This window comes from Poromitra crassiceps (assembly GCF_964638095.1).
Source record: "Poromitra crassiceps genome assembly, chromosome: 20".
Classification (NCBI taxonomy): Eukaryota; Metazoa; Chordata; class Actinopteri; order Beryciformes; family Melamphaidae; genus Poromitra; species Poromitra crassiceps.
The window spans coordinates 21,344,895-21,485,881 of record NC_139637.1 but is presented as its reverse complement, the minus strand read 5'-3'; the positions used below and the strand labels follow the sequence as shown (position 1 = coordinate 21,485,881).

At 44.5% G+C, this 140,987-nt stretch overlaps 3 protein-coding genes across 6 annotated transcripts; all 3 read left to right on the top strand.

Annotated features, from left to right (window-relative positions):
- Positions 1-19,458: 19,458 nt before the first annotated feature.
- On the top strand, positions 19,459-26,056 carry sall4 (spalt-like transcription factor 4; the record flags this gene model as incomplete). The annotated part of the gene is made up of 6 exons (XM_083656752.1): positions 19,459-19,528; positions 21,896-24,246; positions 24,673-24,862; positions 24,948-25,258; positions 25,439-25,560; positions 25,708-26,056. The coding sequence occupies 6 exons, from the start codon at positions 19,459-19,461 to the stop codon at positions 26,054-26,056; spliced, it is 3,393 nt and encodes a 1,130-aa protein (XP_083512878.1).
- Positions 26,057-29,240: 3,184 nt separating this feature from the next.
- atp9a (ATPase phospholipid transporting 9A) lies at positions 29,241-78,054 on the top strand (the record flags this gene model as incomplete). 3 transcript variants are annotated; one of them, XR_014553603.1, is made up of 29 exons in its annotated part: positions 29,241-29,308; positions 31,678-31,822; positions 34,643-34,756; positions 34,987-35,095; positions 37,113-37,171; positions 39,279-39,330; positions 40,483-40,577; positions 41,588-41,668; positions 42,216-42,291; positions 43,148-43,224; positions 43,441-43,601; positions 44,176-44,318; positions 45,476-45,588; positions 49,309-49,518; positions 54,161-54,322; positions 55,439-55,531; positions 57,484-57,567; positions 60,726-60,896; positions 62,325-62,423; positions 64,170-64,259; positions 64,533-64,677; positions 66,208-66,272; positions 67,517-67,672; positions 69,612-69,676; positions 70,480-70,588; positions 70,739-70,796; positions 73,996-74,199; positions 75,829-76,770; positions 76,809-78,054. XR_014553603.1 is itself a non-coding variant. In XM_083657121.1 (28 exons), 28 exons carry the CDS (start codon positions 29,241-29,243, stop codon positions 75,963-75,965), a joined length of 3,141 nt encoding a protein of 1,046 aa, XP_083513247.1. In that variant the 3' UTR covers positions 75,966-78,054. The 3 variants fall into 3 exon arrangements, 2 of the variants coding, with proteins under 2 accessions (XP_083513247.1, XP_083513248.1); XM_083657121.1 differs by having other exon boundaries at positions 75,829-78,054; XM_083657122.1 differs by lacking the exon at positions 64,170-64,259 and having other exon boundaries at positions 75,829-78,054.
- Positions 78,055-89,008: 10,954 nt separating this feature from the next.
- Positions 89,009-121,040, top strand: nfatc2a (nuclear factor of activated T cells 2a). Of its 2 annotated transcripts, none has more exons than XM_083656866.1 (10): positions 89,009-89,156; positions 90,081-91,038; positions 91,191-91,359; positions 95,178-95,380; positions 95,767-95,939; positions 99,117-99,257; positions 105,032-105,087; positions 105,651-105,783; positions 106,447-107,205; positions 118,646-121,040. In XM_083656866.1, the coding sequence occupies exons 1-10, from the start codon at positions 89,024-89,026 to the stop codon at positions 118,699-118,701; spliced, it is 2,781 nt and encodes a 926-aa protein (XP_083512992.1). In that variant the 5' UTR covers positions 89,009-89,023; the 3' UTR covers positions 118,702-121,040. The 2 variants fall into 2 exon arrangements, with proteins under 2 accessions (XP_083512992.1, XP_083512991.1); XM_083656865.1 differs by having other exon boundaries at positions 106,447-107,211.
- Positions 121,041-140,987: the final 19,947 nt, after the last annotated feature.

Here is a 140,987-nt window from a genome sequence, read left to right as displayed (position 1 = left end):
ATGGGTTAAAGGCACACGCTAGCATTTTGGGGAGATTCGCCTATTTGCCGTATTCTCCATTGCAAGACGAGAAGATGCCCTCCTCTTCTCTGTGCGTGCAGTGGAAAAGTAGTTACGCCCCCTCCTGCTAGTTAGCTTAGCACAAATGACTGGTAGTCTGCGGTAGCCGGCCTACACCCGTTAAGTCACCAAATACACCTTCCAACAGCACCAAAACGCTCTCATGTACTCTTTATGTACATGTTGTGACTCGTAAATAATAACGTGAAATTACAAGACATTGTAAATACATAGCCGGAGCTTCCGGTTATCTTCAAGAAAGTACTTCCTGTATATATTTGCTTGGTAAATTACAATGTCTTGGAGCCTAATTTTACGTTATTATTTCATAACGTGGTGAGTGCACGAGTCACAACATGTAAAAGAGTACATGAGAGCGTTTTGACGCTGTTGGAACGTGTATTTAGTGACTTAACGTGGGTAGGCTAGCCCGTACCGCAGACTACCAGTCATTAGTGCTAAGCTAACTAGCAGGAGGGCGCGTAACTACTTTTCTATTGCACGCACAGAGAAGAGAAGCATCTATCTTCTCATCTTACTATATCGAGAACATTTCAAATAGGTGAATCTTCCAAAAATGTTGCCATGTTCTTGTAGTACACACACAGCTGCTGTAAGCATTACATGTTGGCTGTTCTCCTCAGCTGGTCCCTCTGAGCCCACTCATCATCTCTGTTTCGACTCCTGTATGAACACCAACAAGATCATTTCCAGACATGTCTTCCGTATGAGTGAAAGAGGATCTACAGGGTTTCCAAACTTGCTTCTAGCACCAGATCCGTCATGTGCATGCGTGCAAAAGATCCAGAGTGGACAGATCTGCTTAAGGAATCTTTTCACGTAAGTTTAGTGCACTGGTAGATTCCCTGCCTTTACCCACCGACATGAGGGTCACAGGTTCGAGCCCCTTACCTCCGGCTTGGTCGTGTCTGCTGGTGGGAAGCCGGCTTAAGGGTAGTGTCCTGGTCGCTGGACTAGTGCCTCGTCTGGTTGGTCGGGGCGGCGCCTTTTTCGGGGGCGGGAGGGGAACTGGGGGGAGTAGCATGCTCCTCCCACGTGCTACATCCTACCGGTTGAAACTCCTCGCTGTCAGGTGAAATGAAGCGGCTGGCAACTGCAGGGGTTGGGGTCAGCTTGGTAGGTGGGAAGAAAACGGAGGGGACAGAAAAAAAAACTTTCAATACTAAAATGGTATTTTAATTTTCAATTCACTTCAATACAAAATGACATTGCTTTTTTAATTCATAACCAATCCACAGTGAATCTCTGATGATAATAATAATAATAAAGCCACTCAGATCAATCAAAAAAGTTCTGTGGTTGTTCAAGTTGCATGTCGCTTGTTTTCTCCGCCCATCATAACTGGGTAACCTAAGCTGTCCCCGGCCTAGTTGTTTTAATGTGGCCATTCCTTGTCTTGATTGCACTCAGAGGTCGAGCGAGATCTGAAGTCACTGGAAGCAGTTAAAATAATAGGAGCTGACCATGTGTTTGAGGTTAGAAGAAGGGGAGGGATGGCCTCCTTTGCACAGACCCCAAACAGCCGCCATGGGAACTGCTGCAGTTTGCGTCTGCATTGTATGAATCTGGACAATATATGAAAAATATATAGAAAAATATCAATTATCATTTGATTTGATATAATTTGATTTTTTTCCTCCAAATTGGATTCTACCAAAATGCATTGATTGTCACAATCAGGTGACAAATGTTACACTTACATTCATGGATTTTGAGTTGACGCGTACAGGGGTGCTCTTCAAGCATGCATTATCAACCTCTGTGTGTGTTTGCAAGTGTGTGTGCACTGCATGGACGTATGTGCAAGGCTATTATAGTTAATTGATACTTGAAAAAAATGCATAGAAAAAGGAAATTGCTGTAAAGTGAGTCTCTAAACAATCAAGTTAAGTCTCTTAACGATCTCTGTCAGCTATACTTGCAATGAAATTACTTAATAATCAACATTAGTATTTTTGATATTAGCACCTTAATGAGAATAGTGTGAGTAATCCTCTGGAAATGAATCTATCAAGACATTAAAATAGAAGATGTACTAAAGGAAAATACAATTAAAACACAATACCACTGAAGAACGAGAACTTCTACAGTAAACCGAATAAGATCAAATTGGAAAAGTTAACTAAAAAGAGATTAAGACGGAAAATGTATAAAAATGAAAAAAATATGTTATCAACGGATTAATTTGTTATGCATGTTGGAGTTCATCTCAGTGCTGAAGTCAGGGCAGCCTTCCTGTTTACCTTCCCCCGTGGGGCTTACCCCTGAGGCTCAGCACATGTACACACACATGCGCACACACACCACACACACACACACACACACACACACACACACACACACACACACCACACACACGCCTGCTTTCAAAAATACTCATGGCTGGCTGTCTCCGCCCACTTTCATTCACAAAGAGCAGCATGGCGGCGGGGGAGGCGGAGCTAAGGCTGACCCAAATGTGTGTGTCACTACTGAAACAGCACACCATGCATGTGCTGCAGTGAAAGTCACTTGTCAGTCCCAAATGATGCTGTTAGTGTTGCAAGAGCATCCAGTGTGTTTGAACATGGATCTGTAGCCCCACGGCCATGCAAAACAACCCCCTTTGAAAATTAATCAACAACTATTTTGATAATCGATTAATCGTTTTGAGTACAATTTTAAGAGAAAAGGTCTAAATTCTCTGATTCCAGCTTCTTAAATGTGAATATTTTCTGGTTTCTTTACTCCTGTATGACAGTAAACTGATATTATCTTTGAGTTGTGGACAAAACAAGACATTTAAGGGCGTCATCTTGGACTTTGGGAAACACTGATCGTCATTTGTTACCGTTTTCTGACATTTTATAGACCAAACAACTCATCGATGAATCGAGAAAATAATCGACAGATGAATCGATTATGAAAATAATCGTTAGTGTCCAGCCCTAATTTAAATGAACGAGAATCAGAAAGATGAGGGGAATCCTTCACCTATGGACTCCCCCCTCCATCTTCACCCACTGTTTGAATCTAGTGAAGTTTGGGACACAAAGGTCCGTGCTCGGCCAGCCCACCCTGCAGATTGCAGATGGCTGGAGGATCAGAGGCTGTCAGCACGCTTAAACGAGCCAAGAGTCGGGGCTCCGGCTCTGCGGGGGAGGACAGCGCATGAATGGGGTGCTTCCACCAGCCTCTATAGCCCCCCCGCTGGGCATTTGTAAAATGATTTGTGGCAAATTTGTTTAATCAATACGGATGCGGGGGGGGGGCTCGGATACCTCCTGTGCACCGTTTTCTCTTTCATTCTCTCTGACTCTCTTTCTGTTATCAGCGGTCACTACCTATTAGCACAGCTCAGAGCTCACTCTGGTGTGTATGTGTGTGTTTCTGTGTTTGTGTGTGTTTCTGTGTGTGTGTGTGTGTGCGTGTGTGTTTCTGTGTGTGTTTGTCTGTGTTTCTGTGTGTGTGTGTGTGTGTGTCAGAGTACAAGAGGATGTAGGCTACTGTATACCCAGAGGGAAGAAGTTATGGGACCAGCAGAGGACTTGCCAAACGAGCACTTAGGATTCAAAACAAGTAACACAAGTTTGACACGCCTGATCATAAAGAGTGGAAAATAAATAAGCCTTCCCTGGCTTTCAGTTTCCCCATTTTTAGTGGAAACTTCTCAAAATAGATGGCACAGTGCCAGCCAGCTGTTTGTCAGTGTAGGTATACCTACATCTAAAGCGCTTTTAAGAAACCTCATGTACAGATTTCTGTGTCGTTTAGATGACTCGATGAACAGTGTTATTGTGGCCTTAATTAATCCTGTCAAAAGTAACACCAGGTTCCAATTCAATCATGTGGCGACATTGGCGAAAGAGCCTCTCTGTATTATGACTGTAATATTGATATCAAGGTCTGTTGTTTTCTATATTTTTTCTACGTTTTGTATTGTATTGTAATGTGTTATGTTCTCCTACGGACCTTCAAAAGTGTCTGGAATAAAGTTGAATTGAATTGAAAATAACAATATTGTTCATGACTGTGTTTCCAAGTTAGTCTCAACACATGTTGTGCTGATATTGTTTGTTGCTGTATTGTTTGTGCTGTGAAGTGTGGGGGAACATGTAGTGTAAAATCCATAATAGCGTGTCATGTCTTATGTGTGAATGAATGGATTCGCCACACTCTCTCGTCACTAAATCCTCCGCCTGTCACGCAGGGAAGCACCAGCAGGTGGTTGAGTCCAGCACTGCCTCTGACCCACACGTCCCTGGCCTGCTGTCTGTCCAGGAGGACGCCAGCGTCAAAAGACACCTATAGGGATTCCCTCCTTTTTTCTCTGGCTTGTACTTTATAGTTTTGCCTCTCTCTCTCTCTCTCTCTCTCTCTCTCTCTCTCTCTCTCTCTCTCTCTCTCTCTCTCTCTCTCTCTCTCTCTCTCTCTCTCTCTCTCTCTCTCTCTCTCTCTCTCTCTCTCTCTCTCTCTCTCTCTCTCTCTCTGTTTATCTCTTGATCTCTCACTTTTTGTCCAGCTGAAGAGAGAGAAAAGAGAAACCTTAAAGGGACAGCTCACCCTAAAATCCAAAATGCATATTTTCCCTCTCACCTGTAGTGCTCTATATCCCTCTATATCATTTTGTGTTAGTTGCCTGAGTTTTGGAGATATCGGCCGCAGAGTTTCTGCCTTCTCTCCAATACAATGGAACTGGATGGCACTCGGCTTGTGGTGCTCAAACTGCCAAAGAAATACATTTAAAAAACTCAACAGCAATGTCTCTTTCCAGAAATCATGACCCCGTTACTCAAGATAATCCACAGACCTCGTTATGAGCAGTTTCATGGAGGAACTATTTTCTTTTGACCGAACTACACCTGCTAGCTGCTAGCTAGTTCCTACATGAGACTGCAAAAGAAAATAGTTCCTACATGAAACTGCTCACAACAAAATCTGTGCATTATCTTGAGTAACCGGGTCATGATTTCTTGAAAGAGACATTGCTGTTGAGATTTTCAAATTTATTTTTTTGGTGCTTCGAGCACCATAAGCCGAGTGCCATCCAGTTCCATTGTATTGGAGAGAAGCCAGCCGTCTCTACTGCCAATATCTCCAAAACTCAGGTAACTAACCCAAAACGATATAGATGGATAAATAGCACTACAGGTGAGAGGGAAAATATGTATTTTGGATTTTAGGATGAGTTGATGTGTACTTCACTTCCCTCGACATTGATTTAATTGTTGTGGGGAATTTTTACAATAAAGAAAACAGCACTTGGCCAACATGACAATCAGGTTGTGTGTTGAGACAGACAAACAAACAAACAAACAATAAGGCATAAAGGAGGAGCGGCCAGGGAAAGAGCATCATATCCCTCTGCATACCTTTCTGCTTGCCATGTCCTGTGACTGTCTTTATTTAAAGCTTTTACAACTGGATGCTCCTGGCTCTTCCGCTGGGCCGCTTTCATCATTATAAACCCAGGAAAGCACATAAGTACTTTTGTCACACACGTCTTGGCCCCACTGACTTACAATAACTTCCACCAGCTCCTTGGGTCTCTCTCTCTCTCTCTCTCTCTCTCTCTCTCTCTGTCTCTCTCCCCCGCCTTCTCTAAACTGTGCTGCCAGAGCTAACCCAATAGAGAGCCAAAGTGGAACGTCACTTCCTGCTTCAGCACTGTACCAGAGATTTTCATCCGCCATTTATTTTCCCATAGACACTTCGTAAAATGCTTTTTAAAATAGTTTTACTTGTCAAACCAAACGGTTCAGATATATTTAGAAACAGGAGAGACCGCATAACATTTCACTCGGACCAAAACGTGAAGAAATCGCGGATTTAAAGAAAATATTTTTTCTGTTTTGTTTTTTTTAAGTTTTGGTCCGAGTGAAATGCTCTATGGCCTCTCCCGATTCTAAATGTAGCTGAACCGTTTGGTTTGACCGAGTAAAACTATTTTTATAGGCATTTTACGAAATGTCTATGGGAAAATAAACGGCGGATGAAAATCTCTGGTACAGTGCTGAAGCAGGAAGCAGGCGGTCACGTTGCCTCTCTATTGCAGTTATTAGACAGATGTTGGCAGAATTCCCAATTTCATTCTCATCCTCTCAGCCTGTCAGTTTTGAAAGGGGGAAGCAGCACAGAAGATAATCGCCAGAACATCCCATAAGTGTGAATGGAGAGCAGCAGATGTGGTGGTAGGGGGGGAGGAGGGGGGGGGGGCTTTGCCATCGGGCCTCCCCAAGGCCCATCTGACCATTGTTCGGCATAGGAGCCATTTCTGGGGTTGCCATGGCAACAATAAAACACTTTTCTCTATGTCCCCGTGCAGGGAAATATGACGAGCTCTGATGCTCTGAACTCACTAAGATATAAGATATAATATATATATTATTATTACATTATTATTATTATATATAATTTGTCTCGCCGCTGTACAACATTTACCATTATTCTATTCGACATTTTGGGATAATAAAGCATGACGTTACTTTTTCAAGAGAGCTGTGTGCTCTTGTGTTCAACTCAATTTACAGGAGGGTTGAATGGGTTTGAAGTGCCTGGAAGTGACTCATGTGCCTCATACAGTATGGGCAGCGACTGAGGGCTCCATTCATTGGCTCAGCAGTGTCTCCTTCAATGGCCGCTGTAAAGAGGCTGAAAACACAGCAGGTGCCTGATAGTCTTTAGGCCCCAGAAGAATGACACACTCATTGTCAAGTGCTTCATGCCATGTGTTGCTTTTATATTCGGGGGGCAGTTTTTTTTTTTTTTTTACCCCTTCACCATCCAAGGGGACAGGAAAGGGCTTTTTTACTTATGCTAAATATAATCTTCAAAAATGACATTAGCATTGTTTTAATCACTAGTTGTTGTTGTTTTTTTTTGGGGGGGGGGGCTTCTATCATTCTGATAATGATAAGGAATGAGACAGATTAAATCGTGTCCATCCAAATCCATCATCGCTATCACAAATGAAGATGACAGTTGATGTATCCATTCCATATATACTGTATCTGTATAATATAGTGGATTACAGTCTATGATTATAGATAGATAGCTAGATAGATATTATAGCCTAATGTATATAATTGTATAAGCAATGTGTACAATATGATGTATATGGTTCTTGCTCTCAATTAGCCAATGAAACAGTTTGAAAATGACCTCAAAAAGCATTAAAGTGCCCTGACCCTGGTAATATGGCAAAACATGATCTGACGAACCTCTTGCAATTCATGAATTTTGATCGAGTGAAACCTATTTGGCCTGTGAGAATCAGCTCGACTGATTTAAAACAATAAGGAAACAACATTGAGCTGTTCTTTTCTTTACGCTTATATTTATATTATTTTCAGAGCAAGTTTGGTGAAAAGGAGTAACCCGGCGCAAATATTTGTTTTGTCTTAATTGCTTCTAGCGTTCATTAGCCCATTAATCTATTTTGTTACACGACAGGTGGGTTTTGTTTGCAGACTGATGTGTGTGTAAATCATTAGACCAACATCTGAAGGAATAGCCTATAATATATGAGCAGTTGATATTCCAGTCACAGATGCATGTTTTCCTACTTTCCTCGATGTAAGAAGCTACTGTGCCAAATATGTCTGTCTGGTGTGTGTGTGTTTGTGTGTGTGTGTGTGTGTGTGTGTGTGTGTGTGTGTGTGTGTGTGCGTGCGTGCGTGCATGCGTGTGTGTGTGTGTGTGTGTGTGTGTGTACAGTGCGTGCGTGCAAGGATGGGTGTGTCGGCATGAGATCACATTGTGTGTGTGTGTGTTACAATCATCAATGTTTCATCAGCACCATACTTTTTAGCCTGGTTACTTTGCCATCTGGCTGCACTTTACATAAATACTTAATCCATCAATGTGAATGAGAATAACATGTGCGGCTGCTGGTAGCATAAACCAATTCGGTTCCATTTTGGTCTAAAAAAATCATCCAAAAAACTAACTGGAATTCTGAAATACTTTGGTATCAGTAACTCAATGGCAAAACATGAAAGACTTATTGACCGAGTCATTTCATTCCTTCATTCTTCGCAATAAATCTTTAATTTTCAGATAGCTTTTTTGTCTTATGTACCCCTTGAGCTGTTCTGCCTGTTGTTGATGATGCTCCTTAAATGTGTTCTATAACTTTTAGTGTAATATGCAGACATACAAGTAAATCCATACAAATATATATTTTTCACTGAAATACAGGTGTTTGGGCTTGGCCTCCTTTTTCCTTCTGTCACCAGGTTCCCCTGAACCTGAATCTGGAGCGACAGCGACTGGACGTTTTTGAGCCATTTATCAGTCATGTAACAGTTGACACCTGTTGGGGGGAACTACTGGCGGCGTGCGCGGACCATTTGAACAATGCTTATGAAATGACTTTTGAAATTATCCTCCAAGCCCCCCATAATTTGGGAAATAAATTGTAATCCCAAATCTTTCCAAGTACCCCCTGCAAGGTGCTCAAGTACCCCTAGGGGTGCACTTACCCCTGGTTGGGAATCACTGCTGTAATGCATGACCAGCTGCCTCATTTTGAGTCATATACTTACTATATATATAGAGAGAGCCAAAGTGGAATGTCACTGCCTGCTTCAGCACTGTACCAGAGATTTTCATCCGCCATTTATTTTCCCATAGACATTTCGTATAATGCTTATAAAAATAGTTTTACTTGGTCAAACCAAAAGGTTCAGATATATTTAGAATCGGGAGAGACCATAGAACATTTCACTTGGACCAAAACTTAAAAAAACAACATCGAAAAAATATTTTCTTTAAATCCGTTTTTTTTAGTTTTTAAATTTTAAGTCTCTCCCGATTCTAAATATATCTGAACCGTTTGGTTTGACCAAGTAAAACTATTTTTATAAGCATTTTACGAAATGTCTATGGGAAAAATAAATGGCGGATTTAAAATATTTAAAACAATACATACATACAACACAGATGCTAAGTCTCTTGTGATGTAGGCTAGTAATTTACCACTTAATTATACCGTGCATGCCATAATATACACTTTTGCATCGTTATGATGACTGCTTATAGACGGTTTCACTTTACTCAAAGCCGCTTACGTTTTATAAGAGTAAACTGTGAACAGTTTGCTTTGGCCAGTGAATTCTGAACACACGGGGACTGTGTGTTCAGCTTGATACATTTTGTCAGTTTGTGAACACCAATTTTTGCTGCTTGTTTGTTGTGCAAATATTTCATTATGAAAACGAAGACATTATGCCTGTAAATAAATAAATAAAATAGAAAAAAATAAACACATAAATAAATAAATAAATAAACAAATAAACAAATAAATAAATAAATAAATAAATAAATAAATAAATAAATAAATAAATTAATTAATTAATAAATTAATAAATTAATAAATTATAAATAAATAAATAAATAAATAAATAAACAAACAAACCCACATGCTCTTGTGCATTTTGGTGTATTCCCATAAGCTAATTGGAGGGGGGGCAGGGCTGATCTCCTGCAGCCCCTCTCACCCTGTAAACGTTTATGGCCCCGACCCAGATTGCATCTGAGATTTGAAGGATTGGCCCCCTGTTGACTCACAGCTGGATGGTGACTGCCAAGCTCTCTCTCTCTCTCTCTCTCTCTCTCTCTCTCTCTCTCTCTCTCTCTCTCTCTCTCTCTCTCTCTCTCTCTCTCTCTCTCTCTCTCTCTCTCTCTCTCTCACACATTTGTTGTATCTCAAATTCTTCAGCTTGATTTTGTCCTTTCTTTTCTGCATCCCCAAACACTCGCTATGAAATCACAAAAAATCAGGCTAGCTCATTAGCGGCATCCAAGCTCAAGATTTTCATTGTCATTGTACTTTTTTTTGAATTGACTTTTCCTCATGTGTGACTTCATGTCCCATAAGGCCCTGCTTCGTTACACACACACAGACTCATGATAAAGCGAGAAGTGGACACAGTGGGGATCTCTCCATACAGTGAGTCCTTGTTCCCCCGCGAGCCTCTTTTGTTTGTTGATGGAAGCAGTTGTCATAGTCATGCAAAAACAAAAGCGTGACTATTTGCTGTGTTTACCTCTGCACAGGAACCGCTGGGCAATTCTCCCATTAAATCACAGCCATGTGTGGGTCCCTCAGCCTCTGGGTTGGGCACTGGTTCCCTCACCCTCCGGGCTGGGTGGGACATCTCGCCGTTACATCACTAGAGAGGCAGGGATGGAAAATTACAAGGGGTTTGTTTTGTCATTATCTCCACCGGTGACACAATGAATGTTGGATGTCAAACATTTCAACCATTTTGCACGTGGAAATTATTACCGGTACATACATTTGATTTCGGGGATGCACGATATAGGCCTATATCAGCAATGGTATCGGTATTGTCCTATGTTCGTTTTTTTTTTATCTATTAGTATCGACCAGATGAGCAAAATCGGTATTGGCCAAATCTTTCATATTGAGAGGAAATAATCTATGATTTGCTTTTCCAAAGGTTTTGGAAGTAAAGGAAGACATTACTGTTTCAAATTCACAGTGTTTACATGTGTTGTTGAGTATGTATATCAAAATATGATTATCATATAAACATGTTTTTTTTATAGCCTAGAGATTACATCGATATCAAGTCAAGTCAAGTCAAGTTTATTTGTATAGCACATTTCATACACAGAGGCAATTCAAAGTGCTTCACATAAAATGGTTGACAGGAAAATAAAAGAATAAAAGAAGAGAATAAAATGGACATTTAAAAGCATCACAACAAAACTTTAAAAAAAAAAAGAGTATAAAAAGTGCATTAAGCAACAGGCGCAGCAGTTGCAAAAAGAGCTAAAAACTTATAGAGGACTCATTGGGTTTGCATAATAGAATAAATCAATTTATCTATATTTATTCCCCCGACATACTATATAAGATATATATCATATCGGTATATCGGTTGTCGGCCATAACAGCAATGTTATCGGTTATCGATTTTAATATCACAATTATATCATATATCATAATTTTCATATTGTTGCATCCATGACATGGCTAACTTCCAAGAGCGTGTGACCCGAGCAGAAGAAGTTCAGATGTTTGCGGAATGCTGTGGCACATAATTTCCTCCAGCCCGGCCCAACCCCCGACCGTACCGACGGTGTCAGACAAATAAGCAGTCGTCTTGTTATCTCTAAAGACTCGCATGTCTGCTTTAAAGACACGGCCATTTATACTTCCTGTGTCCTCAGCTCACCCAGGTGTTACGACCATTTCTGTATTCCACACGAAGGTGACCGAGCTCCTACAGTCATATGCAAACGGTGTCATTCACATTTCTTTAGATTTAAATGTGTATCTCTTACTGCAGGGAATCACTGTATAGTATAGAGTAGAATTAACACACAGGCGTCTACAAACGGAGACCGTCGTGTCCCCGATGTGTAAAACCTCGTTTGGACAATCGGTTTTCTCTGTTAAAGGAGCAAAACTATGGAACAGTCTACCTACTGAGCTGAAAACACAACACCATTTGAATGTTTTTAACAGGGGTATTAAGTCATGGTTAAAAGAGAAACAGCTGTGTATTATGTCTGTATTTTGTGTATAACGTGTGTACATTGTGCGTACTGTATTGTGTGTACATCCTTGAATATTTGTATGTATAGCTTTGCTCGTGGTTTTAGATTTGATTAGGTTTCTTTTTAGGTATGTCCTCCGGGGTGTATTTTAGTGACTTTCTGTAGTGACTTTCTTGTCAATACATTTGTAGGCTATGACACATTGTATGTATATGTATATCTTTACTCTTTACTCTAGTCGCCTGTGGACAGGTGTTGAAAATTAGCGTTCCGCTATATACACTTAAAGGAACACTCCGCCCATTTTCAACCAGCTTTGTATCATTAGAACATCAGTAGTATATCAGAAAACTGTAAACGGTTTTGAAGTCTGTCATTTAATTTGACAGTTATTGAGTGTTAAAGTGTGGACCAGTGACATCACTGGTCCACACTAACTCAAATTAATAACTCATTAACTCAAATCAACTCTCAATAACTGTCAAACTATTCATCATTCATCTAGTTTGACAGTTATTGAGAGTTGATTTGAGTTAATGAGTTATTCATTTGAGTTAGTGTGGACCAGTGATGTCACTGGTCCACAATTTAACACTCAATAACTGTCAAATTAAATGACAGACTTCAAAACCGTTTACAGTTTTCTGATATACTACTGATGTTCTAATGATACAAAGCTGGTTGAAAATGGGCAGAGTGTTCCTTTAACGCTCTGTATCTGGTTACTGTGCATACATGTATGGTACATATCCAATGCTCTGTGATGTCCATATGAAATACACTGAACCTAACCTATCTATTTGGCCACTGTGGCAATGAAATCCTGTACAGATCATAATGTGTATTATGCTTTTCAAAAGCCAACATTCAACAGAGAGGGTGGGGGAAAAAACACAATATCACAACAGCAGAAAAACATCCAATAGGTTTCACCTCAATGCCCTCCATCTCTATTCTAGGCTGATGTTAGCGAACAAAATAACCGAATAAATGTGTTCGTGAAAAGGAGAACAGTTGAAAGATCAATAATGAGAAAACAGTCTCTAACACTATGGCAGTGATTGCTGTGAGCCTCTGCACTTGTGTTTGCTAGATAATGCTTCGATGAATATACAATCAGAGAAAACAAAGACGTGGCAGTCAAACTGAGATGAAAATTACTGTCTAGAACTACTTTAACTAAAGAGGTGCTTTGATTTAGCTAGGAGGCAGCGTCACGATGTGATTGGACACGACTCAGGAAGTAGCACAAAAGCTTTGACAGGGACTGCCTTTATTTGTGCTCGCCTGTCCTCGGCATCAACGTGCCCTTTCCATGGGAATCGAGTCGTGCATGAAAAACTTTTTCTTCCCCTTTGTCCTTTGTGTGTGGCTTTAATGGCGTCGTTTATGGCTACAAGAGAGGAAACGTTTAAGGGGCACCTGAAGACAACTCAGACAAAGAGGAGAAAATAATACAAAGAGGATCCGGCAATACACTCAGAAATGGCACAAAATCCTCAAGTCGGTGACTAGAAGCACCTGGGTGACCATTAAAAGGGCTAGCAAGACCACTAGCAGAGTGGCCACCTTTTTGAAGACCAAGCGCAACAACTGTCGAAATGGTCAGAAAAGGGCCAAGTCCTGTCTGGTCTCAGGACCTTCTTCAGGGGGGGGCTGCCTTTTTCTTTTATGTCTCTCCTTCGCTATAATAAATTGCCATTTGCCAGGTCATTCTCTGCAATCAATCACTCGTCAAAGTGTGCGACACTCAATAAGAGGCAGTGTCATTATCACCAGGGAGCCCGGGGATGAAACTCGAGATGGGACTGATCATAAGGTGGGATTTCTGAAATGCCACAAATGCCATTATCGATGCGACTCCGGGGTTATTATCGCAGACGACAGAAGGATGACTCAACATTCCAAAATGACTCTGCGTTAAACTCTTGTTCAAAAAACTAAGCGATGGTACGTTAAAGATGTGTCACCTGTAGCCTATTTTGAGCAATCGGTTGAATCCAAGTATTATTATTTTTTTAGAGAGAGAAATTTAAAATCATTCCAAAGTTGCGCATTTAGTTTACACCAGGCGTGTCCAAAGTCCGGCCTGGGGGCCAATTGCGGCCCTTAGGCCAATTTTAAGTGGCCCTCGGCTTGCCTCTCAAAATATACTATATGTGGCCCTCCAGACAGTATTGGTTATGCAAGCAAAGTTATTTACCTAACGATGACAGCATTGTCATACAGTTTGTACAAGCACCAAGTAGGAACAGCACAGGCAGAACTCATGTTTTCAGATGGTAAACAAAATCCTTAAGAGTACAATTGTATGCAAAGTTTTTATTTTATTTTTTATTTGTATAACCCATATGACGCAAGAAGCAGCTGCCCCCCCCCCGGCATTTTCAAATGATCTAATCTGGCCCCCATTCCAAAAAGTTTGGACACCCCTGGTTTTACACCATGCTGTAATAGATTGCAAAGGTATGGCCATGACTATAATATAGAACTTCTGGTGATACAACATGATTGTATTTCACTGTAAAATTATTGACAAGCAAAGACTGCTTGTCGTGACAGTGGTTATCATGGTACAGATTCCCTCTGAGCGGAGGGATTATCACACTGCTGTGAAATATCTCATCCTTCCCGAGCTGCTCTGGTGTCTTTCATCTTTAACAGAGTCCTAAAAAACACATGTTCCGTCCACAATTCCTCAGCGAGTGTTAGACCGTTATTGTTTGTCCACTTGCAAGGTCATCCGTCGTAAAAGGTTAGCGAGAACGACACATCTGAGAAAAACCTCCTGCCTCCCCCGTCTCGCAACGTGTTCTTTGCCATTTGAGTGTTTAAAAAAGAGCTCGAGATATAGAAAATCATATTGAATAGCAAAACTATCCAAAGGCTGTTTTTTCGAATTGTAGCGCTGTCCGCTTGACGAGGTCTTTCATCGGTGACCTATCTTGTTGTTGTCATGATGCGGGGCCAAGGTTGCTCAAATCATTGTGTGTTATGTTTTCTTTTGCTTTGCTTTGTTGCCCTGGGACACTGCGGCTCTTGAACGCAGCTCCTTTTTTCATAAAAAATAAATAAAATAAAAAATAACATAACTGACATTGACCAACACAAAAATATGACAATAGGCCTGAGCAGCAAACACAAAAGCAGGGAAAAAGCCAAGGATCAATCTGTTCATACAGAGTAGGCCTATATTGCTTTTGACAAAACATGTATAGAGCAGTGAGATCTGATTATATATATATATATATATATATATATATATATATTTTTTTTTCTTTTCTTTTTTTTCTTTTCTTCTATTATTCTTTTCAAATTCCTTAGCCCAGTCTCCATAGATTGTGTCTCAAAATAATGTGGAAAAACTGCTATATTTCTCTATTCAACCCTTTTAATATTTCAGAGCTACATTTTATCATCACTTGAGATGCATTATAAAGTGACGTTATTTAAACTTTCAAAAAGGGAAAGGCCATGTAGATGATATCTCTTCCGTTCCCACAACTGCACTTTTTATGGGCAGGGCTGCACACAGTTTGGATTGTTTGCATTGAACGCAGCAGAAACAGCGTATTCAGGCATCGCTTCTTATTGGGGGCAATAAAGCGTCTAGACAACACTCCCCTCTTTTTCACCTTCAGTCACCACAGCCCCTTAAAGGGCATTTGTTCATCTGAATATATTGTATAGTCTTTGTCTCACAATTATCAGCTGGGCCATCATAAAGCCTCACTTTCACGTTGAGGCATAGACCGGAGAATGATAGTGAGGGGGAAAAAACCTAAGTATATCAATGGTTATTTCAATTCATGCACATAACTGATCTCTCTTCTTATACATTTCATAATAAACAAACTTGTATCCCAAAAAACAGATGCTACCTCTTTCCATACGTGTATGGAGATTTCTTTTGAGATGACTCATGGCAAAACCCTCAATTGACTATTTGGCTGTGGCTCTATTCTCTAAGATTGATGGCTTGCGATGACCCCTCGGAGTCTGTAGGCTACAGTAGCATAGCTTGGTATGTCACTGGCATGTCAGCTTCCAAAAATACATTCCTGTCCGCAAATGGTAATGTGAGAGAATGTCAACGCAAAGCCGTTTTACTATATGCAAAGCATTATTTACGAGCTCATCACAAGCATAGTTGATATTTGCGTAGTCCTATTATCTTCAATCTTTAGGAGTGGTTTGCGTCTTGACTCTAATGGATGAGAGGAGACAGAGCTTCAGAAAGTATCCTCTCTCTCTCTCTCTCTGAACGAGGGCAATAAATTCTTTCTCATCCTCACAACATGCACCAGAATCACGTGCACAAATGCAAAGAATGGGTCAAATTAAAATGGTGAGTTTTGGTGGGAAGTGCAGAATTTACACTTGTCAGAATGGGATGTTGGCACAAGACATGATATAATAACAGATAAATGCATTCAATTGTCCTACTGTTGTCTAACCCACCTTGTTTTGATTATAGTCTTTATTGTAAGGGGAAGATCTTGGTGCATTGCAGGTAGCCTACAACAGAGCATGGGCCGCATATTCAATAGACTAATATCAAATCTTCCCATATAGTGTTAAGTCTCTTCAATGGTGCATATAGTACATATCCTGATATATGTTTTGGTACTAGTCTCTCAAGGCAGTCTATCCCACAATCTTCAAAATGCTCCAGAGACAGTCTGTCTCCCATTCAAATCTGGACGGAGGAAGTTGTCATATTCCAATAGTGTTGTGGTCGAGACCACCTAAACCGAGACCGAGTCAAGACCAAGACTGAGGAGGGGCGAGACCGAGTCAAGACCAAGACCATCGGTGTGTGTGTGTGTGTGTGTGTGTGTGTGTGTGTGTGTGTGTGTGTGTGTGTGTGTCAAGACCAAGACCGAGGGGGGGGGGGGGGGGGGGGGGGGGGGGGGGGGGCGAGACCAGACCAATGCAAGACCATTTTCAAGACATGACTCAAGTGATGGCTTAACATTTACACAATTGCAGTGCTAACCAAGAAAGAAATCATTATTTGGGAATTTTAGTCAAATACAAATGTCTGTACAGTATATACTCAGTGACAGAAGGCAATTCTTTGATCTGAAACACTGCAATTCCGTATCACTGACCTTCAGAAAGGCTCGACACAGTGGGCAGAATGAAGTGACAGGACCTGACTACTGCTAAATTATGACTCCCACAAACTGTCAGCCACTGATTGGTAAATTATACAATATATATGTAATAAGCTGTATGATGATACAGTATATGATCAGTATGTGGGAGTCTGCTGTTAATTAACAGACGCATTAGTCTCTATAGTGGTTATGTTGAAACATACATTGAAGGGGGAATTCAAAAAGATCATAATAAATGAGACAAAAATATATCAGACAATCCACAGGCAGGTAACGATGTCAATGCAGTTGTGGTGTTGACTGGTCTTTACATCAAAACCTGAGTCCAGCTTGTCCGAGACAGAGTCAAGACCGAGACTGAGGGAGGGCGAGCCCGAGACCAGACCGAGACCATCAAAATGTGGTGTTGAGACCAAGACCGGTCTCGAGTACACCATCTTCCAAAGAAAATTACGCTTCAGACCGGAAGGAAGTTCGACGGTAGTGGGGAAATGAGCGAATACCCGCCTTCGATGGTATTCGACCAATCACAAGTGGGGAAATGAGCGGATATCCCGCCTTATCTTGACCCAATTTCCTGCCTTATTTTTTGACCAACCCCCAAAGTACAGACGGATATGGCGCGAGCATTTGTAAACTGCGGGAGCCCACGCGTCTGTCTTGATAGACTACAAGAGGACATTGTTCATGGTAATGAGTACCATCATAGCAATACTGTTAACATAATCGTCGTCCCATAATGCATCTCTTTCTGTGTTGCAGTGCAGTGGTATGTTCCGGAGATTAGAAACGCCCCTAAACGAGGCACATTAGTTTGAGAAATCACGGTTTCACAACGCAGGATTCTGATATTAGCCAGAGGTCGGGATCACGCTAATCACCAGATCAGAGGTCAAATGTTTATATTTGGATTATATTATAAATTGGGAAATTGCTTTTGACATATTCTCCGCCATGACTTTTGACTTCTTCTTACCATTTGGTGACAACTTGTGTACTTTGGGTCATCCGTGACATTTAGGAGACACTTTGGATTAACTATGGGATCAACCACCTTCCTTCATGAAGACATGCAGCATGGCAGAGATGATGATGACTCACCATCTGGAGCAGTGAAGAGCACCTCTTGACCTTCGAGGCATCGATGGGCCAAAGCTATTCCAGAAAATTCCTGCATACCATACCACACCAGCGCAGATCTAATAGGCCACTGCCATAGTGAAAGATTAGCCTACTACTCTGTTGGACTCCATTGCTTTGGTGCTTGCTGGTCTACATTCTCAGTAGTCATGTTCATCTCAATCTAGCAACACGCTATATTCCGTTACTGGTCAGAGACATCAATTATTAGCCACTGTCAATCTAATGCAGTGACGAAGCTATACATTGAAAAGGTGGGTAAACCAGCTGGTGGTCGTCATGGCCAAGCAACAACCAATATAAACAAAATTAATGTTCATAAAAACATTCATTTCTGCCCCCCTCCCCCCATTAAAATACCCTATCCTCATATAACTTACATTTTTTCCATGATCATTTATGTATATTATGAATTGACATTATAAATAATCTGAATTGACTTAATAAATACTCATATCAGCCTAAAAAAGATGTGTAAACAGAGTTAAGGTGGGTGTACCCTCCCTCTCTGCTACACCCCCCTTGTCTCATGTGCTGGTTGTTGACTGTATGTATTTGTATATGAGTTTAGTATAACGATGACGCCTGCGGTTACACCCTTGCCAGAAAGACCTATCCCATAGTAATCCTATCATACACTTTAGAAGAAGACGAGACTGAAAAACTAGTAATGCCTGCAGAATATTATGAGAACAGTACAGTGATACCACATAAGACAGAAATACAACCGAGATCACTGTAAATCGACTTCATATACATTATATACATTATCATTATATACTTCATTACCTATAGGGCTGCCACAGAAGATAGGGGGGGGACATATACCATAAAGTAGGCAACTTTAACCAATGCACTATTGAGTACCAGACAGACTAGTCCCTGTAGGCACATAGGCTATTTGAAGATTACACTGATGCCTTAAGAGATTATAAAATATAGCCTACCATTAAGTAGGCTATGATAAAGTCTCTGGGCTATACGAGTAATATAGTGATCCCTTAGGAAATAAAAGAAGACAAGAAAGTACAATAAGGTCACCATAAAATCATTACTACCACAGATACACTGTAAATAGTATCACAATATTACAGTGATTTTGGGTGTGTGTGTGGGGGGGGGGTGAACGATTATTATAGGCCTACATGACGTAGCCTGGGGTTACAAAATAGTCTAGTCATTTGAAAACAAAGAGTCTGTGACGGTCTCCTGCTAGCTTGTGTCTGGTCTGGTGGTGGTGACTGGTGACTGACAATATAGTTCTCATGAGCAAAGGCAAAGAGCCATGATGAGTTGCGTGTTATTAACCCTGCCTCCATCCAGCAGTCCATCCACTCGCATGGCTCCTCCCGCCCCCTCCTGCCCCTCCGCTCCGCGCATCAATAGGAAGCGCATTTGAATAATGTGCGAGCACTTGGACTGGAGCCAATCAGCTGTCAGAGGACCGTGATAAATCGCAATGCATTATTGATAATAATAATTACGACATGCGCATTTCTACTTGAGAGGGGGCTAATTTTCCCCCAAGCCCGAGGAAGGAATTAGCAAAAAGAAGCGGAGGAAAATTGTTGGTAACTATTTCGCTCCTGATGGTTGTTGCACCATGTCGAGGCGCAAGCAAGCCAAGCCGCAGCACATCAACTCCGACGAGCCCGCTGGTTCGTCCGAAAATGGTAAGTTTTTTGGGATAAGGGAGGAGAAACTTTAACGTTTAGCACCGCTACACCGTGTCGTTGCAAACTCGACATTTGATCGCAAAGTTAGCCTACCTTAACATTGTTCGGCTCCCGCACTTTGACCTGTGTTTGCTGACCCTTGGAACTGACCAGGAGTAAAAAAAAAGACGTGTTGTTTAAACGACAAATGTATTAATTGTTTAAACTCCCAGTCCAGGTGGTGGTAGGCTATGTGAGGTCCACGTTATCACAAATACAAGAGAGCGTATCTTACGCTTTTTTCGCTTTTCTCATAATAACAACACGAGGTCAAAACCACGACCGACTCGTAACCTTAACGTGGAAAAAAACAATAACGTGCATTTATGTATCGATTTGTATCAGACGTCGGTCGGGCTGTAACGTTACAGATCGCTTTTTCTGCGTTTGTAAAAGTGCAGACCGTAATTCCCATTGAACTTTAGTGGCTACATTGAGCCGTGTGCTGCTGCTACCTGTTGGATTTTGGATGCATTGTGATAGGCTACATTGTAATTCGTCTGGGGGAAACGAAATCCTGTACTAGCCTGAGCATGATTAGGTTGATTAGATGTCTTTCATGTTTCGAATACTGATTTGATTGAACGTTAAATGATGACTATATAATCTTTACTATCTATCGTCAAACAACATTTATCTACTTGTTTTGGTGTGTGCTTTTAAACGCATTTACTGAATTTGTAGAAGGGTATTGTCGTTGTGTTACATTATTTCCATGATCCAGATTTGACTGTTAACTTTTCCCAAAAGCTTGCTGTTGCCATACTTTTTTTAAGCCAGTATTATGTTTATGTATTGATAGAAATGGCTCTAGTGTGCGTCTTTAATTGATAAAGTTTTTTAGACAAAGGTTCCCAACAACTGTGTGTGAAATGTGACTCGGGAGTAAGCTGACCTAAAGGCAATAAATCCCCCAGTTTAATGCATGACTGTTTCCTTTGGTACATATGTGGAGAGGTGGGGGATGGAGCAGTGGTCTTTTTGTGGAGACTGGGTGGGGGTGCGTTTCGGTGTTGCCATATGCAAGGCAAGCCCCAGCAGCAGCAATGCCATGGAGCTCACCTTCTAATTATGAGACTGGGAAACATGCTGTTTTACAGTGAGCCGCAAAGTGACGTTATATTTCGGCGTTTTCGGCCATTTATAACATTTTTGATTTTGAAAAGGGGTTATAGGCTACTTTTGTATCTCTAGAGTTGCACCTATGAATTGTTTAGTATCACCTCGTGTCATGAACCCCACTAAAGGTGATCAGATCATGCGCCATCAAGTGGTAAACTAGTGGCGTCGCCATGTGATTTTCAATTCATACCCGACTATGTATTCGGACTTTATGGAAAGTTGCCCCCCCGAGTAGCTATTCTTCCCGAACAATTTAGGTTTTGGGCTTAATTATATGCATTGGATGCCAGTTTCCCTACACTATCCTCTGTCGCGCATCAATGACAATGTAACCGCGTTATTATGCGCCCATCGTTTTTTAAGCTACTTGTTTGACAATGAGGTGACTCGTCTGAATACAATTTGCAACTTTTTTTTGACGCCGCTTCATGTTGCCTGGTGAGCAATTAACAAGTCCAACAGTCTCGTTGGGCAAATGCAAACAGGTGGTCTTAGTGGTCTACCCCCCTTTCTCAACGCATTAGCATTTGACAATGCACCCAGTTGTGAAATGGCCTCTTGGTTAGCAACAAATCAAAATGCAAACATGGTGTTGGAGCACTTATAGCCTACGGGTTTTACATACTGTGAAAATGCACAGGTTACTTTTCATTCATGTTTTTGTTTGTTTGTAAGTGTAAGCTTCGGGCGTAGGCTACAGTTTCATTTAGCTGTTTTTTTCTCTCTCACTGATTGGAACATCAAAATGTCAAAACAGAAGCTTGTACTGTATATATAACCTCCACTCTTTGTATGCTTTTAGTATAATGTATACCCAGCATAAAAAAGTATTGTCCCATATGTGAAGTTATTCGAAGATTACCAAATCATTTGGCCAGATCTGGAATTTGGTCGGGGGTTACCTCTTTCAGTAGCAAAGTAATTTAATGTTCTTGGTTCTTTGTCTCTCTCTGGACATTTGCTCTTGGTGATGTTAGAGGTGGATGGTTGCCCTCTACTGGCCCTGTGGACAACAGGCAAACCAAGCTCTTTTTTGACAATCCAGGAGACTGACAAATTGAACTTGTGACACATTCTAATTTAGTCATAATATTATTACTAGTATTGTTATATTTATTGTTATACAGTACATTTTGTTTTGTTACAGATGCCATTATTGTATAAAGGTTGTGAGATTTAAACTTTTCTCTCATCTTGTTTCAGGGATGATTCCAGATGGTCAAGCTGACGAGACCGGGAACGAATTGAAGAGGTTCCGAATGGACGAGACGAGGGTCTGCAACAAGTGTTGTGCCGAATTCTTTGATGAAGCTGAATTTCTCGAACACGAGCATAATTGCACTAAAAGTCAGCAGGTGGTCATCATGAAAGATGGAGACGGCCGCGAAGTGCCCGAGGAATATACACATGGCTCTCCTAATGGCCTCACTAGTGACCATGATGACGGCCAGTCCAGCAGTCACTCCCTATCAAATGTCACAACAGAGCCGCTGGAAAGAACAGGGGAAGAAGAGACCAAAGCAAACGCAGAGGAGGATTCAGACCAACGGGAACGGGCGGAGATGTCCGCCAGCCCGGAGATGACTTTCCAGCCCTCGCCCAAAATGCTCAACTCAAATGTCACCCTCGAATCCATGACGGCCACTAGAGTGGCCGTCACTCAGCATTCTTCAAATCGTACATCTCCTCCCTCGTCGTCTCAGGAAGCCCTACAGGCCATCCCGATGATCCTCGAGCAGTTGGTGTGCCTCCAGCAGCAGCAGCTCCAGCAGATCCAGCTCACGGAGCAGATCAGAATCCAAGTGGCCATGATGACCCCTCACGGTCTCCAGTCGTCGCTCGGGGCAGCGGTGGACCCCCTGAAAGCCCTCGGCGCCCACCTCTCTCAGCAGCTCTCCGCTGCAGCAGCGCTGATAGGCAAAAGGACAGGCAGCCAGAGCCTTTCTCTGGAGACAATGAAGCAAGGTAAACTACCTCACACCACTAGCATCCCTGCCTCTCTGGCTGGAGGACCGGGGTCGAGGGCTTCTAAAACAGACATTTTGAAGGGCCTTCCAGAGCTGGTCAGCCGATTGCCAGCACTACTGCCCTCCCAGCCTCCAGGGGGCATGGGTTTCCCCGGCACCTTCACCGGTATCCAAGCGGGGGTTGATCCCTCTAAGAAAGTGAAGAGCAAGATGAGCCTGAGCCTTCCACCGGAATCAAAGCCCGCTGGGGACTCTTTATACAGGCACAAGTGCAAGTACTGCGGCAAGACCTTCGGCAACGACAGCGCTCTCCAGATCCACCTGCGCTCTCACACCGGCGAGAGGCCCTTCAAGTGTAACATCTGCGGAAACCGCTTCACAACCAAAGGAAACCTCAAAGTGCACTTCCAAAGGCATCGAGAGAAGTACCCACACATCAGGATGAACCCTCACCCTGTGCCAGAGCACCTCGACAACGTTCCCACCAGTAGTGGCATTCCCTACGGCATGTCTATGCCCATAGACGAGTCCAATTTGACAGAAATAAAGCCGATGATAGCCCATCCCGCCGCCGGGTTACCCCCCTCCTCGTCCATGCCGGCGTTCAAAACAACATTTGAGGGCTTTGGAGGAGGGGACCCGTTTTCCCAGAGACCCTCGCCCTCGACGAGCGACGGCGCGTCGGTTTCCTCAAATGTGTACGCCCACGAGACGGGGTCGGATCAGAACCAGGATTCGAAGGAGCTGATCGGAGCACTGCATCATATGAATGGTAACGCCCTCTCGGGTGAACACAGCTCTGGAACGGCCAAACTTCAGCAGATGGTGGACGGCCTGGAGAAGAGGACCAACGACCCCAACGAGTGCGTCATCTGCCACCGGGTGCTCAGCTGCCAGAGCTCTCTGAAGATGCACTATCGCACGCACACCGGCGAGAGGCCCTACAAGTGCAAGATCTGCGGCCGTGCGTTCTCCACGAAGGGCAACCTCAAGGCCCATTACGGAGTGCACAGGGCGAATACTCCCCTCAAAATGCAGCACTCGTGTCCCATCTGCCAGAAGAAATTCACCAACGCAGTGGTTCTACAGCAGCACATTCGCATGCATATGGGCGGGCAGATTCCCAACACGCCCGTGCCAGAGAGCCAGTTTGAAGCTGCTGAGGCGATGGACTCCTCTTTACCAGACGAGAAGTCTATGGATGCCAATGGCTTCGATGCGAGCATGGAAGACCACGAGGCGGAGCTGGACTCCCAGGAGAAGCCAAATGACTCCTCGCATTCTCTCCCATCTCTCCCGTCTACCTCCGAGGAACAACAACCACAGCAGCAGCACGCTCCCCCCCACTCCAGGCCCTCCATGTGGGACGAGATGGACGTCTTGAAGAATTCCAACCTCGCTCTTTTGAAGAACCTCAGCTCGGCTCTTGCACTGAAACGCCAGAGCAGCACAGCTTCAGAGAGCGAGGGAACGCCGAAAGAGTCTCCCTCAGCTCCCAGGGAGCAGGAGTATCAGAATGGCCGCAGTCCCGCCATTTCTGATTCGGCCATGTCATTTCACTCCTCCTCCCCTGTGAACAACCACATGGTGAACAACCACATGGTGAACAACCACATGGTGAACAACCACATGGTGAACAACCACAACAACAACATGGGTAGCAGCAAATCTCCTGAATCCGTCATGGCTGATCACTTCCCCCGCAGTGGGCACATGGGTAACAGCAAGTCTCCTGAATCCGTCATGGCTGACCATTTCTCCCGCAGTGGGCACATGAGTAGCACCAAGTCTCCTGAATCCGTCATGGCTGACCATTTCTCCCGCAGTGGGCACATGAGTAGCACCAAGTCTCCTGAATCCGTCATGGCTGATCACTTCCCCCGCAGTGAGCATATGAGTAGCACCAAGTCTCCTGAATCCGTCATGGCTGACCATTTCTCCCGCAGTGGGCACATGGGTAACATCAAATCTGAATCCGTCATGGCTGACCACTTCCCCCGCAGTGGGCACCTGGGTAGCAGCAGGTCACCTGAATCTGCCATGGCCGATATGTTTTCCTACAGTGGGTCAAGGCCAGAGTCCGATAGCGGCCTTCAAGATGGCACTGAGTCAAGTGGAGCCCTCGACCTCACAGCTCCAAGCAGCTTCACCCATAAAGCCATCAAAGAAGAACCTGGCCTGCCCTTCACTAACGGAGACTATGGTGAGTTTTATTATTTTATCAAAGTTTAAATGCGTATCATGTTGAGTGCTGCTTTTTATCTCATTCTGCCCTCTTGTCTCTTCAGCTCCTAGTCATCACATGCCTTCTTTCATGAGGCTACCTCCGAGCTTGGCCAGTCTGGAGATGAAGATCCCTCCGGAGAATCCCCTGGGTCCCCACGGCTTGTTCAGCTCCCAGTTGCCTCAGGGAACGGGCATGTCCTCGTCCAGCTCCGGCGCGCCGCGGCGATCGACCAAGCAGCACCTGTGCAACGCCTGCGGGAAGAACTTCTCGTCTGCCAGCGCCTTGCAGATCCACGAGCGCACGCACACGGGGGAGAAGCCGTTTGCATGCACAATCTGTGGCAGAGCTTTTACCACCAAGGGAAATCTCAAGGTAAGACATGCAAGCCTAATTATTAATTAAACTAATTATTACTTGCATTGAGTGGTTAAGCTAGGCCCTTATCAATCCATTTAAATGTGTACTTTTGACTGATGTAGCCATCTGTTAAATAGTGCTTAAGAATCGAGCCTTTTGATGAGATTGTAATCAACTGTGCATGTGTTGTTTTAGGTGCACGTCGGAACCCACATGTGGAACACCTCGTCACGGCGGGGCCAGCGTCTGTCCTTGGACAATCCCATGGCCCTGATGGCCATGAGCTCGGAAGCCAAACCCATGTCCTTGATGTCCATGTGCTCGGAAGCCAAACCCATGTCCTTGATGTCCATGAGCTCGGAAGCCAAACCCATGTCCTTGATGTCCATGAGCTCGGAAGCCAAACCCATGTCCTTGATGTCCATGAGCTCGGAAGCCAAACCCATGTCCTTGATGGCCATGAGCTCGGAGGCGAAAATGTTGCCCGAGATGATGCAGGCTCCCAAAGAACTGGGCCCCCCGCCGCCGCCGATGAACTTTGACCCCTCCCTGTGGAACCAGTATGTACAGTATAGCGGCGGCCTGACCATGAAGACCAACGAGATCTCCGTCATCCAGGGTGGTGGCATCCCGCTCCCCGGCAGCCTCGCCGGCGGGCCTCTGGTCGGCTCCACCGGAGGCCTCATGAAGATGGACGGCTCCCACTCTGGCTTGCCGGCGACCATGGCCGAAATCGAGAAGAACAGCTCTGGCAGTGTGCCAAAATCACAATTCCCACATTTCATGGAGGAGGGTAAAATTGCAGTCAATTAGGCGTTCTGTTCTGACCGGTTCTGACCCGTCAGCCAGAGTTGTGAGTCTTTGAATGTTCAGGGTGGCAGTGGTAACTGCTTACCATTTGCCCAGTTACAGGTACAATCAATACTCTAGAGTCAACCTTGAGAATAATTCTGTTTAGATTGGTTGAAAATGTTCCATTGCAGTTCTTTACTCTTCTGATCTTATCAATTCACTAGTGTTATTTTTAGTTGAACTTGATATAACTACTGTAGTATTTACTGTTTAATTTTATATATATATATGCGGGTATTTTTTTGTGACCTCCCTTTTTGTGTGTATCCACAAGTTGAATGTACCACTTACTTGAAACCGCTTTACTTCAGAACGTCTCCCTGACCCCTGACACACGTTTGAAGGAGTTTGGCTATAGTTGGGACACGTTTCAGCCAGGGCATGACTTGTTTATGGACACACACCACGTCTCAGTGTTCTCGGAAAATAAAACTGACATTTCTCTATACATGACTACTTGCTTTCGTATCGTGCGTGCCATAGATTTGATTCAATTGTACAGTTTTGTAGTGGTCAATGTCATTGGCATGTTTCTTTTTGAAGAGAGGCTTTTGGATCAGTTTTGGAGTCTTAAAATTGTTTTGACGACTTATTCCAGTCCCTTTTTGTTATTAAATCCAAGTGCGCTTGTCAGTCATCCATTTTTGAATATTCTGGATTACAAAACTGGCTTTCATAAATGTTTTCGTGAGATGTTGGTTGATACATGACTCAGACCTTTTGCTAAGTGCCTAACCCGAATTGTACCTGTTGCGGTTTGTTTGCTTGTTTTAATGCATCATCAAGTTGTAATGAAGTTAAATGGATACATCATTATGTTGTACTGTGTAGCATTGCTTCCTTTTATATTTTCATCGCCAGTTGACAAAAATCAAAGTGTTTTTCTTTCTTTTCCATAATGTTCCGCTTGTACACCTGCAGAGTCATTTTAGGTGGCTGAGTTCTGAAGGCTATGGAATGCTTAATGCTCTCATCCCTGCACTTTATATATTTCAAATGATGTTTGATTGACATTAAAATGGTTACATTTTGAATCCATTTCATCTACTGCTACCATGATGGTTACACTGGAAAAGGGCAAATCGACAATTTTGTCCTCTTTTCCTTCCCCTCAGATTTGATTTGAAACCACCATTTTTGCTTCTACTTTTGTTTACCATTTGACCTCTGCAATTCTCATACTTTCATTTTTCTATGTTCTTGTATCAAATGATTTTTTTTTATTTATAATACATGAAAGGCATGAGTTTTAGGGGGTACGTTCTACCTCGTTTAGATTTGTTTTTCCTCTACGCCCCCTAATCTCTATGCAATGCTCTGTACATTTTCCGATACATTCTTGAGTATGCGATGTTATTGTTTCATTCTCAACCTGCTGAGTTGAACAGTAATGAATGTATCACTGGACACTTTACACAACTCAGAATGGTCAGAATATTTATAGGCTCCTGCTGTACATTCCTCATTTGATATACATTTGCCAAGTTGTGCCTTTTCTTGGAAAAAAAGCAAACCTGTCAAAACTGCTTTGAAGTTGTCTACAATTCTTCAAGTAATGTTGAGCCAGTTTGGCCTGTTTACATTGTAAATGTGTGTTTTTTGTTTTGTTTTTCAAGTTTCCTCACCTAAAATGTTGATTACTTGTCTTTGAAAAATAAAATCAGGGTGACTTTTCCAACCTTGTTTTGTCATTATGGTAACAGAACCCTGTAGCCTTGATAGACTAGCCGGAGTGTCTTGAACCCTTATGCCAGTGATACTCAACTTGCGGCCCGGGGGCCAGATGTGGCCCGCGACAGGGTGCAGAGTGGCCCCCCCGACCATTTTCGAATAATTTCACGTTACTTTTTATTGTGAATTAGAATCTAATTCACAATAAAAAGTTTGGCTGAGCTCCAGCAAAATTGTCAAATACTGCCGTCTGCTCGCTACCCAGGCACTTATGTATGTACTTAACCTAACTACCTTAACCTAACTAACTATCCGGTGTGCACAACATTGTCAGACTAAACCTACAATCCGCTACAGAAAAATGTATATTGTTTGTTTATTTGGCCCCTGGCCTCCTATCATTTCATGAAAGTGGCCCCCGGGCAAAGCAAGTTGAGTGTCCCTGCCTTATGCCATCATCTGCTGCTTTATTTGGATTTGCATAGTGCCGGTAATCCCTGATTTCCATCAAGTCACCTTCAGATGCTCCAAGTGAAATGGTTCTTTCTGATCTCCTGCGATCTCCAACATATTCCAATGACCTGCTTAGCCCATACTCTATTGTCATTTTGCATCCTCAACGAAAATGATTTGCATCAACAACTAAAGCATGTCAATCACATCTGTCCACAATCCGGTTTAGGTCAACTACCGTGGCAGTTTTCTCTCTAACCTCAACTACCATGGCCTTTTCTTTCACAATAGTGACATGCAGCCTGCCTCAGACTACACTGTCATGCGTGGTCATCATGCAGACCACCCAAACTAGTCGTGCAAAGTGTTGAGTGCATGCAAAAATAATGATATATCCTTAGGTGCCTATAGGTATTTGAAAAGCATTCTAGCCTAGTGTAAACTGAGGATATGTTAACACTGTTGCTTGGGGTTATGTATGTATCATCACCAATACAAACTCAGCTGGTTTCAGTCAGATGCTGGTTCCAAAAGTGGGGGTTGGGTCCAGCTGTTGGGGGTCCTTGGAAGGGGTTCCAGGGGAAACAAGCAAAATATGAACTAAGAACTATTATTTATTTTAAGATAGGACAGACGGTGTGACGTCACTAACTGCTCATCACATGTGGGGAGTTTTCACCCCCCAAAAAATGTTCTGTATCAAAACATCACACCATGACTCAACACCAAAATCCCATCAGATTCCTCAGACATGAGGAAAATCTTATTAAATGGGGGTCTTCGTTGCATAATGGTCATCTTTTCGGATTATGTTTGGGACTCTGTAGCAGGCTACAACAGCTAGCTACTAGCCATTGCTGCCCTACTACTGCCTGCCTAGTACTGTCTGACTGAGAGTAGCAGAACAGTCCCTGGCATGAATGACAGCTAGAGAGCCTCCGCCCAGTCAGAACCGACACAGGCAGGCAGCCGGGGCCGGACGGGGCGGACTGCCTACAGCTGAAGCAGGGCTGCAGGGAGGATGACGGACAATATTCCGCTACAACCCGTGCGACGCCAGAAAAGACACGACAGTAAACACAGGAATGGGTAAGGGGCGTCGGACAGCACGGAAACATAGAATAGCGTTATGTATCGATGTATTCTAGCTGATCGGCTAACGTTAAACGCTGATGTGGTGGTTATAGTGTTCATTGTTTACACAGAAACGCGGCGCATTGCTCGACATTATAATCCCCACAACTCCGCGGAGGCGTTTTTTTTTTTGTTTAGCTCTAAAAATGTTGAAAACCGAGGGGCTTGGGCATTTACATGTTATTATAGGAAGGACGTTGGCCATTCATTGTCGCCTGGAGAAAGCGCTAACGCTATAGCGCTAGAAGACATCCTTGTTCCGGGTGCTATGTTGGAGCAAGTGCATTTGACGCCCATGGGGCCATCATGGCAATATTTGCTCTGTTGATTACGACTCTGCTGCAGGACTGTCTGTCAACGCACACATCATCAAAACAGGCAGACATGTAGGCCGTGACTTAAATCATGTGTCCCAAAGTGCTATGCTAATGTCTTGTAGCAGTATTTTAAGCAGCATAATAGGGGGTTAGCTAGGCCTCATGATCTGATGATGGGGAGCAGGTATGCAGGCTAGAGGCAGCTGACATCATTGCCTACATCTACATGATGTCACCTCTCATATTAATAAACACGTTTTTTCTCCATACAAAACACTGCTCTCCAAATGCAGAACCTTCCAGAATATTATAAGAGAGTTATATTATTTAATATAGTTTTATTTTATTATTACTGTGACCGAGTCAATATAGGCCTTTAGCCTGATCACAGTTCATCCCACAGGCCCTATAGCTACACCCTGCTTACCTGTCCAGCCCGTCTCTCCTAGGTCAATTGGTGCTGCTAGAAAATCAATGAGATAGCCTACTTTGATTTCAAATAGGGGTTACTTCTTTTTAGCATTGAAGTATTATATAGATTGATATAAATGTAACAGAGGTCTAGGCAAGGTCTGCATGGACGTCTGGATAGCAGCAGCACTTGCCCTAATTGGCTTCCAGTGGAAATGAGGGTTAGTTTAGTTGATTATTCACTAGAAATTAACCCAATTAGGTTACAGAATAGAATGATGTTTCTGGTAAGAGGGCTCATTCTTGCATTGTTATTTCCTCTCCTGGAGTAGGCTAAAGTCGTTGCATCGTATATAATCTAACAGCAAAACTCTTTATTATATCATAATATTAAATGGGGCACTGTGGCAGATGGGTACAGTAGGGTGCTTCACGTGGGAAAAGGAATACAGCAATGCCTGCTCTAGAGAGGAACCTTTTTTGTTTAGAGTCATCTCTAACATGTAATGTGGACCAATCATACAGAGTAGGCTATGTCTGGAAGATCAACTGCAGTATAGAGCTGAACAGTCACGTGACATTTCTTGCCCCGGAAGAGAGTTCCCCATTCATTCCTCCATAGACGTTTAGAAAAATAATTTATAAGGCTGGCTAAAACATTTCAGTTGGAGCAAAAACAATTTTTTTTTTTTTTTTTTTTTTTTTTAACTAAAATGTTTTATGGTCACTCACAATTCAGTGGGTCACAGGTTAGCTTGGTAGCAGCCCTAAAACTCGTTATATAAGGATTTTTCGAAATGTCTATGGAGAAATGAATGGGGAACTCTCCTCCGGCGCAAGAAATGTCACGTGACTGTTCAGCTTTATCGGCAACCAATTTATGGGCCTGCCGGGCAAACGGTATGAGTGGACAGTGAAAATGATAATGGAATACTATAAAAATGCAAATATCAAAAACCAACGTGTCACTGAATGCAAACATTGCCAGCATTGGATAATGCTTATATACACACTGCAATGGTCAGCTGTCTTTCCTCAGTCAAAATGAGTGTTTCACTAAACTAGGCCTACGTGTGTGTTTATTTTATTCACACTTCACAGTAAATGTTTTCTAACTTATGAAGTAGGGCAATTATTGATTATAATAAGTGCATCGGTCTCTTAGTTGGAATGGAATGTTTTGTTTGGGTAGGGCGAAGAAGGGAGCGGCTAGCCTGCTGCAGATGAAGTTAATATTTATTTTGTAAGGCCTAACCTGTCCAGTCTCACTGGTCGTGGACCTTTTTTCACAGCCCTGTCTGTTCTGTATCTTTTGCAGTTGCAATGATCGACATATTAACAAGGCGATTTCTCAGCAAATTGTGCAGAGATGGAGCAAGTCTCTTGATGACTCCATACAGCATAGAGTTATGACTAAAAACCGAAGAATGAGCAGGTTAAGAGTCATGGAATAGCCTACAACACAAAGATGTATCTCTCTCTGTTTCCATCTGTTAGTCAAGTAATTGTTCTATCTATCTCTCAGAATGACTGGTGATGAGGAAACTCAGATTCTGTGAAATTATTTTAATGTTGCTCCTAACCCCCCCTCCCCAGGTGCTGGCCGTGGTCCAGATGCTGTGGCATGGGGGACTTCCGTCCCCGCACCGTGTGGCTGGGCCACCCAGAGAAGAGGGAGCAGAGGTACCCCAGGAACGTCATTAACAACCAGAAGTACAACTTCTTCACCTTCCTGCCTGGGGTGAGTATCAGCCAGACCCAGACCCCCCCCACCGCTCCACCACCCACCTCCTCCCCCGGCCTGCTCCTGATTCATTGCCAATTTAAGAGGACTGGTTTGCCCATTCAGAGATTATAATAATATAATAATATGAATATGAATACCTCTAGGCAATGTGGAGTTCACTTACTATTGTTTATAATATGATATGATACTTTATTGTCCACCATGGTGGAAATTTTTCTTTGGCTTCTCTTCCCATAGAGACACATTGTGCACAGTCAGCACACCATACAACGTAAAGACATAGAACATAAAACACACATGTACAAGTTAAGACATAGATGGTGCAAATAAACATATGATTACAAATACAAACACCTAACTAAAAATGGCTTCCTACCTATCTAAGATACCAGTCATTTTACCTGTAGGTAATCTAGGAATTTAAGAGCATTCCACTCATAAATTGCTGTGGGTAAGAGGATCAGATGAATGCCATAAATGTAAATATGAATTATGCTTTCATGCTTAGATAAGTGTAAATTGTTTCTTTGTCTTGTTTGCTTATAGGCACCCTTACCAGAGTCCACTACCATGCAGAGGCCTACCATGCCTCTGCATGCTTAGACACACAGACCATGGTTACACAGGTCCAACCAGGGTTATTCCCAGGGTTTGTGTTTGAAAGGGTTAACCCGTGTTGCCCGGGTCGGGGCGGACAAGGGTTGATATCAGTGTGAACGGCACCACCACCCGGGTCGCTAACAACCGGAGTGGGACAAACACATCTCATTGGTTATGAATGGGGGCACGGCCAGCCAATGTAAACGTCTGTAACAATGTCCTTTCCTGTTGTCGTGGGCGGGGTTATCTCTTGGGGAGATAATTGGAATATGTGTGTGCCATCTATCTATGGCTCCGCCGCACTGAGGGGTAGCCACGGTTCAAAATGCCTCCAATTGTGTCATTGAGGCTAATCACACATATATATATATATATATATATACGTATATATATATATATATATATATACAGTATATATATATATACCCATACCGGTATATACAGTACATATACATCAGTCATATTCAATAGTGAGTTGATAGACATTGGTGTCACTTTCAAAAGGTGGATATGTGATTTTGAAATAGATGCGACGAGAGACACATGATGACACACGCATGTGGTCTCATAATATCAGATTTGTTACAATGATTTTTTTGTTTTGATAATGATATGATTTATGACATCCTCAGAAGAGTTTGGAAGTGACTGAGGTTAGGTTGTAGATGACTTGCTGTTCCTCAGATGCAGAAATAAGCACAGTGTGTCATGTGTTTTTGGACCTCGCGTTTTTTCCACACCTGATTTACATAATGCATTTGCTTCTCTCGGACATTCGGTAGTCTTAAGATCTTATGGCTTTTTTGTATATGATGAAGTAGGGACGTTAAAAGCAGCTGGCATTTGTTTAAAGAGCAGGAGACACGGCTTTGCATTGCAAAGTGTGATGCCTTTTATTTTCTTTAGTTAATGTGAAGAAGTGTGTCTGGGACAAAGAAAGAACAACAACATGATGTTGTGTCTAGGGATGCACCGATCCACATATTTTCACTTCCGATCCGATTCCGATACCTGAATTTGGATATCTGCCGATACCGATATTATTCCGATACCGATATTTTTCTTGAATATACAGTATAGGCAAAGATTTGGCCAATTAAAGATTTTTTAAAAAATATACCTTGCAAAAAGCAGACAAAATTAAGAAAATATACAAGGCAAAGAAGGATACTATTATACATGGGCAAATTACAGAAATGTTGTGCGGCCCGCACTGGAACTGCAATTTTTCTTTTTTCTTTTTTCTGGATTCCGTTCGGATTCCGATCCGTGAATTATGTCAGCATCGGCACCCGATACGGATATTGGATCGGATCGGCCCCATCCCTAACAACAACATGTTGTGTCTGCTCTGCGCTGGACTCTCCTCTTGTCAACAGTTTGGGAAATAACATGCGGCAGCTAGAAGAAGGCTCAAGTTCTACCTTCATATAGTCATCTTGCACATTGGCGTTAATGAAATGGAGTCGAGGTGTAGCAGCCGGGTGTTAGATGTAAACGTGGCAATGGCGCAAGAAAGGCTAAGTGTTTGCACGCTTTGCTATAACTCTAAAGTGTGTTTGTTTCAATCATTCTGAAAGTTCTACGGATTCTTTCTGACACAGCTCACTGAATGTGAACATAGTGTTTTTGCATGCACATATGGAAGGCATGGCACTACTGGATTATGGCGTTAATGTAGGACTCTACGCACGTTCGATTCCTAAGATTGCCCGCTGCGCAGCCTTGCCCGCCCTATTGGCGGCCTATTGAGAGAGAGAACTCTTTAGTTGTATCAAGGCACATTTAGTCTATATTCCAGGGCTGTGAAAATCACCTGTGACAATGAAGGTCAGATGTTAAGCACAATCAGTCTGACTCCACACTGTGCTGCCTCTATCAGTCCACCAGCTCAGTGGCCTTGTGGTTTGAGTGTCCGCCCTGAGACTGGGAGGTTGTGAGTTCGATCCCCGGCCGAGTCATACCAAAGACTATAAAAATGGGACCCTTTTGCCTCCCTGCTTGGCACTCAGCATCAAAGGGTTGGAATTGGGGCGTTAGATCACCAAAGGATTCCCGAGCACGGCACTGCTGCTGCTCACCGCTCCCCCAGGGGATGGGTCAAATGCGGGGAACAAATTTCACACACTCAGGTGTGTGACAATCAGTGGGACTTTACCTTTACTTTACTTTTACACTGTGCTGCTTCTAACTGTCTTTGTTTTGTGTTCACAGGTGCTCTACAATCAGTTCAAGTACTTCTTCAACTTGTACTTCCTGCTGTTGGCCTGCTCTCAGTTTATCAATGAACTGCAGCTCGGCGCCCTCTACACCTACTGGGTCCCTTTGGTAATGCAGCATTTGAGAAAAAATGTGTTCCCTGTAACTCTTCAATATAACGGTTAATAAATTGCATCTCCAACTCCCGTATAAAGAATGTGTTCAGTCAGTGCATTATATAATGGTCAATGTCTAGTAACTGAGCTCTGTGATGGAAATGTACAAGCGATTCTACAGAAACACATTTGCCACACAGCACCAATTAAAACGTGTTTGTTTGTTCTGTGCTTCCTCTCTAGGGCATCGTTTTATTTATTACCATTATGAGGGAGGCGGTTGAAGAGATAAGATGTTACCTCCGGGACAAAGAAGTGAACTCGCAGATTTATAGCAAGCTTTCAACAAGAGGTAAGAATTTTGAAGCGCTCGGACGACGTTTCGCGATACGTCGTTTGTTGTTGTTACGCGTTGATATCTGAACCGTTGCGGCGTTTATTTCTCGGCATCAGCGTCTTATGAACTGTAGGAGGTTGGTGCTATTAATGCTTATAGGGGCTCTCGGGGAAATGGTGTGTAATTCAAAGCAGAGATGTCAAAGTGTACATAAGAGGCCTTGGAATAAAGTGCTACTAGCAATAAAAAGCAGGGCACCTCTTGTGGTTTCCATCGCTGTTCCCCTTTGATGTGGCAGCTTGTTTTACCCATAAACACGAGCGCTGCTCGCCTCCATGATAGCCGCCTCAGCGCGCGTCTTCCTGCTCGCCTCCATGATAGCCGCCTCAGCGCGCGTCTTCCTGCTCGCCTCCATGATAGCCGCCTCAGCGCACGTCTTCCTGCTCGCCTCCATGATAGCCGCCTCAGCGCGCGTCTTCCTGCACGGGGAGCTGTGGTGTGTGGAGGACACTTAATGGGGCGAACATGGCTGCTGCGTTTTGAGCGTAGTAAGAAACTGGTAAGCAGCCTTGCATCACCTGTAACACAGTGTTGGGGGGGGGTAACTCGTTACAAAAGTAACATATTACATGTAATTTATTACTTTGAGCAGTAACTCGGTAATATCACTTCTTACTTATAGGATTTCAGTAATATTATACGAGTTACTTTGTCAAGTAACTCAAGTTACAAATTGAGTTTATTTATTTTTTAATCAAAGGACAAAAGATACAATCATTTCCTAATCAAGCTGTCTGTTTTTATGCAAATAAGCACTATAGATGACAATAACAAAGGAAAAGAATAACATTTAGAATTTTGGATTGTTTACACTGACTTCAAGACGGTTGAAATTCTTTTTCGGGATGTTCCGGGGCGGCGATGTCATTCTGCTACTGCTGTTATTACAGTGAAAGTAATGCAAAAGTAGTGTAATATGAGTAACGAGTTACTCTACACAGACAGTGATATTGTAAAGTAACTCATTACTTTCAAATGAAAGTAACTAGTCATTTGTAGTGTATTACATTTTGAAAGTAACTTGCCCGACACTGGTAACAATAAATGACAAATAGCTAATTGTTGTTGCTAGTTGGAGGTTTTTCCAAATCTTTTTATTTTTTTTACATTAATCAGAGCCTGCCATCTCTTGGTCTGTCATTTTTGATCAAGCAAGTCTTTCTTCTGTTTTTCCACGTCTTGTTTGTGTTCCATCAAGCTGCTGCCTCCTGTCTGATTTGTTCATCTGTCTTTTGTAAAATACCCCTTTAACATTTTACTGTGTCAGGGGAACAGAACACCGCGCGAAGGCCCGTGGAACCTAATGCACAGCAATATTAATGTGCTTTAATGTCTTACATATGCAAAACCCAGAGGTCACGGCAGAGGTCATGGGGTCAGTGATCCCCCCCCCCCTCCCTCCAAACAATTTTGCCTGTTCATTCCGAACGGAATGAGAGAAAAGGCTCAACTCCCCCGGCATTCTTTCAAATCTGCCTGGAAAACTGCTTTCCCAAATTCACCGGGGTGACTGCTGGGGCAACAATTAATCCCTGGCATTGTTACACAGAAGACATTTTTTATTTTATAAAGAATCATTTTTTGTTGTTGATTTATTTAACTACGGGAACTGAGCAGCATAGAGAATGTGTGTGTGTGTGTGTGTGTGTGTGTGTGTGTGTGTGTGTGCGTGTGTGTGTGTGTGTGTGTGTGTGTGTGTGTGTTTTACTATGTCTTTGAATGACGTTAATGGTAACAGGATGTCTCACTGCCATAAATCCTGTAAAATCCATGTTGAAAGTTTACATGGACGGCTCAGATTTTTACTTTGTTTGCGCAGGCGGGCTGCGTTCAGTCAAACTCGCATCGGAATGTTCGACTGAATGATTGATAACTTGATTTTCTTCACATACTTTCACCAGATGTAACGCATCTACAATACCACCATACTCAATTACCGTAGTTCATTCACTTTGTGTTGTTGTCTTTTCAGGCACGGTGAAGGTTAAAAGCAGTGGCATTCAGGTTGGAGACCTCATAATTGTGGAAAAGGTTTGTATTTTGTATATGAATGAATGAATGAATGAATAATTATTTTATTTGCGTGTCATGCCACATTGTGGCCCATCCCACATGGGATTATATGACACAGTTACACAAAATATATACATTTTCTTTTTCTTATTTTATCTATACATTTCATTCCTCCTCATCAACCAAGCCTTTTCTAAGAAAGTGGCAAATGCAAAAGTTTCATATATAAGTTTCGTATAAGCGGAAATGTGTCAAATACCGTCTCGTCCACCACGTCTGTGAACGGGTCTTGGGGCTTTTTTAGGATTGTCAAGTTGCCATTTATATGACACGGAATAATGCGTCTTAATCGGATGCTAGACTGGTGACTGAGGTGAAAGGAGTTAGTAAAGATTTTGTAATCTCGTGATCAATGCTGAGCTTCAGCCTGTCAAACTTAATGCATACATAACAGACATGAGCTTAAAATGCCCTTAATTGGATCTAAGTACTGTTTATTGATACATTCCCCCCCGCCCATGTTCAAATTCCATTAATAGTATGCGGTTGTTTCGAAAAATATCGAAGTAAGTCCCATTGTTGTGGGCACTTTGTTTTAGCGGTGTGTTCTCCATTGCTCTCTTGTTCTTGTGGACGGAGTGGATACTCTAAAGTCTTTGAACGTGAAATATGAGAAGTGAGTCCTGTCTTCATTTTCAGGGGGCTTCTTCTTGTCTGCGTGGCTCACCTCAACACAGCTGAAGGAAAGGTCACACATGTTGCTTCTACACGTTTCACTCATACGACCCGAGCGAGTCAAAGTTGCGCGTGTTAAAAATGATGAAACGTGAGCTGACAAAAAAGATAAAGGTTGGGAATTTGGAAATTGGCAAAATGCGAGGAGCCGGTAATGCATCTCTATTAAGACCATTGAGCACTTATCAATAATCCATGCACAGTTCAATGTTTTGGAAATCTGTCAATCTGGATCTGGATCAATCGGACATGGAATTGATCTTCCAATAACTCTTAATTAGGGAAGTGGAGAGAGCGGGTTCAAGCAGAGTGTAAAACCTGGTCCGGCTTCCATTCAGGCTGAGGCAGGAGGATTTGCTTAGAGGGCTTATTATTTTGACTGACTGACTGACTGACTGACTGACTGACTGACTGACTGACTGACTGACTGACTGACTGCAGCTAGTGTGGCACATGAGGAGTAGCACAGGAAGTTAGGGATGCACGATAGGGATTTTGTTTTCAGACGATACCGATAATTACCTGCGTCTCTCGGCCCATAGAGACACTGCAGAGCGCGTCATCATTCAGAAACCACGCCCAAAACGGGGGGAAACAAAACCCCCCCCCCCCACAATCCTGGCGTTCTGCTCTGCTATGATCATATATACGGAAGATGAACACTCCAACTTACTTCCTTGACAGCAAGATCCACATTTTCCTTCCCGCCAATTCTCAATGGCTTCATAACCTGTGGTTCATGCACACCCTGAGGGCCGGAAAGGCTAAGAAATAGTGAGCAAAGACGGATGATTTAATATTCCATAGCTCTGACCTAACCAAATCTAACTGGCATCACTATTGTTAAGACAAAATAAACAACACTTATGACTCTTCAAATGTTTATTTTTTATTTAATTTTTTTATTTCCCCCCCCTAGCAAAGTACATCAAAAAACTTCAGAAACATACTTTGGCTTTTATAGAGCATTTTGCCTAAGAATTCAAATGAAATGTTTTGACATAATCTGTCAAATCAGAAAGTGTATGTGTCAGTGTATTAAATACAGGTTATTAGTAATAAAGTGCATCACTCAATACAAAAATAAATGCTTTTATAGAACCCAAAGCCTATGGCTGCTTAGTGTGCCAAAAAGCATGTAATAGACTGGCCCCTATGTCATGTTATGCTTAAAGTTATCCAAAGGAGTTTTCCTTGTAAAACAACTCGTTTTGTATAGATATTATCATAGCCGATATGATAAATAGAAATCTCCCATTATCCCGATATATAATCGTGCATCCCCACTAAAAGTCTTACTTCTCTACAGTCAAAGAGCAGAGGTGGAGAGAAGTGCAGCACCAGGATGTGATGTTGAACTCATGTTTTTCTTTCTGTCTTTGCTTTGTAGAACCAGCGTGTTCCTGCTGACATGATCTTTCTACGGACCTCTGAAAGAAATGGTAAACATCTGCTGATCATTCATCCAGATCTCCACAAAACAGGCTAGCCGGCCCGGCCCAGCCGGGGGAAGTGGCTTATTTAAAAAAGGCGCTGAGGTGTAGGGATTACCTCTGAGCCTGGACAGGAAGTCCCTACAAAGTCTAAATTGTAATTGGGTCCAGTACTAAACTTATCGCTCAGAGATCGGCCGAGGTCAGGAGTTTGCTCGGTTGGAAATGTAATGGCGATGATCGCGGGCCACGGTAGAAGAAGATGCTTCATTGTGCTCTCTCTCTCCTCCATCTTTGTCTGTGACATAGCCTCCTCTGACCCAGTTTGTCTGTCAAACGATAAGATCATGCAAAGGGGAAAAAAACAAAATGTCAAATGCAAAGAGAAAACCATGAGACGAAGATGCCTCATCTGAATAATCAAATGTGGATTACAGCCCCGAGTCAAGATCGCCCGGCGATGACACGAACTCAGCGCATTGTTTATTTGCACATATACAAAAGACAAACGAAGTCCCATTCAAAATAACAACCTCTCTCTCATCATCGCAGGGAGAGCCATCGCTTTATTTTAGGCGTTGCAGAAAAGCCTAGTGGAGGAGATGTAAGGAAAAGCCTGTCTGCGTGTTGTTGTTGTTGGCGGCGTCTTCCTGTGGCGGGAAGAAAAACAACAGCTTTGTTTGACTGGAAACAGTGCGCTGGGTTATCTCCCTTCCATGTGGAGGCCATTAGGTCAATTATGAGAAGCCTATAGGCCAGGATTGGGGAGTTTTGGGCAGGATGACGCATGCAGGCCGAGCGGGGGATGGGGCTTGGCTGGATGCCTCTACTTACTACTTTAGTATCCCCACTTGATCCCAAACAGTAATGTGCAGCTGAGAGCAATTCAGAAAAGTACCTTGTTCACACTGTAAACGTGAACATGTACGCGTGTCAAAACAAATGCCAAACAGTTGAAAACAAACAACGGTAACAGTAGCCTTCTGTAATGTATTGAGAATATAAATCACAATGTATCATGTAAAAGAATATAGATTGTGTGGTGTGTACTTCACTCGGCTAACAAGCCTGTGTGGTGGTGATGTAGTGGTGCCCCCTAGGGGTGAAAGTGTGCCGATCACCCGTCAGTAAAGCACCTCTCTTGTCCTCCTCTTCCCCCAGGCTCTTGTTTCTTGCGGACTGACCAGCTGGATGGAGAGACGGACTGGAAACTGCGCCTCCCCGTGGGCTGCACACAGAGACTGCCCACTGCTGGCGTGAGTCACATGACACACACACACACACACACACACACACACACAGTGGAGTGAAGGACAGGACTGCAAAGTACATGTAGCAAGTACCATAATGCTATGAGCCACCTATTCACATTTTTTTTACTTTCTTACGTTTCCCATGATTCTCAGCGGTAGCCGGTTGTCGACTTCCTGTTAAAAAAAATCACTAGCAAGGAGGTGCGCGCCGCTGTCAAAGAGTGGGAACGTATGGCTTATTTTATCCCAAATGGCTAAAAATAGTAACGTTGTGTGGTTGCATATCGGCGATATTTTACAAAAACCAAGTGAATGTCAATTCACTGGTACCGTATGGACTTATTTTAGCTGAAATTGCTAAAAAATAGTATGTGGTTGCATAGCGGCCCGCTTTTATTTTGAAGGCTAAACGTCCAAACCGGAACTCTTATAATTGGTCATTAAAATGAAGAATTCACTCACAGAAATATTGAGCAATCAAATTATGTGTAATAAATGAAATGGCATAAAGAAAAGAGCATTTCATTGCAGATTTTACAAACTGTATTTGTGATGACACTGATATCCGATATTTAATAAAAGACCAATATTGGCCCAATATATTGGTCTATCCTTACGCTAACCCTCCCCCACTTGTTCCACACGCGTAATCAATCACCTAACAGACAGACCTGTGAGAGTAAACTGCTTCTGTACATACTTCAGGCTGATTTGCCCTGTTCTGTCAAATAGTTTTTTTGAATGTTTGGGAGAATTTTACAAACTAACCAACCATAGCCTGGAGCACATCAGTCAGCTCATCAGCTCCGCACTGTATACCACGGAGCAGAGAACAAACACTGCTGCTGCTGCTGCAGGTATCAACCTGGTGAATGGCTCCTCCTCCTAGCCAAGATAATGTGATGTATGATGAGCAAATATAATTTTAGCGATGATTTGTACGTCTGTTCATTCTAAAAGAAAATACACAAATTCTGACTTTGATTCTAAGCCATGTTGTCATGACCTCACAGGACCTCCTCCAAATCCGATCATATGTGTACGCAGAGGAACCCAACATTGACATCCATAACTTCATTGGAACTTTCACCCGGGTGAGTTGTTGCATTACATTACTGTGATCGCAATCACAATCACTTTATTGAGTTGTTGTTACATTACATTACTGTAATCACTTTACATCACTTTAGAATCACTTTTTTTTCACTGTTTTTTGTTTTGTTTAGATACATCTGTGTCACTATAGACTAAAACAGGGGTTCTCAATGTGGGGTCCGGGGACCACCGACTTAACCATTTAGCATCATATCAAGAAGTTAACACAGTTACAGAATGTGTAGAGGAATGACTGTTTTGATCATAGTTTCACTGTTATCTCTTTACTTACAACACAGATACTTGATTAATTCTGGCGGGGGGGGGGGGGGGGGGGGGGGGGGGGGGTCATATCTAACATTAAAAGAAAATCTCAGATTTTGTTTCAAGAGACAAATAGGGCTCCATGGCCCTAATGTGTACAAACCTAGGGGTCGTTGATATGAAAAAGGTTGAGAATCACCAAAAGCTACAGGATAACCGGGTGACTGACTACCGTAGTTTCTGTCGTTTTTATCCCTTGTTCTCTTATCTCTTATCTTATAGGAAGATGGAGACCCTCCGGTCAACGAAAGCCTGAGCATTGAGAACACCCTGTGGGCCAGCACTGTCATCGCCTCTGGTAAATGTCCTGCCTGAACCCGGTGGTGCAGCTAATAACCAGCAAGTAACCAGGGCCCAGCCGCCTCTCTGAGCTAATAACCAGGAAGTAACCAGGGCCCAGCCACCTCTCTGAGCTAATAACCAGGAAGTAACCAGGGCCAGCTGCCTCTCTGAGCTAATAACCAGGAAGTAACCAGGGCCCAGCCGCCTCTCTGAGCTAATAACCAGGAAGTAACCAGGGCCAGCTGCCTCTCTGAGCTAATAACCAGGAAGTAACCAAGGCCCAGCCACATCTCTGAGCTAATAACCAGGAAGTAACCAGGGCCCAGCCGCCTCTCTGAGCTAATAACCAGGAAGTAACCAGGGCCAGCTGCCTCTCTGAGCTAATAACCAGGAAGTAACCAGGGCCCAGCCGCCTCTCTGAGCTTACAGACCTGCGTTGAAGCATTGCTTCCTTCACAATTGATCTGCTGATGACTTGTCTTTCAAATGCACACACACACACACACACACACACACACACACACACACACACACGGGAAAGTCAAGAGGCAGTCGGACATAAATAGCTGTGGGCCAGCTAATCATAATGGTGAAGAGAGTGTGCGTCTTCCATAGGAGAGTGAATCCACTTTGCCCTATTGAACACATGTTAGCCATTAAGTAATTGGCAGTCTGCGTCTTATATTCCCGCTGTCAGTCTGCATTTGAAAAAGGCTTTTCATGTCAAGATGATAAGTCTGGGAAACCTCTTCTTGACGTACTATGCTTTAGGCCCTGTTTTTTTATGATGTTGGCCTGAGGCAACTAGAGTTTTTTTCTCCTCTCCCTCCCTCTCTTTCTCGCTCTCCCTCTCGCTCTCCCTCCCCCTCCAGGCACGGTGGTGGGGGTTGTGATTTACACAGGCAAGGAGCTGCGGAGTGTCATGAACACCTCCAACCCAAAGCATAAGGTACAGTAGTGTGAAGCAGAGACCGAAGACCTGCACTTAATTACTATGGATTTCGTTTTAAGAGTTTGAGACTGGATTTTTTTTCTCCCCCTCTCCGGAGATTGTAGATTTATTTAACTTTTGAACAACCCAGTTATTTGACCTTTTCACCAAAACTGGACCTTAGTGTTCAGGATTTGTCCCCCTGAATGTTTGCCTTTTGCTGCTCGTTGATAGGTGGGTTTGTTTGACCTGGAAGTGAACTGTTTGACCAAGATCCTGTTTGGAGCCCTGGTGGTGGTGTCGGTCGTCATGGTGGCCCTGCAGCACTTCGCCGGCCGCTGGTACCTCCAGGTCTTCCGCTTCTTGGTGCTCTTCTCCAGCATCGTGCCCATCAGGTGGGACCCTCTCCACAGGTCGCGGCCATAGACTGTAACAAAGATGGACGTAGTCAGTGCGACGATCATTGGTTTGTGGAACCCCTGTTTTGAAGCCTCTGGTTTTGAAGCCATTTTGGTCGCTGCCATCTTGGTTTTTGGAGCCAGAGGTGACTTATTTGTAGCCACATTTGGACGAGAGGGGGGTTTCCCAGAGCCGCAGCGCCGCCTGCTATTGGTCCGTGATCTGTAAACTACGTGATCACTGGACACGCAACCTGTCAATCACTGGAAGGTGAAATTAGCTATAGAGACCAAAACATATTTGAACCAAGCTGTAAACATGTTTATTTGTGCTGTACAGTCAGGCATTTTAACATGGGGGTGGCCTCAAGTGGCCATTCGAGGAACTACAGTTTTTGGTACTTCCACATTAGCCTCAATGCGAACAAAGCAAAGCTCCGCCCTAGGTCACGACAGTTATTTGTAGTGTGGCATTTTTTTCAATAAGCAAGATGAAAGTGAATGTGATTGCCCTCGTGTCAGACGTGAATTAAAAAAAAATCACATTTGTGTCTTGTTTCATTTGATCCAGTTTGCGTGTCAATCTGGATATTGGGAAGATGGTTTTCAGTTGGATGATCAGGAAAGACTCCAAGATCCCGGGCACAGTGGTGAGGGCGAGCACCATACCAGAACAGCTCGGACGCATCTCCTACCTGCTGACTGACAAAACAGGTGAGACCGCAGGCCATTTACAGTAAGAAGAATCAGCATAATGAGACGTAACGTCTACAGTGATTTTCCCTAATCGAGATGTTTTTTCCTCCTTCCTCCATCGGAAAATAAGCCAAGCTAGAAGAAGTGCACTCGGAGAGCGCAAACCTATGATATGCAAATTTTGGCGTCGTATCGGATCGGTTCCAAAATGTTCTGGTTTCTTCCTTGGCCCGTGCTACTACACCCTTCCAACAAGTTGATTGAAAATCGGCCCAGTAGTTTCCCCGCAATCCTGCAATCTAACGGACAGGCAGACAAACAAACGGCACCTCGGCCGGAGGAAATCCGTATGTCTGCAGGTCGTTCTCGCACGGCCGAAGCAGCAGTGAGGCCCGTGTGGAAGTGCTTTTAACGAGAGCTGACAGCGTTGAGGATTTGCCAATGTGCAGTAGGAGACTGAGTTAGGTCTTTTCCTTCCCCTGGGGGGGTTTCTGCTCCTGGAGACATGCTAGTTATTGGACCCTTAAATCAAAAAAAGGCCCCCAAAGCCTCTCATCTATACGCACCCTGAGAGAACGACACCTTCACCAGTGCACTTCCTCAGGAGCAAGGTGTTATCCGTCAGATTTACAGCCCTCATGCCCAATAAAGTGATCAGGCCATTTTTTCCCCCATCCAGAGCATGATATGGCCAGTGCAGGGTACCACGCAGGTCAGCCTAATGTATGTGCTGCGGGGCCCCCCTCTGGTCATTTTGATATACTGGCGGAAACTGCTTTTAAAGTGAGCGAGAGGCTGCAGAGGGCGCGTATAGGCTTTTAGCTTCCCTGCCTGCCACTATTTTTTATTTTGCAATCACCAAATGAGACCATAATGACATGCAAACTCTGTTTTCAGATTATGATTTAATGGTTATAAATCCCCCAACCCATGAAAAGTGCAGACTTGAAAAACATTAACAGTGGAACAGTTCGTTTCCAAAACGACATAGTCATTTTGGAAAATTATTATTTGTCAAGCAAAACTCAGATTACCTTTTGTCCCTGATTTTGCACAAGTGTCCCCCCCCCCCCTTCCAGATGGTGGTATTAACCTTAGAATTAAATGTGTCACTTTTGTGAGTAATTTCCCTGGCTGAATTGTAAAGATTGCTTTCATTTTATAATGTTTTCCAGGAACTCTCACACAAAATGAAATGGGGTTCAGGCGGCTCCATCTTGGCACCGTGGCCTATGGGATGGACTCGATGGACGAAGTGCAGAGCCATGTGTTCAGTGCCTACACACAGGTAACGAACACGCTTCAGACCTGTCATGTGTTCAGTGCCTACACACAGGTAACGAACACGCTTCAGACCTGTCATGTGTTCAGTGCCTACACACAGGTAACGAACACGCCTCAGACCTGTCATGTGTTCAGTGCCTACACACAGGTAACAAACATGCTTCAGACCTGTCACGTGTTCAGTGCCTACACACAGGTAACGAACACGCTTCAGACCTGTCGTGTGTTCAGTGCCTACACACAGGTAACGAACACGCTTCAGACCTGTCGTGTGTTCAGTGCCTACACACAGGTAACGAACACGCTTCAGACCTGTCATGTGTTCAGTGCCTACACACAGGTAACAAACACGCTTCAGACCTATCATGTGTTCAGTGCCTACACACAGGTAACGAACACGCCTCAGACGTGTCATGTGTTAAGTGCCTACACACAGGTAACGAACACGCCTCAGACGTGTCATGTGTTCAGTGCCTACACACAGGTAACGAACACGCTTCAGACCTGTCATGTGTTCAGTGCCTACACACAGGTAACGAACACGCTTCAGACCTGTTATGTGTTCAGTGCCTACACACAGGTAACGAACACGCTTCAGACCTGTTATGTGTTCAGTGCCTACACACAGGTAACGAACACGCTTCAGACCTGTTATGTGTTCAGTGCCTACACACAGGTAACGAACATGCCTCAGACCTGTCATGTGTTCAGTGCCTACACACAGGTAACGAACACGCTTCAGACCTGTCATGTGTTCAGTGCCTACACACAGGTAACGAACACGCTTCAGACCTGTTATGTGTTCAGTGCCTACACACAGGTAACGAACACGCTTCAGACCTGTTATGTGTTCAGTGCCTACACACAGGTAACGAACACGCTTCAGACCTGTTATGTGTTCAGTGCCTACACACAGGTAACGAACATGCCTCAGACCTGTCATGTGTTCAGTGCCTACACACAGGTAACGAACATGCCTCAGACCTGTCATGTGTTCAGTGCCTACACACAGGTAACGAACACGCCTCAGACCTGTCATGTGTTCAGTGCCTACACACAGGTAACGAACACGCTTCAGACCTGTCACGTGTTCAGTGCCTACACACAGGTAACGAACACGCCTCAGACCTGTCATGTGTTCAGTGCCTACACACAGGTAACAAACACGCTTCAGACCTGTCACGTGTTCAGTGCCTACACACAAGTAACGAACACGCCTCAGACCTGTCATGTATTCAGTGCCTACACACAGGTAACGAACACGCTTCAGACCTGTCATGTGTTCAGTGCCTACACACAGGTAACAAACACGCTTCAGACCTGTCATGTGTTCAGTGCCTACACACAGGTAACTAACACGCTTCAGACCTGTTATGTGTTCAGTGCCTACACACAGGTAACGAACACGCTTCAGACCTGTTATGTGTTCAGTGCCTACACACAGGTAACTAACACGCTTCAGACCTGTCATGTGTTCAGTGCCTACACACAGGTAACGAACACGCCTCAGACCTGTCATGTGTTCAGTGCCTACACACAGGTAACGAACACGCCTCAGACGTGTCATGTGTTCAGTGCCTACACACAGGTAACGAACACGCCTCAGACCTGTCATGTGTTCAGTGCCTACACACAGGTAACGAACACGCCTCAGACGTGTCATGTGTTCAGTGCCTACACACAGGTAACGAACACGCCTCAGACCTGTCATGTGTTCAGTGCCTACACACAGGTAACGAACACACTTCAGACCTGTCATGTATTCAGTGCCTACACACAGGTAACAAACACGCCTCAGACCTGTCATGTGTTCAGTGCCTACACACAGGTAACGAACACGCTTCAGACCTGTTATGTGTTCAGTGCCTACACACAGGTAACGAACACGCTTCAGACCTGTTATGTGTTCAGTGCCTACACACAGGTAACGAACACGCTTCAGACCTGTCATGTGTTCAGTGCCTACACACAGGTAACAAACACGCCTCAGACCTGTTATGTGTTCAGTGCCTACACACAGGTAACGAACACGCTTCAGACCTGTCATGTGTTCAGTGCCTACACACAGGTAACGAACACGCTTCAGACCTGTCATGTGTTCAGTGCCTACACACAGGTAACGAACACGCTTCAGACCTGTCATGTGTTAAGTACCTACACACAGGTAACGAACACGCCTCAGACCTGTCATGTGTTCAGTGCCTACACACAGGTAACGAACACGCTTCAGACCTGTCATGTGTTCGTGCCTACACACAGATAACGAACACGCCTCAGACCTGTCATGTGTTCAGTGCCTACACACAGGTAACGAACACGCTTCAGACCTGTCATGTGTTCAGTGCCTACACACAGGTAACAAACACGCTTCAGACCTGCCATGTGTTCAGTGCCTACACACAGGTAACGAACACGCTTCAGACCTGTCATGTGTTCAGTGCCTACACACAGGTAACGAACACGCTTCAGACCTGCCATGTGTTCAGTGCCTACACACAGGTAACGAACACACTTCAGACCTGTCATGTGTTCAGTGCCTACACACAGGTAACGAACACGCCTCGGACCCCCGTTCATCATGTGTTCAGCGCCTACACACAGATAACGAACACGCCTCGGACCCGTCATCACGGGTAAGAAAACAAATCACTGAAGATCAAGAGATTGAAAATATTCCAATTCCAAATGCTTGGGGAAGGGCTAAAGCAAACAGTCGGGGGCATTGTTTTAAGAAACGTATCGGTGTGTGTGATGACTGTTTGGTTGAATGCTTCCTGACCTCAGATGACACTCTTTGTCCCTTTGACACCAGAGGTTAGCGGAGCAGGAAACAGGATTAGCCCACGAGCGACGCACTGACCGGACTTCTTTAATGACGCTGGCTGCCATTAACCCCTCTGGGACGCAACCGCCTCCAAAAATAGCAGCAGCGCCACGACGCTAAAGCTAATTGTTCATATTTGCTTTTGCACATCTGGTTGTGCTTAGTTACGTGCCACTGCCACACCACTGACTGATGGTGCAGAGAGAGGTCAGCCAAGTGGCTCCTTTACTTTCCTCCACACAAATCAACGCATTTCCACTTGGTAATCCCTATTTTCAAATGGGTTAGATTTGTGTGTGTTTTTTTTTAATTATATTTATGAGTGTTCATGGCTTCGAGTTTTTCTGTTCGACAGTTAGGGATGTAACGATAACTGGTTTTAATGATAACCGTGATAAAATTCCCTATGATAACCATACCGTTTCAAATTTTCATTATCATTAAAACCGTGATGGTACCGCGATTACCGTGTTACCATGATTACAGTGCTTTGAAAAACATGGTAAATACCGTCCATCATCAACCAAAGTTGGCAACTGTCTCCCAGATGCAAACGTGCAGCCTTGGAGAAATGATTTCAGTGAGTGTATCAATCCTTTCTCGGGTCAGAGTTTTCAATATATAAAACTTGGTGGTATTAGTACTTTTTGATTTTCAGCACATTTTAACAAACCGTGATCATACTGATAACCGTGATCATTTTGGTCACTATAATCGTGATGTGAAATGTTCATATCGTTCCATCTCTATTCGACAGCATAGATGTTCACTTGAATTCAGCCGGCACAGTGGCTGCTGCCCTCTGAGAAGAACCTTGACAGGAGAGAAAACACGGTTATGCTCCTTTTCAGATTTCCCCTTTTCTGATCGCTTTCTTTGTTTGCATTCATCCCCCTCCAGCCCGCCCACGACCTGCCCGCCTCCAGGGCTCCGGTGGCCACTAAGGTCCGCAAGACCATCAGCAGTCGCGTCCACGAGGCGGTGAAGGCCATCGCCCTGGTGCACAACGTGACGCCCGTGTACGAGGCCAACGGCGTGACGGACCAGGCCGAGGCCGAGCAGCACTACGAGGACACCTGCAGGGTCTACCAGGCCGCCAGCCCCGATGAGGTACACGACGTGGTTCCCAACCTTAGGGTCGCGACCCTAAGTGGGGTCGCCTGGAATTCAAATAGGGTCACCTGATTTTTTTTAACACCAGAGTAGACCCAATTTAATACTACCTCACTTGCGATTTTTTTTAATTTTTACTTATTTTTTAGTTCTTAGATTTCAGTTTTGTTCTCTTGGGTGACACCTGTGAAAACTCATTTCTATTTAACTTCCTAAAGATTTGACATTTTCAAGTCGTGAAGTATTTTCAATGGCGATAGATTGTTGTCTTTTTTTTTCCAGCTATTGTATATTGTATATGGATATGCATGTTTCCCATGTTTCCCATACTCTGAATGAATGTATACAAAAAGCTTCAGTATATCCATCAGATGATATAAATACACACACACACACAGACAAATACCAATCCAGAAATATATCTCAAATCAACCTATCAGGAAATTCGCCCTCAATCTACTGTAAGCTCATTTTCTCAAGGCCAAACAGGAGAACAGACTTCCGATCTTAAGCTGGAGAGTTCTTGGGTTTTTTGTCAGTGCAGGGATTATCCTGAGTGTCTTCACTGCTTTCTTCCTTTAAGGAGGAACGTCGATGAGACAAATGGCATTCCACATTTGTGTCCTTGGTCAGTATGAATCCTTTGAACGGCAGGAAGAGCACTGCGGAATCCGACTTGATCCATTTCCTGTGGTGTAAATACGGATTTCCTTAATGTGCTCCCCAGCCCATTGCACTTATGCCCTTTTGAATTTCCCCCTTGATCATATATTTTAATGCGGCCCGCTACAGCTGTCGTATTGTCATGATAATAGAGTTGACTTACTATTGCAAGTTTCTTTTGTTGTTGGTAGGAAATTGAATTAAGCGTATCCCACTGTGGCACATTGTAATACGCTCTGGATGAGACACTGTCAGGCAAACGCCTACAATAAATTTCCAGTTTCATGCAGTGACAACTTTGGGCATGCCAGGATCATGTCAAAGTCTTATTGTAAGAAAATGAGCAATTGTGGAGAGGTTTTCTCATTAGCAGTGTTGGGGGTAACTCATTACAAAGGTAACATATTACATGTAATATATTACTTTGAGTCTTATAGGATTTCAGTAATATTATACCAGTTACTTTGTCAAGTAAGAATAACATTTAGAATTTTGGATTGTTTACACTGCAACTTGAAGGCGGTTTAAATTATTTTTTGGGATGGTTCCGGGGCCGCGATGTCATTCTGCTGCTGCTGTTGTTTTGGTGAAAGTATTGCAAAAGTAGTGTAATAAGTAACAAGTTACTCTACACAGACAGTAATATTGTAAAGTAACGTATTACTGTCAAATGAAAGTAACTAGTAATATGTGGTATATTACATTTTGAAAGTAACTTGCCCAACACTGCTCATTAGCAGCAATACAGAATTCTTTAACTTAGATTTATGGTTTGCAAGTTCCTCTTTCCTTCGAGTGGCTCTGCTGTAAAAGCTTCATTGTATCAGTTTGATATAATCTCGGTTAAAGATTCAGTTTGCTTTCCTACGGCTTGTCAGGAAGTCTTAATATAGATATGGTTTTTGGCTGTGAGTGCCACGGTCACAATACCACCGACTGTTGCATGCATGGTTTTCACTATAGGGTGTACTGCAGTCAAAACTGACATTTGTCTAATCGTGCTAGTTGCTCTGACTGATTTGTCTGAAACACAGTTTTATTGTAGCGGCGTAAGTAATTATACACACATCAATAAGCATTGAGCCCCAATATGTAACTTTTTTTTTTACCTTAATATAACAACCTTAAAGGTCCCAATTCGTGCAGCTGTAACCTCTTAAAAACGTGTGTCTCTGGTCCATAAAACATGATTCTGGATTAATCTGTCGAAAATATAGCAAACCCGTTTGTTGTGACGGAGTTCTCACTCCCTCTTCTGGTTGCTTCCCAAGAACGGCCTGTTCCTATAATATATTCAGAACTAACAGTTCCCATTGGCCGCTGAGGGAGAGCCCGCCCCAGGCTCCCAGCAGCCAATCAGATTAGCGTCTGTGGACCAGCACGCTAGGTTGCGAGTTATCGTTAACTAAACGGTACTACGCTAAAGAGGACATCTCAAAATGCCTAGACTTACCGAATGCACCTCTGCAGTTGCTGGATCACGTACAGTTGGCGTCGCTCCAGCTAGAAGTGTTAATTTTGTGGCTATAGACTAAATGGTGCAGGTAGCTTGTGTGAGAGAGACCCGCGCAGTATGCAGGAGAAAGCTAGTGACGTCCCGATTCCCCCAGATTCCCCTCTGGGCAAACGAAGCGTTTGGGGGTGTGGCTTGGAGGAGACTGCAGAGGGACGCTGGATAGGGACAAATCCAACTGTGGCAGTTCTGAGCGTGTGACCACTCATTACAGGGAGGGCTGACAGCAGTATATGCATTTACAAGTAAAAACAGCTTTTGCACGGAATGGGACCTTTAAAATCATTTTGATGGTATTCACCTTATGTTCCAACACAGGGGTCAGCCAGTTACTTCCTATTGTGTTGACACTTCCTGTGTGACAGCACAGTACTATAGTGAGCAGGTAAAACAGCCGGTGTTTTGAACAGGAAGTCATAACACAACTGGGTCAAGTGGGCGGGGCTACATAAGGTGAATACTGACTTGTAATAGAGAGGATGGCACCTCCGTCATTCCCACAGTATGTCCTGAATACCTGTTTCCTGCACCCTGTAAGTTTGAGGCTCTGCCCCCGGAGCAAGGCAAGTTGCCTGGAACATGTAACTCCATTCCCTGCGCCGCTCCTTCAGATTAAAGGTTTTCCGCTGACAAACTAACAGGATGCTTTTATTGTGAAGTACGTATAGGAAATGAAACGTGTTTATCGCTCGCTAGCTTGATTAGCCGTGCGATTCGCCACTTCTTCTTTCACTAAAACAAGTTGATAAACACTGCAAAAAGGTGGGCAAAATAGAGAGGACAAGCAGAAACCGTAAAATAAGGCTGATATCTGAACATACAAACGGGGGATTGTAGCATTTATTATTACAATCTGTAACTGTGGGGGCGCAGTTTCACCCTAAAATAGGAAAAACGGCATAATGGGGCTTTAATTTCACCGTTTTACTCCCCACATTAAAGCAGTTTTATGATATATGACCAAATTTGGAAGGATAAATCATATTGAATATGGGTCCTTTCACAAAGGAGTGTTGTCAGCCATGTGGCAGTGGTGAGTCAAGCCACCGGGATGCGGTGTTCTTCAGGCCAGTAGCGCTCAGCAGTCGACCCACACAGGACCGCTAGCTACATGGTTGTGGTGGACGTCCCGTTCCGAGCGTGCTTCCACGGTGAATATTTCTAGACTGTGACTAAGGCACCATCTTCATATTTCCCAACCTGGATGACAAATGTTCTGGTAGTCAGAGCTTTGCTGACGTCCGAGTGCTCTTGGCCAAGCATTGTTAGACTACATGGTCATGTATTGGCAAAATAAGTCATTTTATAACCGCAAAGCCTTCGGTTTAGAGTTAGAATTGGAAACAGTAATTTTTTTCTCTCTCTCCATCTATGCCCATCCGGCTGCTCTGAGATCTGTCCTTAGAGTCAGAAGATTAATGATGACTCGGCTATGCTGTGATCTTCTTCTAATCGCTGGTCTGGAAGTTATTGGGCAATGTCCTCTCCCCTTCCCCCTCTCTCCCTCTCTCTCTCTCCATACACACACACACACACACACACACACACACACACACACACACACACACACACACACACACACACACACACACACATACACACATACACACACACACACACACACACACACACACACACATACACACACACACACACACACACACACATACACACACATACACACACACACACACACACACACACACACATACACACACACACACATACACACACACACACACACACACACACACACACATACACACACATATACACACACACACACACACACACACACACATACACACACATATACACACACACACACACACACACACGTGTGCGTGTGCATACACACACACACACACACACACACAGTGAGTATTTTAATGGATGTGATCTGTTGTGTCCTTCAGAAAGGATCGGGGCAAAAACAACAATTTCACCAGGAATTTAGAAATGGTCGCCGATCAATAGTCTTGAGTGCTGAAAATATTTGAGCTATTGATTAAGGATGAATGGTCACTGTGCTCTTTGACGACCTTCTCAGTCCTGAGTGTTCCTCACTCTTGCTTGTAATTCATAGAAGAATGGTACATCATGTTGACATGATGGTTTACCATCAGAATGGGGGAGGGAGGGGGGGGATGAGGAGTTGAACAATCTATATTTTGATAGCATCTCTTGCTGTGTGTGTGTGTGTGTGTGTGCGTGTGTGTGTGTGTGTGTGTGTGTGTGTGTGTGTGTGCGCGTGTGCACGTGCGTGCGCGCGCGCATGTTAGTTAATGATGATGGTTTTGATGATTATTGACATTTCCTGTTGATCAAAAGTATTAGATAAGATTCTTATTCGGCCCTATTCATCTTTCTCCTCTATATCATTCTAAAGATACTACATAAGTCATTTATTCCGGTGACCGCACCCTCTAACCGTCTAACGCCTTTACAATGTGGGATTGATAGGTGTCGCTGGTGCAGTGGACTGAGAGCGTTGGACTGACGCTGGTAGGAAGAGACCAGTCCTCCATGCAGCTGCGGACCCCTAGTGGCCAAATACTGAACTTCACCATCCTGCAGATCTTCCCCTTCACCTATGAGAGCAAGAGGATGGGCATCATAGTTCGAGTGAGTGCTGAGATGATGTTGAGGATCATGATCTTCTGTCTTAGCTGCACAGCTTTAGATGTTCTGCTTCAAGCTTTCCCATCTGCTTAGTTGGCAGTGTTGGGGGTAACTCATTACAAAATTACCATATTACATGTAATATATTACTTTTAGCAGTCACTCAGTAATATAACTTATTACTTATAGGATTTCAGTAATATTATACCAGTTACTTTGTCAAGTAACTCAAGTTACAAATTGAGTTAAAAAATTGTTTTTATCAAAGCACATTTAAATAAAGATACAATCATTTCCTAATCAAACTGTGTGTTTTTATGCAAATAACCACTACAGATGACAATAACAAAGGAAAATAATAACATTTAGAATTTTGGATGGTTTACACTGACTTCAAGGTGGTTGAAATTATTTTTTGGGATGGTTCCGGGGCGGCAATGTCACTCTGCTGCTGCTGTTGTTTTGGTGAAAGTAATGCAAAAGTAGTGTAATAAGTAACGAGTTACTCTACACAGACAGTAATATTGTAAAGTAACGTATTACTTTCAAATGAAAGTAACTAGTAATATGAAGTATATTACATTCTGAAAGTAACTTGCCCAACACTGTTAGTTGGCCTACTGCTTGATTATAAAGGAACCATCACAGGCATTGGGGGATCATTAGCTGTTGCTATCAAACACCGCGGGGTGTATGCTAGCAACATCAAACAACAACACATCACAACATGAAAAATTAAAACGTAATATTACAAGAGTTATCTGAGAAAAACCTCACCCAGTAATGACCTCTGACTAAGTCTGATGACTAACATTATTTTTGTTGGCTTGCCTAGACTCGGCTAGAACTCCCGGAAGCCTGGGATTGAAACTTGACTTCCTCGCGATAATATTTTCAAACACTTTCTCCATATCCCACATCATGAATACCAAAATAAGTTTTCCTTTTCTAGGCAACAAGGCAATCATGAAATAGTTAGGCAATGTGCACATTGTCTCACGTGGGGTTTGGACGGGGGGAATCTCTTCTGGGTAAAGAAAAGGCTTACAGCTGCATTTGATGTGTGATGTGTTCGGTTTGTAACACTGGATCGATGCTGGATCATTGTCTGTTTTCTAGGATGAATCTACAGGAGAGATCACGTTCTACATGAAGGGTGCTGATGTGGTGATGGCAGGCATCGTCCAGTATAATGACTGGCTGGAGGAGGAGGTACAGTTCCCTGCTTTACATAACAAGCGGATGATCTCTTTTTTTAAATTTAATTAGACTTTTTTTGGTATGCTGTATTACAGTGATACTCACCTTGCGGCCCGGGGGCCAGATGCGGCCCGCGATAGGGTGCCGAGTGCCCCCCCCCCCCGACCATTTTCTAATTCACAATGAAAACTAACGTTTAATCAGTTTGACTGAGCTTTAGTTAAATTGTCAAATATCACAGCCTGCTTTTTAACTACCGTAACTTAACTTCCCTGCGTTTGCATTGTTGCTCTGATTATAGAATAGCCTTTATTGTAGGGATGTCCGATATTATCGGCCTACCGATATTATCGGCCGATATTAGCATAAAAAAAATCGATATCGGAAAATATCGGTATCGGTTTTCATGCCGATAATTTTTTTTTTTTTTTTTTTTTTTTTTTTTTTAATTCAGGGGGAGTCTCACTGAGAGCAATGCTCTCTTTTTCAGGAGTGCCCTGTTCACATTCACACACACATTCATACCTGGAAGCTGACCAGTACAACCACAGTCTGATCTGTTGGCCACTGAGCAGCTCCACTGGAGCGGTTGGGGTTAAGGGCCTTGCTCAAGGGCACCTCAGTGGTGGTAATGAGGGAGGGGCAAGCGCTGCCTTTTCACTTTCCCCACCCAGATTTATCCTGCCAGTCCCGGGGATTGAACCGACGACCTTCTGGTCACAAGCTCGCTTCTCTAACACTTACAACTTTAACACAACATGCATATTAAACTCTTCAGCTACATTAAGCTACATTATGTAACTTGTTACGTGAAATTTTGGTGGAAAAAAAGCCCGCTTATATCGGTATTGGTTGATATCGGTTGATATCGGTATCGGAAATTAAGAGTTGGACATTATCGGATATCGGATATCGGTAAAAAAGCCAATATCGAACATCCCTACTTTATTGTCATTGCACAGTTCCCCATACAACAAAATTAAGAGTGCTTCAGCTGACAGTGCATTAAAATCACGTAAATAATTAAAAACATTTAAGAAAAACAACAACAACATTAAGAACAGATAAGGACACCTAGACGGGGGGCAAAAAAGCAGGAACAAAACAATAATAAAATACTAATAAAATACTGCTGAGGTAGTAAAAGAATATTGCACGTTTATATATTGTATTGCACAAGTTCATGTATTGCACTAACAGAGAATTAACGGCTGCTGCTGTGATTGCGGATGATCCGCTCTGCCCTGGAGATTATTTGTTTGCATTTGCTTCTGCTTGGTGGTTCACATTTATGGGTTCATGACAGAGTCAAATTGTCAGACTAAACCCTGGCCGACACCCCAAAAACCTACAATCCGCTACAGAAAAATGAATATGATTAATGTTTGTTTATTTAACTGGCCCCTGGCCTCCTGTTATCTTGCAAAAGTGGGCCCCCGGGCAAACCAAGTTGAGTATCCCTGCTGTTTAGAGTACTGCAGGAACAAGTGCTAAGACCTGCCTAAGACCTGGATGTTGGCACTTCCGGACCGGTTCCCTCGTCTCAAAGTCAACAGGATTTTTGCACTGGGGATTTTGGTTAGATGCATGAAATAAGGTCTGTGGTTAACAAAAGTTTATGAAACTGCGAACATTGTGTTCAGTAAGATCATCTTCACAAATGAGGACCACTTTTATGACTTTTGAAGCGTAAATGCATGCCGAGTACAAAGTTTGCAAAAATCCCATTGACTCCCCCAGTGAGGGAACCAGGAAGTGCACGACTTCTGTCTTGGCCTACAAAAATGCGGCATCCCTGCATCTCTATTGCATTGAGAAAACCCCTATTTAGACAGGTAGTACAGTCGATACTCTGCATGCATGCACCTGTAGTGAGAATTGAAGACAGTTAGCCTCCAGTAAGTTAATTCTTACGACACACCCCAGTTGTCTCCGTTGAAACTGAAAGTGGAACTCTTTTCCAGTGTGGAAACATGGCGAGGGAAGGCCTGAGGGTCCTCGTGGTCTCCAAGAAGTCCCTGACAGAGGAGCAGTACCAGGACTTTGAGGTGAGCGTGCTGCCTTTCATCAGCTCCACCTGCAGGGAAGTAGCAGGTGGAGCCCCCCCCCAATCCTGGCGTTCTCCTATGTCACGTGTTGCACACAAAGATCATATATACGGAAGATGAACACTCCCAACTTACTTCCTCGACAGCTAGATCCACATTTTTCTTCTCGCCAATTCTCAATGGCTTCCTTGTTTTGCTCGGGCGTACAAACAAAATTTAATTGGTGATTTTTTTACATTTGTTGTCTGCGCAGCCCCACCACACAACAGCTTTTAGCTATGTTTAATTCAAGGGAAATGACGCTGGCGTATGGGAGTGAATGGAGAGCTTTCCCCCGTGATGGGCGTGGCCTATTTCATGCCCTGTCTCTATAGTGACTGGCTGAGTTCATAACCAACCTTGAAGGTTCACTTTGCTGTGACTCGCTTTGGTAAAGCCATTATGATCGGCATCCATCCATCTTCAACAGCTTATCTGGGGTGGGGTCACGGAGGTAGCAGTTGCAGCAGGGGGGACCCCAAACTTCCCTTTCCCCGCCCACATTACCCAGCTGATAGCTGAGCACGTGCAAATGTTTATGTGCTGACTGACTAATACAGTGGTTCCCAACCTTAGGGTCGCGACCCTAAGTGGGGTCGCCTGAAAAAAAAGAAAAGAAAATACACCAGTACTACACCAGTTAATACTACCGAAGATGATTATGGTCACCTGCGATTTTTTTAGATGAAAATCTTTGGGATTATAATTTTAAATCAGCATTCTATACAGTCAGAGTTTTGAGATTAAAGTCAGGATTGTCAGACTAAAGTCAGAATTCTGCAGGGGAAAAAAAGCATACTATGTGACATCACTGAGGATGTCACTGATGACATTATCGATGGTGTACCGGAATTTGAATGTCGCGGGTCCCTAGATCTTTGCGACGTCAAAATAGGGTCACGAGCCCGAAAAAGGTTGGGAACCCCTGACCTAACACCATGGTAGTTTATGTCGACTTTTCCACCGTTTTTAAATGTCAACGAGTGCTGTTGGCTAATTGGATTAACCCCCGCACCCCCACCCCATTCCCCCCCGCCCTCCCACGCAGACCCCCGTGTACCCCCCCGTCGCTACACACACATATTGCCTCCCATTGTTGGGGCAGGGCCTGCAGCCCTCAGCCCCCGGGCCCGGTTACTGAAGCGTATGATTGTGGTCCTGGGCTGAGCCGGGCCTGGTGGGCAGCAGTGAGTCACACACTGAGTCACACACAGGGTCGGTGTTCCTGTATGAGTCACACTCAACATTGTTTTGGTTTTATCTCACTCCAAAATGGCCCTGGAGCTGCTGGAGATGGGCGTTAACCGACCGGTCTCGTCTGTTATGTATTTCCAGCTCTCGAAAACATGGCACCTTTTGAGGGTTGTACGTGAATAACTGTCACTAGAATTATATATTGGAGTGCGGCGGTAGATTCCCTGCCTACCGACATGAGGGTCGCAGGTTCGAGCCCCGTGTTACCTCCAGCTTGGTCGGGTGTCCAATCTGTCCATACAGGCACAGGTGTCTGCGCGTGGGAAGCCGGATTAAGGGTATGTGTCCTGGTCGCTGCACTAGCGCCTCCTCTGGTCAGTCGGGGGGCGTGTGTTTGGAGGGAGGGGAAATGGGAGAAATAGTCTGATCCTCCCACTCGCCACGTCCTGCCAGTGGAACTCCTCGCTGTCAGGTGAAAAGAAGTGGCTGACGACTGCACATGTATCAGAGGAAGCATGTGCTAGTCCATTGCTAGCACACCAGCTCAGTGGCCTTGTGGTCTGAGTGTCCGCCCTGAGACTGGGAGGTCGTGAGTTCGATCCCCGGCCGAGTCATACCAAAGACTATAAAAATGGGACCCATTTGCCTCCCTGCTTGGCACTCAGCATCAAAGGGTTGGAATTGGGGGGTTAGATCACCATATGATTCCCGAGCGCGGCGCACGCTGCCGCTCACCGCTCCCCCAGGGGATGGGTCAAATGCGGAGAACAAATTTCACACATTGTGTGACAATCAGTGGGACTTTACCTTTACCTTTACCTTATTGCTCTGCCTGGTGGTCCGCCAGGGCATTGCATTTTTTGTTTGTTTGTTTGTTTGGCTTTCAAAGGCTGTAGCGGGCTCAGTTTTAAAGCCAGAGTGAAGTTTCTGGTATCATATAAAACTAGAAGACCAATCAAGCAAAATATCAACCAATCATGCTAGCTTGTCAGGAAGGTGGCTAAATAACACTCCAAAGTTAGGCTATATTTTGGTGAGGGGAAAAACATTTTCAACTGGGTCCTCTTTTTCACAGCCTAAATGTTGGCTGTGAGTGGCTGTGAATCTTGTGTGTGTGTGTGTGTGCGTGTGTGTGTGTGCGTGTTTGTCAGAGCGCAAGAGGATGTTTTCCTAGAGGGCAGAAGTTATGGGCAGTTAAACGAGCAGTTAGGATTCAACAAGTAACACAAGTTTGACACGCCTGATCATAAAGAGTGTTTCCCCGTTTTTAGTGGAACTCACTGATTATTCTTTTGATCTGTGTGTGTGTGTGTGTGTGTGTGTGTGTGTGTGTGTGTGTGTGTGTGTGCGTGCGTGCGTGCGTGCAAATAGTTTTACTTCGTCAAGCCTAATGGTTCAGCTATATTTAGAATCGGGAGGGAGCAAAGAACATTTCACTCGGACCAAAACAAAAAAAAACGACCGAAAAAAATAATGTTAAAGTGAAATGTTCTATGGTCTCCCCCGTTTCTAAATATATCTGTACCGTTTGGTTTGTAAAACTATTTGTATAAGCATTTTGCAAAATGTCTATGGAAGAATAAATGGCAGATAAAAATCTCTGATACAGTGCTGAAGCAGGAAGTGACGTTCCACTTTGGCTCTCTATAGTGTTTGAGAGGGGAAAAAAATCTTTCTAGGTTGTGTAATTCCACAAACACACAAACACACATGAGGCATCCCTGGTGCTGATTTTCATTTTTCTGTGTTGTTTTTCCTCCTATTCTTCCCCGTTTCCCTTGTTTGCTCTTCTAATGGTTTTACCTTATTTATACTAATTGAATCTCTCCCCACCATGACCACTCCCACGTCCCGCCCCCCGGCTCTGCCCCCCCCTCCCCCCCTCCCCTCCCCTCCCCTCCCCTCCCCTCCCCTCCCCTCCTCAGGCGCGCTACGTCCAGGCTAAACTCAGCGTCCACGACCGCTCCCTGAAGGTGGCCACAGTGATCGAGAGCTTGGAGATGGAGATGGAGCTGCTGTGTCTGACCGGGGTGGAGGACCAGCTCCAGGCTGACGTCAGGCCCACCCTGGAGATCCTCCGCAACGCCGGCATCAAGGTGTGCAGGGCAGACAGCCTCACAGCGTACAGTAGCAACACTCTAGTAAACAAAACATGGCAACAAGATATTAAAGCAATAAAAAAAACAATCATTCTAAAGGATTCACATGTGTTTTTCATCTTATTTCAAAAAGCATAGTCCATCTTTTTTTTTTTTTTTTACTTTAATATTTATTGAGTTTTTGTCTGTGCATACAACCATAAGTATTTTGTCTCTTGACTTATGACTTTCTTTTTTTACAACCAGAAAGATAGCAAAAGAAAACAGAAGCAAACAAAAACATAAACAAAACAGTAGGGATGTCACAATATATCGTCCCATGATACATCGCGATATCAATATGTATCGTTGAGATGAAATCTCATATCACGAGAAAAAGAAGCTGAACATGGTGAAACTGATCTGCATCTGATTGCATGCTCGCTCTCCTTTTCATTGCTTTGTTTGAACAGACGAGGGACGTTACAGACACGGAGGGATGAAAATGGTGAAATTACTCAAATTAACGTGGAGGATGCCCCCTCAACTTACAAATCGATCTCAAAAAAAATATTGTTAAAGTATCGTATCGTTATAATGAACCCAATATCGTGTATCGTATCGTGAACTGAGTGTATCGTGACACCCCTACAAAACAGCCATGGTTATAAGAGTCCATTATCAACAAAAGGCATACAAATCCAATATCTTGAAGTTTATATATCTGTTGGTCCGTAAGTATTTTCTACCTTGTCATAAATCATAAATTTCTTCCATTTACTATACAAAAACATTTTCTCTCTCTCTTTAAGCTCATAGGTCAGTTTTTCACATAGTCCAGATTCGCAAGCAGATGTCTTTCTCTGGTGCAAAAGACAAAAATGTTGTACATACAGTAGAATGGTATGGATACTAAAATGAATGGATAGAATGAACATGCCCGTTCAAATCAATAATGTTGAGTTTTATTCACATTGTTGATTAATCACCATGTTAATAAAAGTTTGTATAATAATAATCATGCAAGTGGTACCAGAGGAGGTTAGCCTGATTGCTCTTGTACTTTCTACCCATTAAGTTCTGTGCTCTTATCTGTGATACCAACAGGAGCTACTCCAATCCACTGAGAATAAATAGTAGATAGATCATGGATAATGTGATGCACCCCGTTAGATTTTTCTAGAGATGTTGGTGCATTTTCTGGTAGAAGCTCTGATTGCAAATAGTCCCAGATAGAGCAGCTCCAGAACCGTTCTCATGGTACCTGTCACTGATGATTCACTTTGTAAATTTTACTTTTGTTCTGCAAATTTTTAGCTTGTTGTTGTTTCCCCCCTTAAACTGCCAGGCACATTTTGTTTGAGTGGAATTCCAAGCACGTGTTCCTAACTCCAATGTCTTCTCAGCTACAAAAGTCTCGTCTTCTTCTTTGATTTGGATTTTTAGGTGTGGATGCTGACAGGGGACAAGATGGAAACGGCCACGTGCACCGCCAAGAACGCCCACCTGGTCACCCGCAACCAGGACATCCACATCTTCAGAGCCGTAAGTGCAGGGGGGACACGGGGGGGAGGACGCACCTCCTGATATCGCCGTTTTGGTGTCGTTCCTGGACCAACATTTGCTCCTAGTACAGACCGGGAAAACCCCCGCCCCCAAACTCATTTGATTGGTCGCCACAATTGCTTCTTCCTGAAAACGTGCAACAAGTAAAAAAGATGTGTTTAAGATTAGACGGTTTTCTTACGGTTTTCTTATATAACGACGACCAGGCCCTAACCCTCACCACAGTGTTGTACTTGCCTAAACCTTTATTCTTTTTTAAATAAAAATATGTGTGGTTCGACCGGGAGTCGACCCCAGTTCTGAGATTGGAAGGCGCGCACCTTATCCATTTAGCCATAGGACCGAGCTCGCCGACAGCTGCACTTTTTTCACACCCTAACCCTAATCTTAACCACATTTTTTCCCCTTGCCGCACGTTTTCAGGAAGAAGCAATTGCGGTGACCAATCAAATGAGTTTGGGGGCGGGGTTTTCCCGGGCTGTACTAGGAGCAAATGTTGATTTAGGAACGACACCGACACGGCGATATCAGGACGTGCGGGGAAGGACCCCTCCTCTGATGTGCATTATGAAGTGAGCTCTAGTTGATTTTAGCGCCGCGGAGGTTGACCCCCGGTTCAACAACAGGGCGCTCCCATCGTCTGCGCGGGCCGAGGCTCATTTGCTCGTGGTCGGTCGGTCGTACGGCCTCCACACACACAAGTGCGCATGCAGCCCGGGCCAGGATCCAGGATCTGCACGCTGATCACCTAAATCACCTCCCACTGCCACAAGCATCCAAGGCACTGTCAAGGAGAACAAACAGGGCCGTCGCTCAGCCCCGGAGCGGAGAAACCAGCTGAACCACTCCCAGAGGGAACGCGCAGAGGGCTCACTTCCTGATTTGTTTTGCAGGTTGCGCGGTGGGCCCTCGCGACATGCTTTGATAGTCCCCGTTCGCCTTCTTCTTCCCCTCTGGCCCCGTGCCAGAGCAGGAGGAGAGAGCCCAGCCATAGAGGAAGGTTACAACTTGCGCACAACCGCGGTGTTAACTGGAAGAGCATAACAATGGCTGGCACGGCTTGAAAACCTCTGTCCCAGTGGATAGGGGGGGGAGTGCTGCTGACTGGGCCCCGCAACACTTTATACATCTGGATCGGTTTCCTGGTTGCCACCAACGGCATGATCTGGATTGACGTATTATGAATTGTCACACGGTTGAAGGATATTCATACCTGAGCATGACAACTGTTGACAGATTCATACCCGTGCCCTGTCAGTGCTGCCTTCATGCCCTGTCAGTGCTGCCTTCAGGCCATGTCAGTGCTGCCTTTTTTCATCGTTCGTTTTTTTTGGTTGCAGAATTTTTAAGTCTATATTTGAAACTGACACAGTTGTTGGTTATGTCGCAGGTTTTTTTCGGGGACGTTTCCAGTTTCCACTCAGGGAATTTTCAATAGAATAACTCAACTCAAATGTTCGCTCAGTGATTTTTGGTCTGGATACTCATTTAGCGCCGGTGGTTGACAGTTAACTAGGTTACTGTAGGTCTATTATCTTCTTCTCCTGATCGCTGATAACGGCAGTTGAAGCCGACATTTTTTTTATACTGTGGTGGGTGCGACTGCGATTGCTATCAGCAGGCCAGACTCAATGATTATTCTTTTTATCTGTGTGTGCGTGTGTGTGTGTGTGTGTGTTTGCATGTGCGTACACTGCATTCACAAATGTGGTTGCATTGCCACAGGTGACGACGCGCGGAGAGGCCCACCTGGAGCTCAACGCCTTCAGGAGAAAGCACGACTGTGCGCTGGTGATATCAGGGGACTCGCTCGAGGTAAACACGGCCTGCGTGCGTCTAGTCTCTAACCCCCCACCTCTCCCTCATGAACCTCTGACATCCCTTCTCTTCTCTGTGAGCTGTGGATCTCTGGAAGTGGTATCTGAGGTTAGCGTTGCTGCCTAAACCGCGCTAGTTCAACTGTAAAGTAAGCCGAGTTCTACAGTTGAGATAAGCGCTGTGCTCCCCCCCCCCAAGTTGCTCGCTCGCCTAACGATTGTTTTGTTTTTCTGTGTTTTTTTTTCGTTGTTTTTTTTGGTTTTGTTGCAGGTTTGTCTGAAGTTCTACGAGTACGAGTTCATGGAGCTGGCGTGTCAGTGTCCCGCTGTGGTTTGCTGCCGATGCGCGCCCACCCAGAAGGCTCAGATAGTCCGGCTGCTGCAGGAGCGCACAGGCAAACTCACCTGTGCTGTAGGTGCGTAGCGTCAAAGCAGCCATGACGGGTGTATCCCACCTGTTTAAACAGCTATTTAGAGTCAGATTTAACGCCACCACCACAAGGTATGATGATTGTTTTTCCTCCCCTTGTTTTATTAATTTTTCCCTCCATTTTGGGAACCTCTTTCCCTTCTCCACACTCTCTCCATCTGTCTAAGGGCCTGTTCACGTTTGGAAAACGCGAGGCGCTGAGTGGACAGTGAACACCCAACGTTCATCAAGTGCGCTCCGACGATTGCATTACGAGTGTGCGCGGCGTTGCCAAGCAACCAAAGACAACAACTTCACACGTTTGTTAGTACTTAGCTGAAATAATGGATGACACTAGCATCGCAGTAAAACTGACGTTAGTAGCTTTACTTCTTGATCTACATGTGGAGCAGAAAGGTCTTCATGGGAGGAAGGTAGAGCCTGCACACTTACTCCATGCCACAGTTTAATGAGACAAAAAATAGGACAACGTTTCAATCCTAGATTGGATGTTCGTCAGGTCAGAAATGTTTGGAGCAAGTGTTGAACAGGCGAACATTAAAAATATCTGATACACAAGCTATATTAGGTGTTATATAACCCCAAACGACATGCACCAGATACAAACAGATACAATAGACAAACCATAATAAACGCCATTCTACACATTATATAAAAATGTTTTGATAATAGCAAAAAAAGTTTTATATTTGTAAAATGGGAGAATTTGACTCCCTGATTTAATATGTAAATGGCACAAAAAAACACAATTGGCCAATAGGAAAACCAAAATGTAAAACCCAAACATTAAAGAAACATTAAAAACCATTAGGAATTTTGCTACAGCCTTGCACCTGTAGGCTATAGTGATGTGCGTATAATGTTTCCCTTTCAACAAGCAGAAAAGTCTTGCCATGAATACATCCCTCTTTCACTTTCAGGCTGTCTTTCAGGCTATGTGACCAACAGTTGAGATGGTTTGATCTCACGGTCGGAAAAAGGCACTGCATCGGCCTCGTGTTTGCCATGCGATGCGCCCCCCATTGAAATGAATGGGTTTAAGCGCGCAAAAGATGCAGCATGTGAACCGGCCCTAAGCCACGAAACTCTGATATACTGGTTTATCTGAAAGACACTCGCGACTATGTACATTGATTAGCTTTAGCTTTGGCATAGTTATTGATCATGTGATCAAATCGAGGGCTGCTGATATTGATTGCGCATGAACGTCAATACGCTGTAAATCTGCTGTTTGTTGTCTGGCAAATTGCACTGTCGCTTCATCTCCCTTTTAGATGGCTGTTTTACTGGTCTCTTTTTCAGGGCCAATTAAGGGAGTGTCTCGCCCAACACACACGTACACACACACACACACACACACACACACACGCACACACACACACACACACACGTACACACACACGTACACACACACACACACACACACACATCTCCCTCCCTGACATTCTGACATTCCGGCTGTGTGGTGAGTCAGTGATGTGAATCCTGACACTTCCCTGCTCTTGTTTTCTCTCAGGAGATGGAGGAAACGATGTCAGCATGATCCAGGAAGCCGACTGTGGCGTGGGAGTGGAGGGCAAAGTAAGACTCTGTGTCCATCTCGTCGCCTCGCACGTCGCAGCGCGGGCGCTCGCACCGTTGTCGCCGTGCGCGTTTCCTGTCGAGAGGACATGTAGACATGTAGAGGGGACGTGCACGCACGTGATCCCTCCTTCCTTCTATGAGAATATATTCTGTGTGTGTGTGTGTAGAGGAAACAAAGATGACAGAATGCTATGACGCTGACGTCAAAGTAACAGTCTCTCAGCGGCCCCGGTCCTTCTGGCAGTTCTGCAGTGATGCTGCTTAGCTCGCAGAGGAATGTGTCTTTTATGTGTCGGTGCAACGAAGCAAAAAAGGTGACAACATGGTGTTTGTATTGGTCAGAGCCGTGTATATAGAAGGGTCGCGACATCTCCGTTCACTCCAATGGACCAGTTTTTTACTCTCAAGAGTTCCAGGAAGTAAGGTCCTGGATTAAGCAGCACTGTCGAGTTGCAGCAAAATGGACAGTTTGTGTTGAACTTTGAAAGTGTTTTTTTTTTTTTTTTTTTTTATCAAATTGTACATTATCAGCTTTATTTTAGCATTCAAAAGTAGCACGAGACCCCTTCCTGGCTGTTCATTGGCTAATGAGTCACGCATGTTGGTCCTCCGCTGACGCCACTCTCTCTCTAAATTGCTCTGCTACACCTAATCCAGGGGTTCTCAAAGGTTTGATGACTGAGGGCCAATTTAGGGACCCGACATTGGATTAAGGGCCGCCCAACAAAAAAAACTAAACACAAAATACTTCTAAAACAATTATTTTCTTTAACAGCCTATTCTAGAGTCAAAGTTGTGCCAATTGTGAATCATGTGAGTAATGTATGTTGTGGTTTGTGGAGGAGAGAAAAAATGTTTTAACACTCCCACACACACACCCCCATTCCTGCCAACATGAGGACCCCTTTGAAAATGGAAATACCATCATGTCACCTAACTCATCACGGGGCCCCAGAAACGTTCCCGAGGGCCACACTTTGAGAAACCCCTGGTCTTTTGTATTTGACTGATTTATTTAAAATATGTAAGTCTAATACCTGCTGGATTCTAGATTCATGTATTTATGTTTCATGATTGATGAAACAGAGCATTTTGCCTGTCCATAACTCTCTTTTTTCTTTTATTATTACAAATGATTGAGCTATTTTGTTCATTATATCCACGTGTGAATATGGCTGTTCAGGTTACAAAGACGCTTCTGTAACATTTACTCACTGTCTTGTGTGCTGTGTCTCTGTCAGGAGGGGAAGCAGGCGTCGCTGGCTGCAGACTTCTCAGTGACTCAGTTCAAACACCTGGGCCGTCTGCTCATGGTGCACGGGAGGAACAGCTACAAGAGGTCCGCCGCCCTCAGCCAGTTTGTCATCCACAGGAGCCTGTGCATCAGCACCATGCAGGTAGGCTGGGCCAGGGCGTGGCTCCACACTCAGGGTGCTGGGCCAGGGCGTGGCTCCACACTCAGGGTGCTGGGCCAGGGCGTGGCTCCACACTCAGGGTGCTGGGCCAGGGCGTGGCTCCACACTCAGGGTGCTGGGCCAGGGCGTGGCTCCACACTCAGGGTGCTGGGCCAGGGCGTGGCTCCACACTCAGGGTGCTGGGCCAGGGTGTGGCTCCACACTCAGGGTGTTGTACCAGGCTGGGCCAGGGCGTGGTGCCACACTCAGGGTGCTGTACCAGGCTGGGCCAGGGCGTGGTGCCACACTCAGGGTGCTGTACCAGGCTGGGCCAGGGCGTGGCTCCACACTCAGGGTGCTGTACCAGGCTGGGCCAGGGCGTGGTGCCACACTCAGGGTGCTGTACCAGGCTGGGCCAGGGCGTGGCTCCACACTCAGGGTGCTGTACCAGGCTGGGCCAGGGCGTGGTGCCACACTCAGGGTGCTGGGACAGGGCGTGGTGCCACACTCAGGGTGCTGGGACAGGGCGTGGTGCCACACTCAGGGTGCTGTACCACTCGTATTGAAACTGTAACTTTGCATGAAAATGTCCATGGGGTTATGTCAGTAAAACACTTTAAACCAGGCAGTGAAAAATAAGAAAGATGATATTTCAGATTTCATTTACTTAGCCTTTTATTAGGGCTGCACGATAATGGTCTAAATGATAATCCAGATTATTTTTGATCAATATTGATGATCACGATAATTTAACACGATTACTCTTTGACTTGGGGAACATCGTGCATTTAGGGAACTTACAAATCAACAACACCGGATTTAATCGTGTTTTCTTTATTTGGTAATGTGAGTTTTGTTCGATAGGGTTATGGAAGTGACAGAGATCATCCCCAATCTGCAATGCAGGAAATCAAGATGATAAAGCTGTTTATAAAACAGGGCCAGAATAGACAAGATATCCAAATGGGAGGAGGAGGGAGTGATCAGGGTGAGGCAGGGAGAAGTTTCATGGTTGGTCACTGGAAGGGTGGGGTGCACGATGAGTCAGAGGAGTGGGACCTCGGTGCCCTTCATGAGCATCCCACCCCCGGTCCCAACAAGCCCGTGCCGGGCCGGGCCCGGTACCCCAGTCCAACCTCAGCCCCCGGCGCCGTGGAGGGAGAGCCTGTGACTCACTTGGCTGTGGACCCGGGGGTTTAGGGAGGCCCGCCTCCTCCACATGTGTCACATTAACGCCGGGCCACAAGCCCACAGCTGTGACCCGTCTGGTTCTGGTACGGGGCCACCCGGCTGGCACAACGACAGCTCAATGTTCACACCGTCCATTATGCCGAAGAATCCTGCTCGAGTCAAGTCAGCGAGGTTTGCGCTCTGCGGCAGAGTTATACGATTATCGCCAACTGTTTTGAATTGTATGTATATGTGGGATTGGGCTAATTGATTAGTCAAAGTGCGGTCCCCCCCTTCTGTTTTGTGGATCAGCGTTACCATAGCAGATTCATGGGATTTCTTCTATTTCTCCGATTCGCTTTCTACTTCTGTGATGTGGTAAGTCCCGCCATCGCGAGATTGCCCACGGCGTCGAAGGGAGTGAATTCCCCATTCATTTCTCCCATTGACGTTTCATAAAACGTCCTTCATCCTTATAAAAAGAGTTTTGCTTGGACAAACCAAGCGATTCAGCTACATTTAGAACCCCCCCCCCCTGAGTTTTTGTTTTTCGGTTTGGTCCAAGTGAAATGTTCTCTTGTGATTCTGAATATACGGTAGCTCAATCTCTTGGTTTGTCCAAGTAAAACTCTTTATAAGGATTTTACAAAATGTCAATGGTAAAGGCCCCAATTACTGTCTCTAATGCCAACAGAGGATTGATATGACATGAAGAAGAAATGATGGCTCGTTCTCTTTACCTGGGTTCTTTCTCCCCTCTCTCTCCCACCAGGCTGTTTTCTCCTCTGTTTTCTACTTTGCTTCAGTGCCGCTCTACCAAGGCTTCCTGGTTATTGGGTGAGTCTGAATAGTGATGACTTGTCAACACAGCAGGCTTTGTGTTAAAGCACTTGTGAATGGTGAGACTGGGGAAAGTATGAGAGTATTTTATGTACTGCAGTAATTCGCTTAAAGGGACAGCTCACCCTAAAATCCAAAATACATATTTTTCCTCTCACCTGCAGTGCTATTTATCCATCTATATCGTTTTGTGTTAGTTGCCTGAGTTTTGGAGATATCGGCCGCAGAGTTGTTCTGCCTTCTCTCCAATACAATGGAACTGGATGGCACTCGGCTTGTGGTGCTCAAAGTGCCAAAGAAATACGTTTGATAAACTCAACAGCAATGTCTCTTTCCAGAAATCATGACCCTGTTACTCAAGATAATCCACAGACCTTGTTATGAGCAGTTTTATGTAGGAACTATTTTCTTTTGACTGAACTACACCTGTTAGCTGCTAGCTAGTTCCTACATAAGACTGCAAAAGAAAGTAGTTCCTACATGAGACTGCTCACAACAAAGTCTGTGCATTATCTTGAGTAACTGGATAATTTCTGGAGAGACAATGCTGTTGAGAATTTATTTTTTTGGTCACCACAAGCCACAAGCCGAGTGCCATCCAGTTCCATTGTATTCAAGAGAAGGCAGAAACTCTGCGGCCGATATCTCCAAAACTCAGGCAACTAACACAAAATGATATAGATGGATAAATAGCACTACAGGTGAGAGGGAATATATGTATTTTGGATTTTAGGGTGAGCTGTCCCTTTAAGCACCGAATTGAACAATGAAATGCGTGAAACTCCTTCTCCTTGTGCCAGCTACAACACCATCTACACCATGTTCCCTGTCTTCTCCCTGGTGTTGGACAAAGATGTCAAGTCAGAAGTTGCCATGCTGTACCCAGAGTTATACAAAGATCTCTTGAAGGTATTTATTTCATGGTCACGTACTGACTGTTACAGTCCAGCACTGAATATGTCAGCAAGACAAGACCCAAAATAGCCTCCCACAAAACCATATATGAATAATATAAAGATCTCTCATACAATTTTCTTGTTCTACTTTTTTCTCTCACAGGGCCGACCACTATCTTTCAAGACATTTCTAATATGGGTTCTAATAAGTATCTACCAAGGTAAGGACGAATTTATAGCAAAATACTGATAATCAACGTAAAAATAACTATATTCACCAAGTGCAAACATAGTAGCTGTAATAGAGATACATCCTCCCAACTTAAATAATATGAGAGTACATATATTGTACCCAGACAACAGGACATAACGGACTGTGCAAACATGACAGACAGTAAGCATTATGACTCATATACATTCAATTCATTCATTATATACAGCAGGGGTTTTCAAAGTGGGAGGCGGGCCTCCCCAGGTGGGGCTCCAATCAGTTTCAGGGGAGGCTCAGTGAATGGAAGTGAAAATTAATTATTAAAAGGAGATCGTAGAATAGTCTAAATGTGTGTGATTTGATTAAACTGATCAAACTTGAAGAAACTAATAAATGCCTTCAGACAGACCTGTTTATGCACAGTATGCAACAGCAATATCAGGCTATCTTGGCTCAATTGTTGAGTGTTAAGAGGGATCAAATAACATCATCATGATCCCATAGGCATCCAAGATTTGACCGTGGGGGGGCTTTCTCCAAGCTTTGTCTTGGGGGGGAGGCCCACAGTCTCAGACTTTGAAACCCCCTGATATACAGTCTTCAAACAGCATGCGGTATGGTTGCCTAGTACCATGTAGATGTACAAGACACTAGGGGTGCTCCGATCCGGCTAAGCCACGATCCGATCCGATTCCGATTCCTGGGGTCACGATCCGATTCCAGAATCGATTCTCGATTCCAACGATTCTCGATTCCAACGATTCTCGATTCCAGAATCTAGAATCGATTCTCAATTATTTAGTTTTATATTGCAATAACACACAAAGGTAAATATAAGACAAAAAATTACAAATGTATTAATGCTGAACTTCAAATTCAACTTCTGTATTACAGTCAGGGCCTAAATTCATTTTGCAAACTAGGGGGGAATTCCCCCCTTATGTTCTTCAGATAAGATGGATTTATAGGCTGGGGGGGATCTGTAGACTTTTGGGGGGAATACATTAACCAGAGTTCTTAAGTGCAAGAGGTGGTGGCACCGTGGCAGTACAGTACACAAATGACATGAACATTTGGACACTTATTCAGCCGGTATCTTGCATGTTGCGTTCAGGTGCACTGTAATTTTTTTATTTTTTTATTTTTTATTTTTTTACAATTTTAAGAATCGATTCTTCGGAGTTTGGAATCGATCCAGGAATCGTGGCATTAAGAATCGCGATCCTTTCAGAATCGATTTTTGAGCACCCCTACAAGACACTAGGCTGAGGATGTGATGATTCATTTAGGCTGGAAGACAACACGGCACGCCGAGCAGCTGCTCTTACAAAGTGAATAGAAAACCATCCTCCTCCTGCTGTCGTGACATATGAGTGCTCCCCAACGGCCCACACGTTTATTCTTAATTTGCTAGAAGGGTTTATTTACGTCTGTGATGATTGTGTGTGTATGTTTAAAAAAGAAACGGAGGTACTTTTCCGCCACGGACCATTTGACGTGAAAAGGCGTTTCCAGCGGCATCCAAAAGCTGTCTTACTCTGCACCCCCGCACCTTTTGTCCATAACTCACTCCCAGCTCCGTTTCTCTCAACACAACACACACATATTCCATTTTATGGCTGATCCAAAGCCATATTTCCAACCGAGTGGACCTGCTGCGCTTTCCAAACCGTTGATGTGTTTATAGGTATCGATTCCATTACAGTTGCCTCTACCTTCTTTTCGCATGCCTTGCTGCAAGTGCATTTGAGGTGACTAAGGCCATGTTCACACGACTACAGGCAAATCCGATTTGCTGCTAAAGTCATTGTCTTGATTGGTTTCCCAAATCTGATGATTTGGGAGTGTCCGTAGTACTGCCACAAATCTGATTTGGGTTCAAGTCAGATCTGTTCAAGTCGGATCTGTGTGTCCAGACACAAGGAGCCTGTTATTATAGAAGTAGCTCCATTATGAGCGAAGTTTGCTAGGTGCACTGTGTTTCTGGCAGTGTTTGCATGTCTGCTCTCTGCTCTTCAAGTCCCCGCCCCCCCCCTGCAAAAGACACTCTCAAATCTGATTTGGGTGATCAGCGCGTCCACACTGAAGTCACATCAGTCGAAAGCAGATTGGAAACCGCCTCCATATGTGGTTTGGGACAAGTGACACAAATCAGACTTGGAGCGTGCAGACTCATAAAACCAATCTGGATAGAATCATTAATAGGTCATTAAAGTTCACAAATCGGATTTGGCCTCCTAGTGTGAACACGGCCTATATGATGTACTGTACTTCCGGCTACAAACTCTTTAGTGTAACTAACTACGTGGAGATTATTTTTTTACAGTGTCTAAGATCTGCTAGTATCAAATACCTTCTCAATCCCAGGAAGTGTTACACAGCCTAGTTTTATAAGGTCACAATAACAATCTGAGACAAGTGGTGGGAAAGAAGAGTCACAAAAATGTGCAAAAGTGGAAAAACTTCCTCTTCCTGTGAGGGAAAATGCCTGTAAAATGGATCTGGTTACGTTTTAAATGGCGGATCTGCTTCTGATCTGTTGACGTGTGATATAGTATTTCAATCACTTCCCTGGTCGCTTTGTTCACATTTTGCTGACCACGGCAAAACGTGGCATAGCACACGTGACCGGAGTGGAGTTCAGGTTGAGTGTAAAGCCAGGATCACCTTATGTGACACGTATGGATTGCTGCTTTTAGAGGTTTGCTGTTGAAATGTCCGAGGGCGTTGGCATCGTTTCCAGTAGTCATTATATCTCAAGGTCGAGTCTCGAGTCAAGTCTCCATTACCTGAGTTCGAGTCCAGAGTTACCGAACATGAGCGTGAATCCACATCTAGGTGGAACACACGTGCCTGCCTTTGCACACAATTTAATAATGTAACTGTATTAATATATCAATAATAATTAATTAATTATTATTCAAAATATATATATAAAAAATTTAATAAATTTATAATTTATCAATTCTTATGCCAAATTATTAGGGACTTACAAAAAAAAAAAGTCTTGTGATTAACAAGTCAGAGTCCTCGTCTCCAACTTCCGAGTCTGAATGCATGAATGCTCGAGTCTCATGTCCAAGTCATCATTCAGTGCTCAAGTCGAGTCACAAGTCCTGCAAATGAGTCCAGGACTCAGGACTCCTCCTCGAGTACTACAACACTTCTGGTTTGAGTCTCAGCTCAGGTTCTCTCCTCTCTCCACACAGGCAGCATCATCATGTACGGGGCGCTGCTGCTGTTTGAGTCGGAGTTCGTGCACATCGTGGCCATCTCCTACACCACGCTGATCCTCACCGAGCTGCTCATGGTGGCGCTGACCATCCAGACGTGGCACTGGCTGATGATCGTGGCCGAGCTGCTGAGCCTGGCGTGCTACGCCGCCTCGCTCGTCTTCCTGCACGAGTTCATAGGTGGGTAAACAACAAACACCGGAGATGGAGCGCGCAGCCGTGAGGTTTCTCTCTGCGCGTGAGAAAACAAACGCCGCCTTAATTCACGTCGGCGCGGCCCTGATGGATGGGATTGGGCTTTTCCTGACCTTGAAAATAGTGCGTCAGCGTTCAACAATACAGGGGGCGATCTGCTCATTCATGTGCCTCTAGTGTACAGTAGACCCTGCTATGCTGCTGGCTGTTAGGAAGGCTAAAGGTGACAGATAGACTTGGTGTGTGGAGCAGCCCACAGGCATGCCATAGTACCAAAGAGGAAATGCCAAAGTCTCCTGTTGGTTTCCCGTTCCTTCCTGCCAACCCGTGCGCTGCCAAGCTCCGCGTGTTTTATCACAGAAAAGGAGGCGTTTGGTAGAAAACACATCACGGCAAAACAAAGTCCTCCTCTATGTTAGAGTGGAACAGATTTGTAGCTGTTAAAAAGTGCAACACAGAAAAGAATAGCTTTTATTGCGGAATAAGGAGTTCATTGCGTTGGTGTTTATGTTATTCCATTTTCAGTCTGTTTGTCACAAGGCTGTTGGACATTTATTTATTTGACCTATCTAAAAAAAAAGCCAATTTTAGTTGTGCCATATTGAGACTCGTGACACATACAATGCTCAATTGGAGCGTTCCAAACGTGTATTTTGGGCTTTATGGGGGGTGTGGAGTGCCATTTTCGGCCTGCAATCTAGACCACGGAGTATCATGACTGGAATGTGGTCAAGTTTACCCTTTTTGGACACTTGTTTCTCTTTTCTGAAGTTGGACTAGAATAGGTTTTAAAAGCCATTATTCTTTGGCATGTCATCCACACACATATTTGGGCATTTTTCCAAGTACGTTTATATACAATTATTTTAGGTCAATTTTTCTATCCCCTATATTCAGAGCCCCCTATATTCATAACTTTCCACCGCATGACCTGAAAATCCATGTCAGGAACTTAAGAGATTATATTTGAATTTTTGGCTAGCACTTTACATTACAACTCGGTAATAACATGGTAATAGTGTGGTAATAGGTAATAATTAGGTAATGCATTTTCTATTTTAATACCCAATTAATGTCACAATTTTTAATCCAAATATTGCACTGGTATAATAAGGTAATTTATACCATGTAATAACCAGGTAATAGCTTGGTATTAACAATGGGTATACTGTATCTGAGTAATAATAGTCTGATATTTATAGATACTGATATTTTAACAGGGTAATAAGGGGTCAGAAACAAAGGGTAGTAATGGGGAAACGCATTTAAAGATGACAATGGGGCAAAACTATTTAGTAATAGTATGGTAATATTTTGGTAACAATGTGGTAACCTGCTAACAATAAAATGGTTATATCAGTGCAATATTTGCATTAAAATTGTAATATGGTGACATTGCAAAATGTATTACCTAATTATTACGTATTATCAAACTATTACCATGTTATTACAGATATTAATTGTAAAGTGCTACCTGATTTTCGACTCCTGGCGGCAGTACAACTGCGAAGAGCAGCTAGTTCAGCGGCGTTTAAATAGGCTTAGGAGTGTTTGTATGTTTCCCCCCCCCGGCCCCTCTCTGACCCCTGACGCCTGTGTCTGTGTCTCTGCCAGACGTTTACTTCATCACCACGGTGTCGTTCCTGTGGAAGGTGACCGTCATCACGCTGGTGAGCTGTCTGCCCCTTTACATCCTCAAGTACCTGCGGAGGCGCTTCTCCCCGCCCAACTACTCCAAGCTGACCACGTAGACCGCGCCGCGTCCACAGCACCCCCCCCCCCCCCCCCAGCCTACCCGAGGTCCAACAGAGCCTGCGCTTGGACCGGAGAATTAAAAACATGGAGTTCTTTTAATTTATTCTGAAAGGTTCCAGTTGCAAATTTGGAAGACAAAGATGAATTTGTTTGGGCGTTCGTTAAAAAATCTGTGTTTTCCTTGCTACATGTGTTTGATGCAAAGGCTGACGACGACTCTGGATCGAGAACACCTGTGGCTCGGATTAGTCTCGTCTACTGCTCTTAGAAGCAAAACGTCTGTAATACTGTCAACATTATGCTCATGAAAATGTTTTGCACAGCGAAATGTAAATACCTAGGTGCCATAAATAGACTGACGCATGGCTGTTTAGGCCTGTTTTAATGAAGTGACTCACTAAACCGATGAAGCAAAAATCATCTTTTTTGTTTTTTTTCTTATTTTTTTGTAATTTAAATGATAAACACTGAGAAACGTAACTGGAAAAGTTGAATTGATTTGACCCGTTTCTCCCTCAGTACTGTCTGTATATGTGTAATCAGGTTTTGGGCTGGACACTTTTCCAGTTAAGATCTCGAATAAGCCTTTTTTATTTTATTTGAGACACTGAAATTGACGTAGCATTTTCTTCTCAGGACTTTGATTCACGCTCTCCTTAAGACGGCCGCTTTCTAAACGGAGTTTGAGAAGTTCTACGGTGAACCGGTTTACTGGCCAGACTTTGCATGAAACACGTGTCTGTAAAAGTGTGTGTATTTGTTGATGCGTCACTCCGATGCTACAGCCCCGACATGACGGAGGTGGTGCGGTTCGATGCTACAGCCCCGACGTGACGGAGGTGGTGCGGTTGTTGATTTTAGCATGGCCCACACATTCTCCAAAGTCAAACCGGTCTTTGTCTTTTTCGTACGGGACCCTGGCTGGTAAAGCTGTTAGTGTTTGAGGAGCGTGGTCAGGAGAAACACCCACTAAGGAGCATCGGGGGGGCTATTTGCAGCCCGAAACCTTCCTCTCGGCCGCTCCCGACAAGCCGTGCGTTCTCGAGGGGGAACGCGTCGTTCTCCTCTCATGTGGCCGCAGCGCCGGCCGCGCTGCTAGCATTGCATGACTCACTGTAGTACTGACCTAAAAGCCATAACCCAAAATACCCCACTGACCAATGTCCAGCGTGTCTCACTGCTACGACTACTAACCCCTTTGAGAGAGAAAAAGAGAACAAATCACAAACCATCAGTCAAAACACAATGTGAATATTGTCCATAAGTATTACTGTACATTGAAGAAAAACAACAACAGAAGTACTCAAAATCCATTCCTCATCATTCATTTCACTAGTGACTGACGCGACGATGAAGATGCTGTAAATTATTAGCAGGCAACAATAAGGCCCATTTTTCCTCGTTATTATTTTATTTTACGGCCATCTTGAGTTCAGCATCACTGGGCCGGTGTGACTCAGCGAATCCTAATTATGTCAAAGACAGTGTTGGGCAAGTTACTGGAAATTGGTACTTAGTTACAATTACTAGTTACTTCTCTCAAAAAAGTAATTGAATTACTTTAAAATGACTGCATAATGAAACCTATTAGTTACTTTGGAAAGTAACTTTTCCGTTACTTTTAAAAGTCTGCTTTGATTCTCTTATTAATAAGGCGCACATTATTTTAGTGTTGCGGTGGGAGAAGACTAGTTAGATTACTAGTTAACGCAAGAAGTGGTGGAATTGCAACTTAGTAACTAGTTACTCCTAACACTGGTCAAAGGGTGCCATAAGTAACCACGTTTCATATTTGATAACCTCTGTTGAATTTCGCAAGCTTTTTGCACAGAATTTTGTTTTGTACGACCGATGATTACACGTTTCCGTTATGTTGTGGAATTGCAAAACATAAATGGCGGTAAAATGATATTTAAATATGTTTTATTATTTGGTGACTTATTGTAAATAACCTGGTTTGGTTTTTGTTATTTATTAACCTTTTTTCATTTCATGATATTAATTGCACTCGGATTAGCAGAACAAAAAGGGATTGTGTCGATGTTAATATTGTGGTGATAATTAATAAATCTCATGTTTTCTTTATAGTGCCATTTTTCCTTTAGCATTCCTCAGAAATGTGTATTGTGTGTGTGTGTGTGTGTGCAGGGGCGGACTGGGATCATAATTCAGGCCGGGCATTAGATACCAAGCAGGCCAGGCTGCTACGGGCCGACGCGCATGGGTAGGGCGCCGGCGAAAAATTTGGGGCGTTTGAAGCTCAATTTGGGCCGTTTGAAGCCCAATTTGGGCCGTTTGAAGCCAGATTTGGGTCGTTTAAAGCCAGATTTGGGCTGTTTGAAGCCCGATTTGGGCCGTTTGAAGCCCAATTTGGGCCAAGTCCAATTTTACAATGAGATGCACCCACTTTAAACCTGAATAAAGTAATAAAACCACTAGTAAACCAGTAGGCGGCGCCTGGCCTGCTGTTCAGTGAGTGGCCTGGCCTGGCCTGCAAAAAAAAAAAAAAAAAATTTTTTTTTTTTTCCCAGGCCAGGCCACCGGGCATTTGCCCGACGTGCCCGATTATGCAGTCCGCCACTGTGTGTGTGTGTGTGGGCTGAAAATATCAGCACAGTTTGTGTGTGTAAAAACTAATATTATGGTCTTCTATCCAGATCTTGATGATATGGCCTTGAGTTATACAGCAGTATATACTGTAGCTCCTTTGTGTTGTGAGAGGCGGCTGCAGATCCAGGCTTGACTGTTTGGCACTCTCTCACCAGATGAGGGAGTCGCTGGAGCTTCTGTCTGCACTCTCCTCCACTCGTGCTCACCACCCCTCAGGCCAACTATAGTTCAGGATATGTCTCAAACACAGCCATTAGACCTCACCATAAATTAGTCGAGCTGAGGAACATAACGCCAAATAGTACATGATTATTCATAAAAGCTATAACTTTGCATGGAAAACAACATTTCTTCATTTTTCTCCAGAGTGAATGTTAGTCACAGTTAGTTTCATTTCAATGAAGGAACCTTGTAAATGGACCACATAAACAAGCTGGAGACGTGTCAAATCGTAGATGGTGTATTCATCCCTGAGGTGGTTTGAGTTGGACTCGCTTCTCGCTCATAAAATCATTTTCAAGAAAAAGAAAAATAAGAGGCAAAAAGCACTGAACTACTGTATGTTCATATTAAAACTCTGCGTCCAGCTCTCTCTTTTTTTTCTTGTTCCATTGCCCAAATGCGTAGGTTACACCATTAAAAGAAACCATTTAACTTAATCAGTCCCATGAAAAGTGAAATTCCACTCCAGAATCAACAGAGCTGCCTCCTAACCTTAACATTCAGGGTCTTTCCTGCTCGCTTTAAACCATCTTTAGAGCCCTTATTGGTTCAGCGCCAAATCCACAATCCAATCACAGCAGAGAGAGAGAGCGAGCACAGGTCAGGGTACATTTTGAATTCTACTGTGCAGTTTACTTGATTTTTAAACTTGAATAAAATAGGTCGCTTACAGCTGGGACTTACATAACTTATCCTGGCTAATCATCGCAAGGTCGGTGCATTTTATCATTGGCACTTCAAGGCAAGAATTTGTTTCCAACTTGGAAACCTCTAACATGCTGCCTGCTCCCAACGGAACAGTGCAGAGGGAGAGGGAGAGAGACTCCCGCTAATGTGCAACAGAACACACCACAAACTGTCACGGGGTCTTGACTTGAGTGGTTAATACAAATGATACTATGGAACCATGTGCGATCCATATCCAACCTTCAGGCCAAGGCAACCACATCAACAGGGTTGGCTGGGCCTTCGTCAGTTTCCTAGAGAGAATTCTAGACTGCTGCTGGAGAGATTGGGACCGGGGTCAACTGTGCGTCTGTGTCGTATCGACAGTCGGAGGCCCGGTAAAACCCCTGCCTCACCCATGATGACGCCGAACAATAACTGTAATTTACGATTCTTATAGGGTCATAATTAGGGCTGCAACTAACGATTATTTTCATTATCGATTGATCCGTTAATTATTTTTGACTATTTTCTCATCAGTTTTTTTTCTCAAGTTGAAGTTGGTCAATATGTCACAAAATGGTGAAAAATGTCGCTAACGTTTTCCCCCCGAAGCCCAAGATGACATCCTCAAATGTCTTTTGTCCTGCACCAACATTCCACAACCCAAAGATAATCAGTTTACTGTCATAGAAGACTAAATAAACAAGAAAATATTCACATGCTGGAATGAGAGAGAAAAAATAGTTGAAATCTGTCGATTAATTAAACAATCGATTATGAAAAAATCGTTAATTTTCTATTGATCGATAATCGATTAATTGACTAATTGTTTGCAGCTCTAGTCATAATATCTCATTAAGCGTGCTGTTTTCAGTTGCCCACAATGTTGCTATAATCTGCCATCACACAAAATAACAACGGACAAGTTGGCGCAGATTAATTGTTTACTACACACTGTTATTGTTTTATGTAAACACAGGATTTTAGCAACGAGCGTCTCCCCACTGAAACATCGCTAAGCATGAACACACACAAACACACACCCTCTTCTAGCGTCTATTTATAGCCCAGTGGGATTGGAATGCTTTGATTTGTCTTAGCACCCACTACTGTTAAGGCAGGGCTGCACATGTGTTCTCCGCCTTCTCCTTGTCATCCCCAATGACACTTGTTAAAGGGACAGCTCACCCTAAAATCCAAAATACATATTTTCCCTCTCACCCGCAGTGCTATTTATCCATCTGTATCGTTTTGGGATAGTTGCCTGAGTTTTGGAGATATCGGCCCACAGAGCAAAACGATATAGATGGATAAATAGCACTGCAGGTGAGAGGAAAAATGTGTCATTTGGATTTTATGGTGAGCTGTCCCTTTAAGGCCTCCCTAAGCAGCCATAGTCAACTAGCCAAATAATGTCCAGATTGACTATAGATTAATAATCTTTTCCCCTCCTTCAACAGTTTAAATAAGTGGTATTTGTATTGGATTCATATACTTTATTATCACAAGAAATATCTAATCAAACTTATTCACGTCAAGGACCCCTAAACGGACACAAATTAGACCCTGACCTCCATCTGATAAGATTTTTGCTTTTAGATAGATGTTTTATTAGGCTATAGAAACCCATTGCCAAAATAGCCATACATTCTGTCATCGTGCTACTTATGGATGGAACTCCAGTGAAGATAAATGATTTCCCTTTTTTGCTGGGGACCCCCTGGAACCCGCCTCCTGGACCCCTGGGGGTCCCCGGACCCCACTTTGAGAACCACTGGTTTAAATGAATGAGGGACCGGTGCGACAATTAGTGAGTGTCGAGAAGTGCTGCTAGTGGAAATGCACTCATGTTTGTTGTTTTGAATTCTGCCAGGACCGACCGGTTCTGTCTGTGTACCTCCTTTGTTTGGGACGGGAGGAGGTGACTCTCCTGAACTACTGAAGAAGGTTCACCCACTCTGTTTTGACTACCAAATATTGACTGCTCTGCTTTCATATTGTGCTGATAGTAAATACAGAGAGAAATTGAAGTTATGGAATGGATGGGACTGGAAAGCTGGATTGGGCATGAAAAGCGTGTCGATGGGGGGGGGGGGGATATTGTTTCATGGGATTTCATAATGCCAGAGGGGAAAATCCATCCCCTACTTTCCACTGGACTTAAGACACTCAAAATACTTTCTGCAAACATTAAGAGTATCGATCAGGATCCTATTAGCCTATATGAGACGGCTGTTTGAGCCAGCCTGGAGGTATAGGCTACACTTTCCATATTGATGGAACATATTAGTTCATTCAATTCGGAAAAAGTCGGAAAATGTTTTCCAGAGGTCGCAAGTTGCGGCAGGAAGGAAATAAGATTCCTTATTGCACAATGACATACCAGCGCTACCCAAACTGAAATTATGTCAGTTGTGGTCTTCTTTTTACAAACTCATGGGACTACAGGCTACTACTTGTGTAACTTACAGTCATCTGAAAGAAAGCCCAGTCATATCATATGGCTATATCATCACAAAGCAACACCTCCGACTCCTTGATAGTGCGCTGAACTAGAGCATCTACTTTTTGAAATAGTTCCACTCTAAGTTCAGTACACAGCACTGCTCTGTATGCCTGCAAATACAAATACACACACCCAACTCATGTTAGTCACAGCAGGTTACAAACTTACAAACGGGTAACACTTTACAATAAGAGTACATTAATTCGGGGTTAGTGCTTAATAATAATTATCTTAGGGTTCACTAACCCTTAGTAATGAATCATGAACTAACCCTTTGTTGATGCTTGTTACGGCTTAATAAGCATCAACTAAGGGTTAGTTCATTATTAAGTATTAATTAATGTAGGCTACCCTTATTACCAAAGAAATGCTACTCTTTTTTTATTTCAACGATTTGATTAGTCCAAAAGGAGTTGGAGGTTTACAATCCAGATCAAATGGAGGCAGAAACCCTTGCTTTCCCCCCCCCCCCCCCTCCCTGGATTTCCTCGGAAAGGTTTCCATGAGACACGATACAATGTGCAATTTCCATATCAAAGTTCCACTGCTTGGATTTAGAAACTCAATCACACATGTTACACTTGGAAAAGTAAAAATCAGGGCAACGCTCTAACCCAGACAACGCTGCCTCAATGAGCTGTTTAACAGGGATGGAAAACACGGCATGAACTTGGAAAAAGTGGGCTCTCCCTCCTAGCGAAAATAAAACGGAAGTGCAAACTGGGCCGTCTGGACACCAGGCAACTTTCCCTGCTCGAGCTTTGAGTCGCATTAATTTACTCATTCATAATTTGAGAGTTGCACAAGAGGTTCCGTAACAGTGGAGGAATTTACATCTGGTAGACAAGGTAGTTTACCCCCAAAACGTATAAGCTCTAGCTGGGTACTGCGGTTTACACACTCATTGCCCTTCACCGTGTTCACCCCCGTAGTCTAGCATACACTTTTAGAAAATAAGGTTCATTTGGGTTCTATATAAAAACTTAAAGGAACACTCCGCCCATTTTCAACCAGCTTTGTATCATTAGAACATCAGTAGTATATCAGAAAACTGTAAACGGTTTTGAAGTCTGTCATTTAATTTGACAGTTATTGAGTGTTAAAGTGTGGACCAGTGACATCACTGGTCCACACTAACTCAAATTAATAACTCATTAACTCAAATCAACTCTCAATAACTGTCAAATTAAATGACAGAGTCCAAAACAGTTTACAGTTTTCTGATATACTACTGATGTTCTAATGATACAAAGCTGGTTGAAAATGGGCGGAGTGTTCCTTTAAGTTTTCATATAATTTACCAAACCATGTCTAAAAAGGTCCTATACAATTTCTGTAAGACAACAAAGAACCCTTCAAAGAACCCTTCTTCTTAAGGTGTCGACTGATTGGTGGACCCCAAATGGTGCTATATAGAACCCCAAAGGGTTCTATTTTTAAAAAGTGGTTCTATATAGAACTCCAAAGAGTTCTATTTTTAAAAAGTGGTTCTATATAGAACCCCAAAATGGTTCTATATAGAACCCCCAAAATGGTAATGAACCATCTGAAATGGTTCTACATAGAACCATTTGAGGGTTCCAAATACGTACCAAGCTATAGAACCCTTAAAGGTTCCATATCGAACCACTTCTTCTAAGAGTGTAGACTCTCTCTCACCCATACTAATCCAAGTATCAATCCAAAACAGATCCTGTGATTAGTAGCCCCCTCCCCCAACACCACCACCACCCCCCCTGACAAGCACACAGATGTTCCTATGAGTGGCCTTGGGCCTGGCCTCACTGATATCAGTCACTGAGGCGATGCCGAGTGTTTAGCACATGGGACAATGGAGATGTTTGAGACTCCATGAACCCCTCACAGTTTTAGACTTTGTACTTTTGTCTGTATTGAACTGCACATGCTCTGCCATAGGCTGCATAATATGTAGGATGCATTTCATCTACTGTATATAAATATGGTCGACCGTGTTCAACATTATATCTAGACCTCAACGTGGGGTCCCGACCACCAGGGGTCCTTGAAGGGGGGTTCCAGGGGGTCCCCAGCAAATTGATGAATTGGGAAACTTTCCTGTGATGTCATTTTCCAAGAAGTTAATAACATAATTAGAGGATTAGAAGAATGGCTGTTTTGTATCATAGTTATCTCTCTACCTACCAGTGGCGGCTGTAGCCTACTGGCCCATGTGTGATGTGTTTATACTAGGGTGTGTATCTTTCCCTCTCAAACACATCTACCTACAGGCCAGATAGTCATGGGATTCTGGACAAAATCGCAATAAAAATATTGTCTGTTTTGGTTCGGAGAGACCAAATCTAGTCAAATGGGGGGGGGGGGGGGGTCTGTAGATCTAATGTGGACTAAATTAGGGGTTCCTTCCTGATATAGAAAAACTTGAGAGAGAATCAGACTTAGCCCTGCTCGAATTTGTAAAGGTGATTTGGAATCTGAGTTGGATTCGTAAAAGGACTTTGCTTGCCGATTCTCTCATAGATTTTTCGGAGTTTGGATTGTGTTGATCTGTATTTTGGAAACTATGCTGCACTGAAAGCATGGCACTGAACACAGTCGTGTCTGGTTTGACTTGGCTCCTCTGCGTGGCGTATTCCACAGCTTCCTCTTCTGGGGCAACATCATGAACTTAATGGTGATGAAGCCGTTTCTCTTGAAACGTTTATTAGTTTGTGTAAGCAGCAGCTCCGTGACTGAAGCGGATACGTCCAATATCAAATGTGTCTGTCTGTGTGTGTGCCTGACACCTGACGAGATGTATTACTTTTATTATTGGTTCCTCTGCCTGCTGTGGTCTATATGAGCATATCTGTGCCTGTTCAGAAACCCAGGCATTAGATCAGGGATTTACAGTTAGTCAAGGATGTGATAATCACCCACCTCTCACCATCAGTTCAACCATTCTGTTTAACCTCTGCTGCTTAAAGGTCACATTTTTATGCTATTGTAGCTGTTTAAAACATGTCTCGTGGGTCTTTAAAACAAGGTTATGAATTCTGTTGCAAAACAAAAAATTAACTTGCTGTTTTGAAGGAGTGGGACGGGACCTCTGATCTGATGATCTGTTACCATAGATCCATCTCAAAATGTTTCCATAGTACACAGCTATGCTAGTACAGACGACAAGGGTTGGTCTTCCACATTCAGTTGGCAGGGCAGGGGGCAGCGTGCTGTAAGCGGGCGAATGAAATGAGTGTAACTTTGTGATGTCACAAAGTTACAGAAGTCAAAACGGCTCGTTTGGAGGCATTTCTTCCTTTACATAGCTGGCGTGGGTTTATCTGGGGGAGACCATGTGTTTTGAGACTTCCATGATGTTTATATAGTCTTTGGCTTTATGTCAAAGAGGCACGAAACACAAATACACTAAATAGGCCCTTTAAAGGCCTACTCAAACCATGTCACCCAGGTGATTCAAGTTGTTTGAACAATAAACTATTTTTCTCAGAGTCCTAAATCATTATTCAGCTGGATGATGGTCATACAGGAAACCACAACAACACACAAGGGATTGGAACTGTTTTCCAATTCCACATGAATTCACTGGCAAAGCTCTTGATACGGTAACTGAGTGCACAGCAAAACACGAATAATATTAATATTAATAATATTTCACATATTAAATACAATATGTGAAAGGTTTGCTTATACTGATATACTGTATAGCCTATACTCCATATTCTGAAACAGTTTGCCAAAAAAATAAAAAATCTGTGCTATGATGCACGGAAATGTCATGTTCACTTTGCTACAAGAGACAGTGAAAGTGATTTGGTCACAGAAGCTCCAGACTGGGACTAAAAAGCAGAAGTCTGTGTAGCTGACAGAGCTGAAGTCTGCATGTCTCGCTCTCTCTGTGACCTCAGGTAGCGACCGTGTTGACACTCGCCTCCCTCCACAACCCAAATAATGAAGTGTCATGTGGAAATGAAAGAGTGAGTCTGTATTTTGGTGTGTCCGAGAGGAAACGACATACTTTGCCTATTAAAGCTGCAGATGAATCCAAAATATCAATATTCTTTTTTTCCCCCCTAGATGCTCCTTACATAATGTCTATTGCAATGGAAAATTAGCCCTCACGACTGCTGGGGTCAATCTATTATTCTAGTAGGTCAGTCTTGTTCAGCCTTTTTTTTTCCCAGTCAACTATCAGAGTCTTATTATGTCAAATAATAAAGATGTAGCAACTTTCCATTAGAAAATGGATAGTTCCCTACTGGGAACAATGGAATTCTCTATTCCATGTTCAAGCCGTCACCTCGCCCATGGGCCCGTACTTAATTGAAATCAAATAAACATTTCAGAGCAGCCAGTCTGGTCTAACAGTCATTTACAATATTGGAAGACAGATTGTACTGCTGCTTATACACAGACTTACCAAACTGTGCAAATAAATTTAATGTAGTGTATACTGTAATCAAACATCAGAAGTACTTTTGAGTTTTTCTCTCCCTCTCTCCTACAGTGTCCTACAGTAATTTCTTCATCCCCTACAATGAAGTTCTTGTGCTACTGTCTGAGAGAAGCCACAGAATGCCTTGGCGCAGCACCCGGAGACGTCATGGATTCCTGAGAGTGGGGCTTTGCAGGAAAGCCCTGAGTCTCCGCACTGGACGCGCTCCAGGTTTCCATGGCAAAGGCGCACAAACAGGAGGAAACACTGAGGGAATCCCGTTATTTTACAGCATTGGCCCATTATAAACAGCCAGAGCGAGGAAGGAAGCCGCTCTTGATACTCAAGTAATCCTTATAGAGCTCTAGGAAAGGGACTTCATACCATAAGCAGTGCTGGAGTTGAATGCAGCCTACTACATGTTTTTGAACAGAAAGGGACTTTGCGCACAGCTGCCCCGTCGCAGCTATACAACGTTTTTGAACCTATAGGAGTTTATTTTCCCTGCTTCAACTCGGGTCTACTTTTTTTTATACTGAAGTTTCTTCTGCTATGGTTGTTAGAGGAGAATAACTTTTCATCATTTTTTATTTTCAGTTTATTTTGTCTTCTTTTTTCTTCAAATGTTTAGAGAGACTTGGAGACTGGCACAGTACCACACGATGAGGTCGATGGATCAAGGTACTGCTGAAATGTTGTGAGTGATTATCTGGTAAATCTGCTTTTTAATCGATAGATGTTCGCGCTGTATTGTGTGACGTAGCCTATAATGCTGGTGTATGAGCTGGGGTGTTATGAGTTGCCTGTCTGTCTCTTACATTTCTGAGATAGTTGAATGCGTCAGGGAGCCTATATAGAGACACGCTGGCTGGCTGCGCGCTAATAGTTGCTCAGCGCACAGCGTGAGTTGCATGCCTGGGACGGGAGCACATGAAGTACTTTGTCTTGTCATTAATGTTGACATTAATAGTAAAAGATTAAAATAACCCTAACTTTAGTCAAGAACGGCGAGCTAAGAAAAGTGGGGAAAGGCTAGCCTAAAAGATTTTTGAACCAAGCAACACATTTCAAGTGTTGAGATCAATGTACCATGTATGTTCCATGAGATGTGAGAAGAACAAGTAATGTGATGTAGCCTATGAGAACGAGTAATTGGTGAATTTTCGCCTCCTACCTGTTAATGTGATAGACTAATCAGACAATTAAGATTCTGGCTCGACTCCAATTTACGAGCGCAATAATTTAAAATACACTGAGTTTTTTTGGTAGCTAATTAGATTTTTTATTTTATTTTATTTTTAACTCGTCACAAAACCTCTTGAAAACTTTCCAGGCTCAGATTTATATTCTGTCTGATACTGACGCAGACACCTTTTGGCATAGTGCACTGGAAGGGGGGGGGGGGGGGGGGGGTCACACAGGTCAATCGTGTCCTAATGCTGTCTTTGTGGTTTGCATGCTCAAATGCTTATTAAAATAGCTAATTGAACACGTTGTTATGCTGGGCTACTTTTCAAACAGCCATCCAATATGTTAATGCCTGTCAATCTGTACAGTTGTAAAAATGGGATTTGCAGCACCTGTAGTAGCCTATAGGCTATGCTATGGGATCAAATGACGTCACCAAAAAGATCAAAGAGGAATAGAAACAGAGTCTTGTGTGAATGTGGGCACGTTTATCATTTTTGCTGACGTAGCATAGTGAACATAGGGTGAGCCCACTATGCACTGCAGCAGGAATGCCATATAGAGCCAACCTGATTGCCATTAATGTGTAGGTAGGCTATGCTGCCAGGCCAGCTGTCTCTGTCTGTCTTTAATCATTCACAATGGAGCAGACAGTGCATCAGAAATATTTCTGTCAAAATAGTTAATGTAAAAAAATAAATAATCTAAATACAGTCAGTGTAGGCAGGGGCAGATAATTGGATTTTTCGGAGGGGGGGGGGCGGGTCAGCATCACCAAATAGGCCTACTGTCTAATAAATAATCTAATTATGATGTGTTTATCACTCACACCATCATCCATACACTACATCCATACATAAACTACAGGATCCCATTCCCACTAGACTACTGCACCCTCGTCAATAATAAACTGATAGCCTAAGTGTTTTAGAGTCTATACAGATCGATAATAAGTGAACACCCTGGTGCGTAATTGCAACGTGCCAAACACCCGGGGGCAGCAGCGGCACATCATGTTACTGCAGCACACAGTTGGCTGCTTTAATCCGCCCGGTGCGTGTGCGGTTAATTCATCACTTTCAAGCTGCACTGCACACGGTGCGTGCGTGCGTTTTTTTTTTTTACTTCTTCCTTTCTTTTCTTCGACGTATCGCTGCGCGCTCATGCCGGGTGGGGAGGCGTGATCCACCGATCCACACTGATGAACTTGCAGATAGAGTATGAAAACAGACCCGCCTTCATCCGAAAATAACTGCGGGAAGGAAGCCGAAACAGGAAACTTTGTGCGCTTCACCTGCCGCCGCTCGCACATGCATCATTTGACACTTGCGCAGGTTCCCCAAACATCATCCTCCTCATCATCATCATCACCGCCGCCGCCGCGTCTCCGTCGACTCGTGTGGTCTACTCTGCACAGGGACACACTTGGTAAACAGAAATAGAGACAGATGACCGCTTTATACGACGAAAACGACTTGGAGGAGGAACTGCGTCGAGTCAACTGCCCCGATGAGGATTTGGAGTTTGAGTACCTGTTTGAATACGAGCCACCTTGCAGCGAGTACACTGGGGGACACCAAGGTTTGTGCGAGCTTTTTGGCAGCAGCCCGTGCTGACTCCTCTCCCCTCCTCTGTTATTAATATAGCCTCATATGACTTAGTACAAAATATGTGTCTGTTAGGGTTTAGTCGTGTCAATGAAAAGAAAACAAACAAACAAAGCAGGAAGTTAATTTCACAGGCTTGATCATCATGACATGTAGCCTAATAATGCCAAGTGTCTGTCTTGTCTGTGTGTGAGTGAGTGAGCAGAATTGTGTTCGGCCACAGCTATGCCATTTTACGTGCGATCGGGTCGAATCTTTCAAGTAGTGTAAATTAAAATCCCTGGGTGACCTATCCTGCAGATGGATTTTTTTAAATAGGTAATTAGGGCCAATTAATTGCCCCTAATTACCTAATGATGATGATTGCCTTAATTAACTAATGATGTGATGCCACTCCAGCAATGATGACATCATCTGGTGACATCATCGCTGATGACATCATCATTGAGTGCTCGAGCGATATCACAAATTCTATACATATAGTGATATATATCATCAGTGATTTATGATGAATTTTGAGTGTGTCCCCGAGGCTTTGGAGACCACTGCCAAGGAGGTCTAACTCCCGGAAGGGGGGGTCCCATAGGTCCACTAGTATGAGTATGTAATGAGCTTTTCGAAATTTGACCTGATATGTTGTTGCAAGCTGAACGTCTGCAGGTTAAGTTGTGAACTGGTGATTCATAATTGGGAACAGAATTGATTCGATATATATTGCTTTGGTGTCATCATAATTGGAATAATGAAAAATATTTTAAATAATAAAAATGCTGATCTCTCTTGTGACTCCTGTTTGAATCATATTATTGACCCGCTCTGTTGGCTTCGACAATATCTAAGGTTTTCTTCATGTGTGTTTTAATTTTTAATGCTTTTCCCACTTTGCTCTCCTCTGCAGATGACCCGAACCTCGCGTCTCACAAAATCCTCAGCCCCGAGTCTGAGCAGGCCTACCCTCTGGAGCAGGCGTCTCCGTACGGCCTCAAGTCGTGCAGCCCCGCCTACAGCGACCTCCACCACCACCCGGAGGTGCTCTCGGGATATGAGCACCAGGAGGCCCGGAACTACCTGGACAGCTCGCGGCCTGGGGGCCTGGCCCTGAGCCCGCGCATCGAAATCACCCCCTCGCCCTACAACCACCGGGACGCCCTGCAGAACCACCCGCTGAACATTAGCCCGAGGCCCAGCCTCACCGTGCCCGGCCATGACAGCCTGGCCTACCGCGAGCCCCAGTGCCTGAGCCCCGCCAGCAGCAACTCCTCCACCAGCTGGCACTCGGAGAGCTACTCCCCCTGGGCGTCTCCGTGCGTGTCTCCCAGCAGCGGGCAGAACGCCGACCTCTGCCCCCGGCTCCAGAACATCCACACAGGCTCGCCGCGCACCTCCCCGGGCACCTCTCCGCGCACCAGCCTGACCGAGGACGGCGGCGGCGGCGGCTGCCTGGGCCCCCGCTCGCCCTCCGGCTCCCCGCGGCCGGGCTCGCGCTCCACCTCGCCGCAGGGCAAGCGCACCTACGACATGTACCGCAACCCGGGGCTGATGATGATGCCGGGCCACCGCTCCCGCAGCCCGTCCCCCCACGGCGGAGGACACCTGGAGCACAACATCGGCGCCCACTACAGTCCCCACGGCAGCCTGGCCGACGTCATGAACGGCTTCGGTGCCTGCCAGCCGGGCTTGGTGCCCACGAAGATAGTCAAGACGACCAACCAGGTGTACACCCTGTACCCCGAGAACCACGGAGAGGGCAACTACCTGGTGTCCTGCGACCAGGACATCAAAACCAAATCCGGCGCTGAGCCCTTCTTTGTTATCCCACCCATCTGGCCCAAACCCCTGGTCTCCAGCATCTGCAGGTGAATGGGTCGGGAGGACAGGAGGCCTCGTGGCTTGCATGCACTCAACAATCCAACCCACAGCACCTGAAGATAACAATCCATTTTCCCAAGGTGCATGTTAACGCTAATCTCCATGATTTCCATCCTCTCTTGCTATGTTCCACACACAGCATTCCCGTGGCGTCTCTGCCCCCGTTGGAATGGCCGATCCCCAGCCGCTCCGACCAGTACGAGCTCCACATCGACGTGCAGCCCAAGCCCCACCACCGGGCGCACTACGAGACGGAGGGCAGCAGGGGCGCCGTGAAAGCCCCCACCGGAGGACACCCCGTGGTCCAGGTAGGACCAAGATGAATGATTTCGATCGATGCGACCGAAAAACGCGGACACATTTCACCCATTCACGGCGCTCTTCAAAAGAGCAAGGCGATTGATTTTAGCGTTCCAGTTCGGGAGCTAAGTAAGGCTAAGTCTTAAAGCCTCAGGGCAGGCAGCCCATGACAGGAGAGGCCTCGCGTGTAATGGTATTTCCTAGTCATTATGCAGGTAAAGTGCTGTTATTGCCCAGAGCCAGTAGTATGAAAATGACTGGGGCTGAGTTGACTCCGCCTTATTCTGGCCCCTCTCTCACCGTCCTCGCTCGCTCCTGCACGTCCTCTCTACTGTAGTTTTGCAACACTTTTTCTGAGGCGCGACTGTGAAATCGGCGAGCGTCCCCCCCCCCCCCAGACATGTGACACGTCGTAACCACCGCCACGCCAGGCTCATGACAACAACACAGCCGCGCTGATTTTTGACTTCCTGCTTAAAAATAGGTTGCCCCCGCCCACCCCGCCCCCCCTCCCCTCCCCTCCCCGGGCCCCACGGTTGTAACCGCACAGACTGACACACAAACACAAACGACTTCCTCATACACAATGGCTGGATGACTGTGTGGCAGCGTGCTCTGTCTGACATGAGTGTTGTAACAGCTTGACTTGGCAGGTACTCAAAAGCCGTGTCTGCTGCTCGCCTACCTGCTGTCATTAACGTCATGTTTTTTTTAGACAGAAGAAGAGACAGCCGATGTTCATGGCCCCAAGTGTTGCTTTGACTTCACGTTTTTGTCGGTGTTGTCAAGGCCTTTTTTGTTGTTGTCGTCGTTGTCGTCGGTGATAGTGGGGACCTGGTGGAAATTAAACTTTTCTCACTTAACACTTTTCCATTTTCTGCCCCCCCCCCCCCCCCCCACCCCACCCCCCTTCCTGAGGTCAGTGCTGCCTGGTCTGCCAGGCCAATCAGATGGTCAGGGCTGGCTAGCCACGGCCGCACTCCCTCTCTCTCTCTCTCTCCCCTTCTCTCTCTCTGTCTCTCTCTCCCCTCTCTCTCTCTCCTTCTCTCTCTCTGTCTGTCTGTCTCTCTCTCCCTCTCTCTCTGTCTGTCTCTCTCTCCCCTCTCTCTCTCCTTCTCTCTCTCTGTCTCTCTCCCCCTCTCTCTCTCCTTCTCTCTCTCTGTCTGTCTCTCTCCCCTCTCTCTCTCTCTCCTTCTCTCTCTGTCTGTCTCTCTCTCCTCTCTCAGTCTGTCTCTCTCCCCCCCCTCTCTCTCTCCTTCTCTCTCTCCTCTCTCTCTGTCTGTCTCTCTCTCTCTCTCTCTCTCTCTCCTTCTCTCCTCTCCTCTCTCTCTCTGTCTCTCTCTCCTCTCTCTCCTTCTCTCTCTCTGTCTCTCTCTCCCCCCTCTCTCTCTGTCTGTCTCTCTCTCCCCCCTCTCCTCTCTCTCTGTCTGTCTCTCTCCCCTCTCTCTCCCTCTCTCTCCTCTCTCTCTGTCTCTCTCCCCTCTCTCTCTCTCTCTCACCTCTCTCTCCCTCTCTCTCCCCTCTCTCTCCCTCTCTCTCCTCTCTCTCTGTCTCTCTCTCTCTCTCTCTGTCTCTCTCCCCTCTCTCTCTCTCTCCTCTCTCTACCCCCCCTCCACTTTACTTTTCCTACACTGCTCTCTGTCATGACTCACTGCTCCTGCTCACTGCCATGACAACCGCCCGCCCGCTCACATGGGCCTGTTGAGTGTTTGCAGTCAACTTCCTCTCTTTCACTCACTGTGGCAGCTACCTGGACACACACACACACACACACGCACACACACACAGACGCACACACACACACGCACACACACACACGCACACACACGCACACGCGTCCCGCGCACACACACACACACACACACACACACACACACACACTCATTCATGTTGCCATAGTTTCTGCTCACACAGTGGGCAGCAGCAGCAGCTGCTAGCTGCTGCGTGTGTCAGTTTTAGGCCCGAGCGAGAAGATCATTTCTTCTTCGGCTAGTGGATTTGATGTAGAGAAGATCATTTCTTCTTCGGCTAGTGGATTTGATGTAGAGAAGATCATTTCTTCTTCGGCTAGTGGATTTGATGTAGAGAAGATCATTTCTTCTTCGGCTAGTGGATTTGATGTAGAGAAGATCATTTCTTCTTCGGCTAGTGGATTTGATGTAGAGAAGGTGTGTACAGTTTCTCCGTGCTCGTCTGTCTGTCTGACGAACACGGAGGAAGCTAGCTAGATGGGGAGGAAATTAAGAGTTACTATAACTCACCTGTAGTGTTTGTGCCATCACTTTTGCAACTAAAATGTGGTTATATTTTTTGGATGAACACAATGCACACAATACTGTTTGTGCAAATACTTTTAGATGCAACTTCATGTAGTGTGGTATTGCATGCATGTTTCCTCTCTCTCTCTCTCTCTCTCTCTCTCTCTCTCTCTCTCTCTCTCTCTCTCTCTATCGAGCCTCGCACGCCAATGTTTATGTCTGCACCCATATTTGGTAACACTTATTAGACACCATGGCATGCAACACAATGTTGTCAACCTTCAAGTCACACAACATGACTCATTTGATCATTAATTGGTTAGTTAATTAATTTCTTCCAACACGTTTAGTTTCAAAAAGTATCCCTCACAGTCACACACGTGTCACTCGCTCAAGCTGGGCTCTTTATGACAGTTTGGGTTCTGGTGATCTTCGACGCGTGCCAGTGAAGGACAGAATCCCTGCTCAGTTCCTTTGAATTCCGCGGCCACTTATGAAGGAACAAGTATAAAACGTTCTACTGTACGAGCCTCCAAGGCCATAGGATGTGAGCTCTCTGCTGGCTGCTGTTCAAGGCTGTAGTAGAAGAAGTGGTTGACACATGGGTCCCACACGGATTAGCGCCCCTCAGAGGGGGAAACTGGACGGTCATAGTAGAGTCAGCTGCTGAAGAGATCTGAACAGGCAGTGCTAAGTCAAGAGGATATGAGAAATACATTATGAGCTTCGAGTGCCGCCAACGCTTCCTTCGCATTTATCTTTCATCACCTAACATGAATCGAGTCAGAAAAGAAGTAGGCGGTGAAAAGAGGATAGGGGATGATAAGAGAAAGATACCGTCCTATCATACATCAGATCGGCAATTAGGCCCCGCCCCCTTTTAGGGGGAAAACGCAAGCCTCTCCACCCCCGTTGACTTCAATGTAAAATAGCACTACCCCCAAAAAAAGTAGAGAAAAATAACAGAATCAATCTCGTTTATTAATGACCCCAAAACACCATGACTTGACAATATATTACAACTCGTCTGGCCATAGAATGGACAAGATACACCGGAAATATGACTTTGACCCATCTCAAATCATGTGACTCATGTCACATATTTACATTACAGCCCCGAGCCAAGTAGCCTACAACCACGCTGGGCTCCACTACAACAGCATTTCATGTCGGAAGACTAAAGTAGCAACAGGACCGGAACTAGAGGTCAGAGACGGGTCATGAGTCACATGATTTTAGACGGGTCAAAGTCATATTTCTCATGTATCTTGCGCATTGTGTGGCTGGCCGAGTTGTAATATATTGTCATGTCACGGTGTTTTGTGGTCATTAATAAAAAAGATTTTGATTGTTATTTTTCTATACATTTTTTGGTAGTGCTATTTTACATTGAGGTCAACGTGGAGAGGCTTGTCTTTCCCCTCCCTAAAAGGGGGCGGGAACATGTGCCGCCAGCAGCCGCCTACAAAATGACGTATTGCCGATCTGATGTATCAGCAGTGCCAGTAAGCAAGCGTACATCCATCCATCCATCCATTCAGCTTCCTCTTTCTTTCTGCACGTTGCAGCTACACGGCTACCGAGGCAAGGAGCCGCTGGGCCTGCAGATCTTCATCGGCACGGCGGACGAGCGCATCCTCAAGCCGCACGCCTTCTACCAGGTGCACCGCATCACGGGCAAGACGGTCACCACCACCAGCTTCGAGAAGGTCATCCACGGCACCAAGGTCCTCGAGATCCCCCTGGAGCCAAAGAACAACATGAAAGCAATGTGAGAATGTCAGAATGCATATTTTTAAATAAGTAAATAAAAAGAAAATAATAATAAAAAAAGTAATTTGCAAATAGCAGGGGCTAGCCCCTCTAATCTGCCCCTGCCATCCTGCATTTCAAAATTTGCCCCTCCCACCACCACCCCTTTTTAGCCAATTGGCATCAACACAAGCACACACCTTCACACTTCCACACACACACACACACACACACACACACACACACACGCGCCTCCTAGTGGCGAAACTGTGCCCACTAAAGGGCGTCAAACTTTTTATGGACCGACCAACCGACAGAGTGACCTATAGAAACCTAAAAACAGCTGTTTTCGTAGTGATTTCACTCATTGTCCAGCTTTGCATAAAACCCTGTTCTCTGTCACAGAATCGACTGCGCGGGGATCCTGAAGCTCCGGAACGCCGACATCGAGCTGAGGAAGGGAGAGACCGACATCGGCCGGAAAAACACCCGCGTCCGCCTTGTGTTCCGCGTGCACATACCTCAGCCGGGAGGACAGCACCTCTCCCTGCAGGTGGCCTCGCATCCCGTAGAGTGCTGTAAGCAACTTATACGTTCATCAAGTAACCAATCCCGCAGTTATGCTTCTTGTGCTGATATTTTGTACCGATTGTTTTCCCGATTCATGAATTAGACAGAAGTTCTGCATGGTCTGGGTTTTGAGTCGTCTTTGTGGGCTTCTAATCGTGAATGTGATGCTAACCAGACTTAATGTAAAGTCAACACGGTCAGGGAGAAAAAACGAACCCGCATTCAAATAAGCTTGGAGCTGGGCTGATAGGCCAGAGTCCTGCGCACAAAGACGTCTTTATGCGACTAGCGCTTACCTCCATCCAACAGGTACTCGCTGTGTGTCTCTGTGTGTGTGTGTGTGTGTGTGTGTGTGTGTGTGTGTGTGTGTGGGTCTGTGTGTGTGTCTGTGTGTGTGTGTGTGTCTCGGGGTGTGTGTGTGTCTGTGTGTGTACTCTAGTAAAGTCTGTGTTTGGGTACACGAGTGCATATGTACACAGTGTTATTAAAGCACCTGGCATAATCAAAACTCAAACAATGCCGCCCTTTATCTGGCTTAGAACAGCTCCCGCGTCAACAAATAGCATTCGTCACCGTAACACCGAGTACATACTACTAAGTAAAGTACACTCTGCTCGTGTCGCTGTCAAACAGAACACAGCCATTCAGAATAATATCACTTTATAATTGCCGTTATCTAGCTGTCGAGCCGTCCGGATGAACGTCGGGACAATAGAGAGTCAAAGTGGAACGTCACTTCCTGCTTTGCAGCGCTGTACCAGAGATTTTCATCCCCCATTTATTTTCCCATAGATATTTCGTAAAATGCTTATAAAAATAGTTTTTACTTGTCCGATTCTAAATATAGCTGAACCGTTTGGTTTGACCCAGTAAAACTATTTTTAGAAGCATTTTGACGAAATGTCTATGGGGAAATTAATGGCGGATGAAAATCTCTGGTGCAGTGCTGAAGCAGGAAGTGACGTTCCACTTTGGGGCTCTCTATTGGCCAGCCAGCGGCGCGTGAAGCGTGAACTACTACGACACCTACGACACATGTTAGCAAAGCGACGCGTGACATGGTGACAGCGGCGTGTGTTTGGAGAGACAGGGGGGCCTCTCTCTCTCCTCTCTCTCGGTGGCGTCCTCTCTGGTGTTGTGTTGACGCACGGCGTAGTAGAACAGACAAACCTGTTCAAAGGTCACAGGGCTGTTTGTCGACACCTCAACTCGCCTCAGTGCGTATCGGATTTCGAAACCGACTCAACGGCGACAAGGAGTCCACAATATGAGGAAGCTAGATCCTCGTCGTTAACGTCTCAAACGCGTCTGACAAAGCTGACAGCCGCGCGGGGGTAACATGACACTCCGGAGACACTCCAGCGTGTCGCTACAGATTGACGGCTGCTCGTGCTCGTACGGATCTAGGACATGAAAACATGGTTAAGCAATAATGCCCGTGCGTTGGTGACATTTACTGACACACTATAGCAGCTAGGGGTGTCAAAATGAATCGTGCGGACGTGTGAATCGAATCGAATCGTTGACAGATGAATCGTTGAATTGTTTATGTTAAAATTTCTGTTGACATTCAGATTTTAAAGCACTTTCTAAGTAAAAAAGGGACTTGATATTCATCTGACTGCTTGTATTAATTGATGAAAAAGTAGCCATGTGCAGTAATACTATAGAAAATTGAGGATTTGATACTTTGAACTGCAATACTTTGAGCATCGAGATGCATCGTGGAATTGAATCGTTGACAGATGAATCGTGAGGCCAGTGAAGATTCACAGCCCTAATAGCAGCACAATATTAGCTGTTTTTATAAGTGTCATTTTAATTTGAGAACTTTCCCTGAACCAAATTTGAAAGATAGTCCTTTAGTTTTCATCTTCAGGGTCAAACCTGGCAACAAGGTAAATTATCTATAGCACATAGAACGTATACATAGACTATAAGGTACATGTAATATTTAGATAAGTTTGGCTGCATACAGGCGACACTTGTCTCGCTTGTTGATTTGACAGATTGAAATTAGCTGCCTTCTAAAACAGGAATAGGAAGGATTGTGAAGTTGTGATTGCACCACTTATTTAATCTCAAGCACAGCCACTTCTGGTTCCTGTGTAGATGCACAGCCACTTCTGGTTCCTGTGTAGATGCACAGCCACTTCTGGTTCCTGTGTAGATGCACAGCCACTTCTGGTTCCTGTGTAGATGCACAGCCACTTCTGGTTCCTGTGTAGATTCACAGCCACTTCTGGTTCCTGTGTAGATACACAGCCACTTCTGGTTCCTGTGTAGATACACAGCCACTTCTGGTGCCTGTGTAGATGCACAGCCACTTCTGGTTCCTGTGTAGATGCACAGCCACTTCTGGTGCCTGTGTAGATGCACAGCCACTTCTGGTTCCTGTGTAGATGCACAGCCACTTCTGGTTCCTGTGTAGATTCACAGCCACTTCTGGTTCCTGTGTAGATACACAGCCACTTCTGGTTCCTGTGTAGATGCACAGCCACTTCTGGTTCCTGTGTAGATACACAGCCACTTCTGGTTCCTGTGTAGATTCACAGCCACTTCTGGTTCCTGTGTAGATACACAGCCACTTCTGGTTCCTGTGTAGATGCACAGCCACTTCTGGTTCCTGTGTAGATGCACAGCCACTTCTGGTTCCTGTGTAGATGCACAGCCACTTCTGGTTCCTGTGTAGATTCACAGCCACTTCTGGTTCCTGTGTAGATACACAGCCACTTCTGGTTCCTGTGTAGATGCACAGCCACTTCTGGTTCCTGTGTAGATGCACAGCCACTTCTGGTTCCTGTGTAGATGCACAGCCACTTCTGGTTCCTGTGTAGATGCACAGCCACTTCTGGTTCCTGTGTAGATACACAGCCACTTCTGGTTCCTGTGTAGATACACAGCCACTTCTGGTTCCTGTGTAGATGCACAGCCACTTCTGGTTCCTGTGTAGATGCACAGCCACTTCTGGTTCCTGTGTAGATGTAGAAAATCAATGCAAAGCTGCAAAGTATAGGATGTCCTCACACGCCGGTTCACATTCGCTCTGCAGCTGCGAAGGCGTTTCCGATGTCCTCCTCCCTATGCGATGTCCTCCCTGTGTGAGTGGACGTCTCCAAAGTGCAACCGTAGACGGACAGTGAACGCAACAAGTCCCCACTCCTGTGCTCTGTGTCTCCCTGCAGCCCAGCGCTCAGCCCATGAGCTTCCCATGGTGGAGAAGCAGGACATGGACAGCTGCTCTGTGCTGGGAGGCCAGCAGATGATCCTGACCGGCCAGAACTTCAGCTCCGATTCCAAGGTCATCTTTATGGAGAAAACCCAGGGTGAGTCCCATCTCAGATGCTGTCGCGTTCACGTCCGGGCGAGCAAAACTCCACAAACTCAATTTACAATTTAGATTAGGTGTCCGCCGGGGTAGCGCAGCGGTAACTGCCAAACACGAGGGTCGCAGGTTCGAGCCCCCGTGTTACCTCTGCTGTCTTGGTCAGGCGTCCATACAGGCACAATTGTCTGTGTCTGCGGGTGGGAAGCCCCTGATTAAGGGTATGTGTCCTGGTTGCTGCTCTAGTGCCTCCTCTGGTTGGTCGGGGCACCTGTTCGGGGGGGGGGGGGGGGTGAACTGGGGGGAATAGCGAGATCCTCCTACTACGTCAAAGCATGTACTGTATTATTATCCTCACTCCTTATCTATTAGCATACAGTATCAGCATTGATTGGATGACATCAGTAGAGATTTCCTTCATGTTATTGCACCAAAAAAATAAAATACAAAAATAAAGCTTGTTCACAATAAGTCCCAAAACTCAAGTCCAAGTCAAGTTTCAAGTCTTTGAGGACGAGTCTCAAAGTCAAGTCTCAAGAGTCACTGTGAGTCCCACGTCCAAGTCCCCATCTCAACTCCATCCTGCCGGACGTCCTCCTCGCTGTCAGGTGAAAAGAACCGGCTGGCGACTGCACATGTATCGGATGAAGCATGGTGCTAGTCTCCGGGCTCTCTCTCTCTCTCTCTCTCTCTCGGCAGAGGGGGTGGAGCAACGACCAGGACACCCTAACAGGGAATTAGCCAAGTATATTTGGGGGGAAAATCCGAACCCAATTTGACAATTTAGACAGATTCTATCTATCTATGCATCTGTTATTTCTGTTCTCACACGACCTACTTCCAGTAGTGATATAAACTAATGAGCTATTACTCAGTGAACATGATTACCCATCAGATTCAATGATTACCGCGTCCAAACTCCACGCCCCGCCACGCCACGGCCCGGCGGTCCCGTGTGTCGACGGAGCCACATGCAGTTCACCTATGAGTCATTTGCATGATCACAGATGATAACTCGTCTGCCTCACTTCCCCTTGGCCTTTTCTCCCTGGCTGACTTCCAGCAGGTCTTATCGCTCTCGTCGGGCCGCTCGTCTCTGAACGTGTGCTGCTGAACGTGTGGTGCTGTTGTTGTCGTGTGGTCTGGTCGTGTGCTGCTGAACGTGTGTTGTTGTTGTTGTGTGGTCTGGTCGTGTGCTGTTGTACGTGTGTTGTTGTTGTCGTGTGGTCTGGTCGTGTGCTGCTGAACGTGTGCTGTTGTTGTTGTGTGGTCTGGTCGTGTGCTGCTGAACGTGTGCTGTTGTTGTTGTGTGGTCTGGTCGTGTGCTGCTGAACGTGTGCTGTTGTTGTTGTGTTGTGTGGTCTGGTCGTGTGCTGCTGAACGTGTGCTGTTGTTGTTGTTGTGTTGTGTTGTCTGGTCGTGTGCTGCTGAACGTGTGTTGTTGTTGTTGTGTTGTCTGGTCGTGTGCTGCTGAACGTGTGTTGTTGTTGTTGTGTTGTCTGGTCGTGTGCTGCTGAACGTGTGTTGTTGTTGTTGTGTTGTCTGGTCGTGTGCTGCTGAACGTGTGTTGTTGTGTTGTGTGGTCTGGTCGTGTGCTGCTGAACGTGTGTTGTTGTTGTTGTGTTGTCTGGTCGTGTGCTGCTGAACGTGTGTTGTTGTTGTTGTGTTGTCTTGTCGTGTGCTGCTGAACGTGTGTTGTTGTTGTTGTGTTGTCTGGTCGTGTGCTGCTGAACGTGTGCTGTTGTTGTGTTGTCTGGTCGTGTGCTGCTGAACGTGTGCTGTTGTTGTTGTGTGGTCTGGTCGTGTGCTGCTGAACGTGTGTTGTTGTTGTCGTGTGGTCTGGTCGTGTGCTGCTGAACGCGTGCTGTTGTTGTTGTGTGGTCTGGTCGTGTGCTGCTGAACGTGTGGTGCTGTTGTTGTTGTGTGGTCTGGTCGTGTGCTGCTGTTGTTGTCGTGTGGTCTGGTCGTGTGCTGCTGAACGTGTGTTGTTGTTGTCGTGTGGTCTGGTCGTGTGCTGCTGAACGTGTGTTGTTGTTGTCGTGTGGTCTGGTCGTGTGCTGCTGAACATGTGCTGCTGTTGTTGTGTGGGGGACTGCCCCCTAGTCCGATACCTCACGAGTCCGATACCTCACGAGTCCGACACCTCATGGTTTTGGGTTAGGGTCTGGGGGAGGTTAGGTTTAGGCGTGGGGGTGGGAGAGGTTAGGTTTTGGGTTAGGGTCTGGGGGAGGTTAGGTTTAGGCGTGGGGGTGGGAGAGGTTAGGTTTTGGGTTAGGGTCTGGGGGAAGTTAGCCTCTTTTTTCGGACTCGTGAGGTGTCGGACTCGTGAGGTATCGGACTCGTGCCATGGCACCGTTGTGTGCCACGTCAGAAATCTTCTCGGGGAGGTCGGTCCACAATCCACATACCTCTTGTCGATTATCCTCTTTAGTTTTAACTCTGAAATATGTCTGTGGCGGAATCAAACGCTCTGTTTAGATCATCGTTTATGGTAAGATCATGACGTAATCACACACAAAAATGCCTTCTTTTATGTCGTTTTTCTACCACATGTAGTAATTGTGCAATTTCCGACAACATTTCGAATGCCTCGTTTACACTGCAAGACTTTCCCCCCAATTTTACACAGGGTTTCCAGTTGGGCTCAGTCTGTCTTTGTTGACTCTAGTCTGCAGTTGTTGTGCTAGTCGGCAGCAAAATCTGTTAGTGTATACTGGGTACAGATTTCTAATCGCCTCCTGATTTCTAGTCTTCAAGTGTAAACGGCCTCCCAACGCCAGGTGGAGCCACAAAGAGTATATCAAACATGTTTGAATTTCAAAGTGAAAAGTCTTGTAGTGTATACTGCCTCGTCTGAGTCAGTTGTGTCGTGTATTTCAGTCAGTTTTTTCAGTCGTGATGAAATAAATCTTAATGAACCAGTCTTGTAGTGTAACCTCCCCAGTCTCTTCATAATCTGTGAAGATTTCCAAAGTCTTCTAGTGTATCACAGGCATTATTAGTGGAAGTTGAGAGTGATTTAACCATGATTGCCACAAATCAGGGTTTTCCAAAACTTTTTCATCTTGGGACCCAAAAGATAAATTCTGTGTCTCTCTGCGACCAAAAAACATAGGGTAATAAGTTGCCATGACGACCAGATGGCGACCCACCCCCCGACCCGACGGGTCGGCGACCCAAATTGGGTCCGCGACCCATAGTTTGGGAAACACTCGCCATTGATATAATGACAAAGGTCACCCTGCTGTCATTTGAATCCGGACTCTTCCTCAGTCACAGTGTATTTGCATGGTTCGGTGACGCGTCACGTAGCCGCACAGCAAACATGATTGAGAGAAAAGACATGCGTGCAAATGTTTTCCAACGAGTAAATTGAGCTGGATTTATAACATCGGGGGAAGTATTACCAGGTAGACTAGGTTTCATTTACCATCTGTGATAAATCATGTGTCTGGTTTTTTATAACGGTATATCCCAAGCTGCTCGAGAGCCGTCTGATCCGTCTGCACGGGGATCGAGATACTCTTGCGTTCGATCGACCAGATGGTCGTGAAGTCGTGACTCACCGACTCCGCCGCTGTCTGAGAGCGTCAGCGCATCGGGCCTTTTAAACGCGTCCCTCTCCAGGGACCCGCCTCCGCTCACACTTGGACCCCGCCAAGCCGCTCCCTCCCTCCCTCCCTCCCTCTCCCTTCTCCGGGGTTCCCTGGCATTTCCCCGTGTTACGACACAGCGTCCAGTTAGTAGCCAGCGAGACGGGAGTACGGAAAAAGAAACGGTACCCAAAAGGCATTGCCATTGTTTTGGAGAGTCTCTGTTATGACACATGAGTTCTGGACCAGTGCAGCTGTGAAAGCCCCCTCTCTGAATGAGAGACAGCTGCCTCCTCTGGCTGGGGTCTCCCCCGTCCCCTGGCTCTCCTGCACGGACGAGGTTGTACGAGGGGAACGAGCGCCCCCCTTCCCTCCCCCTCCTCCCTTCCAAGTCGAGCCTACTCAGCTCGCTGTCCAACTCCCCCGCTCGCCCTCTCTTCACCCCCAAATTACCTCCAGAGGAACAGAGAGAGAAAAAACGATGGGGTATCCCTTAGAGCGGGATTGCAACAAAACGCAAACAAACCCAAACGCCAAGAAAGCAGTCACCCCCTTTTTTTGTGAGTGAATCGGAGCCACTTGTTTCCCGAAAATAAAGCCGAGAGAAAAAACATAAAAGAGAGAAAAAAGAGTGATTTTGGCGAGATGTGTGGAATCCCCCCGTTCTCCTGCTGACTCATTCGAGCCATGTGTGTTTCATTTGTGATCTGACAGAGGGTTTCCCACCTACCATTCAAACACAACTCAATGCGCACCACACAGGCCATATTGTACGTTACAACGCAATAAAGGCCATATGGACTTTAACCAGCACATTGCTTTTGACAGCCGTTGTTTTGTAAAGACGATATTTGCTGTTAAATGGGAACTTCAATGGAACGCGGTGAAGCGGGAATGGAAGTAGAGGATGAACGCAAACCATAATCGCTGTTGACTTGACATCACAGTGCTAATGTTTCCTATATATATATATATATATATATATATATATAGTATATATACACTGTATATATACTGTGTATATATATATACAGTATATATATATATATATATATACACAGTATATATATATACATACATACATATACACACATATATACTGTATATATATATACATATATACACATATATACTGTGTACATATATATATATACACACTGTATATATATATATATACATATATATATATATACTGTGTGTGTGTGTGTGTGTGTGTGTGTGTGTGTATATGTATATATATATATATATATATATATATATATATATATATATATACATACACAGTATACATATAGTAATATATATACAGTATATATAGACACATGATTGAACATATATATGAATATATATATATATATACATATATATATATGTGTGTGTGTGTGTGTGTGTGTGTGTGTGTGTGTGTGTGTGTGTGTGTGTGCGTGCGTGCGTGCGTGTGTGTGTGTGTGTGTGTTTGGGGCAGATCAGTAGATGGGCTCTCCCTGGAGGTGTGCTCGACGGTGTAAGAGGAAGTGGTTTTTACTAGTGATTATGATCTGCATGCACAAAGACTACCTTTTCCCTCCACTTGAATTTGAAATCACTTAGCAAACAGGTCACAGCGTGTCAATGCTGTGCCAGGAAGGAATATTGAGAGGTAGTCCGTCCCCCCCAAACCCCCCCCAATCATTCAATCATGTGTCTTTTATGTACAAAACATTCAGAAATGTCATTAAAAGCAGTGAAAGAATTCAAAGAGCACCAAATGAATCCACTTAGTGAGAATAAGATCAGAGCTGGAGGAGGGACTTCCCTATATTGGCTGGGACGCAGCGTTTTCCTAACGGGAGTCTTGAGAGTTAGCGCATTACATAAGTGTCTAATATATGATGTACTATGCTGGAAATAAGCACCCGCCTCATGCTACTCTTAAATACCACATCAATTTAATTAGTTCCGTTAGTTTGGGCTTTTTATTGACACAATAAAATTCTCTTTAATCCATTTCCTGTGCAACATGAGACCGTTTTAATTAATTGTCACCTCCCTCCGCTCTCTTTTGCACTCTCTCTCACTCTCGCTCTCACTCTCTCTCTCTCTCACACTCTCTCTCTCTCTCTGTGTCTCTCTCTCTCTCTCTCTCTCTGTCTCTCTCTCTCTCTCTCTCTCTCTCTCTCTCTCTCTCTCTCTCTCTCTCTAGACGGGCAGCAAGTCTGGGAAATGGAGGCGACGGTAGACAAAGATAAGAGCCAGCCTGTAAGTAAAGACTCACCCAGCTGTCCCATAGAGACACTGCGGAGCGTGTCATCATTCAGAAGCCACGCCCAAAACGGGGGAAAACACAAACTCCCGTCCAATCCTGGCGTTCTCCTATGTCGCGTGCATGATCGGGTGTTGCACACAAAGATCATATATACGGAAGATGAACACTCCAACTTACTTCATTGACAGCAGCAACATCCACATTTTTCTTCTCGCCAATTCTCAATGGCTTCCTTGTTTTCCTCGGGAGTAAAAAAAAAAAAACTTTAACTGCCGATTTTTTACATTTGTTGTCTGTGCAGCCCCACCACACAATAGCTTTTAGCTACGTTTAATTCAAGGAATATGACGCTGGTGTGTGGAAGTGAACGGAGCTTTTCCCCCGTGATGGGCGTGGCCTATTTCATGCAGTGTCTCTATGACCTGTCTTGCCTGCAATACACATCAGAGCTACATAGTAGTTTAGTTGGAAACCAACAAAAAAGAAGATATTTTGGCCTAGCACAGCACGCTATCCCATCCCACACTGACACGGAACACCCCTCCCTGTGTTGCAGAATATGCTGTTTGTGGAGGTGCCGTCATACAGAGACCCGTCCGTCTGCCACCCGGTCAAAGTCAACTTCTACGTCATCAACGGCAAGAGGAAGCGCAGCCAGCCGCAGCACTTCGCCTTCACGCCACTGCCAGGTGAGGGAATTCGCACAGACGCTGCCAGATGCTTTGTTTCGCTCGGGACTTGAGTCACACTTAAGTCTCACTCACAGTGACTCTTGAGACTTGACTTGAGACTCGTCCTCAAAGACTTGAGACTTGACTTCAGTTTTGGGACTTTATTTTTGTGTTTTATTTTTTTTGGCCCATTAACATTAGGGAAATGTTTACTGATGTCATCCAATCAATGCTGATACTGTATGCTAATAGATAAAGGAGAGAGGATAATACAGTAGCCTTAGTTTTAGCTGCAGTGTTCTAAGCAGACTGGATGACATGCAGCAGATGATAGAACGCTCATCCATAAGAGACTTGAGACTTGACTTGGACTTGAGCTCAAAGACTTGAGACTTGACTTGGACTTGCAAAAAATGACTTGTGAGCATCTCTGTCTGGTGATCTTGCACGAATCCAGCTTCCTCACAAAGTTAGGTAAGAACGATGTTTTGACTCGATTAGGTTGTTTGATTATTGGATAGAGGACAATTGCATTAAAGGGACGGCTCACCCTAAAATCCAAAATACATATTATTTTTGAATATATGCATTTTGGATTTTTGGGTGAGCTGTTCCTTTAACCATCAGCAATTGTCTGAAGTAGAGACTGCTTCAGCTCCCTTCTCTTTCTCCTCCTCACAGTTCCGTCCATCAAGACAGAGCCCTTAGACGAGTACGAGGCGGGCCACATGGGCTTCTCCATGCCCCAGATCCTGGGCGTGTCCCCCCAGTCCTACTACCATCACCCCCGTGCCATCCTCCACCAGGACAACGGCCTGGTGTCCGGCATGGCCCCCTGCCAGCAGGGGCGCCAGAGCACCCACGACCCCCGCTTCCAGCAGCAGAGCCCGGCCATCGTCTACTCCCGCGCGGGCGGCAAGAGTCTGAGTGGCGGCCCCGGCCTGTACCAGCAGCAGCCCGGGGGGATGATGCCCGCCGACTCTCACCGCTCGGTCCTGGTCCACACCGGCTCCCCGGCCCAGTCCGGAGGTCCTGTCGGCGCCGGCCCAGGCCAGCACCCGTCCATCATCCAGTTCTCCCCCACCAACCACCACCTGCTCCGGGGGGGAGGAGACCCGCAGCCGCTCCCCGCGCCGCAGCAGCCCGACGACGACAACCAGCAAATCATCTACTGTGACGGCTACTCCTCCCCGCAGGCGGCCACGGCCCACTCCCCCACCCCGGCCCATGAGGCGGCCGTGCCCCAGCAGCAGCACCCCCAGCAGCAGCAGCACTACCCCACGGTCATCCAGCAGCAGCAGCCGTACGCCCAGAAGGGCCAGCAGAAGGGCCGGGGGGCGCCGCCCGGTTCACCCGGCCAGATGGAGGCGCCCCCGGGAGACGGGCAGAGGAGGGTGACGGTCAAGGAGGAGAACCTGGACCAGGCCTACCTAGATGATGGTGAGTGTAAGTTCATGCTTTTATACTCTGTGCGAGTGGGGAGCGCTTGTGGATTGTGTGTGTGTTTGTGTTTTTCTGCTAAAACATGAGCGAATAATCGTAAGGGTTTTTCCAGTTGTTTTTATTTCAGGCGCCGAAGAAACACTCATTCTCACGGCAGAGAAAATGACGAATATGTACGATTCATTTTTCTTAAGGAGATAGCCGTCAAACGCTGATAAGACTTTCCCTCAGAACAATTCGAGGATATTTACAATATCTGCGCCGCCACCTCCCATTTCGCAGGCAGCCCTTGTCCGTCCTGTGCGCGCGCGCTGCTATACAGCGTCCCTCTGAACAAGCTGGCACTGTTAAAACAAGGCCTTGCCAGGAGATGCAGTTATGTTCCACTCAAGGTGGAAATAACAGGGATTATGAGTCAGATGTTTATACTTACGCTTGTCAACCCCATTAACCCTGTGACAGAATTAATGTCAGCCCACATCCAGCAGCAGCAGCAGCGGCGGTCGGGAGGGCGAGAGCCTCTTCCCTTTGTGAAGGTCCTTCAAACGACAATACGACATGTTTTATAATTATAATGACCTCCCCCTGATAGCGCTGATCCCTATATAGTCTTTGGTCCACGACAAGCGGAGTGGTGGAGTTTTTTACGTTGGTCGCCATGCTGCTCCGTTTACCAGCGGTTTCACTAATGCTCCTTTTTGCTTGACTTGAGACTTGACTTGGACTTGAGCTCAAAGACTTGAGACTTGACTTGGACTTGCAAAAAATGACTTGTGTGAGCATCTCTGTCTCGTGACCGCGCACGAATCCGGCTTCCTCACAAAGTTAGGTAGGAACGATGTTTTGACTCGATGAGGTTGTTTGATTATTGGATAGAGGACAATCACATTAAAGGGACAGCTCACCCTAAAATCCAAAATACATATTATTTTGGAATATATGTATTTTTGTGAAGGTCCTTCAAACGACAATACGACATGTTTTATAATTATAATGACCTCCCCCGATAGCGCTGATCCCTATAGCCTTTTGTCCACGACAAGCGGACTGGCTGAGTTTATGTTAGTCGCCATGCTGCTCCGTTTACCAGCGGTTTCACTAATGCTCCTTTTTGCTTGTCGCGGGGTTCGTCTGGCACTGCCACACATCAGGAAATGAGCCTTTTTTCTCTCTCTTTCACAAAAAGAGAGAGAGAGAAAGAGAGAGAGAAAGAGAGAGAGAGGGAGAGAGAGAGAGAGAGAGAGAGAGGGAGGGAGGGAGAAAAAAGTGTCACTCTTGACCGCCTGGATATGTTGACACTGTTATGAAGTTGAAAAACAACCTCCATGGCAACCATTGTCAAAGCCGTGGAACGGGCTGCCTGGGAGAGCTGGGGAAAGCCTCTGTGTTTGTTGTACTTGGCCGGGGCTTCCCCCTTGGCCTTACGCCCCTCAATTCTGCGGGGGGAACCCACTAGAGGATTAGATGTTTTTTTTTTTTTCCAACCGCGCGATTCTGCCAATCTGGCACAAGCAGTTCCTATTTGCAGCTGCTGCTCTCCCCTCGATCTCCTCCACAGCTCCTCCAGCCTGATCCCTGTAAGATAGCGAGCGAGCGAGCGGGAGGAGGGCGGAGGGGAGTCCAACGCAGGAAAAGGGAAGGGGGGGGGGGCGGGGGGCCGCGCGGCGTGCGTGCGTTTCGGTGGAAAAAATGAAACGAAGACGAGAAGAGGCCAGCGATGGAATTTGTGTTTTTTGGACGGAGCGTGCAGGGTTTCCCTCCTCGGTAAACAGCAACAGGGGCTTTGGAGTTAGCGAGTTAGCGGGGAGTTATTAGGAAGAGGAAAACTGCGCCCACTGTGTTTGATCCTCCATGATCAAAAGGTGATGATGATAAACGGCCTGGCCCCCCCGCCCGCCAAGGTGCCTCTGAGGCTTTGTTCCATTTTGGCTTTATTCTAGTAGCACTTTACAGTAATCTCTGGAAATCTCATTAAAAAAATATAATTGCAGAATTAGCAGTTACTTTTTTATTTTGTATTAATTTTAATTTTAATTTAATTGCCTTCTTTCAAGCAAAGCACTGGAGGCTACTTTCACCATCGTTATCTAAATAGGCTTAAGAAAGGAACAGTGTTGGGGGTAACTCATTACAAAAGTAACATATTAGATGTAACTCAGTAATATAACGTATTACTTATAGGATTTCAGTAATATTATACCAGTTACTTTGTCAAGTAACTCAAGTTACAAATTGAGTTACATTTTATTAAATCAAAGCACATATTTAAAAAAGATACAATCATTTCCTAATCAAACTGTGTGTTTTTATGCAAATAACCACTATAGATGACAATAACAAAGGAAAAGAACAACATTTAGAATTTTGGATTGTTTACACTGACTTCAAGACGGTTGAAGTTATTTTTTGGGATGGTTCCGGGGCGGCGATCTCATTAGGCTGCTGCTGTTGTTTTGGTCAAAGTAATGCAAAAGTAGTGTCATTAGTAACGAGTTACTCTACACAGAAAGTAATATTGTAAAGTAACTTATTACTTTCAAATGAAAGTAACTAGTAATATGTAGTATATTACATTTGGAAATTAACTTGCCCAACACTGGAAAGGAATGACGACAACAACAATAGAATGATTGGTATTTATGTAATACCAGTTAAGATCATTATGCATTAGGGCTGCAACTAACGAGTATTCTCATTCTCGATTAATCTGTTGATTATTATTTTTATTAATCGATTAGCTATTTGTTTTCTGCACAACCCAAAGATATTTGCTTTTTACTGTCATAGGGGAGTAAAGAAACCAGAAAATATTCACATTCAAGAAACTGTGATCAGAGAATTGTGACTTTTTTCCTCCTTAAAAAAAGACTTAAACCGATTGATCGATGATCCAAATAGTCGGCGATTAATTGAATCGTTGACAACTAATCAATCGTGTTGTTTCTCAGTATCATGCTCCTCCCACACAGGCCCGACAACAGTAAGGGTTGGATAGTCCGTTCCCAGGTTATTATCAGACACATCATACATGAATCCTGATAGTCGTGAAGCCGCCGCCCACTCGCATCATGGGTGCATGTAGTGTCTAGTCACCGCTGAGAGAGAAAACCGGGGCTGCCCCATATTCAAAACATTTTTCAAATTTAAAACAAAGTCCTGCATGAGAAGATAAGGAGGGGCAGGGCGAAAAGCCCCACTGTGATTTACTGCAAACGCTGTTGAGGTGTGGGCATGACCACACAACAAGCATTTATTTGGAACCATCAAAGACACGTTCAACCCCCCAAATAACAAAGTCAACCGTAGTCATCCTGCTCTGTGTTTCACTCTGTGCTCATTTTTTGAAACAACGAAGAAGCCACATCCTGGTATCGTCACAGTCTTGCGGTGCACAACTGTCACATCTCCTCCGAGCCGTTTGAACTGTTGTCACCTTTAGAATGCCAAATGAAAGTCAGGTATTTCACTCTTAAGTTCAAGCAGAAAACGGGGTTTGCACCTCCTCCCACACAAGGGGGTTTGCATCCGCCGCCTCCGTAGCTGTTCCCATGCTAGCGAGTGAAGGCAAGTTCCCCTCCTCGAACACTTGTCAGTTGCCAGTAGTGATAGTCGCTTCCGTGACCTGCTTATCAATTCTCTGATCTGATCGACGCATCCTGGCCACAATCCCATTCATAATGAGCCCTAGGGCCGGGTTATCGGTACCCGATAACGAAATTACCCAGTGCCAAGTAGTATCGAAAGCTTCTCCAGTCAAACGATACCCTGCGTTCGATCCTTTTTGTACGCAGATCTAGGAAATATGTTGTGTTTGTATGGATTTGCTGGCAGCCAATCACTGCAAGCGTTCTTTGATTTAATCGCCACGTGTGATTGGCCCACTACCGCAGCAGCTACGACCCACATAGTGCGTGGTGGTGAAGTCGAGCGCGGTGTGACGGAGTTCGCAGTTCAGTAAGTGTGGGGGGGGGGGGGATATCGAATGAAGATTAAAAAATTACAGATAAAAAATATACCGGGAACCCCCTCATTCTGATTTGTGATTTTGGGCTAAGCTTGATTGTTTCCACGGTAACGTGCTTGACTTTTAAATTGATAGAATGTAATCCATGAACCATTTTAGATTGAAAGCATAAAATATTTTTGTTGAACTATGAAGCTTTTGCACACACAAAAAAAGTTTTTATTTCTATTTTCCTGAAAGCCTTTTTCACGGACCCCCTGGCAAAGTGCCACGGACCCCCATTTGAGAACCGCCTCTAATTGGTATCAGTATCACTTTAAGGGAACTGGTACTAGTATTGGTACTGGTCGATTGCCAGCCCTAAATGAGCCTAAGATTCATGATTCATAAATGATAAAATATATATATATATATATTTAGATCTGTTGAAGTGAACGAGGTGCCTGGCAGAAACCTACTTTTTCCGGTCAGACAACGGAGGCTACACAAAAGTTGCACCCGGCCACACGTAGTTTGTGTGAAGCGCACAGGTTGAGAGGCACTGGCGAGCAGCTCTCCAAAGGCTGAGAGAGAGAGGCACAGATTTAGTGGGTGTGGAACACAGCCCAGAGGCAGTGGAGCAGGTGAAATTGTTCCAGCAGAGCAGATCAGGGCCGGAGAGATAAGGCACACAGTAACGCATTAGTCTCAGCTCACTTCCATCCCATTTAAGAGGCCAGATTAAATACACCACCTGCCATCCCCTCGGATATACAGACGGTGTTACGGCCGTACAAATGCTTCTTCAAGAAATGGACACTGTTTTACGTACGCCAACCGCTTGCTCGTTCTGCGAGTTTGCTTATTTAGGGAGATTTTTGGTACGTTCAGCTTCTCTAGCATTCAGACACAGCATCTGAGCTTTGATTGGCAGTTAGCTGACAGTCATTCATACCCACTAGGGCTGCAGCCAACGGTTATTATCATTATCGATTATATTGATGATTTTTTTTTCAATCAGTCGATTAATCACTTATGGCTCATTTCCACCGCAGGTAGTAGCGCGATCCCGCTCCGCTCGACTCGATAAATTGTCTCATCCCACCGGTTTAAACTGTCCCAGCCCGGGTTGTATTGGAGTCGAGTCGTGCTACTTTTCGTACCTGCCTCGTCGGGGTTCTATTCTGTCAACCCGGGTTCATACGGTGACGTGAAAACATTGTAGACGACTGATTGGCCAGGCAGAATCGTGTTTACTCTACTGACTGTCAATGCGCTGCATACCAGTTTAGTGGGCTTACATTCTCTTCTGTTATGTTATTTCCATCAGTCTTTGTGTTGCTGCCTTCGCCTTTGTGAAATAAAGTCATGGCGGTGGTTTCAATCGTTTTCAGAGTGAAAAAAGTCCGCTGCTCAGCAAGCTCCTGTAGTTAGTTGAGCTGCAGCGCTCCGCTAGGCCGCAGCGGGTGTTTGGTGAAGCCGCGGTCTTGCCTGAGAGGCCGCGGGGTACAGGGCAGGCTTCACTCTGTTGCGCCTCTTCCGTCCGCGCGCAGCGCAGCGCATGCCTGAGTTTGACTAACTACAAAGTGATATCCATTTTCCTGGCCGATTGTCACATTCGCCCATGTCCACTGTAGGTCATTTAGAGGCACCAGTATTTCATAAACAGTTTAAAAGTTCTGTGGATGGATTTAATTGTAACGTTATGTCTACTTCGGCTATAAGCGAAGGACAGATATGCGGGGGCGGGGGTGGGTGGGGGCAGATGATCCGCGGTGGAAGCAAAACGTCCATCGAGCCGAAACGATTAGAGCCGAGTGGGGACGAGCTGTGCAGGGCTGTTAAATGTGGTGGAATTGAGCCATAAGTCTTTAAAGTGTCAAAAAAAAGACAAATGCTCAAAGGGATCGCAGGTTCATATCCATGTAGGAACTATTTTCTTTTGCAGTCTCATGTAGGAACTAGCTAGCAGCTAGCGGCTGTAGTTCGGTCAAAAGAAAATAGTTCCTACATGAAACCGCTCATAACAAGGTATGTGGATTAACTTGAGTAAACGGGGGTCATGATTTCTGGAAAGCGACATTGCTGTTGAGTTTATCAAATGTATTTCTTTGGCACTTTGAGCACCACAAGCCGAGTGCCATCCAGTTCCATTGTATTGGAGAGAAGGCAGAAACTCTGCGGCCGATATCTCCAAAACTCAGGCAACTCACACAAAACGATATAGATGGATAAATAGCACTACAGGTGAGAGGGAATATATGTATTTCGGATTTTAGGGTGAGCTGTTCCTTTAATCCACTCACATGCAACCTGTGAACATACTGTACCCCCCCCCCCCCCCCCGCACACACTGTACCCGCTCCAGCTCACAGCGGGCAGTGTGCGGAGACTGAGTCAGCTACTGTACCGGGTGTCTCTCTCTCTCTCTCTCTCTCTCTCTCTGGTCGGTAAACAAGCGTGCTGATTGGTCCCCGGCAGGCCCAGACACTCACCTATTGTGCAGCCCCCCCGGTCTGAGTGTTCCCCTGGACCAGCCTCAAACGGCCGCTCCGTGCCAACCCTTCATTAAGCCGGAGTTAAAGCCTGTACTGTACAGCATGTCGGCCCGCTGCGGCGCTCCCCTCCCGCTGCTCCTCTGAGCGCGTTTTATGCTCGGGGAAGAAGGGGGGGGGAAAGGTCCGCCGTGAACCCCGTGGCAGCGCCAGGGAGATGAAAGTTTTCGTTTAAGGCATCAGGTGTCCGAGGGAATTCCACTAGAGACTAAAATAAACAGGCTGTGCCGAGGCTGTGTGTGACGACAGCGGAGCACCCAGTTTGGCTGCGCCCGCACTCGGTAGGCAGCTCCGGCCTATAAAAATGTGCTTAGTGTCGAGTTGCTTTAATGGGTTTATTATTTCTCTTTCACACATCTGTAAGTGATCGGGTAGAACGGCAGAAGGAGAGAGAGAGATAGACACTGGTTTGGTTTGTTGGTGAGAATAACACCTCTCTCTCTCTATCTTTCTCTTATCCTCTCTAGAGCCATATGAAATCCGCCCCCCCCCCCTCAAATTCTGTTTTATTTTAACCCCAAATTCATTTTTTTTTTATTAAAATTTTAATTGAGGTGTTAGGAGTGATATGTTTTCTTTTTTTGACGACTTGGCTCTCTCAGACAGCCTCTTTCGACATGTTTCTCATGGTGAAAACTAAGTTGTGAGGTGCAGTAAGGGTCCCACGCAAGGCCGACCCCCCCCCACTATCAAAACACCCCAATCGAAAACTGAATCGTTTCTCTAGGCCTCTTTTACAATTCTGAAATCATTTAGGTCACTACGATCATTAGATCTACTTCTTATTTTGATCATGATGCCTACTTAGTCCCATTGAGATTAACAAACTTTTACAAGGGAGACCTGGTCAAGACAGCAGCAGCACCTTACAGTGGACAGATCGACGAATAAAAACATTTCATGATGCATAGATCAGTGGTTCTCAAATGGGGGTCCGGGGACCCCCAGGGGTCCTTGAGGGGGTTCCAGGGGGTCCCCAGCCAAAAGGGGGGTAAATTATTTTAGCTATAATTCCATTCATAAGTAACACAATGACTATTGTGGTCATGGGGTTTTAGACACTTTCTATAATAAAACATCTAAAAGCATCAATCTTATTATCATATGGGGGACCGTGGGACAAAATCCTATTAAATGGGGGTCCGTGGTGGTCTAAGCTTTGTCAGTTTAGGGGTCGCTCATGTGAAAAGAATTGAGAACCACCGGCATAGATGGTGTGAGACACAAAGGAGAGTCGACCTAATTTGATCTGCAACTAATTTTAAACGAGTACACTGAAACTACATGTAGTAAGTAAATAATTGGCTTACAAACTACCGTACATACCACCATTTGTATTTGAAAAGATATTTGAGGAAAAACGGCTAAACGGGTGACTCCACCTCCTAGTTAAATTCAGTGTTGGGGGTAACTCATTACAAAAGTAACATATTACATGCAATATATTACATTTAGCAGTAACTCAGTAAGATAACTTATTACTTATATGATTTCAGTAATGTTATACCAGTTACTTTGTCAAGTAACTGAAATTACAAATTGAGTTACATTTTATTAAATCAAAGCACATATTTAAAAAGATACAATAATTTCCTAATCAAACTGTGTTTTTATGCAAATAACCACTATAGATAGCAATAACAAAGGACTACTTTTAAATGAAAGTAACTAGTAATATGTAGTATATTACATTTTGAAAGTAACTTGCCCAACACTGGTTAAATTGCCATATGCCCAAATGAATCCCAGTACAACCCATCGCCATGGCTCTAAACTCATAGACATGATATGTACTGTGTGGATGGCATCATAGACATGATATGTACTGTGTGGATGGCATCATAGACATGATATGTACTGTGTGGATGGCATCATAGACATGATATGTACTGTGTGGATGGCATCATAGACATGATATGTACTGTGTGGATGGCATCATAGACATGATATGTACTGTGTGGATGGCATGGTTACAAAGCAACAAAGCTTCTTCGGCCCACGTCGAAGCGCTGGTATTAGTCATCGGTCCTAAAGAGTTCCCCGAGGCGCGGGGCGGGCGGCACGGTGGGCAGCGGTCCGCGGGTCGGAGTGCCAGTGCACACAGACGCCCAGCGCCCCATCACCCCCCCCCCCATCCCTGGCCGGCCTGATACAGAGCAGAGCACAGAGGATGTGGCGTATCTGGAGAGACAGCATGTTACGCATACTACACATTCCAGCCTGCCCGAACTGGTCCAGAGCCGTGTATATAGAAGAGTCGCGACACCTCCAGTCACTCCAATGGACCAGTATTTTACTCTCAAGAGTTCCAGGAAGTAAGGTTCTGGATTAAGCAGCACTGTCGAGTTGCAGCAAAATGGACAGTTTGTGTTGTACTTTTATTTTTTTTATTTTTTTTTTATCAAATTGTACATTATCAGCTTTATTTTAGCATTCAAAAGTAGCGCGAGACCCCTTCCTGGCTGTTTATTGGCTAATGATGAGTCACACATTTTGGTCCTCCGTTGATGCCACTCTCTCTCTAGAGGAAACTAGTCCACGCTCCTCCATTATGTCCCCCCCTCCCGGTCCAATTAGGACCAATGTTGGGCAAGTTACTTTCAAAATGTAATATACTACATATTACTAGTTACTTTCATTTGAAAGCAATAAGTTACTTTACAATATTACTGTCTGTGTAGAGTAACTCATTACTTATTACACTACTTTTGCATTACTTTCACCAAAACAACAGCAGCAGCAGAATGACATCGCCGCCCCGGAACCATCCCAAAAAATAATTTCAACTGCCTTGAAGTCAGTGTAAACAATCCAAAATTCTAAATGTTATTCTTTTCCTTTGTTATTGTCATCTATAGTGGTTATTTGCATAAAAACACACAGTTTGATTAGGAAATGATTGTATCTTTTTTAAATATGTGCTTTGATTTAATAAAATGTAACTCAATTTGTAAGTTGAGTTACTTGACAAAGTAACTGGTATAATATTACTGAAATCCTATAAGTAATAAGTTATATTACTGAGTTACTGCTTAAAGTAATATATTACATGTAATGTGTTACTTTGTAATGGGTTACCCCCAACACTGATTAGGACTCACAAAGCTCTGACTCGTGCTGCTTACTTTGTTCACTGAGGCTCTTAACTCATTGAGTGCCAGCCACTTTTGGAGAACGGACGCTCCCAGTGCCAGAGTTTCAGAGCTTTTTTCAGTGATTTCTCGAGGCCCACAGAATATTGTGTGATATTACTATGTAAACAATGAACACGCAAAAAGAACGATGAGACTCTTTTCTATCATCAGCAAAAACAGGTTTATTGATATCATTTTCCGTTCTTTAGTTATCAGCCGGAGAAGATAGCTTGATTTAACAAAAAAGAGCAGTTTTTTTCTAGAAGCTGAGATAATGGCCCTTTTGTGAAATTAAACATTTCAAACACATCACTGACTCTGAAGCTAATTTTCTGATGTAGTCACACCTCAAAAATAATTTCCTTCAATAAAACAGTGAAGGCCAGGGAATTTTGTTTGGCAGAATAATATTTTTAGCTGCAACCAGCAGCGCTGGCCCCTGCGTGCGCTGCTGGTTGCAGCTTCTTGCTGATCTTGATTTGCTGCTGGTGGGCATCGGATATTCTGGCTTGCGTTTGCCAACCCTGTCCTGCTGCCTGGGTCTGTCTGGGTCAGTGTTGTGTGCTGCTCTGCGTGCCCCCCCCCCCCCCCCCCCCCCCCCCCCCCCCCCCCCCCCCCGCCCCGCTTCAACTGCACACTCCTCCTGTATGGGAGGTGGCTCTCTGCTGAGTTTGCTCTGTCTGCACTGTGAAGGGTGCGCGTAAAATAGGTTATAGACCTCCAATAGCTATAATATTTGTACAGGAGAGGCAGAAGGCTTTGATCGACGCCCCACCGTCAAAAAACGCAATTGACGAACATGTCCGTCCTTGGCACTCTACGTTACTATTTGAAATGACGAACATGTCCGTCCATGGCACTCAATGAGTTAAATTGCTAGACAGGTATATATAGAGGCTAATAGTATTGTATTTTCTTTTTTATTATCATTAGTTTTTTTAGGTAAGGTGGTCTACTCTAGGCTGGGCTTTTCCAGACCTTTCAAGCGGCATATTGTTTTTCTTGTACCAAACCACACATCTTGTGTCTATTTTTAGAAACCACACAGGTACCCCTGCACATCTTGTGTCTATTTTTAGAACTTTGAAACTGTGAAAGTTTCCATTTGAACTCCCACCCATCATGTGTGCACTGTCAGTAGAACAGGAAGCAATTGCCTATATAGGCTTTAGCATAGCTCTACCCCTAGTGGTGACTCGACACCAATGCAGCGAGCGATATTTATACAATACTGCGCTGCACACAAATCAACCACAATGATTCCACAATTTTTCAGTATTTCACGAAATACTTCACTTTCAATGTTGTTCAAAAGGTTCTGTTTGGGGATTTCGTGGTAAAAAGACACTCAACATCGATCTGGCTGCAGCGTCCGGGTAATGCAGCGGTAGATTCCCTGCCTAGCAACATAAGGGTCGCGGGTTCGAGCCCCCGTCTTACCTCCAGCTTGGTCGGACGTCCGTACAGGCACGCACAATCGGCCGTGTCTTCGGGCGGGAAGCCGGGTTAAGGGGATATGTCCCGGTCGCTGCACAAGTGCCTACATCCTGCTCGTGAAACTCCTCGCTGTCAGGTGAAAAGAAGCAGTTGGCAGCGGCACATGTAATGGAGGAAGCATGTGCTAGTCTACAACTCTCCCCCAGATCGGCAGAGGGGGTGGAGCAAACGACCGTAACAGCAGGGAGAATTGGCCAAGTGCAATTGGGGAGAAAACCGGGGGGTGGGGGAACTGAAAAAAGTTGATTAAAAAACGATCTGCCCTTCTCACTGTCTAACTTCTCTCTTTCTCTCTCTCTGCTCCACAGTGAATGAGATCATACGAAAGGATCTGACTGGTGTCCAGGCCAGAGGGCAGACATAGAGGAAGGACCTGAGCAGGAAATGACACCATGCGCCCCAACGCCCGACCCCTCCGACCCTGCAGCGTGGTGACACCCCCTTCACCCACCCACCCCTCTGCCCATAGATGTCACCTCCCTGCCGCCATGCTGCCGTTTGCTTCAACGCCAAACACCCGCCCGGGCTGAACCCAACAGGAACACACCTTCCAGCGCCAAACACCCGCCCGCCCGGGCTGAACCCAACAGGAGAATGTGCCTTATTTTGTTGACTTCATTTTCAGGTTTTAAGCAAAGATGCAGAAAGCGAATGCGACGCAACGGGGGTGAAATAAACAGGTCCCCCCCCCCCCCAAAACAGCAGCAGCCATCTTACCCCAGGCAACAAACTCACATCCAGTTGGCTCCTCCCACATCCACGGGAATGATAATTATGTAGCATGTCATTTGTTTCACAAGAAATCTGAGATTTCTGTTTTTTTTTTCGAGAAAAGTAATGGGTTGTTGTCAACAGGTTGACTTCTTGTACCAAAAAGTCGCCTCAATTCTAACGCTCAAATATTGTAATGTTCCTTGTGGCCAAGCCCTCTATTTTGTCTAGTATATCTCTATCTTTGTATGCGGTTTTAAAAGATTGTCTTAAGCTTATACTTTGATCATCTCATTTTCGGTGCAGTTTTGTAAGTGAAAAGAAGCGCACACTGCCTTAAACATATACCAATGAACTGTCGTGGCACCTCCTAATATGCACTGTTTTCAATAACGGGGGTCAATGTTGTTTCTTTTTATATATATATATATAATATTTGAGTCATGTGAATAATGTACTATTTTATAGAAGTAAAATATGTGTTTGCATTATATTCAGGTGACATGCCAAAATGGCTTCACAGGGGCCTGTGATGCTACAGCTAACAGCTTTGGGGCTACGTTTTAAAATTGAGATTCGTGCTAACTTTGTATTGACAATCATAAAAAATAAAAAAATAAAAAAGATCTAGATTCCGACTCACTCAAGCCAAAGTGAGCGCCCTTTGTGTGCCAGCTGTGCTCTTTGTACTGAGTGTCGTGCGTCCAAAATGCCTCGCGCTCAGGTCTGAAGGTGGTTTCCTCGCTTTTCTATCAAATGTTCGTCCATTTTATTTGTAGTTCTCTTAATGTTGATTGTAATAACATCTGTGTCTGTTTACGCAGTCCCACAGAGCATATCCAAAGCCTATTTCTATGTATAACGTTTTGTGTATAGTTAATTGAATTCTGAGTTTATCTATAAAGACAATTGTTGTACTCAAATCTTAAGTGTGTGCCTATGCAGAGGCGTCATGTTTGCAGATGTAGTGTGCTTTTACTTTTCCCACGACAATCCCACATTTTTCAAATGAGATATATTTTTTTCAACATCTATTTTTCATGACACTTTTTTTACGCACTGTAAGCACGTCGAAACAGAAAGTTTTTTAGAGATATATGGATATTTCATGTGCTAATCGAGCTTGCATTGATTAAGAAATAGTTGTAGTTTTCAAAAGTAAAACTATTTTTGTAATACTTCACAAAGTGAATTGGAGTAAATTATAAGTGCCAGGTGCCATTTATATGACTGTAAAGAAAAACAAAGTTAAAAATGTAAGTAAATAATTTAAAACATGTTTAAAACGTGGTAAAAGGAAGACTGAATCTCCATGTTTGATGTTTGATATGGACCTATTTGATAGAATATAAGATTTTATTTTGTAATATTAGTAAAGCTGATATTAATAGATCCGTTAAGTAAAGGATCCCCCCCCCCCATTGAGCCATTCTCTCAATGTGCAGCACAAGTGTGTTTGACATTTCTTGAATGTATATTGAATCGTTTTTTTTCCTTTCTGTAAATATTAGATGGAAAGTGTATCATGATTGTCTGTGTCTTAGTTAATAGTTAGAGTACCCTAAAATAGGAAAGATTTGTTGTGTGTAATGTATCTTTTAACTGTCAGTCTATTTGTGTTTATAGTATACACAAAGTTGTAGCCAATGCCATCAGTAAATATGTTTTAATCGGTTTTATTATAAGGGGAAACTATTTTCATAAAGAGCAACAGGGGTAACACTCAAAAGTAACCATTGTTCACGTGTCATAGGCCGATAGTTACTGGTCTTTTTTCAAAAGGGAATGAGGATACATGAAACTTACAAAAGTATCCCTCAATAGTTTATATTTTGTATTATTTTGCAAATCTCTGGTAATGAAAAGGTTATTAATACCATCTTATTTTGTTTTTCTTGTTGGTAGTCATTCTATTAGTCTATTACGAGTCTGCTAGACTTTGTGTGTCTCCTTAAACCGTTCCTGTTTCATCCTATTTTTGTATCCTTAAAAAGTAGCAATAAATCATAACCATATACATTACCATCACGGCTGTCCTGTTTTGATGTATGACTGTTGTGCAGTTTCTTTCAAATGAGAGTCATAGAATGAATAAACAACAACCAAATCTATCAATCCGTATATTGTGGCTAATTGGAGAACATAGGAACATCTGGAAATTCCGTGCTATGAATTGTTTGACCTCCACTAGAACTTTGGTACTTAAAGGAACAGCTCACCCTAAAATCCAAAATACATATACATACATATACGACCTGTATCCAGATAAGTTAACTGGATACAGGTCGCATTTAAAAACCCAGGTGTAAATGGGGTGTAAAGGATCTGAACACAATGTGAGCCAGACTACCTCCAGATGTGCTCAGGCAGATCTGATCACATCCTGATCACGATGCATTTACACCTTGCATTAGCATGCACTTTTCCTTATCCAGATAGCATCCAGATAATGTATCCGGATACAGGTCACATTAAAAACCAGGTGTAAATGCGGTATAAGTCTGGACTCAGACTCTGATTCTGACTCGAGATATAGTGACTCAACTACAACACTGCACTGAACATTATGGCCTCAACACTAAGGCCATGTTCAGACTAGGAGGCCAAATCCGATTTGTGAACTCGAATGACCTATTAATGATTCTATCCAGATTGGTTTTATGAGTGTGGACGCTCCAAGTCTGATTTGTGTCACTTGTCCCAACCACATATAGAGGTAGTTTCCAATCTGCTTTAGACTGATGTGACTTCAGTGTGGATGACCTGATCACCCAAATCAGATTTGAGAGTGTCTTTTTCAGGAGCGCGATTGTTTGGATGGCGAGAGATGATGGTAATTTCTCGTGCTTCTGCGTTGGAAAGCACCTTCAGAGCTAGTTGTTTACTGATGCCTATGTTGTTACCATAGCAACCCATGCAGATTATGCTCATTGTATCTGGACACACAGATCCGACTTGAACACTTGCCCAAATCAGATTTGTGGCAGTGCGGACACACTCCCAAATCAGATTTGGGAAACCAATCAAGATAATGATGATTAACGACTTTAGCAGCAAATCGGATTTGCCTGTAATGTGAACATGGCCTAGGATTGGACTTGAAATGGTTAGTGGAGCTTTTACCAATGAGTAGGCAATAGGCAGCATCTGCCATTAGCTCTGTGGTAGAGACAGCTCAAACTAAGGTGCCTCCTCACTCTGTTTAGTGGCTGTTATGGTAGAGACAGCTCAAACTAAGGTGCCTCCTCACTCTGTTTAGTGGCTGTTATGGTAGAGACAGCTCAAACTAAGGTGCCTCCTCACTCTGTTTAGTGGCTGTTATGGTAGAGACAGCTCAAACTAAGGTGCCTCCTCACTCTGTTTAGTGGCTGTTATGGCAGAGACAGCTCAAACTAAGGTGCCTCCTCACTCTGTTTAGTGGCTGTTATGGTAGAGACAGCTCAAACTAAGGTGCCTCCTCACTCTGTTTAGTGGCTGTTATGGTAGAGACAGCTCAAACTAAGGTGCCTCCTCACTCTGTTTAGTGGCTGTTATGGTAGAGACAGCTCAAACTAAGGTGCCTCCTCACTCTGTTTAGTGGCTGTTATGGTAGAGACAGCTCAAACTAAGGTGCCTCCTCACTCTGTTTAGTGGCTGTTATGGTAGAGACAGCTCAAACTAAGGTGCCTCCTCACTCTGTTTAGTGGCTGTTATGGGAGGAAAAGTTGACAATTAGTTAGACCCACAGCAGACAGTGACTCATCAAGGCCCCCCAAATAAACCAGCTCCCCTCCTGCCTGTCCTGAGTTCCCCTGGTACAGAACACGCTCACAATAAGAAGACCTGTTCTGCTGTGGTGTCGTGTCCCACCTCCTCCTCCTCCCCGCCCCCTCCATGTTTGTTTTTAAAGGAACACTCTGCCCATTTTCAACCAGCTTTGTATCATTAGAACATCAGTAGTATATCAGAAAACTGTAAACTGTTTTGAAGTCTGTCATTTCATTTGACAGTTATTGAGTGTTAAAGTGTGGACCAGTGACATCACTGGTCCACACTAGCTCAAATTAATAACTCATTAACTCAAATCAACTCTCAATAACTGTCAAACTAGATGAATGATGAATAGTTTGACAGTTATTGAAAGTTGATTTGAGTTAATGAGTTATTCATTTAAGTTAGTGTGGACCAGTGATGTCACTGGTCCACACTTTAACACTCAATAACTGTCAAATTAAATGACAGACTTCAAAACCGTTTACAGTTTTCTGATATACTACTGATGTTCTAATGATACAAAGCTGGTTGAAAATGGGCGGAGTGTTCCTTTAAGAATTTATGCGGCACTCCTATCTTACAGTGGAGAACCCAATAATATGTGCTACAGTAGTATTGACATAGCCGCACGTGCTCGTGCACACAGGCACGCGTGCTTCAGGCCTCCGTCCGCTCCACCCCTCCCTCGCTCAAACAAATAACAACAAGGCGGTTGAGCACATGCCGAGCAGCCCTGTTGTTGCCGTGGAGACGGCTTGTTTGGAGCCCTGGTCCCCTCTGTGAATGAACCTTGTGTTCAGGAAGTTCTCTGGCTATGACATCACCGTCCGCGGGTGAAAAAGCAACACGTGGGCTTTCTCGGGGGGCGAGCGCTTTTCAGCCCACTCTTATAAAGATATGCTGACGATGACTCACGCGCCCTTTTAGCCACGGATGGTGTCATGTGTTCGGACTGCAGATTTGACTGTGTGAAACGCAACAAGAATGAGATACACGATCGCTTCCATGGAGCTGGCATTTCATTCACATCCCTTTTGTGTTGTTTCAAAGGGAGCGCCCTGATGCTGAGGGCTTAGTATGCCATCGTAAGAAACTGACCACAAATGTTCAAAAACGGCACGGTGGCTCAGTGGTCAGCACTGTTAATTGCCTCACAGCAAGAAGGTCCCGGGTTCGAACCCCGGTCCGCCCCAGGTCCTTTCTGTGTGGAGTTTGCATGTTCTCCCCGTGTTCCTGTGGGTTTTCTCCGGGTGCTCCGGTTTCCTTCCACCATCCACCAAGACATGTATGTTAGGGTTAAGACTCCTGTCAGTGCCCCTGACCAAGGCACTGGCAAAAAGAACTGGAGTTGGTCCCCCGGGCGCTGCACTGTGGCTGCCCACTGCTCCTAGTTCTAGGAAGGTTCCTAGTAGAGGATGGGTCAAATGCAGAGGATGAATTTCCCCATGTAGACAATAAATTATAATTTAACTTAACTTAATCTCATATGAAGCATGATTTCAAATCAATATTCTTACACATTTTGCATTGCATGTTCAATGATGCCGCAGGACGTAAAGAAATGAAAGCAGTCTGAAACCTCTGGGCAGTTAGGCCATGTTCACACTACAGGCAAATCCGATTTGCTGCTAAAGTCATTAATCATCATTATCTTGATTGGTTTCCCAAATCTGATTTGGGAGTGTGCCTACACTGCCACAAATCTGATTTGGGCAAGTGTTCAAGTGGGATCTGTGTGTCCAGATACAATGAGCCAATCAGCCAACATACAATGTTTCTGGCAGTGTTTGCATGTCTGATCTCTGCTCTTCAAGTCCCTGCCACCCCTGCAAAAGACACTCTCAAATCTGATTTGGGTGATCAGTGCGTCCACACTGAAGTCACATCAGTCGAAAGCAGATTGGAAACTACCTCCATATGTGCTTTGGGACAAGTGACACAAATCAGACTTGGAGCATCCAGACTCATAAAACCAATCTGGATAGAATCATTAATAGGTCATTAAAGTTCACAAATCAGATTTGGCCTCCTAGTCTGAACATGGCCTTAGAAGCTCAGTGTAAGCACTCCTCTGACCAGTCAGGTGTCTTGACTGTGACTTCTCACCTCATGAAAGCCCAAAAAACATCAAACCTTCTAAAATGCTCGGGTCAACTGCCGACCAACAGTAACGGGCTGTTTGTGTGGAATAAAGTTGGGATTGTCCAGCTGCAGACACTTTCTGAAAACCCAACATCATTTTCTCAGAGACGTGAGTCACTTTCCTGGGCTTCAGGTGTAGGCTACACCTCAGAGAGCTGTGCAAATAGACCTACCACTCTGACTCTGATTGAACTGACTGAGATGCAGCACACATTTCATGCAAGATGCTAGAGAACTTTATATTAAAAATCAAGGAGAGATACGAAAAGGGAAAAAGGTGGATATTCTATTTTAAAGATGTAATTGACTATCTATGGATCTGTTGCCTCCCATTGAATATGACTGTCCGGCCAGTAGCTTCTAACTGATGATCTAACTGATGATCAATTCATCTAAACTGTAAATGAATGAACAAAGCAAGACATAGAAAATAGAAGGGTTACATAGAGCAGTCGTTCTAAAAAAAAATCCACATGAAGGACCCCTAAACTAAAAAATTTTTGACCACGGACCCCCATTTGATAGGATTTTGTCCCCCATATGATAATACGATTGATGCTTTTAGATGCTTTATTACAGAAAGTGTATGAAACCCATGACCATAACAGTCATTGTGTTACTTATGAATGGAATTATAGCGAAAATAAAGTACCCCCCTTATGGCTGGGGACCCCCTGGAACCCCCCTCAAGGACCCCTGGGGGTCCCCGGACCCCCATTTGAGAACCACTGACATAGATGTAACCCTTCTATTTCCTATGAACATGGTGTATGTTCATGTTCATTCCCTGTATTATAGCGACGACTAAAGGCCTTAAAGGGGAAAGCAGCACATGGTTTGTTCTGCCTCTCGCCTGCAGAGGGAGACATGAACTTAACTTACGCATGTCTGTCAGAAGCACCAGAGCTTTTTCACAGCCCTCAGGTCTGGAACAGAGACAATTACAATGACTGCTAATGACATGTCATGTTGTAACATAGCATGTCATTAGCAGTGATGAGGATGTTTTCTGCCTGATTTATTTTTTACCCCTAAATTTGCTCTCTTCAGAATTGCAAATTGAATCTGAAGGAGCACGTGTGGTGTGAGCCTTGTTCTCACTGAGGCGTACAAAAGCCTCTTTGACACAACAGCTGCAAAGTAATTTATGCTTCTTCTTCTTCTTCTTCTTCTTCTTCTTCTTCTTCTTTTTTTACCTATTTAAAGAAGTTTTAACATTTTGTGAATTTTCTTTCACCCCAAATTCAGTTCACATTCCAACAAATGGATTGTGGCAGTATAGAAGCAGAGCTATATAGAGAGGCAAAGTGAACGTCACTTCCTGCTTCAGCACTGTCCCAGAGATTTTCTTCCGCAATTTATTTTCCCATAGACATTTCGTAAAATGCTTATAAAAATAGTTTTACTTGTTCAAACCAAACAGTTCAGATATATTTAGGAACAGGAGAGACCACATACCATTTCACTAGTAGGACCAAAACGTAAAGAAATTGCGGATTTAAAGAAAATATTTTTTCTGTTTTTTTTTTTTTTTTTAAGTTTTGGTCAGAGTTTAATTGTTTAATTGTTTATTGTGGATCCCCATTAGTCTACACCAAAGGTGAGACTACTCTTCCTGGTTTCTAAATATAGCTGAACCGTTTGGTTCAGCTATATTTGGGTCCCTGGTAAATCTCTGGTACAGTGCTGAAGCAGGAAGTGACGTTTACTTTGCCTCTCTATTGTAGACCAGCTGTATTATTATTGAAATTGTTTTGTTGTTGTTGTTGTTGTTGTTGTTGTTGTTTTTTACCTCTGTGCTGCTTTTTAATATATTACATGTATTACACACAATTACACACAATTGGTGTGTGATTTCAGTCTGGAAATGACAATAAAACCTACTACTACATAAGCGTTTGCTTCTGCCCCTAACCTTTGGTTATGACCTAAGTGTATGGTTGGTGGTGGTGGTGGTGGTGACCAATACTACTACTACTACTACTACTACCACATGCATGTTTACAAGGTGTGTGTGTGTGTGGGGGGGGGGGGGGGGGAGGCAGGAAACATGCATTCATGTATGTGAGAAACCTTTATTTTATTAATTTCCATCTGAGGTTATCACAGCATTTCTCTTACACAGGGAAGAGCAGGAAGCCAGTGAACGTGCTGTGGGTGTTAACATCATCATAGAGCTGCCACCCTGAGGGGAGACGCATGTACACCACATCTCTCTCCTCCAGCTGGAGGACCAGTGCATTTGAGATGTACCGATTACCTCGGATACTGTTCCAAGTCGCGTTGTACAGCACATGCTTGTCATTATGGTACAGGCTGAAACCAAATATTCCAGTTGACTGGTTATCCACAACAGTGACCCTGAAGTAGTACAGTCCTCTGACTGGAGCTGTGAAGATGCCTGTTGTAGGATTGTAAGCTTGGCCGTGGTTGGAGATGACTTTCCTGTAGATCAGAGTGGTGTCGGTGTTGAAAGGTCCAACATTCCCTGAGTCTGTCAAAGCAGCAGAGAAGGCCACCTTGTAGGAGCGCTCTGTCTGCAGCTCCTCCAGCTGACCTTCACTGGAGCTCATTCTGGTCTCCATGGAGGACAGGTCTTCAGTTTGCTCTGAGTTCTCTCTCTTCAGACCGTCAAGTGTTTTCTCACTGGCTGACACTCTGTCTCCCATGGCTGACAGCAGGCCTGCGTTCTCCCTCTCCAGCTCCTCTACTTTGGTCTTTGTGGTGCTCAGCTCCTTCTCACTGGCTGTCATCCTGAACACCAGGGCTGCGTTTTCTCCCCCCACTTCCTCCAGCTTACTCTGAGTGAACCACAGCTCTGTTCTCTGTTCATCCACCTTCTCCCCCAGGCTCCTCAGCTCCACCCTCTGCTCCACCACCATGTCTCTCAGCTCCTTCAGCTCAGCCCAGATGTTGGGGGATGTTGAGGCGGTCGTCTGGTGGTCTGTCTGTTTGTGGGTCGTCGTCTCTGTGGCACCGGTTTCAGTCGTCACCTCTGTCACGGGGCTTTCTCTCTCTTCTCTGCTGTTGGCTGGTTGGAAGGAGTCCTTCTCTGGAGCTGCTCCGCTCTCTCCCTGAGCCCATGTTGTCCCACAAAGACAGAACAGCAGCAGCAGAATCACAACACTCTTCATTCTGATGGCTTCATTCACTTGTCTCTCTAGGCTCAGTCCATTTCTTTATATGCATGACTGGGAGCCACTATGAGAACAGAGCATATGACACTGACTGGCTGCCAAACAACATATTCTGCCAAATTTGACGTCATGGCAAGTCTGTTTATTTTTTGACGTGTCCCTGAACACCAAGCTTGTGGGAAAAGTGCATGTGGTTTTTGTTTGCACTTCTTGATCATTCTGCATTAATTCATAGGTCAGCATCTCAGTGATTTGATGGTGATTTTTTTTAAACAAGTCTGATTACTTTAGTTCTCATTCTAATGAGATAATGAGAATATATAGCCTGCAGTATTTGCATGAATTATGCTGGTTCCATGCTTTATAGCCACATGGTAGAGTTTACCATTTTCTTTGTGAGTTCACAATAACTCATTCAATGCAATTATGCAAAATAAATTATGCAGACTTTATTTTGGCATTCACACACACGCACGCACGCACGCACGCACGCACGCACGCACACACACACACACACACACACACACACACACACACACACACACACACACACACACACACACACACACACACACACACATTTAACCCTTTGTTCACAGTCTATGCTTTAACCTCTTGGAATCGTTTACAATAGTATGATAAATAAGTGTACACTCAACATTCATTCCCTCTGTTTTGTTATTTGCGTTCATGATCGATACCTAAATGTCCCAAAAAAAGGGTTTTCAAACTGTAACGATTAAAAAAGAAAGTGAGCACACGTTAATGTATGTGAGAAATCTTTATTTTATTCAGTTTTGTTCATTGCACTCATTATCAATAACCAAATGCCCGATTGAAAATAAACCCCCAAAATCGAAAGTGTTTTCAAACTTCGTAGCTAAAGATAAAAAATAATATATGGAGTTACAGCAGTGCTATCAAGAAAGTTATTGTGGTGATTATCTACAATAGACCTCAAATCTATCTTTCTATCTAAAATCTTGTAGAAAAAATCACTCCATGAGTGGAAATAGCAGCACTCCAAAGATTAAGATGCAAGACTTTGCTCAAATTTCATTATTTTTTATTCAAGGCTAGGCTAGCGTGTTTGGTCATGTGCCTTCATCAGAGCATCATCTGATGCTCTGATGGTCTTGCATCTTAATCTTTGGAGTGCTGCTATTTCCACTCATGGAGTGATTTTTTCTACAAGTATGCGGTCCTGTCATGACACTAACCCTGCAGAGTTGAGGGTTTGATTCCCTGGAACCATGCATGTTTACAAGGTAAGCACTCATGCTACTATAAAGTGTTTTGTGGGGGAAGAAGCACACGTTAATGTATGTGACAAATCTTTATTTTATTCACTTCCATCTGAGCTTATCACAGCATTTCTCTTACACAGGGAAGAGCAGGAAGCCAGTGAATGTACTGTGGTTGTTAACATCATCATAGAGCCGGAACCCTGAGGGGAGACGCAGGTACACCACATCCCTCTCCTCCAGCTGGAGGACCAGCGCATTAGAGATATACCGATTACCTCTAATACTGTTCGTAATCTTGTTGTACATCACACGCTTGTCATTATGGTACAGATGGAAACCAAATGATCCAGTTTGCCTGTTCATTGCAGTGACCCTGAAGTAGTACAGTCCTCTGACTGGAGCTGTGAAGATGCCTGTTGTAGGATTGTAAGCTTGGCCGTGGTTGGAGATGACATTTCTGTAGATCAGAGTGATGTCAGTGTTGAAAGGTCCAACTCTCCCTGAGTCTGTCAAACCAGCAGAGAAGGCCACCTTGTAGGAGCGCTCTGTCTGCAGCTCCTCCAGCTGACCTTCACTGGAGCTCATTCTGGTCTCCATGGATGAAAGGTGTTCAGTTTGCTCTGAGTTCTCTCTCTTCAGACGTCAAGTGTTTTCTCACTGGCTGACACTCTGTCTCCATGGCTGACAGCAGGCCTGTGTTCTCCTTCTCCAGCTCCTCTACTTTGGTCTTCTGCAGCTGCAGGTCGGTCTTTGTGGTGCTCAGCTCCTTCTCACTGGCTGTCATCCTGAACACCAGGGCTGTGTTCTCCCTCTCCAGCTCCTCTACTTTGGTCTTTGTGGTGCTCAGCTCCTTCTCACTGGCTGTTATCCTGAACACCAGGGGCTGCGTTTTCTCTCCCCACTTCCTCCAGCTTACTCTGGGTGAACCTCAGCTCTGTTCTCTGTTCATCCACCTTCTCCCCCATGCTCCTCAGCTCCACCCTCTGCTCCTTCAGCTCAGCCCAGATGTCACAGGTTGAGGCTGTTGTCCGGTGGTCTGTCTGTTTGTGGCTCGTCGTCTCTGTGGCACGGCCGGTTTCAGTCGTCACCTCTGTCACGGGGCTTTCTCTCTCTTCTCTGCTGTTGGCTGGTTGGAAGGAGTCCTTCTCTGGAGCTGCTCCGCTCTCTCCCTGAGCCCATGTTGTCCCACAAAGACAGAACAGCAGCAGAACCACAACACTCTTCATTTTGATGGCTTTCATTCACTTGTCTCTATAGGCTCAGTCAATTTCTTTATGTAACAGCCACTATTCTGCGTTGGCTGAATGACGGGCACACACCGTAGCTGGGATCACTGGGTTTACTTCACAGGAGGAAACAAAAAACACGGTGTCACACACCACTCTCACACGTCTCTCTCTTCACATTCTATAAAAAGGAATAACAGGAAACACACATAAACGTACTGTAAATATTACACATGACCTGTATAACAATAATGTGACTCCGAACGGCACACGCCGCGTACTGACTGCGACCGGGAGCCAACGTAATCAAAGGCACGGAGCCACTGGCTAGCAAGAAGCTAACTAGCTTAGCAAAATGAAACATAACAGCCTGAAAACGAAATGAAAACTCTCCACACTAAGGAGGCAGGATCAATGGGTTCGCTAGCATTTTACAGCGCTCTGTACAGTACGATAGTGTCATTATAAGTGAAAGAAAAGGTAAATATCAAAATTAAAATGAGAGAAAGGGAAGAGCGTGACCTACCCGGGAACAGCGTAGTGCAACTGCAATTATATCCAATTAAATACCACCCCAGGTGAACAAACAAAAAAATGTCGTTAAACCAGTAGGGTGGAACCTATTAGAAGGAACTGATTTAGGGTAAGTTCACTAATCAAAACAGAGACATCGGGACAAATAAACAACCAAAATAAAATAAGAAAATTAGGCTCGGCTACATATACATGACTGGGAGCCTCTATGAGAACAGAGCATATGACACTGGTAGCCAAACAACATATTCTGCCAAATTTGATGTCATGGCAAGTCTGTTTATTTTTTGACGTGTCGCTGAACACCAAGCTTGTGGGAAAAGTGCATGATGTGACTTTTGTTTGCACATCTTGATCATTCTGCATTATTTCATAGGTCAGCATCTCAATGATTTGATGGTGATTTCTTTTAAACAAGTCTGATTACTTTAGTTCTCATTCTAATGAGATCATTAAGAATATATAGCTACAGTTATTTGCATGAATTATGCTGGTTCCATGCTTTATAACCACATGGTAGAGTTTACCATTTTCTTTGTGAGTTCACAATAACTCATTCAATGCAATATGCAAAATAGATTATGCAGACTTTATTTTGGCACTCACACACACTCACACACACACACACACACACACACACACACACACACACACACACACACACACACACACAGCACACACACACACACACACACACACACACACACACACACACACACACACACACACACACACACACACACACACACACACACACACACACACACAACACACACACACACACACACACACACACACACACACACACACACACACACACACACACACACACACACACACACATTTAACCCTTTGTTTACAGTTTATGCTTTAACCTCTTGGAATCGTTTACAATAGTATGATAAATAAGTGTACACTCAACATTCATTCCCTCTGTTTTGTTCATTGCGTTCATGATCGATACCTAAATGTCCCAAAAAAGGGTTTTCAAAAGTAGCAAAATGCGAGCACACTCGGAGAGTGAACAAAGAGGTCCGGTGCACGGCACGGGTACAAATTAAACAAGAATAAGCCAGCACTCAAAAAAGTCCTTTTGAATATTTAATTTACCTCAGTCAGGATAGAACGGCACATACATGTTTCGGCCTTACGGCCTTCTTCAGTGTGGTGCAGTACAAGGCGGAGATGACGTTTATAAAGCATCACACCGGAAACAGCATCATTCATGTAAGATTACAATACACAATTAAATAAACCGGGTAAATGCACTCAAAACAGACGGGGAGAAGCTAGATAAAGACAAGTCAATATCAAACCTCATTGATAAATAGAAAACAAGGAAATATATTACAAACCTAGTTGCAACACAGAGCAGTGGTGTTCGAGATACAACGTGGTGATAAATACACCAAGGTCAGAACAGCCTCCAGAGGGTGAGAGGGTTAAAGAGAGAGGATTTGCTGCTCTCTAGAACCTCCACAGACCGTGATTTTAACATTGTGTGTGCCACCACGTTTTCACCTGCTTCTCAGGACATTAAAAAATGTATTTTGAAACACTGGCACATTCTTCGAAATGACCCACAAGTGGGACACATCTTTAGTAAGCCTCCTTTGTTTGCTTTGAAACGTGCAAATAATATCAGGGACCGATTGATGAGGGCCGATTCTTTTGTACGCCCGACACATTTCTTATCACATGTACCGAATGGTAATTTTCCCTGTTCCAATTGCATCAATTGTAACGCCATGGTCAAAGGCGATTCTTTCTGTCATCCCCATTCGGGGAAGAAATATTTGATTAAAAATAGAATTTCCTGTAAAACTAAATATGTAGTGTACCTACTGAAGTGCCCTTGTGGCCTATGTTATATAGGAAAAACGACCAGAGAACTCAAGACCCGGATAACGGAACACAAAAGCAATATCAGAAACAAGGACATCAAATCCGCTGTAGCGAGGCACTTTAATGCTGCTGGTCATGATCTATGTTCCCTTAGATTTCTAGGTATAGAGGTAGTCGTTCCTCTTAAGAGAGGGGGTGACAGGGATCGTACTCTTTTACAAAGAGAGGCTTATTGGATACACACCCTACAGACAGAACACCCTAGAGGTATGAATGAGGAACTGTTATTGGGTTGCTTTCTGTAATTTTGCTTTTTGCTTTTTTCTTTAATTTTAACTTTTACACTATCGTTTATTTGATAGCTTGAATTGTTTGATCTTGGTGTGTTGCCTGACCTTGGTGTATTTATCACCACGTTGTATCTCGAACACCACTGCTCTGTGTTGCAACTAGGTTTGTAATATATTTCCTTGTTTTCTATTTATCAATGAGGTTTGATATTGACTTGTCTTTATCTAGCTTCTCCCCGTCTGTTTTGAGTGCATTTACCCGGTTTATTTAATTGTGTATTGTAATCTTACATGAATGATGCTGTTTCCGGTGTGATGCTTTATAAACGTCATCTCCGCCTTGTACTGCACCACACTGAAGAAGGCCGTAAGGCCGAAACATGTATGTGCCGTTCTATCCTGACTGAGGTAAATTAAATATTCAAAAGGACTTTTTTGAGTGCTGGCTTATTCTTGTCCAAAAAAGGGTTTTCAAACTGTAACGATTAAAAAAGAAAGTGAGCACACGTTAATGTGAGACATCTTTATTTTATTCACTTCCATCAGAGGTTATCTCAGCATTTCTCTTACACAGGGAAGAGCAGGAAGCCAGTGAACGTGCTGTAGTTGTTACCATCATCATAGAGCTGCCACCCTGAGGGGAGACGCAGGTACACCACATCTCTCTCCTCCAGCTGGAGGACCAGTGCATTAGAGATGTACCGATGACCTCCAATACTGTTCCAAATCGCGTTGCGCATCACACGCTTGTCATTATGGTACAGGTTGAAACCAAATACTCCAGTTAGCTCTAGATCCATAGCAGTGACCCTGAAGTAGTACAGTCCTCTGACTGGAGCTGTGAAGATGCCTGTTGTAGGATTGTAAGCTTGGCCGTGGTTGGAGAAGACTTTCCTGTAGATCAGAGTGGTGTCGGTGTTCAAAGGTCCAACTCTCCCTGAGTCTGTCAAACCCACAGAGAAGGCCACCTTGTAGGAGCGCTCCGTCTGCAGCTCCTCCAGCTGACCTTCACTGGAGCTCATTCTGGTCTCCATGGATGACAGGTGTTCAGTTTGCTCTGAGTTCTCTCTCTTCAGACCGTCAAGTGTTTTCTCACTGGCTGACACTCTGTCTCCCATGACTGACAGCAGGCCTGCGTTCTCCCTCTCCAGCTCCTCTACTTTGCTCTTTGTGGCGCTCAGCTCATTCTCACTGGCTCTCATCCTGAAAACCAGGGCTCTGTTCTCCCTCTCCAGCTCCTCTACTTTGGTCTCACTGGCTGTCATCCTGGCCACCAGGGCTGCGTTTTCTCTCCCCACTTCCTCCAGCTTACTCTGAGTGAACCACAGCTCTGTTCTCTGTTCATCCACCTTCTCCCCCATGCTCCTCAGCTCCACCCTCTGCTCCACCACCATGTCTCTCAGCTCCTTCAGCTCAGCCCAGATGTCGGGGGATGTTGAGGCGGTCGTCAGGTGGTCTGTCTGTTTGTGGCTCGTCGTCTCTGTGGCAGCGGTTTCAGTCGTCACCTCTGTCACGGGGCTTTCTCTCTCTTCTCTGCTGTTGGCTGGTTGGAAGGAGTCCTTCTCTGGAGCTGCTCCGCTCTCTCCCTGAGCCCATGTTGTCCCACAAAGACAGAACAGCAGCAGCAGAACCACAACACTCTTCATTCTGATGGCTTCATTCACTTGTCTCTCTAGGCTCAGTCCATTTCTTTATATGCATGACTGGGAGCCTCTATGAGAACAGAGCATATGACACTGACTGGCTGCCAAACAACATATTCTGCCAAATTTGACGTCATGGCAAGTCTGTTTATTTTTTGATGTGTCGCTGAACACCAAGCTTGTGGGAAAAGTGCATGATGTGACTTTTGTTTGCACTTCTTGATCATTCTGCATTAATTCATAGGTCAGCATCTCAGTGATTTGATGGTGATTTATTTTAAACAAGTCTGATTACTTTAGTTCTCATTCTGTTGAGATCATTAAGAATATAGCCTACTACAGTATTTGCATGAATGATGCTGGTTCCATGCTTTATAGCCACATGGTAGAGTTTACCATTTTCTTTGTGAGTTCACAATAACTCATTCAATGCAATTATGCAAAATCAATTATGCAGACTTTATTTTGGCACTCACACACACACACACACACACACACACACACACACACACACACACACACACACACACACACACACACACACACACACACACACACACACACACACACACACACACACACACACACACACACACACATTTAACCCTTTGTTCACAGTCTATGCTTTAACCTCTTGGAATTGTTTACAATAGTATGATAAATAAGTGTACACTCAACATTCATTCCCTCTGTTTTGTTCATTGCGTTCATGATCGATACCTAAATGTCCCAAAAAAGAGTTTTCAAACTGTAAGGATTAAAAAAGAAAGTGAGCACACGTTAATGTATGTGAGAAATCTTTATTTTATTCACTTCCATCTGAGCTTATCACAGCATTTCTCTTACACAGGGAAGAGCAGGAAGCCAGTGAACGTGCTGTGGTTGCTAAAACTATCAAAGAGCTGCCACCCTGAGGGAAGACGCAGGTACACCACATCTCTCTCCTCCAGCTGGAGGATCAGTGCATTAGAGATGTACCGATTTCCTCCAATACTGTTCACAATCATGTTGTGCAGCACACGCTTGTCATTATGGTACAGGTTGAAACCAAATACTCCAGTTAGCTGGTTATCCATAACAGTGACCCTGAAGTAGTACAGTCCTCTGACTGGAGCTGTGAAGATGCCTGTTGTAGGATTGTAAGCTTGGCCGAGGTTGGAGAAGACTTTCCTGTAGATCAGAGTGGTGTCGGTGTTGAAAGGTCCAACTCTCCCTGAGTCTGTCAAACCCACAGAGAAGGCCACCAGGAGCGCTCCGTCTGCAGCTCCTCCAGCTGACCTTCACTGGAGCTCATTCTGGTCTCCATGGATGAAAGGTGTTCAGTTTGCTCTGAGTTCTCTCTCTTCAGACAGTCGAGTGTTTTCTCACTGGCTGCCACTCTGTCTCCCATGGCTGACAGCAGGCCTGCGTTCTCCCTCTCCAGCTCCTCTACCTTGCTCTCACTGGCTGTCATCCTGAACACCAGGGCTGTGTTCTCCCTCTCCAGCTCCTCTACTTTGGTCTTTGTGGTGCTCAGCTCATTCTCACTGGCTGTCATCCTGAACACCAGGGCTGTGTTCTCCCTCTCCAGCTCCTCTACTTTGGTCTTTGTGGTGCTCAGCTCATTCTCACTGGCTGTCATCCTGAACACCAGGGCTGCGTTTTCTCTCCCCACTTCCTCCAGCTTACTCTGCGTGAACCTCAGCTCTGTTCTCTGTTCATCCACCTTTTCCCCCATGCTCCTCAGCTCCACCCTCTGCTCCACCACCATGTCTCTCAGCTCCTTCAGCTCAGCCCAGATGTCGGGGGATGTTGAGGCTGTCGTCTGGTGGTCTGTCTGTTTGTGGGTTGTCGTCTCTGTGGCAGCGGTTTCAGTCGTCACCTCTGTCACGGGGCTTTCTCTCTCTTCTCTGCTGTTGGCTGGTTGGAAGGAGTCCTTCTCTGGAGCTGCTCCGCTCTCTCCCTGAGCCCATGTTGTCCCACAAAGACAGAACAGCAGCAGCAGAACCACAACACTCTTCATTCTGATGGCTTCATTCACTTGTCTCTCTAGGCTCAGTCCATTTCTTTATATGCATGACTGGGAGCCACTATGAGAACAGAGCATATGACCTGACTGGCTGCCAAACAATATAATCTGCCCAATTTGGGGTCATGGCAAGTCTGTTTATTTTTTGACGTGTCCCTGAACAGCAAGCTTGTGGGAAAAGTGCATGATGTGACTTTTGTTTGCACTTCTTGATCATTCTGCATTATTTCAGCATCTCAATGATTTGATGGTGACTTTTTTAAACAAGTCTGATTACTTTAGTTCTCATTCTAATGAGATAATTAAGAATATAGCCTACTACAGTATTTGCATGAATTATGCTGGTTCCATGCTTTATAGCCACATGGTAGAGTTTACCATTTTCTTTGTGAGTTCACAATAACTCATTCAATGCAATTATGCAAAATAAATTATGCAGACTTTATTTTGGCACTCACACACACACACACACACACACACACACACACACACACACACACACACACACACACACACACACACACACATTTAACCCTTTGTTTACAGTCTATGCTTTAACCTATTGGAATCGTTTACAATAGTATGATAAATAAATGTACACTCAACATTCATTCCCTCTGTTTTGTTCATTGCGTTCATGATCGATACCTAAATGTCCCAAAAAAAGGGTTTTCAAACTGTAACGATTAAAAAAGAAAGTGAGCACACGTTAATGTATGTGAGAAATCTTTATTTTATTCACTTCCATCTGAGCTTATCACAGCATTTCTCTTACACAGGGAAGAGCAGGAAGCCAGTGAATGTGCTGTGGTTGTTAACATCACCATAGAGCTGGAACCCTGAGGGGAGACGCAGGTACACCACATCTCTCTCCTCCAGCTGGAGGACCAGCGCATTCGAGAAATACCGATTACCTCTAATACTGTTCCTAATCACGTTGTACATCACACGCTTGTCATTATGGTACAGATGGAAACCAAATGCTCCATTTAGCTTGTGATCCATAGCAGTGACCCTGAAGTAGTACAGTCCTCTGACTGGAGCTGTGAAGATGCCTGTTGTAGGATTGTAAGCTTGGCCGAGGTTGGAGAAGACTATCCTGTAGATCAGAGTGATGTCAGTGTTGAAAGGTCCAACTGTCCCTGAGTCTGTCAAAGCAGCAGAGAAGGCCACCTTGTGGGAGCGCTCTGTCTGCAGCTCCTCCAGCTGACCTTCACTGGAGCTCATTCTGGTCTCCATGGAGGACAGGTCTTCAGTTTGCTCTGAGTTCTCTCTCTTCAGACCGTCAAGTGTTTTTTCACTGGCTGCCACTCTGTCTCCCATGGCTGACAGCAGGCCTGTGTTCTCCCTCTCCAGCTCCTCTACTTTGGTCTTTGTGGTGCTCAGCTCATTCTCACTGGCTGTCATCCTGAACACCAGGGCTGTGTTTTCTCTCCCCACTTCCTCCAGCTTACTCTGAGTGAACCACAGCTCTGTTCTCTGTTCATCCACCTTCTCCCCCATGCTCCTCAGCTCCACCCTCTGCTCCACCACCATGTCTCTCAGCTCCTTCAGCTCAGCCCAGATGTCACAGGTTGAGGCTGTCGTCTGGTGGTCTGTCTGTTTGTGGGTCGTCGTCTCTGTGGCAGCGGTTTCAGTCGTCACCTCTGTCACGGGGCTTTCTCTCTCTTCTCTGCTGTTGGCTGGTTGGAAGGAGTCCTTCTCTGGAGCTGCTCCGCTCTCTCCCTGAGCCCATGTTGTCCCACAAAGACAGAACAGCAGCAGAACCACAACACTCTTCATTTTGATGGCTTCATTCACTTGTCTCTATAGGCTCAGTCAATTTCTTTATATAACAGCCACTATTCTGCGTTGGCTGAATGACGGGCACACACCGTAGCTGGGATCACTGGGTTTACTTCACAGGAGGAAACAAAAAACACGGTGTCACACACCACTCTCACACGTCTCTCTCTTCACATTCTATAAAAAGGAATAACAGGAAACACACATAAACGTACTGTAAATATTACACCACATGACCTGTATAACAATAATGTGACTCCGAACGGCACACGCCGCGTACTGACTGCCGTACTGAGCCAACGTAATCAAAGGCACGGAGGCGGAGCCACTGGCTAGCAAGAAGCTAACTAGCTTAGCAAAATGAAACATAACAGCCTGAAAACAAAATGAAAACTCTCCACACTAAGGAGGCAGGATCAATGGGTTCGCTAGCATTTTACAGCGCTCTGTACAGTACGATAGTGTCATTATAAGTGAAAGAAAAGGTAAATATCAAAATTAAAATGAGAGAAAGTGAAGAGCGTGACCTACCCGGGAACAGCGTAGTGCAACTGCAATTATATCCGGGCGTATAACGCCAAAATACCAACCCAGGCGAACAAACAAAAAAATGTTGTTAAACCAGTAGGGTGGAACCTATTAGAAGGAACTGATTTAGGGGAAGTTCACTAATCAAAACAGAGACATCGGGACAAATAAACAACCAAAATAAAATAAGAAAATTAGGCTCGGCTACATATACATGACTGGGAGCCTCTATGAGAACAGAGCATATGCCACTGGTAGCCAAACAACATATTCTGCCAAATTTGAGGTCATGGCAAGTCAGTTTATTTTGTGATGTGTCCCTGAACACCAAGCTTGTGGGAAAAGTGCATGATGTGACTTTTGTTTGCACATCTTGATCATTCTGAATTATTTCATAGGTCAGCATCTCAGTGATTTGATGGTGATTTTTTTTAAACAAGTCTGATTACTTTAGTTCTCATTCTAATGAGATAATTAAGAATATATAGCCTACAGTATTTGCATGAATGATGCTGGTTCCATGCTTTATAGCCACATGGTAGAGTTGACCATTTTCTTTGTGAGTTCACAATAACTCATTCAATGCAATTATGCAAAATCAATTATGCAGACTTTATTTTGGCACTCACTCACACACACACACACACACACACACACACACACACACACACACACACACACACACACACACACACACACACACACACACACACACACACACACACACACACACACACACACACACACACACACACACACACACACACACACACACATTTAACCCTTTGTTTACAGTCTATGCTTTAACCTCTTGGAATCGTTTACAATAGTATGATAAATAAGTGTAAACTCAACATTCATTCCCTCTGTTTTGTTCATTGCGTTCATGATCGATACCTAAATGTCCCAAAAAAAGGGTTTTCAAACTGTAACGATTAAAAAAGAAAATGAGCACACATTAATGTGAGAAATCTTTATTTTATTCACTTCCATCTGAGCTTATCTCAGCATTTCTCTTACACAGGGAAGAGCAGGAAGCCAGTGAATGTGCTGTGGTTGTCAGAATTATCATAGAGCTGGAACCCTGAGGGGAGACGCAGGTACACCACATCCCTCTCCTCCAGCTGGAGGACCAGTGTCGTAAGAATTTCCCTACTTCCTAAATAATCCAACACTATTTGCTTAAAAAGAATATGATTTATTATACATGTGCGCACATGGAAGCTCTGTTCTCATACCTCTCGACAGACCAACTTCCAGTTCCATCAATGTATTCACTATTTGAATGGGAACAGACAGAGGTGGAGCTTGAATACTAATTACCAGGAGGAGTTAACTGTAACCACTCCTTATGCATAATTTTGGGTAGGTTTAACGACAATTCCTCCCTTTTGTTCCTTAGAACACAATTACAAAATTAGAACACAGTTAATAACACAATCAATATGGAAAATTGTTCATTCATTAATACAGTATTATATTCAAATAATCAAAAATAGTTAACCCTCTTCTTGCAATCTTGTATAGTACAAAAGTGTAGGTGTATTTCTCTTCTTAACACTTGTGTTTTAGTTATTCAATCATTTATATCAATTAAATCAATCACCACAATTTTGTTACATTTTTCTCTGCATAATGTAACATCTAATCTAATATGAAATCTATCTATATTTTCAGCAACCCCAGGACAAGTCGAGGTGCTTCTATTTGGCCAAACGACCTCCCCTTAATTGACTAGGGTTAGGAAAAAGACTCAAATATGTAATTTAACTATCTAATCATGCACTTGTAGCGAAAACCC

What these genes read in the sequence shown, in the direction of transcription:
- nfatc2a (XM_083656865.1), top strand. Translation starts at nt 89,024, where the DNA reads ATGACCGCTTTATACGACGAAAACGACTTGGAGGAGGAACTGCGTCGA. An exon ending in GTACACTGGGGGACACCAAG is followed by an intron (nt 89,157 to 90,080) that starts GTTTGTGCGAGC and finishes TCTCCTCTGCAG; the next exon opens with ATGACCCGAACCTCGCGTCT. An exon ending in AAGAACAACATGAAAGCAAT is followed by an intron (nt 95,381 to 95,766) that starts GTGAGAATGTCA and finishes TCTCTGTCACAG; the next exon opens with AATCGACTGCGCGGGGATCC.